Below are 144,179 nucleotides of genomic sequence, written 5' to 3'. Positions count from 1 at the left end.
CGGTTGCTACTACCACGTCAAAAATGGCTATTACCGCTTGAGGTACCATCCACATGGTTGACCCAATAAAGGGAATGTCCACTACGGTTTAACCCTCTCTAATCAAGGAAGACTCACAAAATTGTACCACATGAGGACTTGGCTTGGATTTAAGGGTTCCAAGTTTCTAATGTTCCCAAAAGGGAACAGAGCATACTCCTCTAGCCTTTTCACCTTACCTAAACATAGCAAACAAGATTCTTTGACACACTAATTTGAAATCATCTCACCAACTTTTTGGAAAATCCAACAACAAACACCACCAGTCTCAAAAGAGAAAGTACTAGTGGATGTTGAGGACAAACCCAAGTAGAATAATGAGACAATGACAAATATCCTTCCCTACCTACAAGGGGATCCATCGTCAAGAGGAGCTTCGCATGTAAAGCAAGCGAATGAAGCTCAGTCTCTCAAGATCTCCCAAATAGTGTTCATAGGGCCTAATTACTATGTGAAATATATATGTGTGAAAGAAAATCTAGATCCAATTTTAGAGCACCAAATGAAGTGTGAATCTATGAAAGCATGTAAAAGAACTCAAGCCAAACAAATAAAATGTTCATTTTAGTTCCAAATCCAAGTGTTATAGAGATCCAGCAAAATACCTAGTAATCCTTGCAACGCATTTTTCTCTATTGTACCTTTTGTTTATGCTTGAACGCTCGTTCGCAACAAACAAAGCAACAAGCAAAACAAAAAAACACAAGATATGCAATATATATACTAAAGCCAAGAGATATTCCTAAATTAGAGGAGAATGAAAATTAAATGAAAAGGTGTGACCCACATAAGAGAATGTGCAATTAACATTTAATTAAGAGATGTGGAGTGTAAAACTCCATAAAAATAATAAGATGAGGGGTGTTTTTTTTTAAATTGAAATGTAAAATAATCTCTTTTCTTATAAAATAAAGTGTGTGACATTTATTTAATTATTTTTTTAAAAATAATAATTGTTGCACATAACATTAAGTGAGGAGGGGTTTTATTTAATCAAAAGGGAGCAAATTCTTTTAATTAAATAATACAAAAATCAAGATGATCCAACCATTTATTTAAAATTAATTAAATACATTAACTTCAATTTAATCAAGGAAATTGATGTAAAATAACAATGATTAATTAAATAATTCAAATAACTTAATTTCATGAAAGGAAATGGTGATGTAAATATCGATTCAAGCTTGAAATAAATTATGAAACAGGGGCACGTAGTCAAATATAAAATATATATATCATCAAATAATGTATGTTTCTACTGATGTGGAGTTAGATTCAATTGTTGTTGATATAATTGATGATCTACATGATTCTTCTTATTTAGATTTACATGATACTACTGATATGGTTCTCATATATAAATATTGTGATGATAAGTTGCATAAATTATTGGTAGATTACTATATAATTCATTTTATTCCTGTGAGTGAATATGTTGATTAGTTAGTTGTGATATGGAAGATTCTAGTGTTTCAGAGAATGAAAAAAAGATGTTGGATTTACAAATCTATTCTATTGTCTTTGATGGATTTGAAGCCTTTGGAAAAGATGAAGATCAGTGTAACTATTTATTTTTGGATTAAAAAGTGGGACACACTTTTCTATTTACCTCAAGAATCTAATACATAGGAGCATCTTGGGTTCTTAGTAGTTTGTTTGTTGTGCTCGATATTGTGTTCAATTTTTGTTCACTAACATTATTGGTAGCTACTTTGGTGGAGTGATCTTGGTTCTTCATGACATGCTTGATGCTTTCTTTGGAGTTCTCAGTGGAGTTTGGAGTTCTCTTCACCAATGAGCTCAATCTCTATTTTATGATCCTTTTACCGAGTGGCCTCAAGACTTATCTTATTTTTCTTAGTGACTTCCTCATCAAGGGTTTTAACTTGAGTTATTTTTCTTTTCTAGCTTGTGGCTTGATTTGGTCTAAGTGTTTATATAATCTTATAGGCCAAGTTGTGGGCACTGGCTAAATAGCCGAATATTTGTACTAGCCGTTAGTCAGTGCCATTACCTCCGTCCGTTAGTTGTCTATTTGAAACAAGACCCAAGTATTGCTGACAGTCCCATATGGAAAGAATTTTTTTATATATATTTTAATTTACGTTGATCTCATTATGACCGCCAATGTGACTTCTGTAGGGGCTAATAATGTTAGTGGGGGATTCATTTTTGCTATATTTTCAAATACTGATAACCTTTTAAAAACATACAAAAGTCCAATTTAAAATGATAAAATATTGATATTAGTATAGTATAATTTATAATTATAAAAAATTATAAATTAAATTTGAAGATATTTGAAATTATATATATATAAACTACTTTTTAAATTTGAAATAATTTAATTAAATGAAATATATTTTAAAGTGAAAGAATTTAATCTTATATAAAAATATTAAAATTAAATGAGTCTTAGTATATATTTTTTAATAAAAAATATTGATAAATTTTATTTTACAATCTAAATATTTGGTTACTTTTATACTAACATATATATTTTTTAACAACTTAAAATTTGATTGATGTGTAATTTGTTTAATGATTTCCAAATAAAAAGAATATGTATAACAATAAGTCAAATTTATAATTTATATTTACTAAATTATCTCAAAAAAATAAATAACAATATAATATAAAAATATATTCAATCTAAAATGGATTTCAATATAACTTTTTAGTATAATGAAAATATAATTTAAAATAGATTTTAATATATAAAGAATAAGTGTTACAATATATATATATATATATATATATATATATATATATATATATATATATATATATATATATATATATATATATATATATATATATATATATATATATATATATATATATAGTTGATTTTATGTAAATATAAATTTGTTATTTGATAGTTTTTATTTAGTAAAGAATTTAAAATTTAGAATTATTATTTTATATTTAGTTTGGATGAGTATTATATATAATTGTTGTGTTAGAATTGTTAATATATAAGAAGGAAACATGTTATATTAAATTAAATTTATAATATTTATGTAAATCTAAATTTATTTTAATGTGTCAATTGTAATGTGCAAATAGAAATGATTTCACACTATTGCTCTATCTATTTTATAAATTATGTGAGAAAAACATTCATATAGACAATGACATATTCTGACATAAGGGAGATTGATCTCTCTAAAAATATAGGATCTATCTATATAATGCTAATCTTAAGGCTATTTGCATTGTGGAGGTGTAACTAAGGACAAAGATTGGTTAGGTATGGAGCCCTTTCTATCCTATGATTATGTGAATAGAGTAATACTATGTGATGTTTAGTCTTTTTAAATGTGATGTTTATGTTTTTTTTTAATCTACATAATAATAAGATTTTAATCTCAACAATAATAATTTAACATTTAAAGAGCTTATAACACAATGACTAAATAAATAAATAATTGCACATAAATTAACAAATATTTAAATATTTTTATTTTTATATATCTTTATATAAAGTTTATTTATTTATCTAACTTTTTATAAGTTATTTTGGTTGACTCTTACATTTATTCTTTTTATTTAAAATGATGATTGTTATATATATATATATATATATATATATATATATATATATATATATATATATATATATATATATATATATATATATATATATATATATATATATATATATATATATATATATATATATATATATAATTTGATTATTTTTTGTATTTGATTTATATTTTTTATATTGTATTTTTTTTTAGAGATAATTTTATAATTATAAATTATAAATTTGACTTATTGTTATACACATTCTTTTTATTTCGAAATCATTAAACATATTACACATCAATCTGATTTTAAGTTGTTAACTAATGAAAAAATATATGTTACTATAAAAGTAATCAAATATTTGAATTGTAAAATCAATTTTAATAATCATTTTTAATTAAATAATACATATTAAGATTCATTTAAGTTTAATATTTTTATTATAAAATTTTCAAAATATTTTAAATATTATATATACTAACATAGTATTAAATATCTTAAAATTTTCCACTACCCTTTTATAAATTCATTAAGTACGGTACCCTAAAATGAAGTAAAAAAAAGGCAAAAACCTTAAGAATGTGAAATATATTTACAAAACTATATACCTCCCTCTGGCATCGGAAAAGAGGAAATGAAACTACACATCATCTACAGTATGGAGAACATAGGATCGGTGTATAAATCAAATTTTCAAACAGGCAACTCAAAGAAACTTCTATGTTACACACATAAATGAAAATTGAACAAATCTAAGAAACAAAGCAAAATGATCAGCTAGAGTGACAATAAAATATAAAGTGTACCATGAACTGGATCAAACAGGGAAAAAGGAAAATGCGTAGCTAAAAAATGTATTAATTTCAAATTATTGAACAAATGAACCTCACCCCAAATTATCACCTTCACAAAATGTGCGACCAATTTCCCGCCAAAACAATTAAAATGTAAACTGCCTTTCATTTGAGAGTATTTGTTTAAGATGGAAAGAATACCTGAATAAGGGTGATGAAATTGAGCTCTGATTCTCTGCTGTTCCCCCAAGATCTCTTGTGTCACAAAAAAAAACATGTAATGTTATTGCACGGTCGTTTTACATTGCATAAACACAGAAGAGAATCGTAATGAAAAATAATTAGAGCTCACATGAATCTTGAATCCTCAGTGTAGATGAAAACGCGGTCCTTGGCTCCCGATGAAAATGTAGTCCCTGGCTGCCGATGAAAAACGTCGCCCAACAATCAGAAAATGAGTAGAAAGAACAAGAAAAAATCCTAAAAACAACATTCTTCCCGCTTCTTTCTGTTTAGGAAGTTGGCGAAGTTGGTGGATCATTGATGGCGTCCAAATCCCCTTTGTAGCCGATCCTATGTCCATATTAATTTTTGAACGCGTCTGTCCTTGCTGAACGCGTTTGTTCGACAGTTCTGGGGCGTCTGACTTCGCGGGGTCACGTCGGACGAAGTGATGGGCAGCGGACGGAACGACGTTGAAATGACAGTGGAGAGGCGGGTGCAATATCGTGGCTGTTTAGACAGTGCCTAATTGAGGCACTCACAAAACAGGACAACTTAAGTATCACGAAGTCATTGACTCATGTCCCTAATTTATTTCCCCAAGCCCACAAGAAAAGGAGAATATGTTTAAGGAACATCTCAATTTTTTATGGAAAAATGTGACATGACAAAACATGTCATTTGGAGAATAGCGGACCCACTACATAAAAGAAATCAAAGATGAGCTGTAACAAGAGGCTTGCTGGGAGATTGTAATAGTCTACGTCCTTGGCAAATTCACCTTTCACACTAATTCCATCGCTAACAATGCACTAAAAGCCTTGGTTCACATCAATCGGCTCAAGATTACCTTGAAAGATATATTGAGGTAGTTGAATCACTCTTGGTAATCAGAGCTAGAAAGACTACGAAGTATATTATGCACTGCCTTCATAGTATCAAATGATGAAAACTCTTAGTTTGACCCCTTCATTTAAAAAATATATCCTTTTCCTTGATGTTTTCAATCTAAGTTACCAGTTCTGTTACAGGTGAGGGTACAAGCACAGCTATACAACAAAATATATTTAGAGTACATTCTAATTTGTAAAAATAAAAAAAAGTCATAAATTCAAAATTTAGCAATTTCTCAAATGTCAATAAACAATGGAACTTACAATCACTGATTTATGATCTTAATATTGTTCTTCATCAAAAGCGTCAAAGTCAACATTTAGTACAAATTTACTTGAACCGCAATAATTCAACTTCACTTGAACCACAATGAATTACAATGCCACTTCCACTAGCCTTTTGTATTAGTTGCCTCATCTAACACAGTCTCTCACAATTTGTGCAACAAGAATGTCTACGTCAACACAGTATAGTTAGATCCCAATTCCTCACTCACTATAATCAAGTTTCTTAACTGACAAGAGATCCTAATAACTAGTGGGAGTTTAGGAGTGGAGATCCTAATGGTGTTGAAACTCTGGCACCCCTCATGGAGATTTGGGTGCTATGTCACCAACAAATTCAAGGGGCAAAGCACCCATAGGGTCAAGGGGCAACTCACAATTCAAAGTGGTGTCAGGGGGCAAAGCCCCCACCACTAAGCCCAAATTAAGGCCTTCTGTTAACAACATCCCAATTTTTTACCTAGCTTGAAATATAGCCATTGAGGTTTGCATGAAGTCAGTTGGCAATTTAATTTGTTATAATCTGGCAAAATGGTAAGATAGTTAGTTTTTATGATTTCAAGTGAAGATGACATGTTAGTTGATCGTTAATCACGAATTCATGGAATTGAGATGAAGGTTAACTGTTATGATTAAATAATTTATAATTTAATTATAGAGAAATTCCTTATAGGAAGCATGTTGAAGGGGTGGAAGCATTGTCAGAAAAGAATTAGGCAGGAGCATCACCATCATTGGGCAGATGGGTAGAAGATCTAGCGACTTGAAACAAGATACATCTCTGGAACCGCATGAGTTATTTAATAAATAATTTAATTAAAATAATTGAGTTAAAATATAAAATGTATCTTAAAGGATTTTAATTTATATTTTGTCATATTATTTTAATAATAATTTATATAAGTGCATTTAATAAATAAAATGTTTTGGCACCATTATAATTGAATAATTAATAAGTAATGTTACAAATAAGATTATAATAATGTTCGAATTATAATAATTGAATTATTATAATTTTCCAATTCTTCTTTCCAACTTCTTACTTTTCCTTTATTCTTTCCCTCTTATTTTTTTTTCCATCTTTTAAAAAAAATTCAATTTGTTTTGCATTCGAAGGGATTCTTGTAACTGATGGAAGACGGAGAGTCGAGCCTCTCTTTCTTTTATAGAGTCTCATGGTCATATCACAAAACACAAAAACACATATCTGTTAGAGCCGAATTTATTTGAAAATCAAGAGCGAAATGTATGCTAATACAAAATTTGGTCGAATGCAGAAATTTGTTTACATTGTTTGCGAGCTTTTTAGATTCTGTATGCTCGCTTCCTCTCATTCAATATCATGAATGATGCAAGGAAGGAGAACCTAGTTTTTAATACCAATATCAATCACTGAAAATTTCTTTACCGTTTCACCCTCATGCTATCCATCATCTGCAGATTTTGATAGGTCAGAGAATGAATCATATATGTTCCAACTCTTTTCTTTTCTGATTGGATATCCGTCCTTAGCCGGCTAGGTATGATAGTTGATATATATATATATATATACACACACACACACACACACACACACACACACACACACACACACACACACACACACACACACACACACACGTGCGCATGTTGTTTTCTCGATGTGCATAAGAGATCAATATTTGAGTATCCTTGAGAATGCATCATTTTTGAATTCAAATAGTAGTGTTTAAAAACTTGATTGTTTAAGTGAATCAAGTTCAATGCACATGCTATCACAATTTCTCAAACAAATTCATAATACTATTAACACTGAGAAATTCACCGGCAGAGAAGCCATGAAATGGTGAAGAGGTGGAGTTAATTAACCAGACATTTAATTTTGAGATGTTTAAAGAACACAATTATGTAATCACAAAGTGTGAAATGTTGGATGTATGTAATCTTCTTGAATAATTGATAGAGCTGTCTGCTCTAAGAATTCCAAATATAGGAGACTCACCCGGCTATGTAGCCAAGGAGATGGGTGATGAAGTGAGAGAAAGGAATCATCAATAATATGAATTAGTATCAGATGTGACATTACAGCATTTATCATTTTTAATTTGAATTAATTAATAGCTCATGCATATTCCTATTATTGTGATCTCCTACTGCGAAGTTGTATGGTGAGTTAATTACTAGGAAGCCCAATGAATGGCAAGATGTCCCCTATCTATTCCAGGTAGGGAGGGCCTTTCTCGTTAGAGATCATGTGGGGATAAGTTGTGGTTTGAGGTTGGGTGGTTAAACCCCTAACAATGTTTCATCTCTCCACAAGTTACCAGACGCGCATTAGACAAAGATAAGTCATACATTCAATTGGTTGTCAGAAACAGGCATCATCACTTTTATGATTAATATGCAAGAAGGTAAGATTAATTGAGTTATTTCATTATTTCACCTAGATGCAAGAGATAGATTTTATGGATTGTTTTTCATTTTTATGAATATCGAATATATGTTCTATGTCACAATCAAGTAATTGGAAGGAAAGGAATTTGAAGCTCTAATTGATTGAGAGATGACTAGAACCCTAAAGGATATAGTGGTATTGGAAGCCCTAATTGAATCCATGGTATTGGAAGCCCTATTTGAATCCGTGGTATTAGAAGCCCTATTTGAATCAATGGTATTAGAAGCCCTAATTGAATCCGTGGTATTGGAAGCCCTAATTGAAACCATGGTATCAGAAGCCCTATTTGAATCAGTGATAACAGAAGCCCTAAAAGATTCCAATGGTAATTGATGCCCTAATGTTACAGCGGTAAGTGATGCCCTAATTTTCTATAATTGTCATTAGATTTTGGTTTAACAATATTGGATAGAAGTCATTTTGTGGTATTGTTATAGAGGTATTTGTGGACTAACCTGGGTGGTTGCAGAAGCATCCCTAGTTTGATTTCGATCTCAATTTTCTGAGGTATGTAGTTTTCAATTTTTATAATAATTTCATTTGATGGTATTTCAAGTTTTTTAAGTTAAGAAATTTTGTCTAATTAATTTTAATGGTAAATCTTATTCACATGAACATGAATGATATAACTGTCTTCCTATGAAACAAAGTAATAACTGTATTCTTTGAGTATGTTAGATGTTAATTTAGACCCAGGAAAATCGTATGTTACACCTTCAAATCAACACAAACCTCCATGATGTGCATCATTTTCACAAGGGAAAAATTAGGTATGCAGGCACTTTTTTGAATATAAAAATGCTTTAGAAAAATGACTATTTTATGTTTTTCATTAAGCTTTGGGCAGCCCTTTGGTTGCCCTATTTTTGTCCAAAATCCCTAAAGCAAACCCAAGTTACCTGGGAGAAACCCTAAGGGAACCGGCCCAAAACCCAGTCATGAACGAAAACCAATAGGGATATGGCGTGGGTTCCAAATGGACCTGGTGAAATACCTTTCAAGAAATGGCCAGCTGACTTCTTGGCGAACTTCAAAATGCAATATGCCTTCACAATGACAATCTTCATGTGAAATGTAGTATTAGGATGAGCTAGAATGCAGATACTGCTGCCAAGCGTACCTTTCAAGAAATGGCCAGCTGACTTCCTGGTGAACTTTAAAATGCAATATGCTTTCACCATGACAATCTTCATGTGAAATGTGGTATTAGGATGAGCTAGAATGCAGACACTGCTACCAAGCATAGTCAACAATCAACAACAAGGTTTTCCTCTTTGGCTAAAAGAATCGGGATTAGGAATAAGGTTTTTAATCTAATGCCCCCTTTTACTTTCAAATATATCTTCATTTCATCTGCCTCTAATCTTTTCATTACTAATTTCAAGTCATATTATATCTCAGAGGCCTGTTGATGTATGTTGTTAAAGAACTCAACCACTATTGGCTATGCTCAAAGCAATTAATGCCCCTGTGGTGTGTTTGAGAAACCAAGCTCAAATTTTTATATTTGGAATAGGATTTAGATCTGTCTTTAATCAAACGAAAGATCTTTGTTTGATGGGGTTGTGACTAACCAGATGGACATGTATGCAAAATACTGAAGTTTACATGAAGACATGCAAATTGTTTGATAAAGTATCACTGTCATGTCATTTCATGATTTGCAACCATTGCTCATTATTCAACAAATGAGCTTGATGATGTATATTTGGCAATTTTAACTTTTAAGAAAATGCACTTGACAAAATTCATGTGAGTAACAGCTCTTGTGCTTATTATAACAGGGCCTATCTAATTTGAATTTAGTACCAAAAGAAGAATGAAGATGTTTCTACCCATGGAGGAAAAAATTGGAGTATCTTAGATACATTATCTCATAGTGGGGATGCACCTGAAAATGGATGAGGCTGAATTTTTTAAAAGAAAATTGCAAGTCAGAGAAAATAGTGATGTTCTCTAGATGCATTTGATACTTCTAATCGCCCTAAAGGACTTATAGAGATTAGGCATTCCTTTTTCATGTTTCATGTTAGGGTAATCTTAGACAGCTAATCAATGCATATATCAACTGAACTAGTTGATAACTATTCATTTATTTTATGCTCTAAGAAAATGCTCTTTAGAAAGTGCATATTAAGGATTACTAGCATCAGCAGTGGTCCTTTGAGAACTTCGTTTTGCTGTCTCCCTAGTTAGGACACTTTGGGGTTAATGGTGTGGTAGAAGAAAGCAGAGTGGGTTGCTGTCTTTGGGAGAAGACAAATTCATAAAGACTCTAATTTAGGGTTCAGAATGAGGAATAAACAGGTTAATGCAGCCATCTTTTTTGTGTTGCTTTTTCTGATTCTCTCTAGTCTTGATTCTGCAATCATGGTTCTATAATGTTTGGCCTATTTACTATCTTCAAATGCATGATTTGCAGGAGCAAGGCTCACAATTGAAGCTTATTGTCTTTGGAAAAATAACATTTGTGAGCCTTGGTTGCACTGAATAGAGGTTTATCCGACCCAATTTTGGTATCAGTCTTCAAAGCAGTTCGCAATTGACCAGAGTGGAGTCTAAGTGAATTGGAGAAGATGGAAGAAAAGGAATGCAAATCCTTGAAGAAATACTGGTAAAAGGTTTAGGAGGCTTGAGGCTATCATGACCAGAATACAATCAGACATATTCGAAAAGAAATAGGAGAATTTGGGAAATGCTGCTAAATTATTAGACCCTTTAGAGAGGCTTATTGAAGCCTTGACAAGCCAAAGTCCAAGGTAAAGGGTGTTATTTCCAATTTTAAGGGCAAGCTTAATGCTTATGCATTTTAAGACTAGGTCGAGGAATTGAAGTACTTTGAAATGGAAGAAATTGACCAGGATGATCCAAGAAGAGTGAAAAATGCTGCATCCAAGTTGAAGTTACATGCAGCCGTATGGTGGAAGAAGGTACAAAAATTGAAAAAAAGAGAAGGAAAAGAAAAACTACAGTCCAGCCTATGATGCTAAAACATATCAATGAGCTCAATTCTTGCCCTCTAATTAATTACAAAAAAATGTTCAAAGATTTTCAAAATTTAAAACAGAGGATAATTAGTTAGGCATACACTAAACAGTTTATGAGGCTTCAAATTTGAATAGATATATGGCGGAGTGAAGAGCAAGTGGCAGCTTAGTATATGAGAAAACTAAAGTTTCAATTTCATGATGAGCTTGCATTGGTGAAAATACATCTGATGAAACTTAGGAATATGTTTTACGTGCAGAAGAGACACCAAACCAAAAAGGAAAATTGGTAAGAGAAGTGATAACTACCGAAAAAAAGAAAGAGGAAGTTCCTCCAAATACCCAAAGAAGAGGAGCTCAATGAGAATGTGAAGCCAAACTTAAATGGAAAGACAAGGATGACCATGTTCTAAAGAGTGAGGCCCTTGAAATGTTTTATTTGCATTACATAATGAAGCCCACAGGGCTATAGATTGCCTTCAAAACCCCAAAATGGTGATTGCAACACTAAAAAAGGAGAACCCTAGACAAAGAAGTTGAAGTATGGTTGAGTGAAAAGCTCGAGTTGAGAAGAACGTTAATATCTAAGGACAAATAAACCCCTAAAGCTGATTGGTAAAGAAAGTGTGTATTTGAACAAAACACAAATAAAAGAACAAGGTGTGTAAGGTGATCATATGTGGTGGATCTATTGACAATTTGGCAAGTATAAAAATGGTTAGCAAATACCAATGTCACCCAAGGACATGTTTATGGCATAATTTTACCCGTCTTGGAAATGGGGATGTCCCTAAAACTCCAAAACTTTCAGAAACCCAACCCACGGTTTTCCCATAAAAGTACTATAAATAATGTTGGAGTTAACAAAAACATTATATATTTTCTTTCTATAATGTATACAAGCATTCTTTATCCACATTTTTATATGATTATTTAAAATTTCTCTATATATTTTGAATTTTTCGTATTTTTTTTATAGTTCCCCCCTGGTCAGGAAAAAAATGTTTCTCAAAAACCTATGTCCCATTCCCTTGTCTTGGAAACCCAAGGTATCTTAGCAAAATACAATTTGAATACATTCCAAAATCTTACCACTACAAGATTTATTGATTAAAGAAGGATCACAACACACTTGTGGATAAATCCTATCTTTTAACACTTAAAACTGGTCCTTGTGGATCAATTGCTCTCTGATGTGGTGCCAATGGATGGATGCCATTTATTGTTATTAGGTATTGGTAGTATTACTGGAATACAATCTATCAGGGTAGAGAGAATCTTTGAAATGTAATGTCCTCTCTTCAAAACTTAAACTAGAGAAAACCCGATACCTATCATACATTTCCTGTAGATTTTAGCAATTTTGCGTTAGTGAGTGGGAGTTAAAAAGCCATATTTTAGCCAATCCATGCATAGCACAAGAAAGAAAATGTTAGTTGATGACAATATCAAAGAAAAGAAAACAACAAATGACACAAAAAGATGAAACTCACGTTGCTCTACACTTTCAAACTCAAAAACATAAATACTATAGCAGAGACTCTTTGTTTATCATCAATGCAAAATTGCATTAAAAATGATAATTTATTAATATCAAATTTGCAAACACATTTTTAATAGTAGTGGCCTGTCAATGGCCTCTCTCCCCCCACCCTTATTACAATTCTTCAGTCTCTTCTCCCCCTCTCTCACTATATCTAATCCCTTATTTTTTTGAACTGCTTCCACACTAATCCTATCTCTTCACTAAAACATGTAGCTGTTCTCTTGGGGTCATTGCCCCGCACACCCCTCACACAACTCCCTTCTTGAGTCTGCACACCTCACTTTTATAGTCCCCCACTATTTGTTATTCCCTAGTGCTTTTAAATTCTTTTGTCTTATCCTCTTCAACATCCCTTTGGGTTGTTTTTCTAATGCTTTCTTCTTTTCTTCCATAGGCTCCCCTCTTTGCCTACATGGATCCTTGCTTTGAATCCAACAAGTCCACTCTTGCGAAGATCGGACAACCCAAATTTTGGCAACAAACAAATCAAAAAAATCCTCACAAGTGGCTTTTGGGGCAAATTCCTCGAAACATGAAATTTCAAAGTGAGAAGTGAGCAATAAGACTCACTTTTGCCTAATATAAGCACTTTTATTAAAGTGACTTATAAATTAGATTATTAAATCACTTAAAAATCTAGTTGACCTCTTTCCCCAAATAAATTAGAATCCCAAGGATTTCAAATTCAACTACTAAAAATTAGTCGATAATTAAAATAAATTAAATCAAATAGAAAAATCCCCCTAGATCAATTATATAAACATTTTAATAAACTTTTCTGGCAACAATTATTGAATCTTAAATGCATAGACACACTCATGGGTCTAATCACATGATGATTTATGAACTCTGATTTACTAATTACCAAAGGGTTAATAATAACAAATACAATGATGTCGCCCATATAGGAATGTTGTTGGCTCAACATGAACGATCAAGGTCACTATTTCCTAGTGCCATTGTCAAGGATATAGGTACACACTTAGATCCTGGATTCAGGGTGAATGTACCTGATACTTGTTCAATAAACAACAAACATCAAGTGTAGATGCTCAATATATAAACAACTAAAGCACATAAAAACATGTAGTTACATGAAGGAGAATGAGACACCATGTAGATCTTGCAAAGAAGTGATTATGACTTTGTTCCCACTTCGTACTAGCACCAATATGTAATCCATGCATAATAGTGGTGCAATGCAATAAAATATCATCTAATCACTTGATAAGACATTTAAATTAATTTTTTTAATAATCATTATTCATCACGTGAGCATATATCTACTGAAGGTAAAAGACAGATATCCATAGCATAAAAGTACACTAGAAATGAATCCAATAATATCCATCTAATAACATATAAACCATAGCCTAAGTCTGAATACAAAATAAACTAGGTATTATCATAAAGCATCATGTTACATTACTAGCATTGTCATGCAACTATGATCAAAGTGAATAAAAATATCATCTGACATATAACAATTGTCATATTGGTAATCAAAATAATGTATAATCATCGAAGTGTCTCAATATGCAAATAAAAATGTAAAGTCCATCGAAGTATCTCTCGGGTCAAAATAACCATGGAACATAATGCAAACATGAGAGGCACTATAGTGAAGCCACAAATGACTCTCCTTCCCAATTAAAACCCCATGCACCAATTCCTTGACTCCTAAATGAATTTGAAAACCAAAAGTAACCAAGTTGGAGAAATGCAATAATTTCTAGATCTATGAATTTCTACACTTGGAATGGGAACAAATAAGCATGTAAATTTTATCTCATTCTTCTTCCTTTTGTTTTGCACCACCATCTAGTTACCATTTGAAACTCCTACCTGGGGTAGTTTCCTTAATTTCAATAGTTGATCTAACCTTCACCATCTTTCCATTTGTGAGGAGTATCATTACACTTTAGATCAACAAAGTATACCCACAAGCAGAAAACAAGTAAAACATGCCCCATACCCCCAGTCTTCTAGTCCATGACATCCTCTATAGACTATTAGGGAGGGAACACTTAGCAAAGAAAACCCTCATAGACAACACATAAAGAAAAAAAATTCAATCACATCTGAACAAGTGTAATGTTCAATTGTGTGTGTGTGTGTGTGTAAGTCACATAACCGCTTCTTTAGGACTCAAATTTGCTAGTGAGAAATGTTGCTACATCCTAGATTGTAGCTAAGGTATCACATAAGTGTTGAAAAACACTTGATGTGAAGGAGAGTGTTGAAAAACACTATTGAGCGATTTGCCAAAGAAAACACTAATGCATAAAGAGACCTTGATAACCCAAGTTATTTATGCCCCCTAGACCTAGACGAGAGTCAGTTCAAAGTGAAAATGGAGTGAAATGAGTGCAAAGCAAGACAGATAGAGATAGGTGCAAGGGTCTCAAATAATGCCTGCTTTTAGGTTTTCACCACTTGGAAGAGGTTTTTTTTAAAAAAAAAATCTTATTGTTTTTTTTAGGAACTTTTATGAACTTTTTGTGTTTTTGAGATATTTGATTTTTCCGGTGATACATCAAAGGGCCTATTGCTAGGTTTTCACTAAGATGGTCATTTTTTTGGACATTTTCTAATTTTTAGGATTTTTTCAGGACCATAGAATATGTACAAAGAGCTGAGCAATAGGAGCCTTAATCATAGAACTTGTTCAGATGAAGAATATTGATGGGCTCGTGGAGTTGTTCTCCCTCAGGTGTAGATAGTTGATATGCACCAAATCCAAAAGTAACAGTAACAATGTAGGGACCCAACTAGTGAGGTTCAAACTTCCCCTTTTGTTCCAAATTTTGCTGATTTTTTGGACTTTCTCTAAGAATAGGTCGTTGAATTACAATTCACGGGGATGAACTTTCTTATTATAGATTGTGGACATACATTTTTGGTAATCTCTCATGTGATCAAAAGTAGTCTTTCAACATTCATCCAACATTTCAAGTTCATATATACACATAGCCCTATAATCCTCATTCATGATCAACCCTTTTCAAAGAGAATCTTAGGGATGGAATTCTAGCTTCTAGTGGCAAAACAACTTTGAAACCGTAAACTAGTGTAAAGGGGGTGGCTCCAGTAGGACTGTGTATACTAGTTCAATAAGCCCATAATGTAGGATTGATTTATAGGTAATAGTCGCTCCTTGATTTGTGTATAGTTAATATGAAATTTTTAAAGAAAAGTCTTATTGGATGCTTTGGCTTGCCCATTCCCTTGGGGTAGTAAATGGAAGACCAATGTTGTTTAATCTTGAATTTCTTACAATGGAGAAGGGCCATATCAACAAATGATGTAATTGAGAATGAAGAGAGCAACATGTTTCTCCGTAGTATCTAAAAGAGGCACAAACTCAATCCACTTGGTAAAATACTCTATAGTTGTAATAATGATCATATGTACACTCAATGAACTAGGGTGGATCTTTCCAACTCAATCAAAGGCTTACTGGTGAAAGGGCCAGTGTGTGATGGGTGGAATCAACTCACACCAAGGAGCATGAATTAGGTTTCCATGTAGTTAACAATTCTTTCAAGGTTTAACATAGTGCACAACATTGACCTGCATGTTATGCCAATAGTAACTAGCCTTAAGAAGCTTTCGAGCAAGTGAAAGACCGTTATAGTGCGACCCACAAATACCATCATGGACTTCAGATAAGACCTTTTTAGACTCATCTATTTTGAGACACCTAAGAAGTGTTTCATTTAGACCCTTCCTATATGGGTCACCAGAGACAAGGGTATAGTGTGAGAAATTATAAATAAGTGGGTGTTTTTCATTGCAAGTAAGGTTCCTAGGCACAATTTGGTCTTAGAGTTAAGAATAGATGGTGGTGTAGCCAGAGAAATCATGGCCAACAACAATGAAAATGACTTTGATGTTGAGGGAAGCGTAGTTCTTCTACTAGGAACTCAAAGTGAGACTCATGTTCTTATAATTGTAGGATAGATGCCAAGGTAGCCATGGCATCCACAACCTTATTCTTCATCCTAGGAATTTGTTGGAATATAACAAATGTGAAATAGTTCCTTAAGGCATCAACCAATTTCTTGTATGGTATTAGCTTGTCATCCTTAGTTTGGTAATCATTATTGATCTAATTGAGAACAAGATTAGAATCTCCATATATATGTAATTCAATGATCCTCCATTAAAGAGCAAGATTGTTTCCATTAGAAAGGGCCTCATATTTAGCTATATTATTGGTACAAGGAAATAAAAACTTGTAGGACTTAGGAATGGTATATCCATAAGGTGTAATAAACAAGATGTCGACACCAACCCTATTCTACATGTGAGGTCCATCAAAGAACATTTTCCTAGTTCTTTCTATAACATACATGATGGATGAATCTAGAAATTCTATCTACATGGGAGTGCTGTCCTAAAGTGGAAAGTTCGCAAGTTAATCAACAATGGCTTGTCCCTTGATGGATTTTATGTTCGATGTATTGAATGTCAAATTTTGAGAGAATCATCATCCATTTATCTAACTTTCCCATAAGAGAAACCTTACTTAGGAGATACTTCAAAGGATCAATTTTAGCCATTAGGTGTGTATTATGTGCCAGCATGTAGTGACAAAGTTTTTATAAGGCAAATACTATAGCTAGACAAGTTTTCTCAATATTGTCATAATTGATGTCCTAAGAAACCAAAGTTTGGCTGATGTAGTATATAGCTTGTTCTTTCCCATTGTCATCGTGTTGTGACAACAAAGTCCCTAAAGAAGTGTTTGTAGTTGATATATATAATATCAAAGGCTTTCCAGGAATAGGAGGCATGAGAATTGGAGGTTTAGCTAGGTAGTCCTTGATTTGAGTTAGGCTCTTATTGAACTCATTGTTCCATACAGAGGTAGATCCCTTATGTATATTTTTGTTAAATGGTTGGACCCTATTAGTCAATTGAGAAATGACTCTCCTAATGGATTGCAAGCATCCTAGTAGACTCCTTAGTTGATTGATATTTTTGGGCGGTGGCATGTCTATTATTATTTGTACCTTTTTTGGGTCAACTTCTATGCCCTTTGTCGATATAACTTAACCTAAAAATTTTCCATATGTGACACCAAAAGCACACTTTTTGGGATTAAGCCTAAGTTTAAACCATTCCATGTGGTCTAATATCAAACCCAGGTTAGCTAGGTGAGTGCTTCGCTATTTAGCTTTGGCCAGGGTGTCATCAACATAGTCTTCCATGTTCTTATGCATCATGTTATGTAAAATTGTGGTCATGGGCCTCTGATATGTAGCGCCTGCATTTTTGAGACCAAAAGGCATGACATTCCAACAAAAGGTTCCCCATGCACATGTAAAAGTCATTTTCTTCTTTTCCTCATGAGCTATATTTATTTGATTATACCCCGAGAAGCCATCCACAAGGGAGTGTATTTCATAGGCCGTGGTCATGTCCACTATCATTTCAGTATTCGGTAGTGGAAAGTCATCCTTTGGGTAGGCTTTATTAAGGTCTCGAAAATCAATAAATACTCAAATATACTTGTCATGTTTAGAAATAGGGACAATGTTTGAAATCCATTCAACATCATCAATAACTCTAATGAATTTTGTGCTCAAGAGATTTTCTAGCCCAACTTTCACAAGTAGGGCCACATTTGGATGCATCTTTCTCAATTTTTGTTTAATGGGCTTAACACTAGGAGCTATGGAAAGATGGTGCATAATAAGATTTGTATCTAGCCCAGACATATCAGCATAAGTCCATGCAAAGTTGATTTTCTTCTCCTAGAAAAACTGAGTGAATTGTTCTTTCTCGCCGGTTTAGAGTGATTGAGCCAAATGTATGATTTCAGGAGATTCCTTGGTACTAAGATTTACTAGCTACATAGGTTCAATCATAAATGATGACCTATCTTGAAAATAATTGGGTATATTACCAAGTACCTCATCCTTAGGAACCTTGAAGAGGTTTTCACCCTTGGATACATCTTTCTTTTTACTATTTTTGGGCTTAGACATCACCACGAAAATGTTTTTTTCCATATGAGCTATTTTATTTCATTTTTCCTTTTAGCTTATGACTAAGGTACTTAATGTCAGACTTAGTCACATTAATCACTAGTCACTATTGGAAGAAACTATCGGTTCAACAACATTCAAATAACATGTGATCTCATAATCATTTTGGAATGATGGGAGTTTAGGGCTTTGATTTTGCATAGACCAATCGATGAGATTAGGGTATTTAAGTGATAATAAGGAGGAAGCTTCAAGATTGTACGTAAAGGCTTATCTCTAATGAGGAGCAAGTCAGAATCTATAAAAAATTCTCCTAAGTAATCCAAAGCAAGATTTAGTCTAGGAGCACCAACATGATCCACTAAAGCAATGTGTGAGCCAAACTCGTTAGAACCTATGGGAAGCTCGTTAATAATGTTGTTTTGGCTAACATAGGCATGTACCACATCAACACCCACTTCACAAGATGCGTCAAAAAGAGACTCCAATTCAGACTCATTCGAGTCCATACTTTGATTATGTACCCACAAGGCAAGCAATGTTTCTTCTAACTCTTTCTTGATTAGGGTCCTCAACATTTGACTCATCAACTTTGAGTTGCCTAGACATAGATGCTTCAACAGTGTTATCATTAAACTACATATCTTTCCCCCAAAGGAGGGAAGTGGAATGGGTAAAGTCTTCTTCATGTGGTAAGGAAACGAAAATAAGTTGAATTTAATTTTCAAACTCACTAGCTGTAAGTACTTCTTTGTCAAATCATAGAAAATCATCATCAACACCATACCCTAAGCCTATAGTATCTATACTTTTTTGTCCCTTGGTGTGACTCATGGGTTCAATAAGAGCATCCTTGTTATCATTTAAAGGTCTTTGGCCACAATAACCCATTTTTCTAAGATATTGGCAGGCTTTCCCATATCTCTTAGGAGAAATGGGGGTATCGAGTACAACTTCATAATTATCTTCTTCCTCTCTATAGATCCTGCCTCTAATGGCTTGATCTTCTTTTTCATCTTCTAAAGGAATTGAATATTGAAAAAAGGTGCCAAAGATAGTCATAGTCGACGAGGTTGGTTTCATTTTCTTAGATGGTTTTCCATAGGACACTAGAGAAATAGGTAGTGTTGCAATGGAGTCTAAGGTATATTCTCCCATGCCAATACTCATCATTTTCATCTATTTCTCGCATTCAACAAGCAAGGGTCTAATGTGATTGGTAGGTCAATTATGTGGTACTAAGGAGTCAACAGTAGTCAACATGTTAATTGACATATAATTATCCCCCAAAATTACAATTTTGGCACCATTCAAGGGGAATTTTATGCATTGATGGTAGGTTGACAACATGGCTTGCATTTCATGGATCCATGCTCTTCCTAATAGAAGGTTATAAAAAAGAAAAATATCTAAAACTTGGAAGACTACATCCTTTTCTATAGGACCAACTCAAATAGGTAGCACAATAAGCCCCTTAGAAGATCTCTCAACCTCATCATAAGACTTGATAGTAATTTCGTGTCTTGGATCAATGAAAAACCCATATAATCCTAGTTGTTGGACCACACTAAAGGAAACAATTTTTATCCATGCACCATGGTCTATTAGTACTCGTCTGACTTGCGTGCAATGAATTTGGACTTTGATGTGTAAAGCAAGATTGTGAGGATGGCTCAATGCTTTATCATCTTTGTCAAAAAATGTGAGATAATATGATGATATGTGGTTTACCATAACTTGGAACTTGTTTATGTCAATGTCTGTAGGGACACTAGCTGTACGTAAAGAGTTTTTGAGGATCTCCTTATGGAAAGGAGATAACTCTAGCAACTCAAAAATAGAGATATGAGCAAGGGTTTTATGTAATTGACCAACCAAAACGTAGGTAGACACAAAAGAAGTAGCATGTTGTTTGGAAGAGGATGCTTGTTTGGGATCATTAGCCAATTTGGGAACAACCTTAGATTTCCCCCTAGTGATAGGATTTAAGGTTTCACCATGAGAAGACAATTTTTCCATCCTAAGGGATGTTCTAGATCTAGTGTCATTGAAATTTTGATGGTTATTGCACACTTTCAAGATCACCTTAGGCTTTTCATTGTTAGTATCATAATTAGGTTCCTCATCAAATTTGGGACACATGTAGAATTCTCACTAGGTTCCAACATGTTGATAACATTGTCTATGTTTGCGTATGTGTAATTTATCTTAGCATCATTGCACTTTTTGTTAGCCTTAGACGTCTCTCCTTTTTTGTATTCGGGAAATGGTTGCTTAAAAGATTTGTGATTAACATTCTTAACTAAACCATCAATGATGACTTTTCCCTCATCAATAAGATCTTGTATGACATCCTTAAGTTTGAAGCAATTATTAGTATTGTGGTCCTTGTTCTATGATAATTGCAAAATTGGTCATCTTTCCACTAATCAGGTTTAATAGGGGTTGTGAGTTGTCATGTAGTGTAATGAGCTTGTTAGTGAGAAAAGTCTTCTAAACCACATTGTATGACTCAACCATTGGAGTATATGCACGCCTTGGTCTAGGAGGCTTCTTAGACTTGTCAAAAGATTGCAATTTGTTGGAAGCATAAGTCTTTGTTGTCTTTTAATGTTTTGCAACATAGATAGCGTTGGTCAAATGACATGCGGGTTTCTTTGTCTTAGGGACATCCACAACACCATCGTTGACAACATTATTATTCTTGTTCCATGATTTATTTTTATCTTTTCCATTTCCATTACCATTCTTATCTTTATTAAGAACAATATCACCCTTCTTGACAACATCTTTGATGCGAAAAGCACTTTCAACCATATCATTGAATGAGGTGAATAATTGTTTTCTAAGATCATAGTATAATTCTGGAACAAGGATATTGACAAAAAATATAAATCTTTTCACTTTTCGAGATTTGGCGAGGGTATATAGAATGAAACCCTCTCCATCTTTGTAAGTACATGGAAAAAGGTTCTCATTGTCTTTGTTTGATGTTGCATAGATCCAACATGGTAATTGACTGTTGTATGTTATACGAATAGTGTTGAATGAATCAACGTGCAAGTTCATTAAAGGTCTTAAGAGGAGGTGATATCTCTGTAAACCATTCCATGACTTGCCCCTTTAAGCTCCTAGGGAAAAACCTCATAAGATATGTGTCCTCGTGTATGAAATCCATGTTAAGAGCATAGAAGTGTCTCACATGATCAACATGTGGATCACCATTTCCATCATATTTGTCATACTTGTGAACCTCTATATCCCTAAGAAATGATGTCATGTAAAGATTTGTAATGCCTACCCATAGTTTACTTTTCATGTGATACTGTTAAATTATTTTAGGCCAGTTTTATGGTTATGTTTTATGATTTAGCAGTACTTGGTTACCAGATTTGATTGGATATTATTTCATACTTAGTTTATATATTTGATGAGCTACTTGATACTTAGTTATTTCATGTGTTCATGTTTGTTCTTTTGATGATGATGCTTTGTATATTCATTTAGGGATTTCAATTATTTCAGGATGATAGTTAGATGGATGATTTATATGTAGTTTCTATGGTTACTTACCCCATACTTGCATGTGTATGGTGTATATGTATGTTTTACTTTATGTTTGACATTTCTAATGTGGTTGAGTGAGGGAGTCATTGTCACTTGCTAGTTGAGATCTACATGATGCACCACTCCCCGTCATTGCCTGTTTATTTTAGATTTATATGTATATGCACATGCTCGACTTTTATGCAGATTGTAGGTATCAAATATTGAATTCCATGAATTGCCAGGATGAGCATGCCCTATCTCAATATCTCAATGGTAAAGAGGGGAGATAGTTCTTGAGTCCAAATCCTAACCCTAAGCCAATTGTCCTAGAAAGTAGGACAAGTATCTGAGTTATTTACCCTTCTAAATTTGTTAAGTGACAAGAATTTAGGATTTTGATCCTTGAGTTTGATTTAGTACTTTATCTTTTAATGAGTTTTCTTCTTTCAGTTTGTGGTTATGCTATGATTTTTAGTTATAATTAATTCAAATAAAAAAATTATTAAATGATTTAATTTAACAAAATTTTTACAAAGAAAAGTCAATTTTAAATTATGTTTGATTAATTGAGAAATTAATTAAATTTAAAAGATTTAATTGAAGTTCTAATTTTGGTGTAATTATATTAATTTAATATAATAATAATAATCTATTAGGAGTTTCATTTTATTAATAATATCTAAATATTATTATTAGTTAAAGTAATAAATATATTATTAAAGACGTCTTGTAATTTAATAAAAGAGAGAAAATAAATTTAATAAAGTTTATTTTAATTAAAATGCAAAAAGTTTGCACATGAAATTTTAAAAAAAGGGGGTTTCTGTGTTTTCAAAACTGAAACCCTAAAGGAGAAAGCTCTTTATTAAGAAATTAAAGCGCATTTCTCTACGCATAGGTTTGGAGGAGCAAATTTTGAGAAAGAGGGCTTTTGAGAAGATGAGAATTTCTTGCAAGCTCCGAGCATTCATCTGGTTAGCATCGGAGCAAGGTAGGATCTTGTTGAGATTTGTACAGTAGTTTTCCCTTCAAAATTTTGCTGTCTTCTTCATGTTTATTGTGGATCTATTTTTAGAAGTAGTTCTGGTTGAAACCCTTGTTGATAAATTTAATGTTCTTTGTTATTGAAACCCTCATTGACAAATTTATTGTTCTTTGTTATTGAAACCCTCATTTTGAGAATTTATGTTTGGTTTATCAACCTAGATAGGGTTTATTTTTATTCAAGAATCAAATCTGAATTTAATTGGGAATCGATTTGGGGAAAGTCATTTTTATTATTATTTAAGAAAAAAATATTCACTCTATAAACTTGCATACTAGGGTTGTAATAGCAAGTCTTTTAAAAAGCAACACTACCTCGACTTACCAAGCCAACCAACGAGCCTTAAACATTTTTTATAATTTGCTATTTGTTGTTTATATTATATTAAATTTTAAATAGATTAATTTTATAATATAGTTTTTTTTAATATGTATAATAAGTAATATTATTAATATTAATATTAATATTAATACATAATTATTATATTATGTAATTTAATGTTTATTATTATTAATAATTTAACATAAATATATTATTTTATTGATAAGTTAATAAATATTGTAATTAATAATTAATAATTATTAAATTATGATAATAATATTTAATTATATTGAATTGTTTAAAACTAGTATTTAATTGAATTTTTTTAAATTACTTCATTATTAATATTTTTTTAAGAAGTAAATTGATAATTGAAATTCAATTGGGAAAATGAATTGTTTTTAATAAACTCAAATTTGGTTATATGGTTCAGTTTTTGATTAAGTAAAACAGGTTTTACAGGGATCTTGAAACCCAAAAGCATTACAACATATTAATAATTAAAGTTTTTAGTAAAGTCCAATTAAAACAAAGCAGCTTAACAAAAAAAAACCATAAAACCAGCCTGCAGCAAAAAAAACAAGATAAAAAAGAGCCAACAACACTAGTAAAGAACAACAATCTAACTATCAATTCTATTTGTCAAGAACCTACAAGGATTTTGCAACTTCAATAGTCCTCCTGTTGTCCACGTCCTCCTGGTCCTGGTTCTGAGCATCCACCTGGTCCCTGGTCTCTTTCAGATTGTCCTTAGCCTGCCCATTATCCTGGTTGTCCTTCTCCAGAATTTCCTCGCCAAAACTAGCACTGATCAGTGATTCATCCAGGCTGTTAATATTTTCATTCAGGGCAGTTAAGGTGGAAATCACCTGATTCGCAAGGTTGTGGTGGAAAAATTCCATCAATTGGAATTTTTTTTCAACCTTTGTGATTCTATCCTCCTGGTCAACCGTGTGATCCTGGATGTAGATATGCGGTTGTGTTTCATCTTGGCTTCTATCCTGATCAATGTTCCCTTGGTCACTGCCTCTGTATTAGTCTCCTTCTTGGCTTTTTCTCCCCTTGAGTTCTTCAATTTCATGAAACAACCACTTGATAGACAGGAAGTTGTCTACCATGCTATTCCTAGCGTTGTTCAAAAGGTTAAGCCTAGTTTCCCTAGCATTATCTGAAATCACGACTAGATCGGGGTCAATGAGGTCCTCATAATGGGTTTTCCCATCAATGTCCTCCATCACTTGAATGTTCAAATGCTCCTTAAAAATCCCCAATTTGGCTTTATTCGAATCAAAATTCCTCCAAGACGACCTCCTATTTTTCATAACCACCTCCCCACACTCTTTTCCCAGAATGTCTACAGTAGGGGAAGAAGTGGGGCTAGGGCCAGGAATCTCAAGAATCTAGTTTTTAGTGTCAAAGGCCTCTTTAGCTTTCCTTTTCGTAGGATTCCCTGACACGTTGGCAAAATCCTCCTCCTCCTTTTCATTATCCCTCCCCTTCTTTTCCTCCTTCTCATCACCCTTTCGTTCTCCTCTTCTCTGAACCAGTGTCCTTTTCCTCCTCACTATCCTCCTCCACCTCTTGAGGCTCAGGCTTAGGGGGAATGAGGGGTAAACCTCTTGGGCTCTTTCTACAGGGGATGTAGGCTGAGGGTTTCCTATCTTCTTTAGATTTGGACTCCAACTATATGGTTCAGTTTATATGTAAATAATTTTATATTAGGGAAATTTTATTTCTTTTGAAAATGAAAACTTGAAACCCAATTGTGAAAATTGAACTTTTAGGTTTTTAAAACCAAATGAATTATGAAAACTACATTTTCTATATACTTGATGTGACGTATGGTTTACTAGTGTTGGTTTTGGGTTTGACTTAGTATGTTGAATGATCAAGATGTTTACTAGAGGCTTAGGGAGTTTTTGTTCAGTGATGATGTTTTGGTTATTATTTGGTCATGATCTTTAATACCCGACCATTGTTACGTGTTCATATATTTCTATGATGAGTTTTGATCAATTGCTTGTATAGAATTGAGGTGAATGGTGTGATTTTCCTGGTGTAACATTTGAGTTTTGATCAATTATGTTTTGATGCTTTCTAGTTGCTTGTATAGAATTGAGGTGATTATTGTGAGCTTCTTCTTGTAACCTTTGAGTTTTTGATTAGTTATCTTTTGGTGCTTTCCAATTGCTTGTATAAGATTAAGGTGAATATTGTGATTTATCTATAGGTGCTTTCTAGTTGCTTGCATAGGATTGAGATGAATATTGTAATTTATTTTTAGGTGCTTTCTAGTTGCTTGTATAGGATTGAGGTGAAAATTCTGATTTTTATGAGTTTTATTTTTCATGAGCTTAGGGTAGGTAATCTATGTTTATGTTGGGAAGTGGCTTGCAATGGAGGCTAGAGCCCTAAAGAGGTTTCCAGGGTAACCCATTGTAAGTTGTTTTAATAAGTGATAACATTTCATTAAATTGGTTTTAAATGAATTAATAAGAGTTAGTGTTTGCTCCTCTCCCATGCCTTGAGTGCTAGTACAAGCTAGGATGGCAGTAGAGAGGATGCTTGGTTGTGACCTTGCCTCGTTAGTATGCCTTGTCTGCACAAAAGGATACTAATGTTGCATAGAGACACTAGGGGGCTAGATTCTAGAGAGGCTACTAGAGTAACCTTAGGAGTTGGGTCATGCAATGACACTTGTCCACTTGCATAGTAGATTTCCTATGTGTCTTTGTTGCTTCTGGGTTTAGATGTTATTTCTGTCTCAGTACCTTTGAGATAGATTGCTATCAGGTGTTTCCTTGACCTAGATGTTGGTTATGACTTTTGAGATTGATATCCATATGAGACTTGAGATTGTCTCCTCAACATAGTGGGAGTGAGCCATCTAGGTTCCACGAGTTTGGGTAGTAGTGTTTCTTATACCATTGAGATTTGACAATTGGATGTACTTGTGTAGTTGTTCTTTTCATTCTAATCTTGTGTTTCCGTTGGACATTTATATTCTGTGGTATTGTACTTGATTATCAGAGATCTTATGAGATGATGTATTTAATTCATGATGTATATTCTTTGAGCCTTTCATACCTTGTGACTTGTACAATGGATGATTATGCATTTTGGTTATGCCAAGTGACATCTTATGTAATTGTATATTATTTATTTGGATTCATACTTGTGACTGTCCAATGATGTGGATTTGTTATGTATTATATTTAGTATTAATAAAAATTTATATGTAATTCAACATCATGGGACCCATAAGAGATGTAATCTATTTATGGATTGTTTGTATGTATGTGAGTCATTGCTTCGGCTATATTATCTCTTATTGTTATAATCTTTCAAAACAAATGTTTAGAAAACTTAGTGAAACTTTAGGTTAATTTCTTATGGGTTCTCTAGTGGGGCATTACAAGATTCTTATCGAAAGGAAGAGCACATATAGTTTCAATGAATGAGGTTTTAGGCTTCTCCTTTTCCATTTGCATAAGTGCGAGTTGGTTTCACAATTCTTGAACCTCTTTCTTAATAAGCTCACTTTCAGTTTGCTCTTTTGTTTGTATAATGCATTGGGCATCAAAATCACGAGGTAGTATCCAGCCTCTACTTGTCATGTATGTGAAGTATTCATCTCCATTTTGTTCTAAAGCCTTGAGCATAAGTGTTTGGATATATTTGTCTTGTCAGAGTTTTATGAGGTCTGCACTGTTAACCTCATTGTCTACCTCACTTCCATGATGGGAATGTTGTGAGCGCCTAGGTGGTGACACATACCCCTCAATGTGTGACCTAGGGGACCTCAGAGGTGTATTGTTTCCATTATTGCCAAAGAGTGGATAAATTGCAAAAGGGTTGTTGTAAGTAGCATTGGTATGTTGGTTCTCAAACTTATGTGCATGAGCATCTCCAAAGTATTTGTTGTTGTGAGCATTAGTCTCCATAGGTAGGTAAGATGATTCCCTAGTGGCCATAAGTCTAGATTCCTCAAGTCTTTCCTTTTCTAGCCTAGCTTGTTCTTCCTTAAATGCAAAGAATCCCTCCAAATGACATTTTCATTCTTCTTGATTCATGGTGAGAGAGACATTGTTCATAGCTCTAGAGTTTCCAAGAGGAAGATCAAAAGAATTGCCTAGTTGGCTAAGAGGATTGTGCCAGGTAACATTTTTTCAAAGGTTTTCTTGTCAAAGATATATTATCCTTCAAAGGTTTTCTTACATGGACGCCTAGTGGGAGTATGTAGTTGCCCAAAACTAAAAGAGGGATGGTTTCCTTGGCCAACTTGTAGCCTATTTGCAACCGACATGTAAGATTAAGTATTTTAGTGTGATAGGATTACACAAAGCCTTTTGAGAATTAAATTTGTATGGTCAAGGTGTTCACTTGTTGAATAAATGTAGCAAAGAGCAAGTAGCTTCTCAAAAGTTCTCAAGAAATTGATGGCACTAGTGACTCGAGCCAAGAATGGGGCAAGAAGCCCAATAGCAAATAGACAAAGAGTAAAGTAACCAAGTTTGACAAGTGAACGATCCAAGACGTTAAGTTTGCATTCAAGAAGCTAAGCTCATCTTTTTAGCCAAAAACATGACCAGTCATGCATCTTATAGACCATAGACATAGGAGAACTAAGTAGGAACACCCTTAATCAGTGAGAATGCAGTTAAAGACTAGATTGTGCAATTAATAAGACCATGTAAAAGTTTATAGAAATCCAGATGATAGAAGTGCAACAAAAAGGATCATACAACACTTTCTATAATAGTTGAGTGACAATTTCTAGTGGTGGGATAATTTCTAAAAGAGTGTGCGATAATTCACAGTATAGTAGTGTGACATAATTTATGAGGCAATACTATACTTCTAGAAATCTAGAAGTATTATATGATATTTTTGATACCTGTGGTCCAATACAAGTCCAACCGAAATTATACTTAGTGATTACATGCTTAAAATGCCTATGTTTTGACTCAAATTTTGGCATGTTTGGACAAAATGATATTTAAATAGAACATTATCTAGTTTGTAGCAGTAGAATGTAAGTTTCAAAAGTAAGAAGATGTCACAAACACACGTCTTCAAACAATTGAACAAGGGACAAAGCAACCTTTCCAATACAAGCATATGTGTGGTTTTCATAACAGTCCTACAAATACTATCATCATGTGTCTATTCAAAAAATTTCCACGGGTTTAGCACATTCAAAAATACATCAAGAAAAATCTACCCAAAAGTCGCAACTCATTACTCAACAACTTGGCCTATGCTTGATGACCCTTTGCCTCACACAAAGTGGTTTCCCACAATAGATGTTGGATTTGTCATGGAAGTTCTATCAGTACAACCAAAGGGACACAAATGGTGAATATAAAATCTTAGGGTGATCTGGGTACTCCAATAAGATTGATCCTTGCACCAAGATGTTGAGTAGATAATAAAGGTGGCTTCTAAATCCTAAAGTGTTTAGAAAGGGTCCCATTTGCAACACCCCTCTTGCACTTGATAACATGACACCCTATCTTGTGATAAGTAATGGACCTCATGACTACAATAGTACGTTAAGCATTCTCACTTAGTGTTTCTTTCATGGTCACAATCCCACAATTAATTCCACTAAATGAAGACAACTACTACGCTCCCCAAGGCTTTGGCCTTTGTCAAGGGGTTTGTAATTATAGTGGGTCAGGTTAGTTGGACTGTGCTTGTTCCCACTTTGGGTTGTTTCTATTGGTATCTTTTCACTAATAACAGACCCTCTAAAGGTACAATCTCTCAAAAAGATTGAAACAAAATGGATCCACACCAAATAGGTCAAGATTTCTGATTCATCCAAAGGGTAAAGAACATACTCTCCTATTCCTTAGTGCTTCCCTTGAACACACCAAAAAGATAAATTAAAACCACTAAAAAGTGGATTATCTCGCTCACTTTCTTTGGTCCAACGAAGAGTCAATATTTTTGATTCACCCAAAGGTGAAGAGCATACTCTACTACCAATGAAAGACCCCTACTCATGAGTTTTATTTTCCTAAAGCAATGAACAACTAGTAGATATCACACATGAAAAAAAAACCAAAAAATATTTTTTTTTGTTTTGCTTGCTTTTGGCCAGTCCTACAACAAAGATTAGTAGCCCTACTAGCAAATATAAGTCTTTGACATGCATTCTTGTAAGAGTTCTTGTAAGCAAATAGAAAATCCCTACAAAAAAACTATGTTAGGGCATCAAAAAGGGTAATCCAAAATTGTAATAAACTTGAAAAGCACTGGTTAGACAGTCAAAAAACCAAAAAGCTAAAAAATGGAAGATCCCAAAAAGGGAAACTGTAAAACAAAACCCAAAATAGCTAGCCAATCTTGACTGGGTGATAATTCTGCCTATACTGGTATGATATAACACTTCACTGTATATTCAAGCAATAGTTTTTGCATGTGCGATACTCTGTGTTAAGCAAGATGAAAGAATGTTGAAGGACATGTGACTGATTGTAAACAAGTGTGCAATATTTTAATTGGTAAAATATCACATAGTAGTTGTAGGAAATATCGTACAATACTAGAAGAGTATCATACCATAGTAGGAGAATATAATGTACGATACTGGAAAAAGTATCACATAATATTTTCGTCTTCAAAAATAAAAAGTCAAAATAAAAAACCAAAAAATTAAAAAAATAAAAGAATAAAGGAAAAATAAGGTTTTTCTACCCCACAGTGGGCGCCAAAAATGTACACACAAAAATAGTGCACTTCTCTAAACACTTATATCCAAGGAATCTCATCAATTGAGAAGCTTAGATGGCAACTTAGAGCTCCCTAGTCATGATGTGTGAATGGTGTGAATGAAGTGTTTGTGCTCTCAAATGAGCATAGAAATGCATCCCCTTGCAAGGTGCACCATGAAATGGGAGTTTCAAGAACAAGATCAAGAATGCAAGTGTTCAAGAATCTCTATGAGAATGCAATGCATATGAAGGCTAAACTAGATGAAGATGTAAAATGCAAACTAAACTAACAAATTGAAGTATTACAACCTCCTATTTAAGCTAAGTGTGTTATGCTAATGCATAAAAGGAAACTAAGCTAAAACAAGTATGCAACTATGCTAATGTTATGCAAGAAATTATGTGATGCAACAAGTCTCCAAGAAACTCCAAATAACACCTATGATTCATGCAACATATGGATATGTGAAATGAGGAGAGAGCTCCCCCTTTTAAAGAATAACAGATGGTGGAGATCATGAGGCAAGAATGATCTAGTCAAGGGTGGAGGATGAAAGTGGAATGATCCATGTGCACAAGTGTACCCACCAATCATTGTCAAGAGTTAACTAAGACAAAAAATACTTTTATTTTATTTTTAAAGTGGGAAAATGCTTCTATGTGTGCAACTTACGATAAGATATGAGTGGGGTCATTTATTTAATTAAAAGCAAACATGTTCCTTTTAATTAAATAAGAGCTTAGGATATAGTGGTCAAACTATACAATAAAATTGAATAAATTGATTTTTGAATATTTGATCAAAATAAGTGATTTAATAATTTTAGAAAAATGCTGAGAAGGGAGCTAATAGTATATAGATGCCCATTTTTTTGTGATTACACTAGTGACAGAGTTACCAATAGTTGACCCATCTGAAATTGGGTCCTTCCTAGCATTTTTTCCCAAGGGAAAACCCCATGCTCTGCCATCCAAGATGTCATTTTTTGGTCTAACACCCTGGCCTGAACCAACTCCTGATTCTTGTATCCCTCCACTTCCCACCATTTATCATTGATTTGTTTGACACTCTAAATATACTCATTTTCATACCTCTATTTGACTATATTGCCTCACTAAAGTAACCAACTACATGATTATGTTTTTGTCAATGACTATATTACAAAACTAACTCTACATAGTGCACATTAGCTATGTTATGTATTCATTGATGAAATGTACTTGTCAATCTAATTAAGTTATTCCATTCCTTGAAATTAAAAGTATTTATGTATTCATGCAAGCTTCCTAGTCTCATGTATCACATTACAAAATTAGTTCTATAATGTTGTTAACGAGTACATAACAAAACTAACTCTGCATAGTGCACAAATAGTGTTTTGATGTACTCAATGATTGAATGTACTTGTCAATCCAATCATGTTCTTTTAAATGTACTTTCAATTTTCACATTGTTGTCTTACCTTTGTAATTTAATCAACAAATACCCATGGTTACTACTTGTAGGTTGATATGTATTGCATAACTATGTCAACATAGTTACATGCCTTCTACTAGTTGTTGTAGGTTCACAATATTTTTGATGCTTACTTCAAAATATTCAACATATTTACTCTTACCGATATACATATTTATTGTTTTCATCAATGCTACTTTGTTTTATTTGTTCTTTATTGACCAAACTTTCAATATTCAACGTTGGGTTTCTTGTTAGGAGTCATTGGAACACTAATACTCTAGGTTATTTGTCACACAAGATGATTATATGAAGGATGCTATTTTCTATCTTGTGCAATACAATGTAGGTGACCCCCATCTACATAATGGGGTTATATACGATCTTGTCTATTCTTCCCTTCTTCAAATTATTGGTAGAATTGATAGGGTATTGGACTTTTGTAGTGAAGTTGTGGTTCCATCTAATCCAGTAAATTTTTCTGAGGGCATTCATAATATTGATTCTCAAAAAAATTGTGGAAGATTTGGCAAAATATTTGATTTTGAAAAAGAGGGTTTTGAAGATCTTATGGTGGAAGCATGGGAGATGTTCACATATTCATGTGGTAGTGAGGACTACAACTACTTTGAAATCTTCAATGCATAGAATTGGGATTTTTTCACACCATATGAGAAAGTTGTAGTCATAGATTAGTTCTATGGAGTAGCCATTTTTGGTCCAAAAAAATGCACATCTATAGACTTATGTGTGTATATTTTTTCCTACTTACACACTAATTGCATATGTTTTTTGGGATGGTCTACTAAATTTTGATGCATTTTTTGTTCATCATTATCCCCTTATTATAATTTTTTTGGATGGAAATCATGATATGCTTGATTATGTGATGTTATTGTAATCATATTCTTTTAATTATGTAAAGTAAATGACTAATAAATAATGCATATACTAATTCAAACTTTACACTGCATATACTTAATATTAATTTTTAATGTTCTTTGATGGGATATCTACTTGCATTGTGCTCATGGTTGACATGTCTAAGCTAGTTTTGTAATGTATTCACTTAATGCATTACAAAACTAAGATAACATTGTGCAACTTTAAATTTGTAATGTATTCAATGAATACCTTGCAGAACTATGCCAACATACTATTATCTTTGTTTGGTAATGTATTAAACAAAAAAAATATTGCTAATAGTTGACATGTCTAAGTTATTTTTGTAATGTATTCATTGAATACATTACAAAATAAAGACAACGTTGTGTAACCTTAAATTTGTAATATATTCAATAAATACCATACAAAACTAAGCCAACATACTATTGTCTTGGTTTTGTAATGCATTCAAAGAAGAACTTGTTTATATTTGACTTACTTTGTGGGTAGAAAAGAGGGTGAAGGTGTCATTATAATTGAAACACATTGTCCTCTATGTTAATCAAAACCCCATCTTATTACACCCAGTGGAGCACTCTACTTAACCCCACCTTACCCTATATATAATCACCTTAATATGTTTGTAATTTACTAAATGCTACATTACCACATGTGGGTTACCCAATTACTATGCCCTCCAAACCATAAACTTGTTCATTTTTATCAATATTACACACAAAAATTATCTCCCATGAATGCTTCATGCTTCTTTCATTTCACCATGTTTGTTGATGATTTTGTTCTTCTACTACCAAGGGATAAATCATAGAGTAGCAATATTAGACAATTATTCATCATTAAATGAGTCTAATCATTAATGTAATATGCAAATTTTTTTTCAATGTATTCCTTAACAAATCTTGCATACTCCATTCTTCAATTGACATTGACTGCATGCACATGACAATGATTCTATGTAATTGTGTAACTTCTTATGTCACCATATGTGTATGTGTGTGAAAATGTGTAACATCAATTGACATATATTGTATGCATTTGACATAGGGAATAATGCTTATCAATAGATTTAAAATTAAGAAAATATTCAGACCCCAATTCCATAAGGGGGACAACCTATTAACTAGGTTATGTCCCAAGATGCCACCACATATTTATTTCAAAATGTTGTTTGTCTCTGTGTGCAAGACTGTATAGTTGGAGTAATTGGGAAAGAGCTCATTATATGTATGAGGCAACATGTTAATCCATCATAGCTGACATCTATCTTTTTATCACAATGCATGGACTTTTTATAGTCCAATTATGGCCTCAAAAAAATTGCACACACTTATGTTGACCAATCCTACCTTCAAAGGAATACTTTGGAGGATGTCATAGGGCCATATGACATTTATAGTGGCAAAGATTATGTGGAAGGACTTATATGACAATAGTTTCTTAAGGACAACAATGAGATGAGAACAATATTGAGAGAAGTTATGGACTATATAGTGGAAGGTGATGAGTACGTAAGAAAAAATATATTTGAGAAGCATCAGTAAATAGTGCCACAACACTTTCAAAAAGATTTACTAAAAATTGTGAATTCTCCTCTTTAATGTCAGTAGTCCAAGTCTCACATGTGCAAATTGTAAATGTCCAATAGGCTGGAGGGATCAAGGTGTTTAGAGGGATGAGATATATTTTACTAAAATTTTACAATGGTCAAATCTAGTTGTTCTAGTACTATGATTTATGAGGGGACTATTTAGTAAAGTTGCTACTTTCTTTTAGGTCATGTTTGGACACTTAGTCTATTCTATTTAATCATTGTTAAGTCAATTTATTATACTTATGTAATGTTATTACATGTTTAAAATCTTTACATATGTTTTCATGAAAACTAAATTGGCCATACATAGAGTCAATTTCAACTTGAGAACACATATAGTAAATTCATGCTTGATAATGGATTTAGTGAAAATCAATGTGTACTGGATAAATAAAGGTTGATGCATTTCTCAACATTTCCATTTAAGTACTACTAAACTGTGTTTCTTAATAGTCCATTTTGATTTGGAAAATCATAATCTTACAACATGATATGATATGGTTTACTTTCACAATATACACATGACTTACAAAATTTTGTGTTTCCATATATGATTTTGTGACAATTTACCTTTCAACTAGTGAGAGGATTCAATATATAAGACAACAATGAAATAGAGGTAAAATATTTTAACTTGACTAAGGCAATGACCTGATTAATTATTTTTCACTTTGCATTTCTCCACTATTATTTTTTATGCATTGTTCTTTATTGCTCAATTTTGAATGACCAATTTCACTTATTTTTTAATATTAATAAGTTTTAAATATTGAGAATACTTTTAATAAGTTTTAACATTAGATTGTGCTTCTAGTTATGTGCATACAGTTTTAATTATGTCATTATAGTTATGTGCTTCTAAATGCATTGATATGTATGTATACATATGTTATCATGGTACACACACACACACACACACACACACACACACACACACACACACACACACACACCTATGTATGTATGTATGCATACATAAATATGTATTTATATATGGATTGATACGTATATGTGCATACATTTCTGTTTGTAAAAAAAACAAATTTTATAAGTGAAATATGTACAGACTTAAAATAATCGTATAATGTAATGGCAATCCCAAACAAATATGTGAGGATAATATCATCTTCAATTACAATCCTTTGATCATCATCAATCTAGGTTAGCAACCTTTAGAATCCAATACATTAGAAAAATTGTAACATTCATTAAAAATAGGTTTGAACAAGTAAGTAGCTGATTGGGACGTATTGTCCATATCCAATTTTTTGTCCATATACATTTTGTTTTCCAAATCCAATACATTAGAAAAATAGATAAATTCATTAAAAATTCCAATCTATTGAATTAAATTCAATTGGTGAGCCTTACGCCATTAGCTATTCATGCCACTACTAAATGAAGTTGGCTAAAATGCTCAAAGTTGTCATAAATTTCAATTATAGATTACATATTCAATTACACATTACAATTACAAATATCTTGCATTCACAAAAATATTGATACTCGATGCATATTATGAAATATTATTCTAGGCGTTCACTCCTTTTGTATTTGTTTGAGATTGTCAATATACTTTTATTCACTAGATGCATTCTTAGATTTTTATTAAGTTTATGAGCATAATGATATTTGAAAGCATGCATTTGTTTGCTTCTATTTGATTGTGTGTGTATCTCTCTAAATTGTGACTACATGCATTCTTAAGTTGTGATTGATGAAAATAAAATGTACACATTATTAAGTTTCCATTCATTATATTCCTTGCTTTGAAGTCATTAATACACTAGACCATGACTAGTAAGCAAATAATGAGCACAATGCAAGTAGATATAATTAGTAATTGAAAAAAACTATAGTTGACATTGAAAACAATTCCACATGACCAACAAGAAAATACTAAGCACAATGCAAGTAGATATAATTAGTAATTGAAAACAACTTTACTTGACACTGAAAACAAGTTCACCATGTCCAATGTAGTTTAATAATGTCAAGCTTCATTGCATCTAAGTCATTCATATAGTCAATGATGCATAGTAAGGAAACTATGAGCACAATGAAACTATGTTACTAATCCACAAAAAATATTATAGTGGTTACAAGAAGATCAACATATCACCAAACACAATTGTATACTTATATAAATAGGCATAAATGATGCATCATTAAATTAAGTCAATTTGAAAATCAAATATCATATCTATATGGTAAAATTATTTCTCTTATATTCCGAAGTTCACAATCTGATTTTAGTACTCAAAATTCTCCCAACTACATAATGTGTTGTCAATTTTTCATAAAATTGAGTAATAAAGGAGGAACCCAACAACTTATTCCACTATTTTCCTCCCCATTACTAGAATATGACTGAAAAGTAGGAGTGTACTTTATCAACTGAGCTAGTTGAGCTAGTATTGTACTATGAGGGTCAGCAATGGTTGCCAACTATGATGAGGTTTTTTTGGGGTTGCACTTGTTGTGCATTAATAATCGATAATCTAGGGGCACATGAACATTGAATATATTAAGAAATGTTTGGTGTTGGTAGGGAAGAGGTGTGATGGGTGTATTAAGTGTCTCTAGGACAACATGAATTACATTATTATCTTTAGGTGTTATAATTGTAATGGTTGTAGGTGTAGAAGGTGCAACTCCATTGTTCTCCTCTAAGTCTTTTGTGAGCATTTGGGATCTCTTCTCTTTCTCTCCTCTTTTCCATCACATGTACCTTCTCTTGAGCTTGTCTTTCTTTCTCTATAATATTTATGACCCTCTATTATTGTCTCCTTGCCCTCAATATTTCTATTGTTGTAGCATTGGCGTCTCTTTCTATTTTCATCTCCTTCATCTACTCCTTCTTGTGCATTACATTCTCCTTGATCTATTTCTTAATTTGATCTTGTTTCTATAGTTGTTCAATATAGTAATCTAAAGTAAGAATCTATGAGTTACATCTTAGATGAAGCACCCCATATTGCACCCATCACACAAAGGCCTGCATCCTTTGCATGAATAATTATAGGAATATGTTGGTTGCACCACTTGGTTTCTTGGTTTCAAGTGGCATGCATGGTACAAAGCCAACATTGTCATTGCCATCGCTTTGGACTTGGGTATCATCAAATAGTTGACTATCCAATTGATCCCAATTATTTACATTTGCAAAGTAGTGGACAACATCATAAGGTTCAGCATGTGTCATTGAGGGAATTGATAGAGAAACATCCATATTTGGATATGTCATTGGTTAACCAATGTTTGTTGTAAACTCTTACGTCCAATCTAGTTGAGGATATTTTGTTGGAAACCTCAATCCAACATCATGGTTTATGAGATGCTCATGGTTTGTTAGTTGGTTCAGGTTTGATGGCTTTCCATGGTTTGGTGGTTTCTCATTGTTAGTTGCAACACTAATTGCCCCTTCATAGTTTTCTATGTAATTTCTCACAAAATTGATGATTGTATCTTACCCTCTAAATTGCGTGAAGGGTTCAACAACAATTGCCTCTCCCTTGTCTTGCAAATCATCAATACTTGGAACACCACTTAATGTTGTTGATCCAATATTGATGGATTCTAACTGAATCCTAACTACTCCTTGTATAACATCCTCATCAATAATAAAACCCTCCCTTGACCTCATATCGTACACTAAGGCCTTTGTATTGAAAGGTCATATCCCTATCCGACAAAACCCACTCATTATATCATTGAGGGTGATGCCAATTTGAATTCTTTACTAGCCAACTTTTCCAACTCTTCATGTTCGAAATCAATTTGTGGGTTCTTGAAAAACCATAAGTTTCTATATTTTTTGAAGTATGTGTCGAATGGTGAAAATGTAGTAACATCCAATGGTTGACACTTATGCCTGGTAAGTGTGGGAAGTATGAGTAAATTCATGTCCAACTGCCTTGCTTTATCATTTGTTTCTTGTGCCACATGGTTGTCATGACCATAAAAATTAAGAAGAGCTTTATTTGAGGGAGAGACTGTTAGAAAGTAAAGCCCACAAAGACAACTAAGATGAGGGGGTGAATTAGTTATGAAAAAATTAATCTTATATATAACTTATAATATCCAATTTTAATAACCAAAATAATGAAGCATAATAAGATATAAATCACACATAGCTACACAAAGACTTTTTAACAAGGGAAACCTTTGATTAGAGGGAAAACCCCAATGGGGTTGGAACCCATAAGATAGTGTACTTGTATAAATATTCCTTGCCAAAGAATGTGATCCTATTAGGATCTAATTACAATGCAATTAGTACAACAATCTTGGTTAAAGGACATAACCCTATCAGCAGACCTTGAACCCTTATTAAAAGGTTCAAACCCTGAAAATGAATTGTAGGCAGACAATGTAATCCACTATCCAAATTACCTCACTCAAAAATAAAGGGTAGATCTTATGGATAAGAAATCCAATAGCTGAAGTGACCAGTATTGCAACTCAATTGCCAATATAATTCCTTTAAAGTTCCGAATTCAATATCCAACTCTATCTTTTCTCTGCTATGCTCAAAATCACATTCTTTGATCACATTCACATCAATACAATACAATGTGACAAATACATCCAAGGAAAACATCTTTCATTTATACCTTGTCCAAATAATTAATTAGGTTAGCTTGTTAAGAGATTCTTAATAATTAATGATTATACAAGACCTCATTAAGACATACAAACCTTCAGAGACATCATTAGAATTATTACAATAGTGTTCCCACACGTTAACAATATAATTAAAAATTCATCCAATAAAGCTTAACACGTGTCACTAACAATATTAGTTGTGAGTACAATATATCTCACATTTTGCATCCATGACCTTTCCAAAGTGATCTCTAAGATATGCTATCATGAACATAGCATCAAAGAAATGTTTTAAACCATTGTCTAGAAGTTCACTAACCTTCATTCCATCTCACAAATAAGATACAACCAGTCTGCCAACAATTATCATTGTCATAATTTCTTACACACTGGTTTGCTACCAAACTTCATAAAATGAAATATAACTCATCCAATACTTAATATGAATGTATGAAAACATAGATGTAGCATCTACACTCATCCATATACATAATACTAAGCTCGTATAGCTTAACTTGTTCTGTGCCAACTTTGTTGACTTAATAAACTTCTGCAATAGGCATAATCCCTTTCTATCATGAACTCAAATATATATGTTGACATCAATGACAAACTTGTCACCAATTCAACACATAACCAACATATCCAAGTACCAACTAGACTTATAATCCTAATAATCTCCCCTTTTGGCATTGATGGAAACATATGATGAAAAACAATGAATGCCAACTATTTGAAGTGATGGTTAATTACAATTTTCTAAATTTTCTCAACATATAGAACCTCTATGTCAATCTCTCATCTGAATACAATTTTTTTGCATATCCTCAACATATACAACCTATATATGCTCTAATATCACCACTTATTCTTCCCCTTTGTGTTCTCTCCCCCTTTTGGGCATCTTTCTCCCTTTAAGGAATTAAGGTTTTTCATTGTTACTCTTCTCCCCCTTTGATGTTTATGATAAAGGTGTCAATATGCCAAACATAAAGTGCTACCTGCATTGGATCAAACCAATTTGAAATGCCAAGTGCCAACATACACTCTTATATCAAAATATTACATAAGAGTTCTTCAATTACTCTAAATTGGGTGGGGAAATTACCCCAAGAATACCTTTGAGATACACATAGGTGTTTTTAGCCAATGGTTTAGTAAAGATATTTGTTCCTTTATGCTTACATATTCTACTCTAATATCCTTTTCTACAATATTTTCTCATAGAAAGTGACACTTAATAGCAATGTGTTTAGTCTTTGAATGTAAAATTATATTCTTCGACATACTCATAATACTTGTGCTACCAAATATGAATAATTATAGGTTATGAAAATTCAATAGCAATATCCTAAAACCTTTTCTTCATCCACATAATCTAATTATAGTTGTTTGCTACTAAAACATATTATGCTTCTATTGTGGATTGTGAGATATAATCATATTTCTTACTTAGCCACGAAACCAATCTTCCTCCTAGAAAGAGCACACCTCCATTTTTTCTCGTCTTATCATCAACAATACCTTCCCAATACATCAATATATGCACACGAAGTAAAATTATTAGACCTGTCATACCATAAGCCAAAGTTTGATGTTATATTCAAATATCTAACATCCTTTTTACTATTGTTTGATGTGTCTCTTTATAACCTACACAAATTTTCCAAATTATTTCAATTACATTAACTACATTTGGTCTTGTATGTGTCAAATATTGAGATCCTACAATCATAGATCTATACCTAGTTTTTATAGTACTAGGGGACTCATCTTTTTTTGATAATTTGCATCCAATCACCATAAGTGTTCCAACTGGTTTATAATTTTCTAAACCAAATCTCACTAATAAATTATTAAGATACTTAGCCTAAGATATAAAATATCATCTAATCCCAAGCAATGTTTCATTTCTCCAATCATAGACATCTCAAAATCATTCTTCATTTCATCAGAAAATTTCTTACTAGCTTCATCATTGCCTCCAAAAATAATGTCACTGACAAATACAACAATGATTAACAAATTGTTGGTTAACAATTTGTTCCTCTTGCTAATTGGGCTTTACCTTGACTCTAGATGCCAAGAATGTGAGGAAATAAAAGGATATCACCAACGAATGGGTGAATGCATGTGTTATATCACTGCCCTCTGAATTATGAGGTAAAACTCCCTTATATGCAATATATGTAGTGAATTGTGTTTTTAATAGATCATTGGGATATGAGGTATGCTCTTAACCTAAGAGGAGAAGAGGATGATCCATGATGTTCATAACTACAAATACCCAAGGAAGAAATAGATTTGGGAAACCTATAACACCCAATAAAATGGATATCATAAGCTACCTTAAAGCCCCTTTAATACTTCTCCTAATATAATCTAAATGTAGATTTGTCCTACTAAAATGCAATCTAGGGAGAGAGAGTAGAGATGCACATGAAAGATGAAATGGAATCCACCATGACTAATAACCCTCCACTAAAATAGAATCTAGTAAGGTGTCCTCAGCTTCAAATACATCTTTCCTACAATCCCATAAAGACTACTTTACTATGCATGGTTAGTGCAACCAGAGGAGACAATAAAAAGAAAATTAGAAATGCTGATCCTAAATGGAATTAAGACCACACAAAACCTAGTTACAGATATCAATCAGATCCTCCATTTCATACAACCTCTCGATTCTCACTCAGTATCTAGAGTATAGGGGGAGAAGCTGCATAAAATTGTCGATCCTTGTATTATTAGAAGAAATTACCTTTATGGTTCTCGGCCAATTATAGATTCATTAGTTACATTAACAAAGCACTCAAAATGCTCATAGATCCAACATTCAATAGTTAAAATTCAATATATTAGGGAAAATACAAAAAAAATGATTAGAATTCCTTGAAATGGTTCACATTCTCCTCTAATATGTAGCAATCACATTAGTAGCAAATCCATATAATTCATATTCGAACGATCACTGCCTTTTCAAATTCTGGCCGTCGATCTTAAATTAATAGTCACCATTAAATCATTTAAAACATTTATTGTCATCATTCTATTTCATTCTATGGGTCCACCATTTTGTAGATGCATTTCATTGTCACTTCCCCATGTTTTCTAAACCTTGAGCATCTCTGAAAAGTGGGAAAGCAACATCTATAGATCTCGTAAGATCTAACAATAGTAATAAATCAATTTTAAGTCTATTTATTTCATGATGTGGGTCCCTCTTTCCAGCTAGGTACACTCTGATAGACATATGGCAATAATTTATTTGTTAGAAACTCTGACATTGGACCTCTTTTCTTTGTGGCACTTCGTGGAATGTAATAGGCCCGTTATGACACATTTTGAATCATTGCTTTAATGCATTATCTAAACCTCACACATCTTCGTAAAGCAAGAAAGCGAGTGTCGTAGATCAGATGAGATCAGATGATCCTACAAAACTGACCCACCTCTAACTTTGTTGGATAATTTAACCAATCATAACATGCCACTTTGGCCTTTATTTTAGACAATTCTCTTTTTTGGCTCACAAACTAAATTTGTTCCCATGGCTCCATGTGTCAAACCATCACTTTTCCATATTATGTAAACTTCTCGCATCTTTGAAAAGCAGGAAAGTGACATGTGTCAATCTTGTAAGATCTAATAGTTGAAAGTATTCTATTTTCGTTCACCACCTTTGATTGGTTCTTTCACCATTTCTGATAATTTATCTGCTTCTCCTATATGCGAATTCAACTAATTCTTCTTGTAGTTCAGTCTCATGATCTATATATTGTCTTCAAGCTTGGTCTTTAATGTTTTTCTACTATATTTGCTCCGTATATGATCATGATTTCTTCATTCTACTTGCATTATTCCTTTAATGGAACACTTGATCATAGATTTAGGGTTTCTAAAAGATTTTAGGAATGTTTTCATGAAGAATTACTTCTCAACATGAATCTCTATCTTCAACATCATCAGGAACAAGGAAATATGGATAAGTGAAATATCCAAATCTTCTTCTCATCAAGATAACACATAACAAACCCTCCAAACCCTAATCACCTAGCTTGGACTAATGCATTGCTCACATGATTTCCCACATTAGGTTAGCTCAAAGGAACGATGAGAAGAAAGATCATCTTATAGGCAATCTAGACTCAGACTCAAGACATCACACTTGATCTGAGTCAAACCTTAGAAGTTTGAAAAATATATAGGAGACTGGAATCATGGAAACACAAACCATTTGAGCTTTTTATTAAGTACATATTATAAGATCCACATTACCTTTCTTGAGACCCAAAATTAGTAAATTTCTATCTAACCTTGTATACCATGTTCTCGGTGCTTACTTTAGCCCATAAAACACTTTCTTCAGTCTGCATACCACGTCTTTATCTTTAGTAAGTGAAAAACCATCATATTGTTCAATATATACTTCTTCCTCAAGTTTGTGATTAAAAGATGATGACTTCACATCCATATGATCTTTAGGATGAGTCCTTGCACCCTACTTTGATGTCCTTTCTCTTCTCAAGGTTCTTCTCTAGGTTCCCATAAATTATTAAGATACTTAGCCTAAGATATAAAATATCATCTAATTCCAAGCAATATTTCATTTCTCCAATCATAGACATCTCAAATTTATTCTTCATTTCATTAGAAAATTTCTTACTAGCTTCATCATTTCCTCCAAAAATAATTCCACCAACAAATACAACAATGATTAACAAACCATTTGATTTTTTTGTCAGGTGCATGTTATTAGATCCGCATTACCTTTCTTGAAACCCAAAATTAGTAAATTTATATCTAACCTTGTATACCATGCTCTTGGTGCTTGCTTTAGCCCATAAAATACATTCTTCAATCTACATACCATGTCTTTGTCTTCAGTAAATGAAAAACCATAAGGTTGTTCAATATATACCTCTTCCTAAAGTTCGCGATTAAAAAATCTTTTCTATCTCATCAAGTTCTTCTTTCATCACATTTATCCAAAATTCATCTTTACATGCTTCATTAGTAGTATTAGGTTTAACTTGTGAAATCAAACAAAATTCAAGTCTCTTACCTTGTTTCTTGTCATTACTCCTATGTTTGCATTACCCATGAATCAATCTTTAGGGTAATTCCTTTTAACATACTTTGACATCCTTTCTCTTCTCAAGGTTCTTCTCCAGGTTCCCATATAGGCTCTTCTTGTATCTATAATTGTAGCTCACTATTCAATTCAAAGAATTGTCCAAGTTCTATATTTTTATTCATCATTAGTATTTGACTTGTGCTAGCTTGATTTTTGTCATAATCATAATCAAGTATCCTCTCTTTCACATGGAACTTTTCATCAACCTTCAATTTTGCACTTTCAACTATTGTCCTTAGTCTCTTATTATAACATCTTATTAGTGAATAGATTATCTTTCCTACAAAATTCAGTAATTTAATCTATGCCCAAGACCAAAAACTCAAAAGTTCATAACAGTTGGGTAATGTTATGTTAATTGTTTCCCTCTAAATTTTTATAGGTACAACTCCCTTTACAAATAATTTATCAATGAATTCAAAAGATCAAAACAAAAAAATTAAACAATTTTGCCAGAAAGTGTTTAAGGGACACTCACATACTCTTAGGTATTGAGGTATTGATTTATAACTTTAGAAATTTAACATTTAATCAAAAAGTTCACAGTCCTTTCATAAGTGAGTAAGACTCAAAATTGAACTTAAATTCTACAACAACTTATACTATTTTCACAAATGAGAGACAAATATAAACAACAAGAGAAATAGCAGTAGATGTCATACAATATTAATCATCATGGCTCACAAAGTAACCATAACTGGTTCTGATCAAACACTAAGTTTCAAAGCATAGTAAAATATGATAGATATATATTCAAAAAGGCTTTCTAAGCACAAAGTCATCTAAAGAGAACTTTCACATATATTACTATCTGTCTATTACTATTTCCATATAACCAACTTTTTCAATACTAAACTTTATCAGAGTATTTTTAAGCTACCAAAATCTAACCCTATTCTAGCCAAATGCTCCAATATTTATAGCCTTTTACAAACTCGAAAAGGCCTCCATCAAAACCCAACCTTTTGGTTGAAAAATAGTTATAAGCAAAGAAACAATTTTAAAATAATTTTAAAAATTCAAATGTCAAAGATAACCCTTTGTAACTAAACATCCTCGCCAGGCTTTCGTCCATCTACCATGGTTTTCTTGACTAATTTATAGCTTTTAAAGGTGCTCATAAATCCATGCATCGTTTGGGAGTGAGGATTCTTTAGGTTGAGTAGTCTTGATCCACAGGTGTCTTTTTGCCACTTGAGCTCCCGAATCCGGCGACTTTGTCTTGGCATGAGGTTCTTGTTTAAATATAACATTGATTTAATGTTGGCTAGGGTGGTGAAGTCCCCAAAAGTAGGGGTATCATTGTCCTTTATCCCAAGCATGGCATTGTTGAAGCTCTTAGTTAAAACCTTAGAGTCCATGTTGGCATCCTTAAACTGTAGAATACCTATAGGGTTGACAATTTGTATATCCTTTAGGAGCTCTTCATGCATTCTAGTGACTTCAAGTTCCACTGCTCATATCTCTTTGATGGTTCCCTTGTAAATGAATCCTTCCAACCCATATTATTTTTGAGGATGAACAACATGCACAAGTCTACAGTTTTCAAGGGATTTTTGCTTGAAAACTTCAACACACCATATTTTTCAACTTCATGGACTTGAAACATAATGGCTTGGCATCAAATTTGATTAGCCTCCCATATTGTAACAAGGGTTTGGACCTCACCCAATAATGCTTCTCCTTCTGTGTACATGGTAGTGAAATCTAGAATAAATTTCTACCCTCCTTTACTATGGATACCACCCACTTTTGCATTGCATCTGAGAATAATATTCCCTTTTGCATTTGTTTAACCAATTGTTGGCTATCAGATGAATTGGGATCAAGAGATTTTAGAATTTGAATTAATGGAAGAGCACCCAAATTCATCAGAGAATCTATGTACTCGGCCCATAGTGATTACCAATCTTTTTAGTTCTTTCTTTTCTTTGCTAGCCCTTTCAGACCGAGTTAGCATATGATCTGCAAATAATTTGAAGAAGTGGTTCTTGGTATCTTTGGTGATGACCCCCAATTCCAAATTAGTAAACTTGAAATACTCTGCATCAATCTCCCCAGATTCATCCTTTTGTTTATAGGTAGCCACATCTACTATCCCCTTTCCAGTCACATATTCTTTGATCAACCACACGTCACTTTTCATCTTCTTGCTCTTAGAACCGTGGGCTACGTACTTTGTGACAATGTCTTTAACTGATATGGACATGGGTTAAAAACTGTGTTTCTTTCTTATTGAATTCGATAGCCATGGTGGAATAGTGAAAGTGGTCATCATCCCTTGATTTCCTTCTGGAGGAGTCATGAAACTAGGCCAATCTGACTTCAAAGCCTTTATTAATTCTACATCGCCATCCTGATTATTTAAAAAGGCAAGCTCTTCTCCTTGATCCTATCCTTGAGTCATCATTTTCTTTTTTAGAACCTTCTATTGTGTGAGTGCCTCAGATTTGGTCTTGGACCTAATTCTAGGAGCTATGATCTATTTAGGAGATGCTGTTCTTTTGGGTTTCTTGGGAGTCAAAATATCACCTGAGATGAGATTTTGATGTTAGAAGTTAATGTTCCAGAGAAAGAAACCACCTTTGGAGATTTTGTAGTTTGTTTCTCGTTGATTGATTTCATGCTCCTTCTCCTTAACCAGTTATCTGTGCAAGTAAAAATAGATCTAGTTCGAAGATTTATATCATCTTCTTCATCCTAGTTCTAGACCACTTCTAGTTGCTTTTGCTCACTTGCCTCTTCCCATCTTAGTTCAACAACATTCAAGCCATCTTCAACTATTCCCTCCAATTTGAACTTCAATTTCAAGGAACTAATTTGAGGAAGTGTTTATGTTGAATGATACCTTTTAAACACTTCTCTCTCTCATTTTTACAATCTTCCCATAAATCTTCTACATGAGGAACTGTTTGTGATTGACCCTTAAGATTGAGCACCTTTGCTGCAAAACCTTTGCTATCAAAATCTCTACTTCTCTAGTAGATTCCAAGATTAAAGCTGAGCAAGTTGCTCCCAATCACAGAGGCATTAATTGTCATGCCCAAAAATATGGGGCCCAAAACACACGTATTTTTTTTTTTGATTAATAGATTAATTGAACTGCTAAGTTTGATAAGGGGTTTTGATGAAGTTTGCTATGTTTGATTTACAAGTTAAAGTATAAGTTCACTGATCTCCTAAAAATACCTTGACATTCCTTTTAAGCTTAAAACCAACATGTGGATTCCACTCATTAAATTTGAACCTTCATTACTAAATTGAGTTCGACATTTATTTCATATTACATTAATTTTAGAACAATATATTATTTGCCATTTATTTTCCAATAACCCCTACGAAAACCATCCACCAACTAAATCTACTAGAAAACATATTAACTTTAACCATTATAACATTAGTTAAGAAAAATATTAATTAACCGTATAATTAATTGATTTAAATGGCCATTTAAATAATATAAATCTAATTATTCAAAATGTTCAAACAAAAAGAACTCACTAACTAAAATAACATCTAACATCTAATAACTCAACTTGATTTTAACCTAACATAATAATACATCTTTACTCTAACTAAGACTAAACAATAATACAAATAATACAACTAACTAATACTTTAACATTATCTAATTTATACTAAATTTAAATTAAAACTAATTAATATCCTAAAACTAAATACTATCCTTTACTAACACTAACTTAAGCTTTAATATAATCTAATAAATTAATTACACTAATTTGAACATTAAATCTAAAACTTTAACTATACTAATTTAAAATATTTAAAATTAAACTATACTAAACAAAAACATATTAATTTATTAATATTAAGATTAACTAAACACACTTAAACTAAAACTAAACTATATTAAATAACTTCATAACCAACACTACTTCAAAAATTCTAACATTCAATAATAATAATATAAAAAAAAAAAAAAAACTTAAATAAAATAACACTAACTTAATAAGACAACATAATTACTAATATCCTAACCAACCTATCTAACCTAAACCATACTCCCCTAAACCCCAGCCGCCAACTATCCTAGCCTCTTTAAAAACAAACTTGGCCACTTGGCCACTTGTCCTACCCTCTCACTATGACATGGGCACTTTCCCAAGTCTTCCCACACATACCAAGGCTTTGAAATCACAGCCAAGGAGGGAGTATGCCTAGGTTGATGAAAGGCAGGGAAGTATAAATGAATGTGAATTAAACTTTTAAAACAAACCTGCACTTTTTAATTTCCCACTCAAACCCATTTGTTCATACAACTGTCATGTTAGATTGACATGGGGACACGTGAGGGTATTGATTTCAAACTTGGAGGCCTTGTCAACTCCTAGGATGGGGGAAATGGATAAAAGTTAAATTTTAAAGTTTTCTAGGTGGGTAAGGGTAGAGACAAGAAGTTATGTCTTAAAGTTAAGAAGTTAGGATATTTTAAGAGTATATATTTTTTGTATTTTCTTTTATTTATTTATTTATTTATTCAAATTTTAAAATATTTTTTGAATTCAACAAGAATAATTAAGAGAATCTTCAAGATTCTTTGTTCAAAAGGAGAATTAACTTATACAAAATCTAGAAAGCATATTTGCTCTAGGGGATATATTTTTTTTTCAAGACCCTTTTTTTTTTTTCTAAGTGTAGATTTTGAATGAAATTTATTTATTTTTCAAAGACAAGGGGAGTAATTTTATTTCTTTTCTAAGTATTGGATTTATAACATAGGGTTAAATGTGATGCCTGAGAATTCAAATAGGAATATTTAATCTTCCTCATACTCAAGAATAATTACAGTATTTAAGTACCAATCAAATATGAATTTTCTTTAATATGCATAGTCTAGGTTTGAAATTTCATAACTTTATATATTTCACCAATTTGTCCAATGAACATTAATCACAAGAATGCAATATCAAAGTATATAAATGCCATGGTAAGATAAAATATCAATACATCAAAATTCAAGTAAACATATGCAAAACCAAAATACAAGAATCTCATATGTAAGAATACTACTCAAATTTGTTTTACCAATATACATGGACTAGCTGCTTATTTATTTTATTGAACCACCTGATTCAAAGGCTTCGCTAGGAAAGAACTAGGAAGAAAACCCAACATCGTAGCCATTTCCACAATAAGTTTAAAATAACATTTTTACACATGATTACTATCATGAGGAGGAATCTCCCAACATAATTGAATTCAAATAACAACTCTGAATTTCCTTCTTGGCTTCATAATAGGGAAACCATTACGAAGTCTGCAACACATCAATGTAACCATGGAGAGGATGAAACTGAACAGGAGACAATCAATTCAACATGAAGACACAATATACATTTACTCTCATCTAGGTTTGCACAATAGGTTCATCATTAAACTAGGCTAGGGAGAAGGTGGATTTTTCCAATAGGAGATGTTGGCCACAACCCCATAACAGGTGCCCTTTCGGGGCTATAATCACAAGAACTTTCATTCTTCCATTTTTTAAATTTCAAAACTCAAAACACAATTTGTGTTGACAAGTAGGGGCCCATAACACCCTACTCTCTCCCTCTCCTCATCCTGAGAAGAGACTCTACACTGTTGGAGTCCAACTAAAGATCTCCTTTCGTACATGGCCACTTATGCCCTATCCAAGGGTGAGTAATGCCAATACAACCCATAAAATCTCTTTGAAAATCAAAAGTGAAAAAAAACAAGGGAAAAAATTTAAGAAAAAAACCCATTTCAATCCCTCCCAAACATGTTCATCAAACACAAAAACATACATATGCAAACAAAATGATTTAAGCATGAAACACAACATGAACAAAAATGAGCTTGAAGGGTTCCTACCTTCACAATAAGGTTATGGCAACTGAAATTTGAGATGAGCTTCCCTTCCTTCTCCTTCTCCTTCTCCTTCAATCTTGAATTGCTCTCTAGAACTAGAGGTTGGGTGAACACTCTTCCTCTCTCAAATTTGCCACTAAATAAGATACTAACTCAACCACCTCCAAAATGCAATAACTCCCCCACTTGCCTAAAGGCTTCTAGAGTCTTTTAACTCAACTTGACATAAGGCTAACCTCAAGGTGGAGTTTAACTTATCCAACTCATGGTGAAACATTCAATTTTTGCAATAAATAAAAAATGGGATATTTGGGTGACCATAAAAGTCAACAAAAGGGGCTAGAAAGGTGAAAAATGCCTCCAACCCATACCCATACCCCTTAGGTACTTAATTTTCATGATCTTTGGCCTCTAGAACTATTTAGAGACCTATCAAAAATATTGAAAATTATGGACTTCCTAACAACCCTCAAAAATGCAAATTAATTAGTAACCCTGATTAGGGTAATTAATCTTGACTACTAACTGATTAGTAAAAAGGTCACTAACCTAGTCTAACCTAGATGTTTAGGTTACTTGGTTAACCCTAACTATCAAGCTCAAATGCATATACAAGTCACAAGTGTCGATCGACACTATAAAATCACTGTTACAAAACATTAACACTTATTGATTAAAAAATGATACATTCATTCAATACACAATACAAGTAAAATATGAACAACAGGGTCTTCATATTTCATTAGATTCAACCCTGATTTTCAAAAATTGTACATAGGGTTCAGTTTTGATTCTCTGTTATATTTTCAAGCTAAAATATCTTGCACACTCATTGCACACATTAGTAGCTCTAGAAAATCACATGCACACACACACACACATAGAAAAATCATTAGGATAATTATATAACTCAAAACACAATCTTTCAATTAATTAACTATTTATCTCATTTTTGCTCATATACTTAATCGCTAAAATTGCATAATCAAAGTGTTAATCATAGTCCTAATTTTGCATTCACTTTCTGTACTACATCATCAGTATACATGTTCATAAAACATAAAGTAAAACATCACACAACATAAAATAACATAATAGTTTTTAGTGTATCTGATAGTGTCTCAACATATCGAGTCACGAGTATCAAAATAATAATGTATCAACTATGCTATGATGGGTCGGGGCGAGGCCTCACATCCTCCCCCACTAGGCATAAATTTCCTCTTAGAGTTCATCAAAAAGATATGGGTACTGAGATTGCATCCACATTGCATCCTCCCATGAAGCCGTGACCTCATCATAACAATCCCAGTGGACCTTAACTTGGTCCAGCTCTTGGCCTTGAAGAGCTAGGGTCTATCAACCAATAATACAGATAGGCTCCAATGCTAACTACCCATCCAAATTCATTTGGAAGGCATTCCAATCTATAATGTGAGACTCATCATAAATGTATCCTCTAAGTATTGAAATGTGAAACACATCGTGAATGTGTGACAAGCTAGGTGGCAAAGCTAGATAGTAAGCAACTAGTCCTATCCTCTCTAGGATCTCAAATGGTCCAACAAAATAGGGTGCCAACTTAGAGCCCTTTTCTAATTGAATCAGACTCTTGTGTGGTCGCACCCTCAAGAAGACTCTATCTCTAACCTGATACTCTCGATCTATCCTCTTCACATCAACATACTTCTTCTACCTATCCTGTGCCTCTCTTAAGCGCCGTCTAATTAGGATCACTTGCTATTCCATCTCTTTGACTAAATAAGGGCCAATAGATACTTGATCCTTGATCCTATCCCAACTCAAGGGCATTCTACAAGGTCTTCCATACAAGGCTTCATAAGGCAACATACCTATGGAGGAATGGTGCCCATTGTTATAGGCAAACTTAACAAGATACAAGAATCCCTCCCATTTGACCTGATGGTCCATCACGTAAATATAAAACATGTCTTCCAATACCTGATTCACTTGCTTGATCTGACTGTCAGTTTGAGGATGGTATGCTATATTGAAATTGAGCCTAGTGCCCAATGCTACCTACAAATCTCTCCAAAAAGATGAAGTGAACAAGGAGTATCTATCAGAGATGATCTTATGGGGAATGCCATGAAGTCTGACAATGTCCTACAAAAACACTTGAGCTATGTCTCATGCTATGTATGTAGTACGCACTGGTGAGAAGTGGGCAACCTTGGTCAACATGTCAGTTGTCACCAAAATGGCATCATGGTGGCAAGATGACATGGGGAGACCAACAATAAAATCCATAGATATAGCATCCCACTTCCACTCTACAATCTCATGAGGCTGAAGAAGCCCACGAGGATGACGGTGCTCTGCCTTCACCCTCTAACACTCAAGGCATCTCGCAACAATGCTAGCAATTTTCACTCTAATGCCTGGCCAGTGAAACAACTATCTCAGATCTGCATGTAACTTCTTAACATTGGGGTGCACTATATAAGGTGATATGTGAGCCTCAAGTACAATGAGCTCATGCAAACCCCCAATGGATGGTACATACATACGTCCTCTATGATGCAAGAGTCCATCAGACTCCAAAGAGTACTTTGAATACTTCCCTTCCAAGGGTCTCTGAGAATGCACCATCTAACTAACTTCTGCATACAACTCATCTGTTGGCAAATGATGTAGGATCTGCTCTCTCAAATCGATGCAAGTAGACACAGACGGAAGCTCATGGCGCCTTCTACTTAAGGCATTTGCAATCACATTCTCCTTTCCCTTGATGTAATGAATGTCAAAATCATACTCACAAAGGAACTCCATCCACCTTCTTTGCCTAGCATTAAGGTTCAGCTAAGTATAGGTTGTGAGTAAGGTAATTGAGTTCATGAGTCTTCAACTTCCTAGAATTGAAGGAAATAGGTCATCATTTTGGCATAAGGACTACCCCTATACCATCCAAAGATGCATCTATGCACACCACAAAATCCATAGAAGGATCTAGCACTGCAAGAATCAGTGTACTCGTGAGGGCTCTCTTGATCTCTTGAAAAGCTCTATCACAATTCTATATCCACTCGTACTTCTTCCCCTTTTTTTGAAGAGATGTGATTGAGTATGCCAATTTAGATAATCCTGCAATAAAGCATCGGTAATATCCTGCAAGACCCATAAAGCTCCTCACTTCAGTGACATTGGTGGGTGCTGGCCAATCCATGATGGCCCTAATCTCCCCCTTCACTTATGGAAAGACTCTATCCTAGAGGTGGTGGGGGAAGCCCTAGGGGACTTTCTACTGGTTAACATAGCTTCTTCCAACATGTTTCAAATGATGAATGCTCGCATCCTAGTTGAGATGGACATCTCCAAGGGACTCCCTAAAAAGATCAAATTGGTCTCTCTACTTGGTTCTTGGATCCAGCCTTTTGATTATGAGGGTATCCCCTTCCATTGTAGGCTATGTCACAAGAATGGCCACCTTGCTACTCGATGTTCTTATGAAAATCTAGGTTGAAGAAATCTCCTTCTTGGTTGAAGGGGGTTTCAGATGATCACTACATGGTTCAGAAATCCCCCTCGGCTGGGGAGGGTGACTCTTCTAAGGAAATTTTGGTGACGAGCTCACCTGCTATTTTAGATGGTACAAATGCCCCTATGTTGGTGCCATCCTCTGTTCTCCCTTTGGTAGATACTGCCTCTATTGTTTCACCTACTACCCCTCCTGGGGCTCTGACACAGGTTGTTGGTTCCCCGCTTTAGGTTATTGTTGACCCTTTTGTGATATGTTCCCCAGTTGTGGGGGTTTTGGCGAGTGGCTATGGGGTTGCAAAATTTGCATGGAAGAAGGTTGCCGGTTTGGTGGAGGATGGTTGGACCACAGTAAAAGGTAAAAAGAGCAAGCCCTCCACTCCTTCTTTTGACATGGCTTTACACTCTTATAAAATGAGACCCAAAGGGAAAGCTTGAGTCCTTGTTATGGCTGTTCTATTTTTGGTTCTCTTGGCTCTTATGGCCTGTTTGTTCTTTGTTTTCTGACATGGTATGGGGCTTATTGTCTTATCCTCTTTGTTACCATGGGGTTTCAGGTGCCCAAATTAAACCTATTTTGGTGGTTGATGAATACTATTTTTTATGCGATGCCACCCTGGTCACACTTGGTTGTTGACCTGTTTCACCTTTGGTTTGTACTGATTTTGAGCTCCATTGAAAATTTTACAAGATGCAAAGGGTTTCAGGCACCCTTCAAAACCAGTTTTCCTTAATAAAAAACATTAGCAAAATATTAATTAACAATATAATTAATTGATTTGAATGGCCATTTAAATAATATAAATCTAATTATTTGAAACGTTGAAACAAAAAGAACTCACTAACTAAAATAAAATCTAACATCCAATAACTCAACTTGATTTTAAACTAACAAAATAATACATCTTTACTCTAACTAAGGCCAAATAATAATACAAATAATACAACTAACTAATACTTTAACATTATCTAATTTATACTAAATTTAAATTAAAACATTTGAATTAAAACTAATTAATATCCTAAAACTAAATACTATCCTATACTAACACTAACTTAAGCTTTAATATAATCTAATAAATTAATTACACTAATTTAAACATTAAATCTAAAGCTTTAACTATACTAATTTAAAATAAAACTAAACAAAACAAAAACATATTAATTAATTAAAATTAAAATTAACTAAACACACTTAAACTAAAACTAAACTATATTAAATAACTTCATTACTAACACTACAAAAATTCTAACATTCAATAATAATAATATTATTTTTTTAAAAAACTTAAATAAAATCACACTAACTTAATAAGACAACATAATTACTAATATCCTAACCAACCTATCTAACCTAACCCATACTCCCCTAAACCCTAGTCACCAACTACCCTAGCCTCTTTAAAAACAAACTTGGCCACTTGTCCTACCCTCTCCCTATGACATGGGCACTTTCCCAAGTCTTCTCATGCATACTAAGGAGTATAAAAGAATATGATTTAAACTTTTAAAACAAACCTGCACTTTTTAATTTCCCACTCAAACCCATTTGTTAGTATAATTGTCATGCTAGACTAACATGGGGACATGTGAGGGTACTAATTTCAGACTTGGAGGCCTTGTCAACGTCTAGGATTGGGGAAATGGATAAAAGTTAAATTTTAAAATATTCTAGGTGGGTAAGGGTAGAGACAAGAAGTTATGTCTTGAAGTTAAGTAGTTAGGATATTTTACGAGCAAATTTTTTTTTTTGTATTTTCTTTATTTAATTTATTTATTTATTCAAATTCAAAAATATTTTTAAAATTCAACAAGAATAATTAAGAAAATCTTCAGGATTCTCTGTTCAAAAGGAGAATTAACTTACTCATACAAAATCCAGAGAGCATATTTATTCTAGGGGATATATTTTTTTTCAAGACCCATTTTTTCTCGAAGTGTAGATTTTGAATGATTTTTTTTTTCAAAGACAAGGGTGGTAATATTTTTTTCTTCTAAGTATTGGATTTATAACATAGTGTTAAATGTGATGCATGAGAATTCAAATAGGAATATTTAATCTTCCTCATACTCAAGAATAATTATGATATTGAAGTACCAATCAAATACAAATTTTATTTAACATAGTTTGGGTTTTAAATTTCATAACTTTATATATTTCACCAATTTGTCCAATGAACATTAATCACATGAATACTATATCAAAGTATATAAATGCCATAGTAAGATAAAATATTGATACGTCAAAATTCAAGTAAACATATGCAAAATTGAAATACAAGAATCTTATATGTAAGAATACTACTCAATTTTCTTTTACCAATATATGTGGACCAACCACTTCTCATTTATTTTATTGAACCACTTGATTCAAAGGCTCCGTTGGGAAAGAACCAAGAAGAAAACCTGACATCATAGCCATTTCTAAAATAAGTTTAAAATAACATTTTTACACAAGATTACTATCTCGAGGAGAAATCTTCCAACATAATTGAATTCAAATAACAACTTTGAATTTCTTGCTTGGCTCCATAACAGGGAAACCATTACAAAGATTGCAACACATGAATGCAATCATGAAGAAGATGGAACTGATTGAGAGACAATCAATTCAACATGAAGACAAAACATACATTTACTCCCATCTAGGTTTGCACAATAGGTTTTTCATTGAACCAGACTAGGGAGAAGGTGGATTTTTCCAACAGGAGACATCGACCACAACACCATAATAGGTGCCCTTTCGGGGCTATAATCGCAAGAACTTCCATTCTTGCATTTCCTAAATTCCAAAACTCAAAACATGGTTTGTGCTGACAAGTAGGGGCCCATAACACCCTACTCTCTCCCTCTCCTCATCTTGAGGAGAGACTCTGCACTGTCGGAGTCCAACTAAAGACCTCCTCCCATACATGGCCACTTATGCCCTATCCGAGGGTGAGTAATGCCAATAAAATCCATACAATCCCTTCAAAAATCAAAAGTGAAAAAAAACAAGGGAAAACATTTAAGAAGAAAAACTCATTTCAATCCCTCCCAAACATGCTCATCAAACACATGAACATACATATGCAAATAAAATGACTTAAGCATGAAACACAACATGAACCAAATGAGCTTGAAGGGTTCCTACCTTCACAATAAGGTTATGGCAACTAAAATTTGATATGAGCTTCCCTTCCTTCTCCTTTTCCTTCAATCCTGAATTGCTCTCTAAAACTAGAGGTTGGGTGAACATTCTTCTTCTCTCAAATTTGCCTCTAAATAACATACTAACTCAACCACCTCCAAAATGCAATGACTCTCCCACTTGCCTAAAGGCTTCTAGAGTCTTCTAACTCAACTTGACATAAGGCTAACCGTAAGGTGAAGTTTAACTTATCCAGTGAAACATTCAATTTTCGCAATAAAGCAAAAATGAGCTATTTGAGTGACCATAAAAGTCAAAAAAAGGGGCTAGAGGGGTGGAAAATGCCCCCAACCCATACCCATACCCCTTAGGTACTTAGTTTTCATGATTTTTGGCCTCTAGAACTATTTAGAGACCTATCAAAAAGCTTAGAAATTATGGACTTTCTAACAACCCTCAAAAATGCAAATTAATCAGTAATCCTGATTAGAGTAATTAATCTCGATTACTAACTAATTAGTAAAAAGGTCACTAATCTAGTCCAACTTAGATCTTTAGGTTACTCGGTTAAACTTAACTATCAAGCTCAAATCCATATACGAGTCACGAGTGTCAAGCGACACTATAAAATCACTGTTACAAAATATTAACACTTATTGATTACAAAATGATACATTCATTCAATCCATGATACAAATAAAATATGAACAATGGGGTCTACATCTTTCATTAGATTCAACCCTGGTTTTCACAAACTATACATAGGGTTCAGTTTCAATTCTCTGTTAGATTTCTCGGCTAAAATATCCTACACACTCATTGCACACATCAGTATCTCAAGAAAATCACATGCATAAATATATAAAACTCATTAGGATAATCACATAACTCAAAACATAATCTTTCAATTAATTAACTATTTATCTCATTTTTGCTCATATACTTAATCACTAAAATTGCATAATCAAAGTGTTAATCATAGTCCTAATTCTGCATTCACTTTTTGTACTACATCACAAGTACACATGTTCATAAAACATAAAGTAAAGCATCACAGAACACAAAATAACATAATACTGTTCAGTGTATCTGATAGTGTCTCAACATATCGAGTCATGAGTATCAAAATAATAATGTATCAACTATGCTATGATGGTTCGGGGTGAGGCCTCACATTAATCATATTACTGCAAGCTAAATAACCAAGTTTGATGGGAAAAATAGACTACCACTTCTCCAGAGGCAGGTTATCTTTAATCACAAAAAGCAATTGCCTATATATCTCTACTATAATAAAATAGTCTAAGGCATGTCGAGGAAAATTCATAGGTTCTTCTTCAAATCCTCCTACTTACATGTATGTAAACTTAGGAAATTGAATGAAAGAGCTTCCATATGTCTGAACTATCCTTTGGGCCTCTGGGATATTCTCGACATTGGTGCTTTTCTAAGGTTCAAATGTACACTTTCTATCAAAATGTCATGAGTTTTCCTAAATTCCTCCAACACTTTGTCCTTTTGTAGCAAGGGAAATATTGGTAAACTGTTACATCTTCATTCCAAGGTTCATAGGGAAGAGAAGTAATATTGTTGACACACACAGTGCAATAGTTCAGATAGGAAGACATATGTAAATCTTCTTTTGATATCTTAGAATGTTTGAGCTGATTCCTTAGAGAACTAGCTATAAATTTTGCCCAATCTAGAAATTGTTTTCCTTTTAGAATAATGTCTATGTAGCAGTACATCCAATCTTTAAAGATAAAAACATCAACAGACTCTTTAACTTGGTGTAGCAAAACCATGAGATCATGGACATGAGGCTTCATGTGATCTTTAGTGATTATTTTGGGCAGCCTCAAACAACCTTTATAGTTAGTCTCTGTCCATTTGCTAGCCATCATGTTACGGTACTTGTTTGGGTTCTCTTGGTATTCAACCAGAGAATGGGTAGGGCTAAAGGAAAGAAATGTACTCTCAGGTAGACACAAAACTAATGAGATAGTTTCCCTAGAGATGGACAATACTAGTTCTCCATTTTTTTCAAAATACTCTTGATTCTCGAATCATAGTGATCAATGCAGAACTAAAAGAATTCAAGACTTGAAAGGGCTGAAGGAAAAGCAATAGCTTCAATTAGACCACTTGTTAGGATTTCTAAGCAACCATTGACCTCATCAGCTTGTTCAAGAAAACTCTCTTGTAACATCTCAACCCTGACTCCTTCTAAATTAGTGTCTAAAATGATGGGTCTCTTACATTCAAGACTGGAAATATTCCCAAAGAAATGTAGAATAGACCTCATTCTAAACAAAGGAAAGAAAAACCCAACACTTCTCTTGATCTTCAAAGTAACAATCACATGAGAAAAGGGTAAGGGATTTCTTGTATTCTCACTTGTGATCAGTTGAAAGAAAACTAGACCACTTCCCTTCCTTTATTGCTGCTCCGCTTCTAATTCACCTGTGCACATGATGAAATAATTAAATAGAAAACTTGGTGTTTTAAAGGTAAGGGAACATATTGGAAAAAGTACCACCTCATAATGAGGTAGTCATGGTGAGATTTTTGTGGCTTAACTTGCACATTTGAAACTATGGTAGGACTTCTTCATTAAATGACCACCCTATATGAATGTCCTTGCAATAATTATGAACTCCTGACATCCAATCTTGCCCCAAAATGACATATTTTCCTTCCCTTTAATCATGATGGCAACTTGGCCTCTGCTTCAAGAAATGATAAATTAGATAAGACCTTTTAATCATTAATCATTACTTTGACACCTCATTTAATTTCTTGAGACTTGCTGTCCTTTTAGGAATCATCAATATCCATGTGCAGAATCCTCAGTAGTAGAACTACTTTGAACTACTTTGAACCAAGGTTCAAAGAAGTTCTAAGTGGTTTAACTAAATGTCTCTGCTACACTTAGTAGGTCCCACCTACATAAAAAGGTTAGTATCAAAAAGTTTTGGTTGAACTACTTTGAACTACTTTGAACCAAGGTTCGAAGAGGTTCAAAGTGGTTTAAGAGAAAGACTTGCAAAAAGACATCACAAGACCAACTTCCATATGCAAGGCACGATGATTCTTGAAAAGGAGAAAACACAAAGAACTTGCTTAACATAAGATTTAGGATTTTAAAAAGTAACCGAAAATGGCAACTCAAAACTAGGGCTAATACATTTATATGATTTTCTCTTAGTAGAATAATCAAGAAATATACCTTCACCACTTCTAGGATCAAACATTCCAATATCATCTTCTCTCTTGATATAAAATTTTCTCCCAAAATTTATGGAGTATTTCACACTAGGTGTATGATCAAACCATAACTAATAAGGAGTCTTACCTATTCCTCTTCTGAGTTAAACTTTTTTTATAGTGTATATTATTGTGCTATCTACTTCTCTCCAATAGACATGTGCCACATTATCGTCTATCATCATTTCTCTATCTACTTCACTCACTATTTTGTACCTTGTTTCTACTGCCCCATTCTATTGTGGAGATTTAGAAGCTAAAACATGTGTTCTATTTCCATTGTCTTTACAAAAGTTGTTGAATTGATTTGATGTAAAATCTCCTCCTCTACCAAATCTCAAACATTTTAATCCACATACCAAATTCATTTTAAACTTTAGTCTTGAAAATCTTGAATTTATCAAAACCTTCTAATTTTTCTCTTAAAAATGCAACCCACCCCATTTTTGTAAAATCATCAATAAAAATAATGAAGTAATTTTCACCGCAAAATGTTCTTTTCTTTGTAGGTCTACACAAATTCATATGAACAATCTCTATTTTCTCTAAAGTAGCAAAAACCTTGCTAGGAAACAAACCACTATTTTGTTTAGTCATCAAACATTCCTTGCAAATCATGTTAGAGAGTTTTACAATCTTTGGTAGATCTCTTAATGCATTAGTATTAATTTCCTTTACAATATTATTAGAGTTTACATGACAAAATGTTCTATGCCATAACTAACTTTCATAAACTTTAGTAACCAAGAAACTTATCTCAATATGATTCAACTAAAAAAAATTACCTTTGGTTCTTGTACCTATATCAATTAGTTTGCCATTTTCTCCTTAATTGTACATGTCTTCTCAGTAAATTGTAGATGACAACCCTTATCAACAAGTTATCCAACACTCATAAAATCTTTTTAATCTTTTCCAAATTTCAAAAGTAAGTTGTTCTCTTTTTACCTCAAAAAATTCTATTTCTTGAAGTGTAAAGATTAGTTCTTATCTAGCATACATGTTACACATAAAGAGCTCCTTTTCTTCATTAGTACATGTATGCATATCCTTTTCTTCTTTCACTAGAATTTTAGTCTTTGTGATCAACTAATAGTCAATCCCCATGTAGATCAAATGAGCTATCATCTTACCTTTCCAACTATCATAGTTGTCTCCATCAAATTTCATAATTTCCTTCTTGAATTTCATCGATTTACTCAACCTGCTAAGCTTCTTTATCAAAGTGGACTTAATGATATGATGTCACTTGTAAGAAAGTAAAGTCCACACACACAACTAGGTAGGGGGTCAAATTAATTGTGATCAAATTAAACTTATATTCAACTTACAATATATAAATTCAATAACTAAAACAATGAAGCATAACAAGATATAAATTATACATAGTAACTCAAAAATTTGTTAGCTAGGAAAACTCTTGATTAGATGGAAAACCTTTCTGGGGATGCCACCTACAAGATAATGTACTAATATAATTGTTCCTTGTGAAAGGATGTGACTCTATTAGGAGCCAATACAATACAATCAATACAACGATCCTAGTTAAATGATAGATCCCTGTTAGGAGACCTTGAACCCTATTAGAAGGTTCAAACCTTGTTAAAGGCTCGTAGGAAGACAACTAAACCCACTGTCTAAATTTGTTTAGTCAACAATGAAGAATAAATCTTTTGTATAAAAAAATGAATAGTTGAATTGACTAATACTACAACTTAATTGCCAATATAGCTCCTTTGAAGTTCCAAATCCAACATATAATTCTATCTCTACTATGTTTTGTTATGCTCTACTCAAATTTGCATCCTCTAGTCATATCCACATCAATACAATTCGATGTGATGAATATATCTAATGAAAAAATCCTTCCTTTATACCATATCCAAATGATTAATTAGGTAACTCTATTAAGAATTTCCCAATAATAAATTATTACATAGAATCTCATTAAGGCATACACACCTTCTAAGTCATCATTACAATAACTGTGTTCCTACATGTTACAATATAATTAACACTTCATCCAATAAAGATCAACATGTTTCACTAACAATATTAACTATCATTAAAACCTATCACATGTTTTACATTTGTGACCTTTCTAGAATGATCTCCAAGATATTCTAACATGCATATTGCATCACAAACATGTCTTTACCCACTATCTAAACTCACTAACCTTCATTCCATCTTGTAGATAAGATACAACCAATCTGCCAACAATTAAATCTCTATCATAATTTCCTACACACTGGTCTGCTACCAATCTTCACAAAATAAAATATAACTCATCCAATACTCAATATGAATGTAAGAGAACATAGATGTAGCATCTACACTCATTCATGAACATAATCCTAAGCTTGCATAGCTTAACCTTTTCTATGCCAACTTTGTTGACTCAATAAACGTATGCAATGTACAAAATCCCTATCTTGCACAAACTCAAACATATATGTTGACATCAATGACAAAATTTTCACTAATACAACACATAACCAACATAGAACAGTGCTAACTAGACCTATAATCCTAGCAAAGATACTATTGGGGATGATTCTTACAAAGCGGTCCAACCAATTCAAGAACAACTCTTTTTTCATTCAAGCATGTTCTTATATTGACATGCATGCCTTGGATTCCACATAAATTTTGTGTTTCTTGGCTTTGAACAAGTAAAAATTAGGTTTTCTCAGACTAGAAAATCTGACATATGCAAGAATAATGATCCATTCCCTTATTTTTTTATATGATTTGGGGGATGGTTTTTGGCTCTCATTCACATAATCACCCTCATTCTATAGTTATGTTCAACTTGTACTCTTGTTTCAACACATTGCTATATTCTCCTAGATCCATAGTGGTTGAGGTTGTGGACATTTTCGAGGTTGTCATAAAAATAGGTGACAATAGTAGGATGAACCATGATATCTTTATCTTTGCCCACTCCTTCTCTTTCTCTAAGATTCAATTTCTTATAACAAAACTTAAATTGACTCTACCACGATCTTCCTAAAATTCCATTTGTAAAAGGGTTAAATCTTTCTTGCTAGATTTAAGAAATACTACAAGTCATTAACCTATACACTGTTGCCCAAATCTTCCATGTTCTTGCAAAACTTCACAACCTCCTCTTCCTCTTGAAGAGATGTGACTTTTTAGGCCCATTCCTTTTTGTCACAGTAATGCCTATTGACCACATCCTCAAACTAGAAGCATATATCTTCTACTTCTTTTTTGTAACTCGAATTGAGCTCTATCCTTTCTCAACACTACTAATTGTTGCATCCATATTGTCAATGCTCCACTCTATCCTAGCTTGAGGGGTGGTTTTATTTAGGAAAACCTCCCCCTCTTTTCCTTCATGCACATTCACATTCATTGCATTTGTAGGAGCAACATCATCTGGTGAATTGGCATGGATAACATCAACATATGAATGGGAAGATGTGCATGTTTGTCTGCATTAAATTTGTGTCTGTGAATGTAACTCCATGTGACATTCTTATAGTTAAATGAGCTCCCTTTGTTGTCCTTTTATTTTTGACTGCCATATCACTTAACCTAAAAAAAACAACGTTTAACATTGGAAATACATTAATGAACACAACCAGTCAATGCAAACTTTAAATGAAAATAATGTGTAACTAAAAAATAGGAATTAGTAGATTAAAAACTAGATGAAGGCATGTAATATGCATATATATACACACACACACATACACACACACACACACACACACACACACACACACACACACACACAACACATTTACCTAATGTTAGCTCAAAATCCTCAATGCCAATTAAAAAATGCATACATTAATGACAACCTAATTGTAATGCCCCGCTAAGGGATCCAAAAGAATTAACCTAAATTTTTACTAAGTTTGCCAATCATTTTTTTTTGAAACCATGAAAGCTAAACCATTTATAAAATTGTGGTGAAAACAATAACATACATACAACTAAAAACATTCATAACAAGTTACATTTCTTAAGGATCCCAAGATGTTGAGTCACATTTGATCTAAATAATACTAAGTCTAACCACTACGACATCCACATGAAAGAATAATGAAAAGTCCAATGTCCATAATATACATTTGTAATAATAAAGGTACATCATCTCATCGAAACCAACAACATACATGATACATCCATCCCTTAATAAAGATATAACAATCATCGTATAGGATAGCCATAAATCATAAATACAACACATAATTATCTAAATGCATGGTTCCTCCCAACCATAAATAGCATCATTAGACCATTGTGGGCCCTAGCCATCCCTCTGTACGTAACATCCCAAGTCACCGAAGAGATCATCGGTATTATCATAAGAGGAATGTTACTCCTAAAATATACTACATCATATCCATAAAGAAATCTAACATGCAAGAATAAAGCATAAGATAAATAAATAACATCATTTATCACATGCTAATCATCAATATAAAGAAACATACCAGTAAATAACATCTATCATAAGATCCAAGAACTGGATGAAGATAAATACCAACAAAGAATACTCCAGCCACAGTGTCTCAGATGGACCTCAAATAGTAAGAGTGAAAAAGCACTACCACCCGACCACGTGGAACCTAAATGGCCCACTCCCACCGCGTTGAGGAGATAGTCTCAAGTCCCAAATAGGCTACCAATCACATAGCACAAACACTTTCTAAGTCCAGGAATCCTAAAAGTATACTAACTCAAAGGTTCCAACACAAATTAACATCTAATCCTAGAGGCACCACAAAGACATGTAGGATACCTGCTATGCAAGTGGGAAAGTCTCATCACACGAATCATGCTAGAGTTACCTTGGTAGTCTCTTAATAGATCCCGACCCCCTAGTGATCCCTATGCGGCCACTAGTATCCTCTCATACTGACGAGGCATGCTACGAAATGCAAGGTCGCAACCAAATGTTCTCTCTACTCCCATCCTAGTCTGTACTAGCACTCGATGCATGGGAGAGAACATACAATTATCTTATTAGGTTCATCTAATCCCCATTTAGTGTAAATGTTTTCACTTATTAATAAAACTTACAATGAGTTACCCTGGCAACCACTTAGGGCCCCAACCCCCATTACAAGCCACCTCCTAACACTACAAGTAGATAACCTACCCTAGGCTCATGGAATCATAAATCACAAAATCACCACATTCCTATACAAGTGATTGGAAAAATACCAAAGATAATCCATAATAAAAGCATCAAATCTCCATGAGCAGCTGAAAAGAATCCATTGATAATCATGACCACAATAGTTCTCTACTGGCAACTGAAGGTATCATTGATAATCACAATATCCATTGGTTCTCAACAAGCAACCAAAAAGTATCTCAAAATCATACTGATCGAAGACTCCAAAAAGGTCGAGTCAAAACATGTCACAACATGACATTATCAAGAAATAAATCAACACTTCAGTCCCATCAAGGCGACTAAAAAGTAACCCAAGTATAACTAATCGATGACTCAAAAATGGTTAAGTCAAGTGTCTCATACACTTAAATCTTAGCTTCACACAAGAAGACTGGAAAGCAATAACAATCAGTAAATACAAACATCTCATAGAGCATACCATCACATTACCATAGTTGGGTTTTAAAAAGATCGAGACCAAATGATATCAACATGCCATCACATTCGCATAACTCCCAAGCCTTTGGTAGACATCCTAACACTGGTCAAAGCTAGGACAAACCCCAAAACCCCAAAACACATATAGCATAGAGAAACAAGATACAAACACATGTTTTGGGTTGCTTTTGCAATCACATTATTAAGTCAAATATGAGGTTTCCGATTTTGTTTCAAGTATATTTCAAGAGTATAAGATTCTTCTACAAGTCAACCCATTTATTTCTTTGAATAAAGCATAGAATTATCCCTCCATTATTTTAAAACAATTCTCTAAAATAATAATAAGATAATTATTTACTTATTTAAATCATTGAACTAGTTCCCATTGACTTTTAGATATAATCATTCACATTATTCAAAACATTAGAATAATACTTATCAACTTTCAAATAATTAGTTTACAATTTCTTTTAAACACTTCAAGGACAATCATTTATTTAAAATAATCTCATTGATTTTAAGTAAAATCAATCTCATTAATAATTCAATTATTTAATTCCACTAAACACTTATTAATATTTCTTTTCTTTTAATCTGCCCTCATTTAAAAATCCATTTACTTAAATTGACTAATAATTAATTACACTTCTTCCACTATTAACTAGTCTTAATTAAATTAAATTTAATTAGATTAGTTAATAAATCATATAAAACTAATGCATAAAAATAAGATTCTATTTTAATTCAAACCCAAACCTGCTGCAGTGGCAGAATAGAAAGCTTATGCAACAGGAAGTCTAGTGGCGACAAGAAGATAGCATACAAAACTATAAATCTAGAATTGCATTGCGACAGGAAGTCTAGTGGTGACAGGGAGATAGCATATAGAACTATAAATCCAGAATTGCACCGTGATAGGAAGTTTAGTGGTGACAAGAAGATAGCATACAAAACTATAAATCCAAAGTTGCATTAGGACAGGATGTTTAGTGGCGACAAGAAGATAGCATACAAAATTATAAATCCAGAATTGCATAGCGACAGGAAGTTTAGTGGCGACAGGAAGATAGCACACAGAACTATAAATCTAGAGTTGCATTGTGACAAGAAGTCTAATGGCGACAGGAAGATAGCATACAAAATTATAAATTCATAATTGCTTAGCGACAAGAAGTTTAGTGGTGACAGGAAGATAGCATACAAAACTATAAATCCAAAATTGCATTGCGACAAGAAGTCTAGTGGCGACAAGAAAATAGCATACAGAACTATAAATCTAGAATTGCATTGTGATAGGAAGTCTAGTGGTGATAGGAAAATAGCATACAGAACTATAAATCCAGAATTGCATTGTGACAGGAAGTCTAGTGGTGATAGGAAGATAGCATACAGTACTATAAATCTAGAATTGCATTGCGACAGGAAGTCTAGTGGCGACAGGAAGATAGCATATAGAACTATAAATCAAAAATTGCATTGCGACAAGAAAAGAAAGAGTGCAAATGGAATATGCAAAAATCATGAGTGCACCTAGATATTGATGCTAATTTGCTATGCCTGAGAATTCCACAAAAAAATCCCTTCCTTCTCCAACATTTGCCATTCCTCCAAGAATTAAACCAACCGAAACCTCCAAGTGACTAGAAGTGCTTGTGGAAGCATATGAGCATGTAGAAGCATATGAGCTTTTCAAATGCATTTAAGCTTGTCCATACACACTAGGGGAGCCTCTATATAAAGGCCTCTAAGATGCATCTAGAATGTGTCTAGAAAGAACTAGGAGATAAGCGTGACAACTAAGCACATAACTTCCATAATAAGAAGATAAACATGATGAGGTCTCTAGAATGTTGTAGACAACATGTGCTTAAATAATATGCTAACTCCTAAGTGTAGAAAACATGTGCATAATTAGACTGCAAACTCCTGTGTTGTCAACATGACAACTCACGAGAGCTCACATACTCCTATGTGAATAAATAATGCATATTAATTTATTTAATATTCACTTTTCTCTTTTCAAAATAATTTATTAATTCTTAAATCTCATGCACTCACTTTAATAAATCCACTTGTTTTATCTTAATATATATTTTTAATCACATGTACACATCATGCAATCTAAAATCTTTTAATTATTCTAATATCCTTTCCACTTTTTAAATTTATTTTGAAACTTAATTGATAAAATATTTATTAACTTAAATAATATTATTATTTAGGATTTATTTAAAAATGAACTCTAAATATATTATTATTAAATTAAATAAATATTATCACGTTCCAAATTTAAACTTATAACTTTTATCTCCAAATTAATTCTTTTTATTTAATTAATTTCTCAATTAATTAAATAAAAATAAATATTAACATATCATATTAATTTTCCATTAAATTAAACCATTAATTAAATCTTTTAATTAGGCTTAATTAATAGAAAATACACTAAAGACTCATAAAGTAAAATACAAAAACCCATCATAGCAAAACACATACAAAATCAAACCAAGGGTTAATATCACGAATTACATCATCCAACAATTCAGAAGGTACTCAACTCAGACACTTGCCCTAATTTTCAATTAGGACAAATGGCTTAAAGGGTTGGGATTTGGACATGAGAATTTATCTCCCCTCTCTTACCATTGAGATAATGTGATAGGTACGCTCATCCTGGCAATTCAGGGAAGTCGATACCTGGTACCTACAACCTGCATAAAATCCATGCATGTACAAGCACAACATATACTAAGCTAAACAAGAAATGGAAGGAAGTGGTGCATCGTGTAGATCCCGACTAGCAGGTGACTACGATTCCCTTCCTTAACCACAATAGAAATGCCATAGAGAAAGAAAAAAAATGCACACCATACACATGCAAGTATGGGGTAAGTATCCATAAAAAAACACATATGATAATAAATCATCTAACTAATCATCATCCATAACTGAAATCACTGAATAATCATCATGCAAACATGAAATATAAAGTACCAAGTAATCTCATCATAAATCAACTGAATCTGAAACAATATCTGATATATCTCAAAATAATGTCACCAATCATCAATATACAATTGACCTAAAAGAGTTTGGCAATGATAACAAAATGCGACCTAGGGGCAGACACTACACTAATTATGTAATAATTGTTAGAAATGTTTAGAATAACCTAGAAGGGGGGGGGGGGGGGGTGAATCAGTTACTCAAGGTCCATAAGTACCATTTGAACAATTAAATATAGAACATTCACTATTTTGCTTATCATGTTGTTGCTCGGTCTCTACTATTTTGATAAAATTACTATTCCAAACATAATATATTTTGCTGAATGTAAAATTTATCAAATGTAAAACATATAAAGAATTCAACACAAATTTGACACTAAGATTTTATGTAGAAACCCAATTTGGGAAAAACCATCGGCAATATGTCACCACTTTTTCACTCATTCAAAGTGAGCTCTATTAGGAGCTAATCCTATTAAAGGTTTACAATACACACTACTAAATGTGATACAACTCACTTTGTAGGTTCAAATTACTATTCATTTCATGTGCTGATTCACTGATAAGCTCTCCATTGTCATATTTATTCTTAATTCACTTGGAAACCCTTCAAGAAATCAATCTTCTCTCAACAAAACTTAAGCCATATGCTCATATTCACTTATCAATATCAACACCATCTATGAAAGAAATCTCCTTTAGCTTCATATTCACTCACACACACTTGTGTTTACCCTTGTGCAACTCTGATCCACTTTCTCTTCATGTGCCTCTCTCACATATGTTAAGTTTAGCTCTATACCTCTTTAAATAGGTAATTCTTGCTTTGTCATTTTGCATGATCATTGTGGATCTTAGGGTTTATGATAAGGTTTAACATGATTCATTGTATTTATCCACCTTATTTATCATCCTTTAGAAACTTCTTTGGAATCCATCTATTAGGTATTTATCTAATCCTCACCTTGAATTTAATGATCCAACTCATCAATCTTATTTTCAACATGGTTTACATCTCCCAAGAAATCAACTAAGTTAGTTAAAATTCATGATTTCCTCAAATTCATTCTCAATAGTATTACTCAACAATCACTATTCTAACACTTTGTCATCACTAAATTACTTAGTCATTATAAAACTTTTGGCTCAACATCAACTATCTTGCTAAGTCGATACTGATGTTTGGTTAGCACTAGATTTGCTCAACACTTACTGTGGCTCGATTGACACTAGCATCACTCGACATTCATTAACCTTTTACTTTATTTCTCATCTTAGCTTAAATTTTTTGAAATAAATAACCACTTTGTCTTATCAAAGTCTAACTAATCAAATGTCCATTGTAACTTCCTTTTCATAACTCAACCTTTCCTCTAGGTGCTATTGTGAGGATCAATTTTCCAGATCCTCTTCATCAATCAAATAGATATGACATTTAGATTATGTAGCGATATGACTTATCAATAGATTTGACATCAATAACAAAACAATAATTGTTCCAATTATAAGTTTCCAACAATCTCCCTCTTTGGCATTGATTACAACATCTCAATATTGACAATATCTCAATATCTCAATGCATCATTTTGTTACCATACAGTGCAAAAGATTTCACTATCATGAGTTATCAATATCCTTAGTTTCATTCTGATTCCCTTTACTGATTTTCTCCCTGTGAAGTAATAAGATCTCCTTCTTGGATATATTTATCCTTCATCAATAGATCTCACTTTCATATATTTCTCACTTTGTCTCTTTATATCTCTTTTTCTGTGTATATCTCTCCATCTTTGTATATATATAGACACTTAGCTTGCTTAGCTTCAATCTTTTCATACATTTGGATTATGTAGATTGTGCATGTCTGACTGATTTTTTCCATTTGTCTATGACTAATCTGTTATGTTATACTTGACTATCTACCTTAGGCATTCCCAAAGTAGAATTGTTTTGAATCAACACGTAAGATATTCTAATTAGCACATTTAATGCAATGCACCTTGTCTCCTTATGTAGTTTTGTTTAGGGGAATTACCCCTAATTTACCTCTAAGATATTCATGAGCATCTTTAGGTAAGGCTTTACTAAATATGTCAGCAATTTATTCTTTGGTGTGCACATATTCAAACTTCACTTCTTTGTCTTGAACTAGTTTCTTCAATTAGTGATACTTGATAGCAATGTGATTTGTCTTAGTGTGCATCAATTGATTTTTTGAAATGTTAATAGCACACGTGTCATCACAATAGATAACTACTAGCTTTGTAATTTTTTCTTTCATACCTTTCAATAATTTCTTTATCCACATAATGTTTGAATAGTTCACTACAACTACCATGTACTCAACTTTAGTTGTTGATTGGGAAATACAATTATGTTTCTTTCTTGTCCATGACACCAATCTCTTTCCTAGAAAGAATGCAAATCCACTAGTGTTTTTTCTATCATCAATATTTCTTGCCTATTAGAGTCAGTGAATGCCTTCAGTTCAAATCTATCACTTCTTTTGTAATACAATCTATAGTCTTCTGTACCTTTCAGATATATCATTATCCTTTTCACTGCCATCATGTGATTCTCCTAATGATTTGCTGAAAATCTAACAACTATCCCAACTGCTAATGCAATATCAGGTCTTCTGTGAACAACATATTATAATTTTCCAATCATGGATATGTATAATATCTAGTTCACATCAACATAATCATTATTCTTAGATAGCTTATGTCCTGTAGACATAGGTGTGCTCACTGGCATTGAATCTTCCATACCAAAAGTCTTTAATATCTCCTTGATGTATTTGGATTGAGTAATGAAAATTTCAAACTTCATTTGACATACTTGTAATCCAACAAAGAATTTGATTTCACCAAACATAGACATTTCAATTTCCTTCTTCATTTCATCAGCAAATGATTTGTGTAATGCTTCTCTTCCTCCAAATATAATGTCATCAAAAAATTCCAGATAGAAATACTTCATTGTACTTATTATTCTTCAAATATATTATTTTTATCATTTGTCCTTTCAAAACCAATCTTCACCAAATAATTATGTAGTCTTTCATACCATGCTCTTGGGGCTTGTTTCAATCCATAAAGGGCTTTGTTTGGTTTACATACCATGTTCTTCTTATCTGGATCTACAAATACTTTAGGTTGTTCAATGTACACTTCTTCCTCAAGAATACCATTACAAAATGTAGATTTGACATCCATTTGATATATCTTGAAATTCTTGTAGCCTATATATGCAAGTAGAGTTCTGACTCCTACAAATCTTGCCATAGGAGAAAATATTTTTCCATAATCAACTCCTTCTTTCTGAGCATATCCTTTGCATACCAGTTTTGCTTTATTTCTTGTTACTTCACCATTTTCATTGAGTTTATTTCTGAAAACCCATTTTTTTCCAATTTAACATTTTTGTCTTAAGGTCTTGGCACTAAAGTCCAAGTATTCTTCTTCTCAATCTGTTTAATTTCCTCATTCATTGCCTGAATCCAATCTTCATTGACTAAAACATCTTATACTGATTTGGGCTCAAATTCACAAAGTAGGCATGTATCATTTTGAGTCTTTTCCTTGTCATAACACTTGATTCAACATCACCAATGCTTTTTTCAAGTTTGTGATGTCTTCTTAAGAACTTTGCTGGCATAGGGGGTTTCCTTCTTTGTTCTTCTACAAGTTCATCTTGGAAAATGATCTCAAGCTTGTTTGTTCTTTCTTGTTTAGGTTCTGGTCCAATTTCTACATTCTCAACATTCTCTATCTAATGGTCTACATTGACTATCTGTGACTCAAAATTTTCAATCTATTTCTCGAAACCCACTATCTCTTGCTTGACAATTTGTTGTTGTACTACATCATTTCCTATCTGCTGAGCAATTGTAGCTTGATTTATTTGTTCATTTGGAGTGCTGGGAGCATCATCATCTATATAGATGAATGTACTATAATCTTCAAGTTTTTCATTACATGAAATACAATTTCTTTTTACAAACAGATCAACTTTCACATTTGTACTTTCCACAACTTTGTTAGTGTTAGAGTTCAAACACTTGTAAGCTTTACTCTTAGTGGAATATCCTAAGAATATACCTTCATCACTTTTTGCATCAAGTTTTCCATTCCTATTATCTTTAAGTATATAGTAGTTACTTCCAAAGATTTTGAAATATTTCACATTTGGAGCATATCCATACCATAATTGAAAAGGTGTAGCATTTGTACATTTCTTGACTTGTACTCTATTTAAGGTATAGATAGTAGCAGTAACCGCTTCTCTCCAATACTTCTTTGATACATTCTTCTCATCATCAATGTTCTTGCACAATCCATCATTGATATGTTTCTTCTTTCAATTATCTCATTTTGAGGAGGTGTCCTTGGTGCTAACATCTATCTTTTAATTCCTTTGCTATTGCATAATGTATTGAAGTCATTTGAAATAAATTCACCACCTCTATCAGATCTCAAGTACTTCAGACTCTTCCCTGTCTCTTTTTTAACTTTGGCTAAATACCACTTGAATAATTGAAAAGCATCAGATTTACCTTTAAGGAACATCACAGACATCATGCTAGAGTAATCATCAACAAATAGAATAAAAAATTTATCTCCACAATAGCTTTTAACATCAATGGGTCCACATAGGTCAATATGAACCAATTCAAAAGTATCACTAGAAGTGTGTATTTTTCTCTTGAAACTAGACTTGGTCATTTTTCCCAATTGACATTGTTTACACATAGCATTGTCAGACTTCTTTAGTTTAGGTAATCCTCTTACTTTCTTCATCTTACTAATATTCACCAAATTGTCAAAGTTCATGTGACATAACCTTTTGTGCTATAACCAAACATCTTCTTATTATGCAAACAAACATGTCTCATTAAATAAATCTGGATAGAACAATTTACCTCTTGTCTAATCACCACTTCTAATAAACTTACCATCAACATCATGTATCTTGGCCCTCCTATTATGAATTCAACTTTGTAACCTAATTTTTTCAGCTACGAAACACTCAATAGATTATAGTTAAGTCCTTCAACCCAATAAACATTGTCACATGTTATCTTGTCAGTCAATTGAATAGTACCTTTACCTTTTACAATACATGGGATATCATTACCAAATTTAACACATCCACTTTTATATTGGCCAATATCCTCAAATTTATGTTTATCACCATTCATATGATTTGAACATCCATTATCAGTTATCCATCTATCACTTTTGTTTACATATGAGATTGATGTAGTTTTCTCATTTTCATTAGAATATTCTTTCATAGAAACATAAACAAATTCATCATCATTACTTTCAAATTCATTGTCAATTTCTTCTTCAACAATATAACAAGATTTCTTACCTTTGTCATCTTTGTTTCTATTGTAATCTCTATCATCTCTTCTTCCTTTGTACTTGCTTTCCTTCATTTCATCCTTGTCCTCTTTGTCAGGACACTTGGTAGCAATATGATCAACTTTATTGCATGAGAAATAAATAATAGGTAGTTTATCTTTGTATTTACCTTTTCCTTTTACAAATCATTTTTCAATAAGGACTTCAAGTTCATCAATCTCATCATCAGAACTATCATAGTCACTTTTCACATGTTTTCGTTTTCTTTTGGTAAGAACTAGTTGTGACTTAAATGTATATTCAATAGTAGCAGGTGTGTAGTTATCAAAGTTAGACATCTTAAAAGAAACAAGTCTACAAATTACACCTTCCAAGTTCAAAGTGTTACCTGGTGTACATCTTAGTTCTTGAATTGTAGAAATTCTAATGACATATATAGGGAGTATGGTTCTCAATACCTTGCTTATTACTGTTTGATCTTTGATTTCTCTATTTTCTCCACGAATAACATTAAAAACTTCTTTGACTCTTGTGTAGTATTGCATTATATTCTCACCTTCCATCATTCTCATGTCATCAAATTTACCTATCAGGCTCTCTGATTTGGCTCTCAAGACATTGTCATCACCTCTATATATGGTTTTCAATTTGCCCCACATCTTCTTTGCACTATCACAATCTTTTAAATCATCAAACTTGACATAGCTTAGGGCTAAAGAAATCTCCAACATTTTTGATTGTGTTCTTGCTTTTGCTTTAGTTGTTTAGCTATCAGAGGAGTACTTGTTACCTTCACATACTCATTATCCACAAATTTGATAGCAACATCACTGCTACTAGATATATGCAACCTCATCAAGGTTTTTCATGCAAGAAAGTTCTCCTTGTTTAGCTTTGATAAATCTCTTTTGTGAGTTATGAACTTTAGCTTTAAGTACCTTCAAACCTTTCACTGTAACAACTAATCTTTGATACCAATTTTTAATTTTTTTAGAATAAATAAGAGTGGGGGGGGGGGGGGGGGGGGGGGTTTGAATTAGTTACTCAAGGTCCATAAGTAACATTTGAACAATTAAACATAAAATATTCACTATTCTTCTTATCTTGTTGTTACTTGGTCTCTACTATTATGATAAAATTCTTGTTCCAAATATAACATATTTTGTTGGATGCAAACTTTATCAAATGTAAAACATATAAAGCATTCAACACAATTTTAACACTAAGATTTTACGTGGAAACCCAATTTGGGGAAAACCACTAGCAACATGTCACCACTTTTTCACTATTTCAAAGTGAGCTTTATTAGAATCCAACCCTATTAAAGGTCTATAATACACACTATTAAATGTGACCTGGTTAGGGGATTTAATCACCTTGTTAGGAGTGGCCTTGTTAGAGGACTTTGATCATTCCATTTAGAATGTAACCTTGTTAAAGGATATACGTAGACTGTTAAGTCTTTCAAATGACTGTTAGGTCAACCTTTGTTAAAAATATTTCAATACAAACTGTTTACAATGATTAAAAAGAAAACAATAGGGTTTCGATCTATATAAGTACAACTCACTTTATAGGTTGATATCACCATTTGGTTCATGTGCTGATTCAATGATAAGATCTCCATTGTCATCTCTATTCTTGATTCGCTTGGCAACCCTTGAAGTAATCAATCTTCTCTCAACAAAACTTAAGCCATCTACTTAGATTCACTTAACAATATCAATAATATCTGCATAAGAAATCTCCTTTAGCTTCACATTCACTCTCACACACTTGTGTTCACCCTCGTGTGACTCTAATCCACCTTTCTCTATACATGTGCCTCTCTCACACACCTTAAGTTTGGCTCTATACCTCTTTAAATAGGTAATTCTTACTTTGCCATTTTTTGTGACCACCATAGATCTTAGGGTTTATGATCAGATTCAACATGATTCATTATATTTGTCCACCTTCTTGATCATCCTCTAAAAACTTCTTTGGAATCTATCTATTATATCTTTACCTAATCCTCACCTTGAATTTAATGATCCAACTCATCGATCTTTTCTTCAACACGATTTACGTCTCCCAAGAAATCAACTGAGTCAGCTAGAATTCACGATTTCCTCAAATTCATTTTCAATACTGTTACTTAGCTATCACTTAATTACTTAGTTGTTGTAACACTTCTGGCTTAGCATCAATTATCTTGGTCGGTCGATACTAATGCTCGATCAACACTACATTTGCTTGGTACTTATTGTGGCTAGGTTAACACTAGCATCACTCAACATTCCTTAACCTTTTACTTTATTGCTTGACTTAACTTAACTTTCTTGATATAAAAAATCACTTTGTCTTATCAAAGTCTAACTAATCAAATGTCCATTGTAACTTCCTTTTCATAATTCAACCTTTCCTCTAGGTGCTATTGTTATGAGCAATTTCTCAAATCCTCTTCATCAATCAAATATATATGCCATTTAGATCAAGTAGCAATATGTCTTATAAATAGATCTGACATCAATGAGAAAACAATAACTGTTTCAATTGTAAGTTTCAAGCAGTACTAGCATACTTAGAAGCACACAACTCATGTAAGCTTAGCAAAGGAGGCCAATAGGAAGCGTCTGTGGTGCTGAAGTTTAAAAAAAAAATACTATGTGGAAGACAATGATGAACATAGGAAATCCTCCATATTTCAAACAAAAAATGGAAGAAATTGTGGAGATTCACAAAAACTACATCAAGTAATGATTAAATAGACAATGTACACTATTTTTTTACCACTTCTTCTAATTATTTATTTATGTCACAGTAAATGTAATGATTTCAAGTTGGAATGATTGAAACATATAACTACCATCATGAGCAAATCATTAAAAACAAAATGAGAAAATCATTACAAACACTTATTGAATGATAAATCATTGTGAGATATTTGCTACTTTGTCATGGGGTTTAGAGGGCAAAGTAATTGGGTAACCTATGAGTGGTAACATTACATTCGGTGAACTATGAACATGTTAAGGTGATTATGTATGGGGGAATGTGTGTTTAAGTGGGTGCTCTATTGGGTGTAATAAGACAAGGTGTTTATTAACACAATGGATAATGTGTTTTAATTAAAATGACTCTTTCATCACCTTTTCTACCTAATGAGCGGGCCCTCAATATAAACAACTTTGCCATTCGTGGTTAAATGATTAATAATGGGAAATATATTTTATTTTTAGTTCTTGCCATAGGCATGATACTATAGCATTGAGTGAAATGCTACTTTTCATTTAATTTCTCCTATCAGAACCTTTTATTTCTCAATTTTTTTTAACTCTATATAGTTTTAATATATATTGATATTTTACTTATTTCATAGAAAATATTTATTTCCAATCTTATTGGTTGAAACCTTGCTACAGTAATGAGTTAGCTTTAATTTTTTCACTAAAATTAAATAATTTTTCCAAACTTTATAGCTACTATTATTAATATGATAATAAAAGCCATAAAATGAAATAAATAAATGTGAAAATATGTAAAAATATCCTTTCCATATTCTAACATATCTTATCCCCTCAATGTTAGGCTTGAGCTACTTCTTTAAAAAAAATCTAATGACTTCAAAAAAAATCTAGTTAACTCTTATAAATTATAGATTCGGTAGATTATGTATCTGCAAATCCATTTTAGGAATACCTCAAATTATTACAAATAGAGAGCCCACATTTATCTAGGCAGGCTCGAAATTCGACAGTCACCCCTGCCTGTCATATGATTTTTTAATGATGGCTAAATTTTTTTCTTGCCTTTCATTTTACGTTTTAAGGAAAAAATTGATTGTCAATTTTTTGAGTTTTAAGATATTTTAAAAGATCATTTTAAATGTAAATATATTTTATAAATGAGAATAATAAATATTAATCAATAATATGTGCAAAATTCTTAATGAATAACTTAAAATTAGTAATTAGTAATATATACAAAAATCTCAAATAAAAGAAGAAGTTTCTAAATTAGTAATATATAAAAATAAGTTTTTAAAATTCATCATGTTCTTATTTCAACTAAGATTTTGAATTAATATAAATATAAAATCATCAAAATAGAAACAAATAAAAAAATAGAAACATATATAAAATAAAATAATACATATTTATCATGCATATATATATATATATATATATATATATATATATATATATATATATATATATATATAATAAAATTACATTTTTGTATATTATTAAATAAAATACTAAGTTGCCTATAACAAGTATTGATGGTTTACTAATAAATTTATTTGTCATATTGACGGTTCTCTAAAATTTTAACCTATCAATTCATATGATCATACAATTTTTCAACCTGTCATATACGATTAAAAAGTACAAAAAATGGCCAATATGACCATCAAATTCTAGACCTGGATCTAGGCATTCTATTTTAGTTCTTCATGAGGGCACACAATGGAAATAGGGATACAGGAAAATGTCATTGATACCATTTCATTTGTCTGAAGGTTTTATGTGTTTTTTTATTCATGTGGGAAACTAATGAGCATTCTTCAATGGCAGTTTCACACTTTTGATTCTATTGAACTTTGTTTGGTTGTCATCCACTGCCTCACACCTACTAAGATGAGCAAATGACAGTTTCATAGTACATTAAGGAGACAAATCCCTCAATGGAGAAGAACAATTTTTCTGCATCTCTAGAAAAAGTTTCATTGGATTATTCTGAACATTTAATTTTTATTTTTTCAAAATTACATATATCTTTCAAAATTACATATATATTTTTCCTAATTCGCTCGTACAATGAACATTGGTGTTGTGGATTATGCTTGATTTTTTTCTATTCACAGAGCTCTCAAGCAATGTAAGAATAATGATTTTTTTTCAGAGAAAATAGTCTTCATGAAAAAAAAAAACTGTTATTTGTATCTTCTCAAAATTTTTGTTAGTATAATTGTGTGGATATTATAAATTTTTTGTAATCCGTAAGTGCTTTTCTATTAAGGTAACAGTGGTTTTCATTTGACCCTCTAGCTCTTTATGAAGACTCCTACGAAAAGTGGCAAAGGAAAGGGGCCATTTTCGTAAAATCAACAACTAGAGTTATCTTCGCAAAGACTAAACAAGTGCAAAGGCCATGCTTTCTATTGCTGTGCTACAACACTTGTTTCAAAACATCCATTTTATTTGGGTTGTCCACATCATATTATAATATAATTTTCACTTTATTTGGGTTGCCCACATTATATTATAATATAATTTTTAGTTGAAATATCAATTATAATTATACATTAAAATATTAATTTTGTCAAGAATCAGAATTTCTAATTTAAATGGGCTCATCAATCTTTAAATTGTGACTTAAGCTTGAATGTCTCTTTTATTTGATGGAAGTAGTTAGTTCAACTAACAATGCTCTTGAAACCTTTAGAATCTCACAAACATATAACTATAAATACAATAAATAATTACAAACATATAACTAGTTATATGATAATTATTAGTATTATATTTCATATCATATTATAATATAATTTTACGAATAAATAAGTCTATTCAATAGATAAAATTTAAATTCTTAATTCTAACATTAAAAATCATTAATTGTATTTTTAATATAATATAAACAAATACAATTCAAATAAATCAGTTCAATTCCTATTATTGTTAGCACGGTTAATGCATTTGATAGGTACAGCACGGTTAATGCATTTGATAGGTACACCTCAAATATTTAGCATTTTCCTCATAGATAAAAATCTCTTATATTTGAGAAGGCCCACTAAAGCTACATCATAGCTGGTATTTTCTTATGAGATTTAATTTAATAAATAAAATATTAAAATTTATATTAATTTTTTTAATTACAAAAATAAAAATTTAGATTTAATAAAAGTAATAAAATAGCTATAAAAATATTTTAATGTTAGAATAAAATTCTCGTTTGTAAAAATATTGGGCATTCAAATTATCAATATTTGTCCATAATATAAATGACATCTAATTTATTCAATGAGTACATAACAAAAGTAGTGTTAGATTTGTAATGCATTCATTAACAACATTATATAAATGAATAGAAAATAGCTAGGTATTCATTGCAAACATTATAAAATCAAGACATCAATGTGAATTTCGAGAGTACATTGAAAACAACTTAACTAGATTGACAAGTACATTTAATCATTGAATACATCTTGAAACTATTAGTGCACTATGCAAAGTTAGTTTTGTAATGTACTCATTGATGAAATTACATAACTAATTCAGTAATATGAGATGTGAGACTAGGAAGCTTCCATGAATACATATATACTTTCAATTTGAAGACATGAAACAACTTAACTAGATTAACAAGCACAATTCATAGGAAATAAAACACACAACTAAATGTACAACATGTTGGTCTTTTTAATAATGTACTCATTAAGAATAATTACAAAACAAACTCAACGACCCAAAGAAACCCTAATGTTTTTTATGAATTCGAAGAGAAACTCACAATATACACATATAAACCCACATTTATAAAAGACACGCAATAAAAAGATTTAACTTTGATAACTTTGTTTTGCAATAGAGAGTAACCTACAATAGTAAGCACTAAAAAAGCATGTAATAAAGACATGTTGCTATGGTCACTTAAGTTTGCAATAGATGTGAAAACATGTTAAGCATCACCATAAAATATTCAATAAGAAATAAACATGGTGAAAATGATATTTCCTACTAACCGAGCGAAAATTTGAAGAGAATAAGCCAAAATCAATTAGTGTTTGACAAGTGGTTATGCATGAATAACTTAATATATTTGTGTTTCATTAAATATGCAATGCACTATAGATATGATGGTTATGCAAGAATAACTTAATATATTTGTATTTCATTAAATATGTAATGCATTATAGATATGATTGTAATACAAAAAGTACAATCATTTTATATTCTTCAACCAATCATTTGAATTTGTAAATATGTGAAATAAAAAATTTTCAAATATAAATGTCATTTTTTTGTTTCAATGAATTATATAACTAAAACATTATTACTACCACTTGCACCTTTTAATGGTGCAAGGGTTACGCCGATAGTTTTATATATATCAAATAATGTCACAATTTTTTTTCTAATAATATTTTCTATACACAGTAGAACATTAGAAAGATAATTTTAAAATCTTTATTATTTTATCTTCCTTTCTAACCATGGAATGCAACCTATTAAACCTTTCTTTCGTCAACGTTTGTCATTTCTTTTCAATAATTTATCTTCTATGCAACATTTGTTGGTATCTTTGCACCATTTTTCATCTATAATGAGCTTGATAGGATCTTGTTCATTATGGCCTGTAATTTGATTGTCCTCCTCCAAAAGCATGGGTGCTTGATAGGTGTGAAAATGTGCTTTGTTTTTGTACATTCTCTATACATTTTTGCCTTGTATTAAGCCTGTCCTAACCCCTATTATGCCATTAATCATTAAAGAATATAATGCATTCATAAAGTTTTAAGGTATGAAATAATTCCTGAAGAGTGGATGGTTAATGCAAAAATATTGATACATCTTGATTTATTTTGCTACAAGAACTACAAATAATGGATGAAGGCACATGGACCAATCACATGAGCAATGAATAGTTGGGAAGCAATTGGATCAGCTATATATGTCTATTTTTGGTAGATATTTTGTTTCTTATTTTTTTGGTTTAAAATGACTCTCAGCAAAAAATGTTGTTCTTTTACTATCATGTTTGTTATGTTGTTAAATGGTCAGAGGCTTGTAGCCTAGATGGCATTTGTTTCTTTTTGATGAATGGCTTACGACCATAACAAACTAAGTCTACTATGTTTAGTATTTTAAATAGTATATAAGTATGTACACGATGATATGAAGAGATAGAAGGAAGACATTTTACATATAAAAAATATTGTACAAATCTTTATATTACCATTGGAATCGGTTTTGAATCAATCTTAGCAATTTTGTGATAAGTTGTGTGCTCACTAGTTGAACAAGAGGAAGGGCCCCCTCTTGGAGAACCTTGGTGAGATCATTTTGATTTACATTGTAGGTGTGAATGCATTGTTAATTATTTCATTTAAATATTCAAACATTCTTAAATTTGCATTGCATGTGCTGTATGTCTAGTTCTATTTACATTATTAAAAGACTTGGTTGTTTACTAAAATACTAGTTCATGGCTATTTCCCTGCGGCCAATCATTATTTTTCTGCTAAGCAAACAAATTACCCACTTTTGAGTTGTCACACTTTGTTACACTCTTTGTCACAATCTTCCTATCGTCATCCATTACTCACTAGTAAACTCTTTGTCGCCTCTCCTTATACTTCCTGTCATATTTCACTACGCTTCATGTCGCATTTCAATTGCCTTGGCTCCATACTGTTATAACTAGCCTCTTGCCGCAACCAATTTCCTTATAACAACTCAAGTTCACTTCAAGTCTTAATTTGCACATTCATAAAACATGGTATTCAATGTTTAAATCATCTAAATGTGTGATTATGATATACTTTAGATTAAATGTGAATTTATTGTGAATTCCTTTCTAGTTTCATTTTTAATGTGTGGATTTCAATTCGAGTAATTAAAAACCTCTTAATTTTGTAGTATGTAGAAAATTGCATTTCAAAAGCCACTTGATTTATTATTTTCACCTCTTGAGCAGACAACCGTTATATCTCTCGCAAGTTTATGATTCTCGGATTGACATTCTTAGAGTATTCTTTTGATTCAATCACATCCATAAATTTACCATCAAATTAAACCTTAGTTTTACCCAACATTTTTGGCACCATTGCCAGGGAGAGATATTAAAGGAGTGAAATTATAATAGGTCAAGATAGGAATAGTGAGCCCTTGAGAAGTCTTGAGAAATTGTCGACCTTGCTTAGGATAGTACCTTTGGTTTCCACTATAGTAAATCATATAGGTGCATGAATAGACCTAGAGATAGTCATGCAGGTTTGTTATGAAAGAATCAGTAGGTAGTTCAAAAATTCAAAAACCACAACAAGAGAAAAATTCATTAACCATTAAAATCAAACCAAAGAACGAAGTTAGAGTCCAACCATCTTCTCAATCTACCTCTCCTACTGCACCTTCTAAAATTTCTAAACAATTCATGAAGTCATACGAAATTAAGTGTAGTAAAACTCCTAATTCTTCAGAACAACCCTTTAAGACATACTATACACCTTGGGCAACCAAATTTTTGGAAGAAGTCATGGTTGACAATATCAGAAATAAAAATGCAGGAAGAAATTATGTTGGAAACAATGGTAATGCAATTGTCCAACACAATGCGACCTTTGAGTTTCCTATTCAACCTTCTAAGGATAATGCCCCTATGAAAAATATCCCTCACTCAACACTTCCCATATTTAGAGGGTCAACCTCTGAGGATCTTGATATGTTCCTATTTCAATTTGATGTCCTTTGTAATAGCTATGATTATCAAAGTGATGCACAAAATCTAAAGCTATTTCCAACTATCTTGAAAGATGTTGCATTATGATGGTTTATGAGTCTTAGGGACATTAGAACATGGAACCAAATGAAAGATTCTTTCTAGCAAAATATCAAGAGTATTTTAAGACCAAGGAAGTATGGGATGAAATATTTCACATGAGTCAATGAGAAGAAGAATCAGTTGAATGAGAAGACTTCTTGGAATGTTTTGCCTTTAGCTTACAACGTTCAAGGCATCTTGATTTAACTTTAGAAACTATCAAGATGCTTTTCTTAAGAGGGATTCATGATGAAACCATGGATGCCTTAAATTTGATTAGTAAAGGTGGTATTTCTAAAATGTCCTTTGAAGATATTTGTGATAAATGTAGGAACTATTCGTGGTCTCGTCTATCTATTCATGGGAACTCAAGTAAGTTTTCCACTATGGGTAATGCATTAGGTATCTCTAAGCATGAGATTGGTAATTTACTTGAAGATCTTAAAACTGACTTATTAAATCATATGGGAAAACAAATTGACACTTTGTATTCTCGCAGGAAATATGAGGGAGCTGAAAAGGCCTTGGCAGTATATTGCCCAACTTTTCATAAGAAGCATAGACCAAAAGATTTCCCTTATAATCAGACTCATGTAGCATCACTTGAGGAAGCTAGTAAGACTTTGATGCTACGACCTCTTCCTAAAGGGATGATTCCTATGGAATATACTGAAGAACCGGTTTACTATATGGCTCGACGATGCCAATTTTTACCTAGAGGGTTCTCCAATGACTATTTTCCCGGACCACCTCAACAAATCCCTAACCAAGGTCCATGGTATGAGGTTATCAACAACCCCAACCTTATCAAAAATGGCCCCAAATTATTCAACCTAGTACTCAACCATGGCATCAAACATGGAAGTCACAACCCTTGTATCCACCTCCACAATTGTCATATCCACCTTCACAACCTTATACACAACCCTATCTTCCACAACAATCCTTTCCTCCACCACCACTAATAAGCCCCTATCAACAACCTCAACAATTTCTTCCTCCCATACCTCCATCTTCTTCAAATCCACCTTCAAATCCACCACAACCACCTAAACCCACATCCATGCCAACTCAACCAAATCCAAATCCTAATAATAAGCCTCCTCAACCGCTTTATCATAGTGAGATGGCTAATTTTCCTACCTACCCTATTAACATGGTTGAGTTGGATGGTGTACACCTCAGATCTGGGAAGGCCCTTAAACAAACTACTATTACAAAGGTCCCTGATGAACCTGAAGAGGAGATAGAGAAAGAACCTCCCTTTCTTGACTGATTCATTCATAAGTAAGAACTTAAAGAACCAACACATTCTGAGTTTGATATTTTAAATAAATTACACAATGTTAACATTAAAATTCCTCTTTTGCGGGCTCTTAAGGATATTTCAATGTACAATAAGACAGTACGAGGGTTATGCACCAGATGATAGAGAAAGAAAAACGATCCAAAGATTGTTCAAGTTATTGGACAACTAGTAGAATTAATGTTGGGAAATGTCAGCATTCCAAAATATGCAGATCCTGGTAGTCCTGTCATCTAGGTAAGTATCAGTACAATTGTTATTCCTAATAAACTTGTAGATTTAGGTGCTGCTATAAATGTAATGACAAGTGAAACAAAAGTAAAATTATCCTTAGATGGACTTAGACCTACTCCTATGGTGCTTCAAATGGTTGATCGATCCTTAGTTAAACCAAAAAGGGGTTATAGAAGATGTCATTCTTTCCATCGATAGTTGGGATTATCCAACACATTTTATGATCCTTAAGTCCAAAGCTAAGTTGGGGGGATATCCTCTCATTCTTGGAAGACCTTGGCTAGTAGCAACCAATGCACACATTAATTGTTGGTTAGGTAATATGATTATTTCCAATGGTGAGTGAACAAAAGAGTTGACCTTATATTCTCCTGCTCAACCATTAATAGATATCGAAGATCTAACATGGGTCGACAATGATTTAGATGATTCTATTCTAGTCCTTACCATTGGGAAAGTACAATATTTTGAAGACCTAACTGATGAGGCCATTTTAGTAAAATTCCTTTCGAATAGGTATGAGTCTAATGATATCTTGGAAACTATGGTTTTTCCTTCTCTTGCGACTATCGGCTACCCTTTTTTCAATTTTCCTTTAGTTGGAAATCCTCGATCCATTCAACATTTCCTCATGTTACATCAGCTTTTGCCACATCAATGTTTGTATAGTCCATTATTGTCTTTAGAAAAACCAGAAACATCATCAAGACCCCTCCTTAGTGCTCCTACATCATCAGAACCTATGGAGATCCTACTCGGGGAAACCCTCAATATTAATCCACAGTTAACATCAGCTCAAGCTAAAGATCTAATAAGTATGCTTAAAGAACATAAAGATGCATTTGCATGGGAGTATCAAGACATGCGAGGTATTCATCCTGACACTTTTACCCATTATATTTACATAGAAGAAGGAAGTCGCCCAGTTCGACAACTGCAACAAAGACTCAATCCTACCTTGTGTGATATTGTCAAAGAAGAACTCAAAAACTCTTGAATGTTGGTTTCATTTATCCAATTTCAGATAGCAGGTGCGTATCTCCTTTGGTTGTTGTTCCAAAGAAAAATGGTAAGTGGCATATTTGTGTTGATTATCAAGCTTTAAATAAGGCTACTAAGAAGGATCATTTTCCATTACCTTTTATTGATCAAGTTTTGGATACTCTTGCACAAAAATGATTCTTCTCTTTCTTGGATGGATTTAGTGATATAATCAAATCCATATCGCCCCAAAAGATCAGGACAAGACTACCTTCACTTGCCCATGGGGAACTTTCACATACAATGTTCTTCCTTTTGGGTTTTGCAATGCCCCTGTGACATTCCAACACGCAATATTAAGCATCTTTGCTGATCTAGTTAATGATTGTGTCAAAGTTTATATGGATGATTTTAATGTTCATAGAAATACCTTTGATGAGGCTAAAAATAAATTAGAGAAAGTTCTTAAGCGGTGTATCGACACTAATTCGTCTCTAAGCCATGAGAAATGTCATATGTTGATGACTGAGGGAATTGTTTTAGTTCATTTAATCTCATCAAAAGGTATACAAGTCGATCCCAAAAAGATCCAAATAATTCAAGACCTCCCCATACCTTCGACCCAAAAAGATGTTTGAAGTTTCCTTGGTCATGCTAGGTATTATAGGAGATTTATTCACAACTTCAATAAGATTGCCTCTCCTTTATTTGCTCTATTAGCTAAAGATTTTGTTTTCAGTTGGACCCATGAGTGTCAAGAAGCCTTTGAAACCATTAAGACCAAGCTGGTGACTACCCCTGTTCTTAGAGGTCCTAATTGGAAATTACCATTCCATATTCACACCGATGCTTTTGAATTTTCAATGGGAGTAGTACCTGGACAAAGGAAGATAACCTCTTTTATTCAATCTACTACATTAGAAAGAACTTCACTGGTGCTAAGGTAAATTATATAGTAACTGAAAAAGAATTTTTAGCTATTGTTTATGCTATTAATAAATTTCAGCACTACATTACTAGTTATAAAGTTTTTGTTCACACCGATCACTCAGTGATTCACTTTTTAATGAATAAACCTGTAGTAATTGATAGGGTTATTAGGTGGTTGCTTTTATTACAAGAATTTTGTGTCACTATACTTGATAAGCCTAGTCGAGAAAATGTGGTTGTAGATTTCTTGTCCTGGTTATAACAGTCTGATAATGAAGTTGTTCCTGTTGATGACTTGTTCCCTGATGAACACCTCTTTACCATTTCTGCCAAGAGGCCATGGTATGCCAACATCACCAACTATTTGGTTACATGCAAGTTTCCACCACATTTCTCTCCTCGCGAGTGTCATAAGTTTGTGGGCCTCAGTGGACAATATACTTGGATCAATGGTTTTCTATTTCATACTAGCGTTGATAACATCATGTGTCAATGTATTCCTAAGGAAGACATCTTTGATATTCTCCATGCCTGTCATATTGAAACTTGTGGTGGACACTTTTCTGCCTAATGGACTGCTCAAAAGATTCTTATTATAGGTTATTACTGGCCTACGCTCCATAAGGATTGCAAGCATTATGTTCAACATTGTGACTAGTGCTAGTGCAAGGGTCATCCTACATGATCAGATAAAATGCCACTTCACCCTTAGCTCTCTATTGAACCTTTTGAAAAATGGGCATCTCAATTTCATTGGACCTATCAACTCACCTTCAAAAAAAAAGGAATATATTCTTGTTTGTACAGATTATGTCATAAAGTGGGTTGAGGTGGTTGCGCTTAAGCATTCTTGAGATAGCAAAGTTGCTAAATTCCTATATTCTGAGATCTTCACTCGCTTTGGTGTTCCACGTGAGATTACTACTAATCAAGGAACTCAGTTCACTTTAGACCTCATTGCTGCATTAATCAAAGAATATGAAATTTTCCACAGAAAATCATCACCTTATCATCCTCAAGCCAATGGACAAGTTGAGGTAACTAATTGCGAATTGGAGAATATTCTTACTAAAATTGTTGCACTTCATAAGCGTGATTGGGCCACATGACTTCCTGAAGCTGTGTGGGCCTATCGTACCATGTGGAAGACCACCATTGGTATGACCCCTTATGAATTGGTTTATGTTAAGAAGGTTGTACTTCCTATTGAGTTTGAGATTAAGACTCTTCAAACAGCCCTTAAACTTGGATCGAGTCTTTCTGATGCTCAAAAGGAACACATAACACAACTCCACTCCCTTGATGAGTTACATCAAGAAGCACTTCTTCATACTAAACTTGTTCAAAATCAATGAGCATTGTGGCATGATAAACACATTCGTCAGCATTTTTTCTAGCCTGGCAATTGGGCACTTTTGTATGACTCTCGATTCTAGGATTTCAAAGGCAAGTTTCATACACAATGGTTCAAACCTTACAAAGTTGAGCATTTCTATGAAAATGGTGCCATTCAGCTCTATACTATGGACTCTAAACATTGCAAGCTCCTCTTTTATGGTCATTGATTGAAGCTATATAAGAAGCCTCTCTCTAAGGAAGCTTTCTTTTTGGAACTTGGCAAGGAACTCACCATGGTTCCCTTTGGTCTCCTTCAACACTCCTAGAATATATTTATCTAACTCTATATAAAAAATAAAATAAAAAATGATGAAGATCCAATAATGAAAATCAGTCTCTGGCATTGTTGGTCAACTACTTGTTGAAAGCTGGGTGATCCAATCACTTGTAGTTGTCAGACTCTTTGGTAGTGAAAACTAGTTTGCCGACACTTCCAGGCGGCACTTGATTGAAAATTGATTTCTTGGCGGTCTAGTGTCATACATAAATAATAATATTAAACTAAAAAGAAAATAGCGAAGACAAACTTCCAACACTAAACTTTGATGGTTGCAACAGAAGGTCTCTTTGTTCTTGTTGCCCTTCTCTCGGTGTCCCTTACTCATGGCCCTCCTGTCACTCTGGGTTTTCAAGTGGACTACACTATTGTACATGCCATGTGTCTCTATGCTTTGATGACCATTTCCTTGCAAATCCGATTGCTGCGGATCTTCTTTACTCCTCATGTGCCTACTTTCTTTGGGTCCTATTGCTGTGGATCTTTTTTCCTTGGGGTTGACGACACTCTCCTTTCCATGATGGGTGATCTTCTTGGATTGGTTGACATCTTTGGCTCTGTCTTCCTTGTTGTTTCCATGTCAAGAAGTATCTTCTTACCTTATGCTTTATTTTATGCATTTTAATTCTTTTTGATGATTATTTGGCAATGACTGGGACAGATCAACCACTTAAGTCAAGGGGTCTGTGCTAGGTCATTCCTTCCATGTATTCTTATGAGTTCTTTTGGGTCACGTTATTAAGCTCCTTTCCATTATTAGCATTTGTGGATTTTGTGCCAGGTCATTTCTTACATGAGTCCTTTTGTCCTAATATTAATTAAGATTACCTTGCCATTATTACCACTTTTTGATGGTACCTTCCCCATTTATTCTATCCTTTATTGCTAAAACCATTTTATACTTCCTGTCATTTTTGGCATGGCTTTCCTGCTTGTTTCCTACTATGTTAAACTTGTTCAAACTCTGTCGCTTGTCACCATGGGGGGTAAACACCTTTGTTTTGAACCAAAATCATTGGATAAGTTGAATGCTAATGAGGAAGCATTAAAAATCTTCGCTCATGCTAGAAGGACAAAGTTCTTTGAATGTTTGTGTGGGTTTGATGCTACCATAGCTACAGAGTTTTCTATGGGATTTTAGCGGGCTACTGCTACGGTCCGAGGCTTGCAATTTCCTGTGAATTTGTAGACTATTGCAAAGGTCACCAGTCTACCACGAATTGGTGACCATTTCTTTCCCAATTTGCCATCGAGGGTTATGGATTTAAAGCCTCATAAGAAGTAGTTTCTTTAGTGAGGTGAGTTAGTTGAGAATGTCCAAGGGCAAGGAGTGGTGTGAAAATCTCTACTAGCACCATGGGATGCTATTGCAAAATTTTTGATCCATTACATCACTTGTGAAGGATGATACAAGTATGCATTTTCCCACCATTTATGCCTCATGTTACATAATTTACACTATGGTGTTCTTGTTAATCTTCCATATTACCTATTCTTCTCCCTAAAGCGGTCATGTGACCAGTATAATTAGGGTTATGTTGATTCTTTGGCTCACCATGGGTTAATTAAGCTAATAATTGACCATAACCTTCATTTGGCTCAACCTGTTCTAGAATGGGATGCATTTGTTAATCAAACCAATATAGAAGACGCTCAACTTCCTACCGTTGATAATACCCTTGAAGCTGGCCCTTCTAAGAAGTAGTGTTTGAAAACTCTAGGCCTATAGAAACAAAAAGCCCTTAAACCCAAAAAGAAAATAGGAAGTGAAACCCAAAAAATTAGCCCACATCCTATGATTACTCGTTAGGAGCAGCATACCCCGATAGGTTGCAAGGATTACCTGAAACAATAGGGTCTATATGTGATATGGAAATTTTGGGTACAAAAGAACCTCAGATAAAGAATGCCTAGCTTTTACGGAGGTTGAGAAGCCAAAAGCATAGGAACAAAAAGCAAAAACAACAAAAAGAAGACTTTACTACTGAGAATATAATTTTAGAAGAAGAAGAGACACTTGAACAAAGAGATGAAGAAGAAATAAAAGATCGTGAGAATATTACTCAGTTTGGTGAAGAAATTAGTGAAGATATTGGGGAAGAGACTCCACCATGTAACATGAATATTCAGATTAATGAAGATGAGGGTCCTATAGAAAATCAACAAGAGAATCTTGAGATTGAAAAATTATAGGAAGATGTTCATCAAACAATTGAAGAGATATGCCTTGTTTCTCATGTGGAAAGCACTCAAAAAGATGAGGATATAATGAAACATCCAACCACCAATACTAATATGGTTCTTTACCAAGATACAAAAAATGAGCATCCTCTTCATGAATCCGCTCTTGCAATGGTTAATCTCAATAGTAATACATCCCCTATCGCTTTTATAGCTCAAAATGATTTTAATCCAATTGCTATAGGAATGGGTGGAACTCATGGAGTTCCTGAAGCAGAAAAGAGCATGCCCCTTCTTTCTAATGTGTAGTTATGGAAAATTGTCACTCAACTCCAACAATCCAATCAGTAGCTATAGTCATAATTGCAAGCACTTGTTTCTTAGGAAGAGGGAGCCACTGATATGATTGAAGTTGAAGAGAATACAGCGATACTGAATGTCAAGCCTATTGGATCCAGCCAATCACCTCATTTGCATGAGGACATGCAAAGTCTTTAAGCTAGGGGGAACAATGGTTGTGCAAATGTGCTTTATTTTTGTACATTCTTTATACATTTTTGCCTTGTCTTAAGCTCGTCCTAACCCCTATTATGCCATTAATCATTAAAGAATATAATGCATTCAATAAAGTTTTAAGCTATGAAATATTTCCTAAAGAGTGGATGGTTAATGTAGAAATATTGATACATCTTGATTTATTCTGCTATGGGAACTAGAGATAATGGATGAAGGCACCTGCACCAATCGCATGAGCAATGAACAGCTAGGAAGCGATTGGATCAGCTATACATGTCTATTTTTGGCAGACATTTTGTTTCTAGTTTTTTTGGTTTAAAATGACTCTCGACAAAGAACACTGTTCTTTTATTATCATATTTGTTATGTTGTTAAATAGTCAGAGGCTTGTAGCCTAGATGACATTTGTTTCTTTTTGATGAATGGCTTACAACCATAACAAACTAAGTCTACTATGTTTAGTATTTTAAATAGTATATAAGTATGTACATGATGATATGAAGAGATAGAAGGAAGACATTTTACATATCAGGAATATTGTAAAAATATTTATATTACCACTGGAATCGGTTCTAAATCAATCTTAGCAATTTTGTGATTAGTCGTGTGCTCACCAGTTGAACTGGAGGAAGGGTCCCCTCTTGGAGAACCCTGGTGAGATCATTTTGATTTACATTTTAGGTGTGAATGCATTGTTAATTATGTCATTTAAATATTCAAGCATTCTTAAATTTGCATTTTGTGCGTTGTATGTTTAGTTCTATTTACATTATTAAAAGACTTGGTTGTTTACTGAAATACTAGTTCACGACTATTTCCCTACGGCCAATCATTATTTTTTTGCTAAGCAAACAAATTACCCACTTTCAAGTTGTCACACTTTGTTACACTCTCTATTGCAATCTTCTTGTCACCATCCATTACTCATTGGTAAACTCTTTGCCACCTCTCCTTATACTTCCTGTCGCATTTCACTACACTTTGTGTTGCATTTCAATTGCCTTGGCTCCATACTATTATAGCTAGCCTCCTGCCATAACCAGTTTCCTTGTAACAAATCATTCCTTGTAACAAATCAAGTTCACTTCAAGTCTTAATTTGCACATTCGTAACATAGGGTATTCAATGTTTAAATCATTTAAATGTGTGATTATGATATACTTTAGATTAAAGTGAATTTATTGTGAATTCCTTTCTAGTTTCATTTTTAATGTGTGCATTTCAATTCGAGTAATTAAAAACCTCTTAATTTTGTAGTACGTAGCAAATTGTATTTGAAAAGCCACTTGATTTATTATTTTTACTCCTTGAGTAGACAACCGTTATATCTCTCGCAAGTTTATGATTCCCAGATTTACATTCTTAGGGTATTCTTTTGATTCAATCACATCCATAAATTTACAATCAAATTGAACCTAAGTTTTACCCAACAGTGCATGAGCATTGACATTGTTATTAGTGAAGTACAAACTATTATAGTGGTTTTCGTCATGATCTGAGACATTAAGTATGGATGTTTTTGAGCTATCAATATTATAGATTTGGGATTCTCTACCCTTCAAATAGTGCACATGAATGTTAGTTTGAGTTACCATGGAGGCTACATAAATCTCACAATGGTCTATCCAAGTTCCATCTTCTACCAATTATTTTTCATATTATTCTTCAGAATTCATGTAATCTTTCTGAGAAAAGAAAGGCTCAAAGTATGAATGATTCTCCATAATATACTCCACTACCATATTATGATACTTTGAGTGTTGCTCTTGGTCACCTTCAAGTTGATCTGCTAGAGCTCTAAAAAAACAATTTTCATCTGATAGCATTTGCACCACTCTTATCTGCAATCCATTATGTTGAGCCTTTATTTCTTCTTGGCTCTCCTCCACTTTTTGCTTCATCCAAAATGACACTTAATTGAGATTGTTTGTCTTCTTCTTGGATGGTCATGTTTGACTAAGAAATAGGTAGTTCTGGTTAAACATTTCTTTAACATATAATTCAAATAGATAATGAAATGTATAATTCAACCTTACAAATAAGTCTTAAGCATCTTATTTCAAAAGTGATAATGTTATGTTCAACTATTTTGTAATGGTCTCAACCTTTGCCTAAATTATTGAATGTATTCATGTGTGATCCTAGAAAATATGGAGACAACCAATTGTAGAATTAATTCAAATGCAACCCTGAATAATACAAATTCAATAAATTTAATCTTATGAACATGTACATGAGATAATACCTCTCAAGGTGTAGGAGACAAATAGTTATAATCAGAAGTGACGGGAGAGCCAAAGGCAAAGCTAATACACTTTTTGTAAGATGTGAGAATCCAATACTAATATTTCTTCTATATATAGAAACCACTAAAATGTCCTTGACATATTGTGAGAAGAATGCAATTGCATGTCTACAATATATCGACATGATTCTACTTGAGGCAGTGACATATACAATTTTTTTAGCTCTATCGTGTTCACATGCATGTTAGGTAAATTAAGACATTGTCAGATTCATTTCCTTGTCACAATATTTTACCATATACAATGCCTATACTTGCATTTTATAATTCTCCTTCAATTGTGATATATGAATAAAAATGAAAGAAATTTCAAGATTTCACATTGACATTCGGTTGCACGGGCTCATTCATTTCCCCCTCATTCATTTTAGATTACTAATACTAAGTCCAATTCTTTCATTTTCTTTCAAACATTTTTTGGATTGAAAAAGATAGTGGTGTATAATTTCTGTGAAATAGATGGGTTGTACGAAGTTACTACTTCAAAATGTACGTGAAGTAAGCTCAAAACAAATAAATAAATTTAAATATTAAAAGGAAATTTATCAAGGGAGAACTTTATTAGTTCTCAAACTTAATGTTTTTGTATGAAATTTCTATTATTGTAGTTGTAGAAACAATTCTATGGGATTCATTTGTGTCAACCAGTGAATTAATTTAAATCAATTAAAAAACTTTTTGTTTGTTTGTTTTGAGAATAGTCATAGTTTTTATAAAATTTTAATTTATATTTTTGAATTATTTTTCAATAAAAAAATCATTTATTTGAAATATGATTCATTCAAACAAATTTATGTTAGAAGACCCCTTTTTCAAGAGACTTTGTAATATTGATTTTTTTCTAAATATTTTAAGATGCATTTTATAGAATTGAACTTTTAAATTAATTAATTTTTAATAATTTGGTTATATTTTAAAGAAGAGATTTGATTTTTTTGACAATGGATAAATTAAAAATATAAGAAAAATTAATCTGTTCTAATTGTTCTTTATATGAGGAGAGACTTGTCTTTTATAACTATTCTTTATGTTTGAAGAAATGCTAAACCAAAAATAATGCATTCGAGGTAGATCACTGACAAAATAAAGGCTAATCAGTCTTACAATGTAAATCATCATTTTTTCGAGCAGAGAAAAGAGATCATAAATGTTACACCATATGCTTACTGTTTAGAATCTCATAAACAACTTCTACACCAACCAAATTTGATATCCCACTAATATTTGGTACACTTTGTTTTGTCAAGAAAATGTATATGATTAGATTTATAAAGAGAAAACTTCCCCAGGAAATGTCATAAGTGTTTTGATCGATGATGGGCATAAAAAGAAACAAAGATTTTGAAGTGAATTGTCGAAGATAGAGAAACTGAGCTTCATAATTTTTGCTTCAAACAAATTCTTGTGCCTGAAAATACAAGAGTTGTAATTCCTGGCATTATTTTTGACCAGCCCAGGAGAACTTCCACTTATTGTAAGACTAGTATGTACAAATATACATCTTTTCCCACATAGCAGGGATGGGTGCTCACACCCACACACCAAGGGAGGACAAAAATCCACCTAGATAAGAGAGGTATATATGTTATCTATTTAATAATATTAAGCTTGATCGATCAATCGTATCAAAAAATTATATAAAATTTATTAGTATAATATTAATTTTTTTTTCCAATTTACAAATAAATATTCTTAATATTTAAATTAAATAATTTTGTACATAACAAATCAAAATATACAATATATTTATTTAAAACAAGGATAATTTTCTTATAAGTAAATTGTCTAGTAATGTATTTTAAATGTATAAGAGAAGGAACTTTCTTATGATTTTATATTTTTTTAAAGATAAAAATAAAAAACTATAAATTGAGGATGGGGTAGATAGGTACTTACATGAACATATTTACATGAAAATAATTTGGTATATAAATATATATTAATTTTATTCTACTTTTATCTTTGATAAATTTAACTAATTAATGAGAATAGTTTTATGTGAAACTGACATAAGGGATTTTAATTTTAATCTCTAATTGTGATATTTGATTTTAAAAATAGATATTTAGTTAATTTTTGAAATTAAAAAAATATTGTGAAAATATTTTTCAGTAATTGCCTAGTGATATTAGAAATATTGGTGCGATACATATATTATGACATCGAAGTCCAACAATAGACCATAATTCTATGAAAGCATATTTTTATAATTGTTATATTATTAAATAGAACCACCTTTTAGATACTTTTGCAAAGGGATTAGCCTAAGATAAGTAAAAATCTTTAATACAAGATTGAATTTTATCTTCTTTGTTTTTTTATAAAAGAATAGCAATTATTTTTGATTTAATTCCTAATAAAGCTCACGAAAAAAAGAATATTGTTTTTAGTCTTGTTATCTTAGCTTTGTGATTGTGTTTTATTATAACCTCACTTTTATTATTGTTAAGAAGAAAAATTATATTCTTTTGATAAGAGGGGTAAACGCTTTGACCTGGAGCTATGAACCTTAATGGCAATGATAACAACGCAACAACTTAACCATCACAACATGCCACTGTTGGCAAGAAAAATTATATTCTTATAAGTGAAAATTTTTTGGATAAAGATTTTTCTCCACTTTATTTCTCTATTATAATAATTATTATATATTTATTCAAGTTCAAAGAATTTTTATCAAAGAGTATAAGTAGTTCAATAAATATACATCTAGTAATAATGTAAATTATTTTCACTTAATGTCACTTCCAACTTAAAGACATATTTTGACATGCTTTAATTGATTTTAAAGAGTTAACTATTCAATCCAAAAATGAAAATCTCTAATACAAGATTGAATTTTATCTTCCATTTTTTTCATAAAGAAATAAAATAACTATTCCTATAAAAACATTTTTTTAAAATTGACAATCTGTATTATCCCACCATTCCCAATTCCCAATTTGTTGCTATTCAAGGATGCAGATAAGATAAAAGGTTTTTTAAATTTTTATACAAACAACAAAAATAAAAGCATCATTCATACATTTATCCCAACGTTCACAATTTACTTCCAATCAAGCTACATATCATGGAAATAGATCTCTGAAAATTTCACACAAACTATAGAAGAAAAAACTCAATTTGTATAGCATCCCAATTATTCACAATATGCTTCCTCTCAAGAAATAGATGATGAAAAATGATTTTTAAAATGTGATACAAATCACACAAGAAAAAACACAGTTTGTTTACTTCCATTCAAGATACAGACCATGCAAAATGATCTCTATAAATTCAGTCATACCATACAAGAAGCACAATTTAGTATAGTTTCTACCATTCACAATCTACATCCATTCATAATACAGATCATGAAAAGGGATTTTTAATATTTGATACAAGCCGCACAAGACGCACACAAAAAATACAATTTTTTAACATCTAAAACATCTTTTTTCAATTCGTTATGATATGAGAGATCATCGAAATGACCTAATAGGAGAGGGCTCCAAAGACAGTAATATTGCAGGTGCCTTTAACAACACTAAGCACAGTGCTGCCCTCCTCCTTTATAGAGCATGCCCTATCGTCCTTGCAACTTTGCGTCTTGGGAACGACCATCATCAAAATACCATCCTGATAATGTGCCCAAGTTGCGTCAGGGTTAGCGGAGGGAGGCAGCTAGAACCACCAGGTGTCCAGATCATCAGAGCCGTGCACTGGTTGGTCCTGTACGTCTCTCACAACTACTTTCTTCACCCCAGGAATGATTACCACAACCTCCAATTCCACTGTATCCAAGACTGTAATCTGAGAATCTGCTATTACAAACTTGAAGGCCACTTCCATCTCCTCGCTTTCAACTGCACCATCTATGGCCACAGAATCACTTTAATTTCTTCAGGCTCGGCTCCTTGATATTACTGATAGACGCTTTTCACACTGACACTAGAATTGCCGTCATAGCACCGTTCCATTTTTTGAAGCATCATTTGACCATTCAAGTGAATAATTCTTAAGGAGTGAAACCTATCGGCTTAATTTATTGAGGATTAAGAGTATTAGTTCATGATTATTGAGGTACTCACTCAATGAAAAAATTCAAAAACTGTTCCGCCAGTTCCAGAGAGCAACTCGAGAAAAGGTCAATAGCAAAGAGTAGCTGGACGTGGCAAGATAGGTGTATTATGCTAAAGGAAAGCAAAACATTTTGATAGCTTTGGAGTTTGTAAGCAAACATAGTGGTCCTGATTTTCGTTGGTTTACTGCAAATGGGCTGAAAATGGTCTGTTTCTTTTCTTCAACTAGTTTTCCTTATTATTTTGTTAAAAACCTATTTATTGGGCATTTGTGAAAATTGCATCTATTCTTCTCATATTTCAAGGAATTGGTTGGAAAAGAGGTAACTGTGGTGTTGAAGAATGATTTGGCCATTAGAGGAGTGCTGCATTCGGTCCATCAATATCTCAATATTCGAGTAGAGGAAACACGAGTCATTGCGCAACCCAAATATCCACATATTGTATGCTTCTTCCCTTTAAAATTTGACTTCTGAAAATGGGAATATTACCCTTCTACTCGTGCCTAAGTTTCCAAGGTCAGAGGTAATGGTAATGTTTTTCCCACTCAAAGTGCAAGATTTGAGGGTATTTGTTCTTTACTTCAGAATACATCTTGTCTGTTTGCTTTCAAATGAAAATGTTTTTGAATTAAAAGTAGCCAAAACTAGAGGGCTGGCCCTTAATAGTCAAATTGGTCAACTACTAGTAGAATACCAACAACTAGAACTACCCCCTACCACTTAGAAAATAAAAACATATAGTTCAAAAACATCACTAAAATAGTATCAACAAGCTTGACATACAAATTGCCTGTATTAAAACTATAAGAGCTACATAAATATATAAACAAAGGCATAACAATCTTAAATCCAACCAAGTTCGACAACCAACTGGTAAACAACATAAAAAACTAGAAAGAGAAAGCCATTAAGGCTTCTTAGCCTCTTTCCTCCCCAGGAGAATGTTTACCCAATCTTTTGCGAGGAAGTCAAAAAATAATTTGGAGTCCTTTGGCAAATCTCCCTCCATATCTTTGACTAGGTGAAGGGTGGTGGTAGTTGCATGTGTCACTTTGACAATGAATTTTGTCAAAAGACGCATCCTTTCTTCTAGCACATAAACTCTTTGCCTCACCTCATCATTGGCCATCTTCTTGATGTTCACATTGACCTCTTGCATGTCGCTAGGAACTCTATCTGCCTGCACCAAAGTGACATCCCGGACATTCGAGGGGTTAGCATTATCCTTGGGAGGAACCTTAACAGGGGAGGAAATTGTAATGGGGGAAGGCACATTATCCATCGTATCAGGGAATTGGTCCCAGGTTAAATCCACACACCCCAATCCAATGGTGGCCGAAACATGTGATACCTCTTTCTTCTCCTTCATCCCTCCCCCTGAGCTAGACCGAGAGGATTTTGACACCTCCTCTTCCTCCTCCTCCATTCTCCCCCTCAAAAATTTGAAGCCTTCTCCTTCATCCTTCATTTGGGATGACCTGTGTCCTCCGAATCTGAATCCTCCTCTTGCAAGGCCTCAACTTTCATCTTCCTCTTAGCATTGGACTTAACTAACCTCCTTGACCTCTTCCTACCCCCTCTCCCTTCCTCCTTCAACTCCTCCAGTTCCCTCTCTTTCCTTACATCATGTCTCCCATTCTTTCTTGAAGGAGTGGGCTTCAATTCAACAAGGGACTTACTCGATGAAGGCTGTGGGGTAGGGGCATTGGGGCCCGTGATCCTAAGGGGAACAAGTTGGGGCCAAGGGTTTGGATGGGCAGGAATACCAATTTCCACAATCCTAGGGGGGACAAGAGTGAGATGAAATTGATACAGCCGAAACATTAACCCTTGGTGTAAAATGGTAAAATTAACACCCTTCCTCATTTTTTCCTTGACATCAGTCATCGAATCTATTAAATCATGCAACAGAAAAATGGAATGGAAATAATATCTTGGTGACGAAAATGGTTTAGGAGAGGAAAGTGGTAGTAATAATAGACACCATACCTCCCTTCTAGTGTTGAGTAATTCATTAGCATCAAACACACCTCGTTCCATGGCTCACGGAGCTTCTCCCACATAAACCCTCCTTTGTGCCGAATTGGTTCCCCCTCCAAAAAGAAGTTTTGTAAACTCGCTTCATTGGCCACCCTAGTCACCTTTTGCCATTTCCTTCCCTTCCTTGCCAAACCCATCACCATGGAGATGACTTCCTTAGAATGAGATCCCATTTATCGTTACTCTTCAATCCTCCTAGGAATTGACAAACTGAAAAGAGCAGTTTTCATTGTGCCCATTTAGCACCTCCATAAATGGAATGAAGCCACCTTCCTTCAACATATATCACACCAATGAATTCCTGGCATTATCCTCTATCATGGATGATTCAATTTGCATAAGGTTGCCACCCATCTCTGTAAATTTCCCTAAGCCTCTCTTCTCCTTCCAAAAAAAACACTTGCTAAGAATCACTTCAAACTTAGGCCAAAAAACAATATCCCTTAAGTGAACATAATGACCATAATTGTTGGTAATTATAGTAGCGTCCCTTGTAGAAATTAATGTCACGTGTCGACTGCCACTATCTTTATCCCAATCTTTTCCATCATTCCCAATACACACTAACCATTTAAAATTTGAATCTTTTCTCATCCTAGCATAGAAGAACACACATAAGAAAATTATTAAAAAGCCTTTCATCTCAGACTTCAAAAATCCTTCTTTTTTGGGCCATGTGAATTTATTATTACCCATACCCTTTCCTTCACTCCTTGCCATCTGTCCTTCATAACTTTCTTCTATCTGCCAACTTAGTAACATGTCACAAAAATTTAAAATAATTCTCCAGCTAAGATTCATCATGCTTAATTTTTGGAGTCACTAAATCACTTACCCAATTTGGCAAGGCATTTAATTCCCTCCAACATCTTAGCCCCACCACCTTTAGGCCTAACACCGCCATCCCATCTACCACACTGTTTCCCTCTGGAAAGATATGTTTCAAATCAATCTTGTTTAATAAAAAACTAATAAGTGTCCAATGTCTTCTATAACATGTTTAATGGCCCATCCTTCCTTCATGTTACCTTTAACATTTTCAATTCAGATGAAAATGTTACCTATCTAGTGAGAAAATCTTTTTCAACATTTAATTTTTGTTCTTTTAAATGACCCATTGTAAATATCGTAACTGTACCTTTAGCATACATCTTTAGTGGTAATGTTGTCAAGACACCTGTCTAGGAATCGAACATGATAGCTTTAGTAGCCACCCTAAGATGGGTTGTCGACTCTTGTAGAGGTTAATGTATTTTGGCTTTCTATTTTGAACAGGAAGAAGTGTAGTGGCAAATACCTTCTAGTTATTATCATCTTGATCAAGGGCCATCTGATCAAATAAATGCAACTCACAAAAGAGAGACACGAGATTTGTGCTGAGTGGAAAACCCTCAAATGCCTTATGGTTTTGTCATAGGGAGAAAAACCACTCCATTTGAACGTGTAATTTAATTGAGCAACAACTTGCTTTTACAACAACAACTTCAACTGCTTGGGCTTCAACCCTTCTTCTTAAACAATGTGTTTGAGACCAAATCACTTGTATAACTACATGTTTTACACACACACCTATGCACATAAACAATTTTATGATTTTTCTCTTAGTTCCAAACAAGTATTCTGAATACAAAGAAATATGACTATATTTCCCTTCCTATTTTTTACATAGACATATTCCATTATATAGGGATGTACTAAGATGTTTCACAATCAATATATTGATATCAGTTACAAATAGATTGTAATTGTTACAAAGTATAGAACCGTTTCAAAAAATAACCAGAATATACAAATCTTCTTTTTCTATCACCTTGGTGATTACTTGAATCAACTTCAATGAATCTATTAACCAACAAATGCTTCTGGTAGAGGAAAATAATTGTCTTAAATCTCGTTCCCTATTTTGAGTAACAGTTACCATGACTAGCTGTTACTAACTTTAATCAACACAACAACTAAAAACCTATGGAAAAGATTAACTTCAAGAGTCTTCAAATAAAACCTCAGATAATTAGTTTGAACAAACTGATGATGTTTTACAAACCCTTAATAAGCACATGATTTGCATAACTGTAGAGGCCTTATTTAAAACCTGTCAACTTATTAACCAAACAAAATCCCTTTGTTAAGGTTTTCAACTACCAAAATTTTGTGAATAAAAAAAAATTATTCACAAAAATGTTTTAACATCTTTTGTTTTCAAATGCTCACTGTAAATGATTTAGAAAAAGAAAAGAAGCAATTGATTAGAGAAAACACAGAATCAAACTATTCAACTATAACCGTAAGCCTTCTCATATATTCTTCAAACAAGAATATCATTGAGCAAGAAAATAACTTTGTTTGCATTCACCTTTTGAAAATTTGGAAAAGTATATCAATTTCCTTCAAACCCAGTTCAATGTATTTTCATTTATTTCAAAAAATGGAGGAACATGGCAGCATACCTATGACTACATCAAATACCTTTTCTTTGGTTCAAAAATACCTTGACAAAAAACTTTGTTGTTGTCGTGCTCCAAAAATTAACTTTTCTTGACATTTCTAAAAAAACATCCTCATGGGCATTTGAAGACACATATTAGAAGATTTATATTAGCGCATATACAAAAAAATTGATACAAGTTGAAGAAAAACAATCAACAAGAAATGCTTTGTTTTAGTCATGACTTCTCTGTACGAATACCTTTCCATGGAAATACACCTCTGTAAAAAAGAAATCATTTTGTTCCTTTCATGTAGCATTACAACATAGTGAAAACCCAAAACAAAATTTTGAATAGAAGCTTCAAAGCAAGACAATCCTTCTTTCATGGCGGCGGCCCTCAAGGTAGGGTTTACAAAATGAATGAACAAAAATCTTTCTGTTGAATGCATAAGCAATTCCTTAATGCGAATAAAAACATATTTGGAATCCACCATGCAATCTTAACACATGGCTTTATTATTTCCAAGTGAAACAACTCACCACTTTTAACTCAAGGTCAATGAACAATAGTTATGAGTTCACTGTCTTGTGATCATACATGCCACCTAAGTTTCCGATTTTTCAAGGACAGGTCTGGGTGCAGAGGCTGATCTAGGAAAAAGAAAAACTATATAAACCCAAAAAAAACTTAAGTTGCATATTGGCATGTGCTTTAATTGATTTTCTAAAGTTATTTTTTGCTATGAAACCCTAAAACTAAGTTTTTTATTTTGTTGGAATCTTGAACATGACCTATTTGAACTTATTGTCTAAGACTAAACTCTAATGTTGAACAAGCACATATTGATATATCATATGAATTTTGATGAAGGGTGAAGTATTGCCATACTGTCAAATGATTTGTTTACACACACACATACACGCATGCACACACACACGCACACACACACACACACACACACATATAGACACGTTTCATCCCAAATTTGCATCCTAAATTTTTTTCCCCGCATCCTATATCCGCTTTCTTAATCTGCATCTTAATCAATAAATTTCAACATCTTTTATAAATGCATTTGAATTATTCAACCATCATGAAAAAAAACTTTGCATCAAGGACAAACAAACTCATTTTAACAAACTACCCTAATTGTCCTTGAGGAAAAAATATTTTCTCTACTCCATACATCACAATATGTAGACACAGATGAATGTTTTTATAATTATGATTATATACAAAAGTATATTCAAGAGTGACACACATTCTTGTCTATATGATAACATTCATTTGCACTAAAATAATACTCTGATATATAAAGCATATCAAATAAGAATTCCATGAAAAAGATATCCCAAAAATATACCTATCAAAACTTGTCAAATTAATCTGAAAACCTGTCATTTCTGAAATGATCAAACTGTGACTGTCACAAATCACAAATATCAGCATGAAAGATTGAACAAGAATCATTAAATGATAGCAAATTTCTCCCCATTTTGCATCAAGGACCAAAAGTATGAGACTCTGAAGACTGCTTCTATGTAACAATGATGTCAGAGTATAGGAGTGGAAAACTATACCAAGCTCCCCTAAAAATAAGAAAATTAGTGCAAAAATGATTGAGAGAAAACTCCCAATTGAGTATGTAGCTGCTCAAAAGAGTCCTTGGATAGGGCTTTAGTAAAAATATCAGCCACATGTGCTTGAGTAAGAACATAGATCAACTAAATTCATTGTCAAGAACTTTGTCATGTAGAGAATGTAGTTTTATGGCCACATGTTTGGTGTGAGAGTGCATTACTGGATTTTTACTCAATTGTATGACACTCATATTGTCACACAGGATATAAATAGGCTTTGGTACCTGAATACCTAGATTAGATAACTGATAATGCATCCAAATTAACTGAGTACAACATGTTGTAGCAGTAACATATTCAGATTCACAAGTGGATAAAGTCATACACTCCTATTTTTTATTGTGCTGGGTGACCATATGATCACCAAGAAAAAATATAGCACTAGTAGTGCTCTTTTTATCTTCAGAACCACCCCAATCTACATCTGTATATCCAAGCAAAGTGAAATAATCATTATGTGGATACCATAAGCAAAACTCAAGGGTGCCTTAAATATATTTGAAGATTCAATTAATTGCATTAAGATGAGACTATTTTGGAGCAGATTGAAATTGATAAACCAAACAAACTGCTTGCATTATATTAGGTGTAGATGTTGCAAGATATAACATACTACCAATCATGGAACTGTATGAAGTTTTATTAACAAAAGGTGAGTCATCTTCTTGAACCAACTTGCAACCCATTTCCATAGGTGTGCTAACTAGTTTGCAATCAATCATGTTAAATTTCTTCAACATTTCCTTAGCATATTTTGTTTGAGACAAGAATAGGCCATATTCAAGCTGTGATACTTGCAAGCCAAAGAAGAAAGCTCACCTAAAAGGGACATTTCAAACTCAAATTCCATAATGTTAGAAAATTATTTTGATAGATTATCATTTGTGGATCCAAATATGATATCATCCACACAAATTTTAATTGCTACAACATCATGATTAACAACTTTAATATATAAAGTGTTGTCTGCACTTCCCCGTGTGAAGCCATTTATAGTTAGATGTTTATCCAACCTAGAATACCAAGCACTAGGAGCTTGTTTTAGACCATATAGTGCATTTTTGAGACAATACACATAATCATATTTATTAGAAGATTCTGCTATTCCATATAGACTTCCTCTTCAAGGTAGCCATTTAAGAATGTTGTTTTAACATCCATTTGATAAATAATAAACATTTTATAAGTAGCATATGGAAGAAAGATTCTAATAGATTCTATTCTTGAAACTTGCATAGAAGTTTCACTGAAATTGATACCTTCCTGTTGAGCATAACCCTTACATAAAAATATGACTTTGTTCCTTACTACTTTTCCATCTTCATTCAATTTATTTTGAAACATTCATTTTTGACCTATGAACTTCTTGTCATCAAGTCTAGGAACAAGTTCCCATGTTTTATTTTTCTCAATTTAATTCATTTCATCTTCCATAACATTCAACCAACAAAGATTCATAATGCTTCATTCACATTTTTTGTTCAAAATCTAAAATTGGACAGAAATGTTTTGCAATATGTGCATGTTCACCATTTTTACTTGTCTTCTAGTTAGAATTCCTCCTTCTACATCTCCAATGACTTGAGACTCAGGATGTCTTTCAACAATAATTTTGGATGAAGATTTAGTCATTTTCATACTAGTATTTGTTACTTTAGGAGTTGAGTGTTTTCTTGTTCATTTGTATAAGGTGTTTTTGAATCAACACCATCTAATTTTTTATCATTAGATATTTTTCTATTCTTTGAAAAGAAACATCTTCAATATGTAGCACCTACCCCTAGTTTACTTTTTTGTTATCATTGTCAAACTCTTTTATGCTTGATGTTTAGTAGCATTACTTTAATATTATTAGATATTGTTTCAGGTTTAGTTGACTTTATGATGAGATTACTTGGTACTCTATATTTCATGTATGCATGATGATTATTCAGTGTTTTCAATTATTGATGACGATTATCATATGTGTTCTCTTATGGATACTTACACCATACAGTATGTGTATGATGTGTGTGTTTGTTTTCTTTATGTATGGCATTTCTAATGTGGTTAAGGAAGGGAGTCGTAGGCACCTTCTAGTCGAGATCTACATGATGCACCACTTCCTGCCATTGCCTATTTAGCTTAGTATATATTGTGTTTGTACATGCGTGAATTTTATGTAGGTTGCAGGTACTAGGTATCAACTTCCTTGAATTGCCAGGATGAGCGTACCCTATCACATTATCTCAATGGTAAGAGAGGGGAGATAAATTCTTAAGTCCAAATCCTAAACCCTTAAGCCATTTGTCCTAATTGACAATTAGGACAAGTATTTGAGTCGAGTACCCTCCGAATGTGTCAGATGACGTTAATTCATGATTGTAACCCTTAGTTTGATTTTGTATGTGTTTTACTATGATCGATTTTCGTATGTTGTTTTATGAGTCTTTAGAGTATTTTCTACTAATTAAGTCTAATTAAAAGATTAGATTAATGATTTAATTTAATGCAAAATTATTGTGATATTTTAATATTTAATTATATTTAATTAATTAAATAAAAAAAATTAAATTTGAAGATAAAAGTTATAAGGATAATTTTAGAACGTGATAACATTTATTTAATTTAATAATAATATATTTAGGGTTCATTTTTAAATAAATGCTAAATATTATTATTATTTAAGTTAATAAATATTTTATCAATTAAGTTTTGAAAATAAATTAAAAAGTGAAAATATATTTATTTAATAAAAGTTTTAAGTTCACATGATTTATGCATGAGGTTAAAATATAAGGAATTAAATTAAAAAGATAAAACGAGTAAATTTAATAAGAGTTGCATAATGTGTGCACATGAGATTAAAATTAATAAATAAATAAATTAAAAAGTGAAGTCAAGTGGAAATTAAATAAAGTTATTTAATAGTGCAATTAACATGCATGGTAAAGATCAATAAAAGTTAATTTGGAGTTCGAGTCTAGTGAGCATGGAGTTCTCTCGAGGGAATGGATAATTAGTGCCCTGATTCAAGGAAAGAATTCTTTATCACAATTGAAGGGTTCATTTTTGGGAGACAGGAATTTGGACGTGAATATTGAAATCGAATTTTGGAAGGGAATTTCTGGGAAAGTTTCAGAGAGAGATTTTTGATAAAAGCGAATTATAATTGTAAATTTTATTTAAAAAAGAAAAGAAAAAAAAAAGATGAATTTATTTTATTATTATTAGTGAGAATTTTTTAAAAAAATAATTAATTTTTTAATGTATTTAAAATATTATTATAAAAATTTAAAATAAAATAAAACACATAATTTTATTGAGGGGAATTTTTTTTTAAAATAAATAAAATTTAAAATAATAAAATTAAATAATGTATATCTTTTTACACAATTTGGGGGAAATTGTTTAATGTTTTAATTAAAAATAAATTTTTAAAAAATAATAATTAATTTTTAAAAAATAATATAAAATACTTAAAACTTACTTCTTACCTATTTTGGTCGATGACCTGCACATTTTCTTGTGCATACACATAAGGAAATGGGCTGCATGGCTTTAATTATGGTCAATAGGCCCTAAACTCAAGGTAAAGTTTTAAAGTTTTTATTTATTTTTATTTTATTATGTTTAATGAAAGTAATGTTATATATATATATATATATATATATATATATATATATATATATATATATAAAATTTTATATATTAATAATGATTTTAATTAATAGTTATTTTAATAATTGTTAATTTAATTAATAGTTAATGAAATTTAATATAGTTTATTTTAATTTAGTTATTAATAATTTTTATTAAATAGTTTTATTAATTATTAAGTAATTAATAATTAATAAAATATTAATATAGTTGTTGATTATAATTAAATTTATTAATAGTTTTAAATTTTAATGATTAATTAAATGTTAATTATCTAGTTATTTTATAAATAACTATTAATTTACTTTATTAAATTTGATTTAATCAACCTATTTAAATAATGGAAATTATAAAAAAAAAAACAAAAACAAAGACGTAGTTTTATTTACTTATTGATAATTTTGATTTTTAATTGCAATTTTATCTCATTTAAAGTCAATGAGTATCATTTTAATAATTTAAATAAATAATTACTTTTTAAATATTTTTAGGAAATTGACTTTAAATATAAAGGGAGTAATTTTGTATTTTATCCGAATATATGGATGGGTAAGTAGTAAGGATTAAAATGTTTTATTAGGTACTCAAAAACTTATATTGAAAACAAAAACTGAACCTTACATTAACTCAACAATATATTATCATTTTTACCCAACCAACTATGAGATGATTATGTTTTCTATGTACTGTTTATGTTTTGGGTTTTGGAGTTTGTCCTAGCTTTGACCAGTCTTAGGTTGTGACCAGAGGCTCGGGGGTTATGTGTTTGTGATGGCATGCTGATGTTGATCTCGATCCTTTTATACCCAACCATGGTAATGTGATGGTATGCTCTATGTTATGGTTGTATTTACTGTTGTTATTGCTTTCCAATCTTCTTGTGTGAAGCTAAGGTGTATGTATATGAGATACCTAACTTAACCATTTTTGAGTCATCGATCATTTATATTTGATTTCCTTCCTAGTCACTTTGAGAGGGCTGAGTTGTTTTGATTGGTTGTTCTTGATGATGTCATGTTGTGACATGTTTGACTTGACCATTTTGGAGTCTTTGATCATTATTATTTTGGAATACTTTTTGGTTGCTCGTTCAGAGCCGATGGGTATTGTGATCTATTTTGGGATACTTTTTGGTTGCTTGTTGAGAACCAATGGATATTGTGATTTATCATTTGATGCTTTCCAGTTGCTCATTGAGAACTGATGTGATTATTGTGGATTATCTTGATGCTTGCCAATCGCTTGTACAAGACTGAGGTGATATATTATGATTCTTGATTTGTAATTTCATGAGCTTAGGGTAGGTTCTCTATATGTAGTGTTGAGAAGTGGCTTGCAATGGGGGACGTGGGCTCTAAGTGGGCCTGGGGATAACTTATTGTAAGTTGTATTAATAAGTGAAAACATTACACTAAATGGGGATTAAAATGAACCTAATAAGATAATTGTATGTTCTCTCTCATGCCTCGAGTGCTAGTACATACTAGGATGGGAGTTGGGAGAACACTTGGTTATGACCTTGCATTTCATAGTATACCTTGTTAGTTTGAGAGGATACTAGTGGCTACATGGATCACTAGGGACTCTAGAGTCTTAAGCTAACTGCTAGGGTAATTTCTACATGACTTTGCGATGACACTTTCTCGCTTACATAGTAGGCTTCCTACGTGTCTTTGTGTGCCTCTGGGTCTAGATGTCAATCTGTGTGTTGGAACCTTTGAGTTAGTATACTTTTAAGATTTTTTGGACTTAGAGAGTACTTGTGTTATGTGATTTGATATCTTGTTTGGAACTTGAGACTATCTCTTTAGTGTGGTGGGAGTGGACCATTTAGGTTCCACATGGTCAGGTGGTAGTGCTTTTTCACTCTTACCATTGAGATCCATCCATAGTCACTATGGCTGGAACTTCTTGGGATGCTTTTTTATCATGTTTAGATGATTTTATTTACTGATGCATTTCCTTATATTGATGATTAGTATATTAAATTTTCTTATACATATGTTGTAGCATGTTTTAGTAGTGATGTCCCTATTACTATAGTATTGACGATCTTATCGATTTCTTGGGATGTTACGCACAGGGGATGGCTAGGGCCCATGATGGTCTAATGATGCTATTGACGATTGGAAGAACTGCACATTTAGTTAGATGTGTTTTATGATGGATGGATATATCATGTATGTTATTGGTTTCATTTATTTTACTTTACTTTGTATCATGGATTCGTGGAGGATGATGTATCTATATATGTACATATGTACATATGTATATATGTATATATATATATATATACATATGTATATATGTATATATATATGTATATACATATATATGTATATATATGTATATACATATATATATATATGTATATATATACATATATATGTATATATATGTATGTATATATATGTATATATATGTATATATATATATGTATATATATATATGTATATATATGTATATATATGTATATATATATATGTATATATATGTATATGTATATATATGTATATATATGTATATATGTATATATATGTATATATATATATATGTATATGTATATATATGTATATGTATATATATGTATATATACATATACATATATATACATATACATATATATATATATATATATATATATATATATAGATATACATACATATATAGATATACATATATATACATATACATATATATATACATATATATATATATATATATATACATATATATATATATATATATACATATATATATATATATATATATATATATATATATATATGAGCATTTTGAATTAATTTACCAAAAGGCATTCAAAACAAATATATATTATGGACTTTTGACTTTTCGATTATTCTTTCATATGGATGTGGTGGTTGTTAGACTTAGTTTTAGATTAGATTTAAATGTAATTCAACATCATGGGATCCTTAAGGAATGTAACCTGTTATGTATGTTTCAGTTGATTGTATGTTATTGCTTCCGCTACTATGAGTTTGATGTGTATGTTATTGTTTTTACTTCAAAAAAAAATGTAGGCAAACTTAGTAAAACTTTAGGTCAATTCTTTTGGCTCCCTTGGTGGGGCGTTACACAATATATTTTTCATCAGTGCTATTTGACAAAGAACTTTCATCAAACACCACATTTATAGCTTCTATGATTTTATTTAGCCTTTTGTAATAACATTTGAAAGTTTTAACATGTTTAGAATATCCTAAAAAGATAGCCTCATTAGATCTTGAATTGAAGCTTTCTAAAGAATCTTTATTTTCTTTGATAAAACATTTATAGCCAAAGCTTTTGAAGTTCTTAACATTTTTTGTTTTACCATTCCATAGTTGATAAAGAGTATAAGTTGTCCTTACTTTTATTTGAGCCCTATTTAAAATATATACAGCTCTATGAACAACTTATTTCCATAATCTATCAGTTAGTTTGGCTTCATTTAACATTTTTCTAGCCATTTCTTTAACAATTTTGTTTTTTCTTTTCATAACACCATTTTGTTGTGGTGTATGAGTAGTTGAATACTGCCTTTTAATGCCTCGATTTTCATAATATTCAATTAATTCTTGGGAGGTAAATTCTCCTCCTCTATATGACCTTAAACATTTTAACTTAAGATCTGTTTCTCTTTCCACTATTTTCCTGAATATCTTGAAGCATTCAAAGGCTTCAGATTTGTGTTTCAAAAAGTTATCCAAACCATACTTGAATAATCATCTACAAATAACATAAAATATTTTTCACCATTCAAGGATGGAGTTTTGGTTGGACCACATAGATCAGTATGCACAAGTTCTAATGGTCTATTGGATAAGTATTCTTTGGTTTTGAAATATGTTCTTATTTGTTTTCCTTTTACACACTCTTCACAAACATTAGCTGGTTTGCTGATTAGAGGCAAATTGCTAACCTTTTTGTTCTTGCCGATTCTAGCAAGATTGTCAAAATTTAGATGTCCCAGTCTTTTATGCCATAGCCAATTTTCTTCAACTTGAATCACAAGACAAGTATTTATTAATGATGATTGTTGAACTATAGAATCAATTAGATTATAAAGATTTCCTCTTGTTCTTAGACCATTAGCAATAACTTTATTCTTTTCATTTTTGAGTGAACATCCTTTAGCATTAAAAGAAATTGAATATCTATTGCCACAAATTTGACTTACATTTAGAAGATTATGTTTCAAACTTTCTACAAAATACACATCATGAATAGGTGTACCTTTGTTTAGAACTATTGAGCCATGACTTGTGATATATGCACCTGAATTATCACCAAAACAAACAAACCCTTCATCAAAATATTCTAGGGTTTCAAACTTGCTTTTACAACTGGTTATATGATGTGAACAATTGCTGTCCAAAACCCAAGTTGTGGGTTTATGAGAAAATAGGGTTGTTTTGGCATTAGAGACTTATCAACAATAGGTTTCTATACTTGTTTAGGCTTCAAATTTAGTTTACACTGATTAGCATAGTGCTCATAATGAAAATACTTGAAGCACTTGATTACCCATTTAAGACAATATTTGTTTGTATTTGTCTTACATTTACATGCCTTGTGACCAAACAAATTATAATTGAAACAATAACCTTTGAACTGTTTTGAAAGTTCTTCTTTTTTGATTATTTTGATGTTTAAGTCTAATTTATGAATCAATTTTAGTAATGATGCCAGTTTATTTTCTTTTTCGTCAAGTATTAGTTTTTGATTCTAAACTACTTGATTTGCATTTCTAATTCAGCTTGCTGCAATTTACTTTTCATGATTTGAGATTAATTTCTTTAACCTCTTTAGTTCTTGTAAAGACTAGAGGATGTCTTCCTCAAGATCAACTTCTTCATCTAAATCAGTTGAAGATACTAATTGACTAGATTTTGATTTTGGAACATTTAGTAATTCAGCCATAAAATCTTTCTTCTTCCTCATCTAGATCACTTGATTCTTCATTTGAGTCTTGTTTTCACATTACTCTTTAAAAAATAATTCTTGAATCTTTTATTTTAATTCCAATGTTTCTTTTTGGAAAACTTCTTAGTTTTCTCATCATTATCATCTTGATCTGCATGGGGACATTTTGCAGCAAAATGTCCTAATTGACCTCAACCGAAACATTTTGGTTTTCCTTGGTATTTCTTTTTCATTTTTCTAAAAAGTAATGCCTCTAAAGCATCCATTAAATCTAGATCACTCTCTTCTTGTTTTTCAGCCTTAAAGGTTGTTTCTTTTGATGATTGCTGATTCTCATTTCATAAGTAGTTAAGGTTCCTTGTAGTTGATGCAAATTCATTTTAGAGAAATTTTTCTTCTCTTCCAAGGTAGAAATTTTTGATTCAAATTTAGGTAAAATAGATTGCATGACTTTTGAAACTATGTCATGTTATTCAAATTTTTCTCCTAAACCTCTTCTCACATTTACTACTTCATCAATTCTCAAGAAATAGGCTGCTCTAATTTCATCTTCATTCATCTTTTGATTATCAAACTATGTTTTGAGAGTTAACAATTTTGAATCTTTCACCTTCTCATCTCCTTGATAGGTAGTCTCTAACTTAACCCTAATATTATTAGTAAATTGACAGTATACTACTTTAGCAAATACATCTTTAGTAAGACCACGTAAAAGAGCATATATAGCCTTTTTGTCAAGTTCATATGTGAGCTTATTGTTTGGATCTATAGGTATAATTTTTGGAACAATATATTTGGAAATAACTATGTCCCACATTTTGACATCTAAAGAATGTATGAAAACTTCCATCGTAACCTTCCAAAAACCATAATCATTACCATCAAATAATGGAGCCCAGTTAAGAGAGGCATCTTCATCCTGTGCCATTATACTTCCAAATATCCTTGGAATAATTCTTATAGCAGACTGAGGAAGGAACCCTAGCCCCGATACCACTTGTTGGAAGTAGATGTTGTTCTAAGAGGGGGGTGAATAAAAATAGAGAGATTTGAAACCTTTTAAAAATGAAATGGATATGTATAAGCAAAATTCATCCATAAAAGGAATGCATAAATGTAAGATATCTAATCAAATAAATGCAACTCAAAAAAGAGAGACACATAAGATTTGTGCTGAGTGGAAAACCATAAAAAAACTTATGATTTCATCATAGGGAGAAAAACCACTCCATTTGAATTTGTAACTTTATTCAGCAACAACTCAGTTTTACAACAACAACTTCAACTGCTTGGGCTTCAACCCTTCTTCTTTCACAATGTGTTTGAGATTAAATTGCTTACATGTATAACTACATGTTTTTCACACACACCTAAGCACATAAACAATTTTATGATTTTTCTCTTAGTTCCAGACAAGTGTTCCAAATACAAAGAAATATATTTCCCTTCCTATTTTTCACACAGACATGTTCCCTTATATAGGGATGTACTAAGATGTTTCACAATCAATATGTTTATATTAGTTACAAAAAGATTGTAACTATTACAAAATATATAACTTATTCAAAAAATAACCAGAATATACAAATCTTCTTTTTCTATCAGTCTTGGTGATTACTTGAATCAACTTCAATGAATATATTAACCAAAGAATGTTTCTGGTAGAGGAAAATAACTGTCTCAAATCTCATTCCCTATTTTGAGTAATAGTTACCATGACTAACTGTTACTAAATTTAATCAACACAAAAACCTCTATAAAATATTAACTTCAAGAGTCTTCAAATAACCCTTACATAATTAGTTTGAACAAATTGATGTTGTTTTACAAACCCTTAATGAGCACATGATTTTCATAACTGTAGAGGCATTACTTAAAACTTGCCAACTTATTAACCAAAAAAAATCCCTAGGTTAGGGTGTTTAACAACCAAAATTTTGTGAATAAAAAAAAATATTCACAAAAATTCTTTAACATCTTTCGTTTTCAAATGCTCATTGTAAATGATTTAGAAAAAAAAAAGAAACCATCGATCAAAGCAAACAAAGCATCATAACTGTTCAACTAAAACAATAACTATATGCCTTTTCATATATTCTTCAAATAAGAATATCTTTGAGCAAGAAAATAACTTTGTTTGCATTCACCTTTCAAAAACTTGGACGAGTATAACAATTTCCTTCAAACCCCTTTCAATATATTTCCATTTATTTCAAAAAATGAAGGAACATGGCAGCATACCTGATTTTCCTGTCCTCAAATTTGTTTGTTTTTCTAGAAGAAAGAGGACATTCTAGAAATGGAACTTTGATAGTATTAGGGTACATAAGTGTGGATAGAAGTCCCTCAAATGCTTAGAAGTCTTCTAGTTGTTTTGGGAACTTCTGGCCATTTCCTATGGTTTAAGTTATATTATATGGACTATTCAAGTGTTAAAAAATACTAAATATTTTTAAATTCAAAGGAAAGGATGGCTGGTTCTCAAGGATATCTAAATCACATTTAAAAATAGCAAAATTGAATCTATGCATGAAATAATCCTAAAAAATGAAAATAAAGTCATTTTCACATTCGTAAAGGAGAAGAGCAACAAGAAGAGTAGCTAGTCAAATAGTGAATAATAGTTGAAAGAGGAGGTTATGACATCTAGATTTAGACTCCTAGACATACCATCTACAGATTATGGAAGGATATATATTATTGTGAACTTTATGTTTAGTGTTTAGTAGTTTAGTTATAGTATTTACATTTTAATATTTTGTGGGTAGTGACATTATGGACAGTTAAATATTATTGCGAACTTTAATGTTTATTGTTTAGTAGTTTAGTTATAGTATTTACATTTTAATATTATTATGGATGGCTGATTATGGAGTGACTTCTATGTTATTGTTTACTATTTAGTATTTTAGTTATAATAAAATGTCTGTTGTTGACATTTTAATACTTTGTCATTTCATGCATGAAACTTCAAGCATTTGAGCATTTTTGCTATATGTATGCCCTATTTTTTTAGTGAAAATATTTGAATTTTTTTAATTTTCTTTGTATTGAACTCCTAAAATGTCTATGTTGAATAGTTTATCAATTATGATATGCATATTTGAAATTATTTTGTCTCCAAATAAAAACTCTCTTATTCTTTTAATAACACTCCCCTACTATCCTTTAACAATTGACCCTAAACTATATTCATACTAGAAACACTTCGCCCTCCCTTAAAACATCTTCATCTAGGAAACTCCATGTAGCAAAGGTCATCACGTCTTTTGTATGTAACTTTATGATGTGTGTACAAAAAGTGTCACACTTCTATAAACCATTATTCTTGAGAATACCCATGAAAGAGGGCATCTCAAGAGGTAGATTATAGCTCTCTATCTATGATGTGCAAAGGTGCAAGAAAGTGATATGGTGGCTCTCAAATAAACCAAAGCTATGCAACCCTTGCAAGGTGCACCATAGAATTAGAGATTCAATGAGTAGAGGCAATAGTACCAATATCCAAGAATCTAGAATAAAATGCAATGCAAATGGAAGCTATCCTAAATGAAATGAAAACTAACAAGGAGAACTAAGCTAAAGCATAAAGGAAACTAAGCTAAAAATATACCATAATGTAAGTAGAATGAGAGCTAACCTAAAATGTAAAAATACAAGAATGCTCCAAGCCTCCAAAAGTTACCAAGAAAACTTGCAACATAACAATAGCATGAGAGACTTAGATTTTTGAATGAGGAGAGAGCCATCCCTTTTAAAGAAAAATGGACAGTAGAGATTAAGGTGAAAGAGAAATAATCAAGGGAGGAGAATACATCTTAAGTGATCCATGTGCACAAGCATCTCAACCAATCACAATTAATGGTTGACTTTTGAGAGGCTTTGAAATGTGTGGAGGAGAATTAAAGTTATTTAAAAAAAAATGGAAGATTCCTTCCACCTAGAAAATTGTGCATTCATGTGTAGACAAAAATGCCTTTTCTTTTATTTCTAAAATATGAATATTGCTTTATGTGTGAAACTTAGGATAAGGGATGAGTGGGGAATTTTATTTAATTAAAACGGAAATTTTTTCTTTTAATTAAATATGAACTTAGGATAAAGTGGTCAAACTAAAGGATAAAATCAAATAAATTAATTTTTGGAGATTTGATCAAGGATAAGCATTAGATAAATTATATATGCAAAAATGCTAGAAAGGGGCTCATGGTCTAGATGACCATTTTTAGGTGATTACATTTTCCCCTCTTTGACTAATGTGTGATTGATCTAGGAACACATGACATGAAAGAATACATAAGCCAAGTAGGCAATAATAGATAGAGAGATATGATTCTGAAGAATGAAACACAGAAAGAGATAGCAAGTCCTGAATGTATAGTTTGATAGTAATAGTACTGAACACTTGGATAGAAGTGATATGAGAACTCAAGAAGAGTACTAACACCAACCAAAGAAGATAGATCAAGAGAAAAGAGATAGTTGTAGAAGAAAGAAATTTGCAACAATGATAGAACATTCCTACCCCCTCAGGATTGAAATCAAAATGAGATAGAGGAGATGCAAAAATAAGCTAGATTTGATCAAATTAGAACAAAGAAAAGTTCATGGTGATAGATAAGAGATTAAGACCAAAGAGTGACCACCAAGAAACAAAGATATGAAAGAGAAGAGTGGAAGAGAGTAGAAATGAGAAAATGATGATTGCCCCAACAAGATTCAAAGATTAAGCCTCAATAGGTCAGCTAACTACATAGAAGGAAGAAATTTTGACTAGCAAGATGAACATGAATTTAGATTTCGATCCCAAAAATGGATCTAGGATGTCAAGATTAGAAAAGACAAGTCAAAAGCATAGATGAGATGGTAAGATAGAAAAGAAGAGAGAAATTAGAAAGAAGAGATAAGATAATATCAAGAAGACACAAGAGAAGGATGAATGCAGAGAGCTGACAAGTCCATGAAAGATAAAGAAGAGAGTTCTCTCAACATGCAAAATGCAAAGATAAGCTAGAATGAATCCTAGAATGCAAGCTAGTATGAAAGGTGCAATTGCAAGGGTTTCATAAGTAGGTCCTAGATTTTATCATCGAGCCTTATTAGGAACATCAAAAAATCATACAATCATCACTAGCATAAACTATGAGGATATGAATATAATATATATCGAATAAAAATGTGGGAATCCAACCTATGCATCAAAAACATATAGGTCAAGATGGATAAAAATGTGTGCATAAAAAGTGTCACCCTTCAATAAACCATTGTTCTTGAGAATACTCATGAAAGAGGGCATACCAAGAGGCGGCTTATAGCTCTCTATCTATGACATGCAAAGGCTATGAGATGGTGGCTCTCAAGTGAACCAAGTTAGATCATACAATCATCACTAGCATAAACTATGAGGATATGAATATAATATATATCGAATAAAAAATGTAGGAATCCAACCTATGCATCAAAAACATATAGGTCAAGATGGATAAAAATGTGTGCATAAAAAGTGTCACCCTTCTATAAACCATTGTTCTTGAGAATACTCATGAAAGAGGGCATACCAAGAGGTGGCTTATAGCTCTCTATCTATGACATGAAAAGGCTATGAGATGGTGGCTCTCAAGTGAACCAAGTTATGCAACCCTTGCAAGGTACACCATAGAATGATAGATTCAAAGAGTAGAGGCAAGAGTGCCAATATCCAAGAAACTAGAATATGCATCAAAGACCTTATTAGGGACATTAGAAGACCATACAATCATTAGTAGCATAAAATATGAGGATATGAATATGATCTATATTGGATAAAAATCTAGGAATTCAACCTATGCGTCAAAGACATATAGGTCAAGATGACTATGCAATTAGATTCCCTAAATTTAATATAGAAAAATTACACCTATATCAAGGCATAAGTGCTAGGATAACCCTTGAGTGTAGTCTTGCAAAAACATTCAAGGATAATATGTTTGTAAGTCAAAGGATCAAATAGGACAAGCATGAATGCTTTAAACACTATAGACGAACAAAGTATATCCACAAGAAAAAGCAAGAAAACATGCCCCATGCCCCATGCCCCCAGTATTCTAGTCTATGACATCCACGAAAGACTATTAGGGAAGGAACACATAGCAAAGAAATCAACATAAACAACACACAAAGAAGATAAAGTTCATCATAGCTCAACTATTTAAATGTTTAGGTGCATGTGTGTAAGTTACTTGGCCATTTCTTCAAGACTTGGTTCTTATAGTGAGAAATATCGCAACATCCTAGATTGTAGGTAAACTATCTAAAAAGTTTTCAGAAACACTTGATGTTAAGTTGGGGGTAGTGTTGAAAAACACTATTTTGTGAGTTTCCAAAGAAACCCTAATGTACAAGGAGACCTCAATTGGATAAGCAATTGTGCCCCCGAGACAAGGAAAAGAAATAATTCCAAGCTAGGAAATGCATTGCAAAGTGAATGATTGAGATTGATAGACATAGATGCAAGGGTCTCAAGTAGTGCCAGTTTCTAGGTTTTCACCACTTGGCAGATTTTTTTAATTTTTTTTGTATTTTTTGATTTTTTTGGTGATGCATCAAGTGACTATTGCTAGGTTTTCACTAAGATGATCATTTTTTTAGGACATTTTCCAATTTTTAGTATTTTTTCAGGACAATATATGATTTTTTTGTTTTTTCTAGAATGATTTAGAGATCACTAGTTCTCAAGCAAGATCACATCATTTTCTCCCAATGTCTAGCAAAGTGTAAGATGTAATAGAGCAAAAAGCTAGTGGATAAGAAGAGATCGATAAGAAAGGAGTATGAAGCAAGTGAAACAATCCTCAAGGGCTCACTCCTCAAGAGTACCCAATCTTGGGAAAGATAGCCATATGAAGCAAGTTTTCAATAAGAAATGGAAGTAATGAGTAAGATAAAATATAGGATAAGTAGTTGAAGCCAATAGCATAAAAGCATATAGTCCAAAAGGAGTAGGCATGCCAAGTGACCTATGAGAACCATGTTTTACTTTGTGTGATCAATACCAAGGGGTCAACTAGATAGGATAGCGATGGGATAGAGAAATAAGGATGAAGTTGGATATGAAGGCTATGAATGAATGAGAAAGAACAACATGGATCATGATGGATAGGATATCCATATAAAGAAATGATAGCTCAACATTGTCAAGATCAATGAAAGAACAAGGAATAGATAGATGAAGGAAGAATTACACATGATGCCTATTTATCAAGTTTTCATCATGGTACTTTTCCTAGGTGCCACAAGAAGTGGTTTTTACTATAGGAAAAATTTATTTCTCTTTACTTTTTCTATCAAGGTGCCACAAGAAGTGGTTTTCACCAAGGCACATTTTTCTTTTTTTGAATTTTTTTATAGAAAGAGCTCAAGATTTTTTTCAATTTAGATAGTGCTCCTATTAGAAGGATAAGCCATGATAAGTCAAGACCATAAAAAGGTATGCTCAAAGATGTTGATAGGGTGATGGAAGGGAGATGATAGTAGGAGGAGTATATGAAGGATAAGGGTTCATGTATTAAAAGAAGGGAACGAGCATGGATAGCAAGTAAGTGTAAGATTTAGAGGATTTCATGAGGCTAGTTGAAATATTGGGCAAGATCAACATTGACACACACCTTGAAGGGTATTGGAATGATGGAGGAATCATGGATGAAATATCTTGAGGTTTAGATGTATGAGGTGGTAGAAGAGATTTGGAGAAAAGTGGAGTGGAAGGCTTAAGAATATTTTTAGGAAGATTTTTGGAAGAAGATGGAATGAAAGCCTTTGGAAGCTTGAATGTGAACTTTAATTTCTTTTCAATGTTCAAGTCTTTCAAGAGAGACTTGGGAATCCATATAGCTTTAGATTTTCCTTTGGATACTCTAGAGCACATTTCTTCAATAATGGGCTTAGGAACCCATATTTTCTTTGATTTAGCTCTTTGGATAGTAGACCTTTGCAGTATCTTGAATGCTTTTTCTTTCTTAGCATTCACATGTCAATTAGATGAGACATAGTGATCTTCATTTTTTGATGGATTCTTATGTTTATTTTCGCTTCCAAAAGACTTGGGATTTGTGGATGAATAACGCTAATATGATTGGTTTAGATGGATAGATGGGTGTGAAGAGTTCAAGTATGAGTGTCTTTGTTGATTTTGAGGTGTGACGGGAGAGGTAGGAGTGGAAAATGTAGGAGATGAAGGAACATAAGGTCCCAATATAGATGGAAGGTTTGAAAAATTTAGCTTTAATGGATAAGGACCAAAGGATAGATTTTGGAGATGAAAATGGATAGTAAGTAGGGATATCAACATCTTTAGAGTGAGAAATGTAACCATGGGCATCAATAGACTCATGAGTAGCTTTGATAGGAGAAACACCTTTGATAGGAGCATTTGAAGCTTGAGCATAGTTTTGAAGTGGATGTGGAGAAGTAGAAAAAGGGATACTTTGATCTTGACATGTTTCTTTAGATAGCATAGGCATAGAAATTTTCACATTATTTTTAGTAAGCTCAAGGGAAATAGTGGAAGTGGTGTCTTCGTCATATTTATGATGTGGAAAATATATAGGATATGGTAGAATGACCTCTTGAAGGAGATGAAAGCATTCTTGATCTTGATCTTTCTTGACATTTATAGCTTTTTCTTTTTGAGAGTCTTCTTGACATGGAGCCACTTCTAAGGACAAGGGATTATGAAGAGAGAATGGAGTATTTGTCAAAGTAGACATAGTAGCACATGAAGATTTGGGGTATTTAGGCTTAGTAGCATGGAAAATATTTGCATCCAAGTGAAGATTATCTTGAGTTTCTTTTAGAGGTAGCCCTTGAGAGTACACATAGTCCATATATGGAAAGCTTTAAAGTGTTGGGAGATGCATGAGTATTGGAAGAAGTGGAGGTATCAAGGAAACCATCACTAGACATAGGTTCATTAATATGATCTTTCTCAAGAAAAGTATCCTCATCACATGAGTCATTAGAGGTATCAATAATCCCATTATCAATAAGATCTTAGATTTTATGTTTCAGCTCAATGAAATCTAAGTACTATGCTCGTTATGTCAATGACACGAACAATAGATATCCAAGAATGGGTTTCCATATGAGATAGATTTAGGCAATGTGATGAGCTCATTAGAAAACTAGCAACATAAGAATCTTTCAATGGAGTAAAATTTCTCTCAAAAGTATCTCCATGATCATTTTTTTGTTTCTCAAGTGAATAGCATACATCCATGTCTTCATCACTATCTTGGTCAAAAGATAGGTCCATAATGAAAGCTTGAAATAGGCTCAAAGGAGGTATCACTTTCTTGTTCTCTAAAGAGGTCTTTAGATTTAGAAGATGAAGACATTTGATGTCTTGGAGTAGAATATGTAGATCTTAAAGAAGATGACCTGTGTGTATGTAAAGGTCTTAAGGGATATTTATTTAATAATGTAATCTTCTCCTCTAACCTTTTCTCAAGTTTAGACGTCATTTATATCATGCTCTTAGAGAGATGAAGGTAACAAAGATCATTTGTCTCTTCTAGTTCTTTGCATTGAGAATATAGATCTTGAAATTCTTTAGTAGCATGGAGGATATCATGATCATCTAGATTTGGTTGAGGTTTGGTATCAAAAGGTTTGAATTTCATAGCGGTAGATAGATAATCAAGCATGTAGGAGACTAGAGGAAGCTAATAAGGTGATGCAAGATAACTTGATGTCCAAACTAGAGAGGTAGAGTATTCACTTGCCAATATAATAAAGATAGAGTAAAATGACTTGTCAAGAAAAGTGTCCAAGCAATTTATGACACTAGTGACTCAAGTCAAGAGCTAGGCAAGAAGCCAAATAGCCGACTAGATAGAGCGAGTGGGGTAACAAGTGAACAACTTTCCTAGCCCAAGAGTGTAGCCAAGAAATCAAGGTAACCTTTTCAAAAAAAAGATAACTAGCAAGTGGACATAGACCATGAAGATAGAAAGACCAAGAGGACTAATACCAAAGAGTCACTTTAAGCATGTTCAAGCAATAGAGACATAGAAAAGAAAAGTCAAATGATGAGACTCCCCTTAGCAAGCGACACAAGAAAATGATTGCACTTGATGTTTTGACTTGGTTGAAAAAGTTGACAATAGTTGTAGCATAGAAATTTGATGTTCAAAAGAATTTTTTTTCCAAGTAAAGAGAGTGACACATGGAGTAGTCTTCAATAAATCAAGCAAGGGACAAAGCAACCTTGTATGATACAAGCACATGTGAGGTCTCAAAAGAAATCTCTAGAACTATCATCAAGTATATGTTCAAAAAATTTCCATGGGTCTAGCACATTCAAGAACACATCAAGCAATATCTACCTAAAGGACATGGTTCATTACTCAACAACTTAGCCCAAACTAAGTGATCCTTCACCTCACACCAAGTGGTTTCCCACAAGAGATATTGGCTTTGTCATCAAAATTCCATAAGCATAACCAAAGGAATGTAGATGGTGAATGTAAAATATTGGGGTGATCCAGGTAATCCACTAGGACCAATCCTTGCACCAAGAAATTGAGCAAAAAAATAAGGTAGTTACTAACCTAGGGTGTTTAGAAAGGATTTTTGTTCATAGCACTCCTCTTGCTCCTAACATAGGACACCTCACCTTGTGATGAGGAACCAGTCTTGCAACCACAAGGGTACCTTAAGCGTTCCTCCCTAGTGATCTCCTCATGGTCGCAATCCCATAAGCAATCACACTAGGTAAGATAAGTGCTATGTCTATTGAGATTTTTTGTCCTCAATAGCCTTGAGTTAATAGTGGGTTGGAATAGCTAGGTTTTCTTGTCCCCACTTGGGTCATTCCTCTTGGTTGCCCAAGAGAAGGCCCTCTAAATGTTTCTAGACTAAACAAGAAGTAGATCAACTTTTGAAAGTCAAGATTTCTGATTCACCACTATGGTGAAGAGCATACTCTCCTATCTCAAAAGCCTTTCCCAAACACACAAAACAATGTTCAATTAACCCTCTTGCTTTTGAAATCTAGAGGTGTGTTAAGATTTCTGATTCACTAGAAGGATGAAGAGCATAAATTCCTACCACAAAAAGACTCTAATAACAAGATCTTAAGTGCCTAATAAAATGAAAAACTAATATAATGCCACACTTAAACATGAAAGGAAAGAACAAGCATTTTGTTGTTTGGTTTTTATGCTTTGGGCAGCCTTGTAAACAAATGTTAGTAGCTCTTGCACATTTTAAGCTTTGACATGCGTTATTTTTAGAAATGAAATGAGAAAACTCATGCAAAACAACTAAGGTTAGAGCATAATAACCAAGTAAGACCTACAACACAAAGTGCTTAGTTGCCTCAAAAATTCAAGTTATCTTCCAACCAAGTGTATGCAAAGAAAGTGCAAGCTAATCACAAATGCTCTCAATTTTACTCTTTTCTTTTGACCTAGTCAACAAGGTTGTACTTGTTTGCTATGATTTTGGATCAAAAAGTAGAAATACAAAGAAAAGACCCCTACTAAAAGCTAGAGATCTTTCCAAAAATGTAAGAAGTTCAGAAATATCTCTTCATTTGTGCCTTAGGGACCCATTTTGTCAAAATAGACTAGATTTATCAAATCAAGTTTTTGGGCCCTAATATGACCTCTAAATTCAAAATACAAAGAATGGAACCCTTGTATAATTTTTAGAACTTTCAAAAAATGTAGATTTTTTTTTTGAAAAATTCACTAACTTGTGACGAAAAATGATTTTTTATGAAAAATAAAGAAAATTTCATAATGGTCGGAAATCAACTCAAAAAAATCTACAAATTGGACTGATATATTTCAAATGCATCCCCAACCTATAAAAAATAAATTTAGATCCTAGCTCAAAGTGATTTTGAAGATATGCTCAAATCTTTAAAAACTAGGGTTTTGGCCTTCAAACAAATTTGTACAAGGATTAGCCTTAAAACCAAAGTAAAAATCCTACAAGACCACTTGATTAGATCTAAGAAGTTTTTGTAAAAAAATAAAAAATGATAATGTAACCAAAATGGAAGAAAGAAAATGGAGCTAGAAACTTGGTTCTAGCCCCATGGTGGGTGCCAAAAATGTGTGTACAAAAATTATCACACTTCTATAAACCATTATTCTTGAGAACACCCATGAAAGAGGGCATCTCAAGAGGTAGATTATAGCTCTCTATCTATGATGTGCAAAGGTGCAAGGAAGTGATATGGTGGCTCTCAAATAAACCAAAGCTATGCAACCCTTGTAAGGTGCACCATAGAACAAGAGATTTAAAGAGTAGAGGCAATAATGCCAATACCTAAGAATCTAGAATATAATGCAATGCAAATGCAAGCTATTCTAAATGAAAAAAAACTAACAAAGAGAACTAAGCTAAATCATAAAGGAAACTAAGCTAAAAAATATGCCATAATGTAAGTAGAATGAGAGCTAAGCTAAAATGCAAAAATACAAGAATGCTCCAAGCCTCCAAAACTCACCAAGAAAACCTACAATATAATAATAACATGAGAGACTTGGATTTTTGAAATAGGAGAGAGGCCTCCATTTTAAAGAAAAATGGACAGTAGAGATTAAGAGGTGAAAGAGGAATAATTACAGGAGGAGAATACATCTTGAGTGATCCACATGCACAAGCATCTCAACCAATCACAATTATTGGTTGACTTTTGAGAGGGTTTGAAATGTGTGGAGGAGAATTAAAGTTATTTTAAAAATAGAAGATTCCTCCCACCTAGAAAATTGTGCATTCATATGTAGACAAAAATGCCTTTTTCTTTTATTTCTAAAATATGAATATTGCTTTATGTGTGCAACTTAGGATAAGAGATGAGTGGGGAATTTTATTTAATTAAAAGGAGGAAATGTTCTCTTAATTAAATATGAACTTAGGATAAAGTGGTCAAACTATAGGATAAAATCAAATAAATTGATTTTCGAAGATTTGATCAAGGATAAGCATTAGATAAATTATATATGCAAAAATGCTAGAAAGGCGCTCATAGTCTAGATGACCATTTTTGGGTGATTACATATGGAAATTCATTAATATATTTAAACTCTTCAAGCTAAATTATATGAGTGCGATTAAGTTGAATTTGATTGTCATTTCCAATTTTGTAGCTCTTAGTGAGAAACTATTTTATGAGGGGGTCAGTGGTTCAATATGTTCAACTGCCACTTGATGGCATGGATGTTGATATTTTGCATGATGCAACAAGGAGGGAAGCACGTGGAGGTTGATGTTGATTGCATTAGTTTTCTTTAATCAAGACCATTTTGGTACTTCAATTAAAAATAGGACATGTTCACAAATTGTTCATGTGCAAAAGATTAATGCTTTTCATGAAGGTGTTTTCTTGTAACTTCTTATATATGTTTGATGTATAGGGTTGAAACTTACTTTCACAAATATTGAGTCATGTATAATTTAGTTTGCTATGTTCTAGTGGAGCGAAGAAAATTGTCGAATCATAGGTTGTAGAAATCCTCAGGTTGCTTGTCTATTTATTATCAGGCATGATTTATTATAACAACTACTCAGGAAACTGATTCTTATGTTACCACTTTCTCACAAATATTTAAGTGCCAACTACTCGTTAGAATTATAATTCAAAATTTAAGTATGAATGATAGCAAGCCATTATGTTAGAGGGCTTGTGGTGTATGGTGAAGTGTTTTATTTGCCAAGAGAATGATTGAAATTCAAATCCCCATATTACTATTGAAAAACCCACAACATGATAGGCACTTGTAACAACAAATCCAAGCTTAGGGCTAGTTCATCATTGGAATTGATCTTTGGCTGGCAATGATTCTTGTTTGTCTTATGCAATAAAATTTGTAAGCTAAATATCTTCTTGATTTACCTTCTAATATCCTTTGTGATTCTTTGTAAGCTAAATATCTTCTCGATTTACCTTCTAATATCTTTTGTCAATTGAATCACAAGACCTATTGTATGAGCCGAACAAGAATATATTGCACCTAATTTACAATAATTGCTAGCATATGGTCATGGAATGTGAATTGTAAGAAAATTTGTAGTATGACTAGTAGATCTCTGTATACATAAAAAATGATAAATATGGCTTGATTTGGGAGTATTTAGTATGCGTCCTTACTTTTTTATGACAATTAATGATAAATTCCTTTTGTCTTTTAAAGAAAATATATTGTTGGATTTGAGAGCATTATATTTCATGCATCGTTGGGTCTTAAGAATTAATAATATATGTCTTTTTTTTCCTGATACTTATGATAAACGATAGGAAAATTTATGTTCTTTTCAAACTCTACCATTGATATGGAATTTATATCAACTGTGTTAGTACTTCTTAAGAGGAACAAAATAGTTTCAAACGATGCTTTTAGATGTGTGCATATCCAAAAATTTATTTAATCTTTTGTTAATAGATGTGTAGTGATGTTGAAAGTTTGGACTTTAGTCATTGTAATTTAATGGGAAAATTTGATCAATCTACCCTCCAAATCAAGATGTCAAAAAAATGTTTGATACTTTTGTTGCAAACATTCATATCTTTGGGGCTTTATTTTGTTTTCTATATTTCGTTTAATGGTAGGACTTTTCATAATGGAGCTATCAATCATGATATAAAAAGCGACATGGTAGATGGGAGCAAAAAATCTCCATATATATAATGCATATCATATATTAACCGTGTGCAGTCCCTATAACTGGTTTTGGCTACGAGGCAACTTATATGCATCTATAGCCTATGTTATGGCTACAAGGAAACTTATATGCACCCATAATCAGTGTTAAATAGTGTAAAACTATAATATTTTCACTGCAATATGGATCATGGATGACACCCCTATGATCCATTCACCTTTGTCATCCTTCCTCTAGAAAAGTCAAATCGCATGGGAATATGTGGATGTTAGATTATATTTTAGTGCAAGTTTTCAAAAGTATTTCTCCCACTTCCAAATTTTTAAACTATTCCTCCATTTCATTTTTAATAGGGTTTATGTGGGAGCTTTGCTCCCGGAAATGACATTTATTGCTAGAAAAGTTGTAAGACTCTTCTTGAAAAGTTGTAAGACTCTAAAATAATTGGTAATTATGCCATGATTTTCTATCATAGTAACTAGTCATCATTTCTAAAATTAGGGGAGTAAATCTTGCCAAAAAAGTGACATGATTGATATCTATCCAAATCCAAATCCCAAAGTTGAAAAGATTAAATTAATTTTTATTCTAATTGAATTAAATGAGAAAATCTATATATAGTCAATACAATCCTATGAAATTCAAACATTTTCATTTATTTTTGCATTGAGTTTCTCAAATATTCATTTCTCTTGCATTTAGATTGTCTTTCTTGCAAAATGGTTGAATTAGTACTGCTTGTTTAATGACAAATGGAGAGAAGCAAGAGAAAGTGCATGCATTTGTATTTTGCAATAGGGCAAATTTTATTGTATCAATTGGAACAATGTCAAACTTCTTCCTTAGTTTTGCAAAGTTAATCTATCCATTCTTGTTTCCCTCAACATAGCTTTCTCATAGTAATCTCAAATTATTTTTAATGTATTTATTCCAAAATTTTAAATTATGTTAGTTAACATTTTTCATTGTTCTTGATAAATTTATTAAAAAAATATTTCTTTTATCAAATTTTAATTAACTTTATTATTTTTGGTTTGTTTCAATTTTGCAGTACTTCTTAAAGAATTCACGATAGAATATTTTTCCAACAAGAAAGGTCTCTATGGATTGTTTAATACTTTTTTTTACAAGGAGAAAAGGGAAATTCAAGAATAAAGCTATTAAGATTGCTTCGACTAATATAAACTATTGTAAATGCTTAGAAAATTAATGGTAGTTATATTTTAGGTTTTTTAATTCTTACATTATAATTGTGTTCCTTTTCTAAATATGAACATTTCACCAAATTGGTATAAATGGTAGACATTGAATTATTTTACAATTTGAAATATCAAAATTATGATTTTAAATTTTTATACATACAAACTCTTTAATCTAATTTGATGTAAATGACATGCGTTAACTTATCTCATAATGCAAGGTGTAATAATGATATTGAAATTTGATTTTAAAAAAATGTTGAATAATATCTAAATAAGAATGGTATACATATAGTAACACACAAGTGTAAGCTAGTTCAAATTGCACATAAATCTTTGTAGAAATAAATATTTTTCAAATAAATTATTAAGCCGATAGGCTTATTGTGGGAGCTTTTCTCATAGAAAAGTTGTAAGACCCTATCAATTTTATAATTTTCTAATGACAAATTCTTCAAACTTATGTTCCCTTTTTCCTTTTTTAAATCTACAAAAATCAATTAATCCTACGAAAACCAATTCTTAAAATCTAACTTTCCTTTTTCAACGATGTACAAAAATCAATTAATTAAATTTAACTTTCTTTTTTCATAATCTAAAAAAATCAATAAAAAGTTCTAATTTTCTTTTTTCAACATATAAAAACTAATAATTACAATGTTTCTAAATTTTCTTTTTTCTTTTTAAGTTTCTAATTTTCCTAGTGTTTCTAGAAAATAAATGATGTAATCCAAAGATATAGATTGGATTTTGCTCAAAAAGATTGATGCAACTAGGATTTTATTGGGATGCTTGGAATTTAATTTGATATGATTGTAAAAAATTGTTGCATGTATTGTTTCTTACCACCATACTTGTATTTGAGTATATTTGTATTTATGTTTGAGTCTAAATTTTTGTTGATTATTACAAATTGGTGCATGTTGGCCAATCTATTATAATTAGTAATGTACACATCACAAAAATATAAAAAATACAAAAAATAATAATTTAGTTGATATCTTGTTCTTCTATTGTTTGTGATTTATTTTTAGTAAAGATTTAATATGTGAATAAAGTGGGGAATCAACTTTGAACATAATAGGCACTTTATTCAGATTATCCTAACAATTTAAGCATAATGTTGGAAATTTCTGACACTCAAAATTTAGCTATTAGAATTTAATTTATTTATATAATTATATTTATAAAAATTAATTTACTTTTTTATTTTAACTATCATTGTATATTTTCTTTTATATAGTTTTTATATTATGTAAATTATTTTACAAATTGAAAAATGAAACTTATGGGCTTATTGTTGTAAGCACATAAGCTTGCAACTGCTAGTTAAAATTGTTTTTCCCACCTTCAATACAAAAATTGAAGAATGATTTTTCTTGAAATAGGTTTGAGTTTCAATTGAAATTAGAAATATCTAATAAAGAATATTATTTTATTATTTTTATAAAATTTAATTTTATAGATTTGTTATATATATTTTTATTAATTTTTTAAAAATATTTTTTAAAATAAAAATCTTACGTAGTGAAGATCTCTACTAATAATTATTTCAACAATAAATTGTTTTTATTTAACAGAATTAATGCATTTTTTTATTTTTTAAAATAATGAAATAAAAAGATAATAATATTTGTAAAAGTTCATTAATAAAATATAGAGAATATTGCATCAATATGTTGAACAAAATAATATAAATACAATAGAAATTGTTCCATGTTCATTTTAGATTATTGAGCAATTTTAGAAATATTAATGCAATAATACCGAAGACATTGAATGGATGATCTGTTGTATTATTGTAACATTAATAGAGTTAACCAAAGATGCACTATTTTGGAATGTTAAAATACATGAAATATACATCTCAATCTTTTATATGGTTAAAAATATGTTTAGAGCTATAATTAGAGTTAGGCTTATACTCTATGCTTAGGATTAGCTTAGAAGTAAGTTTAAAGTTATAGAAAGTATTTTTTAGGTAAAATAACAATAATGATATGTTTTAGCTAAGATTGTGGTTAGGGTTAGAATAATATCTATGGTTGATAGTATATTTAGGATTTTAAATAAGGTTAGGATTAGTGTTATGAACAAGATCCTACAAAAAATCTGGTCATTGGGTGAAAAAATGTCCATCTTTGATTGGAGCTCAATCGAGAAGGGGGTAGTGGTATTGAGAAGGGGACTTTGGTGTGTAAAGTTACCTAACAGGTTGAATCAAACTAGCAAGACAAGAGTGTCGGAGTGGAGAACTAGGAATAGGTACCTTTAGATCACAACAGGGAAGATGTGAACACTATGATGGCATCAGAAGGAGATGTGGAAAGTCCCAAAAAAGGGGAATAAGAAGTGGATGGTGAAATTCAAATTAAAGATGTTGACAATGATGATTCTAATTCCCATGAGAAATAGGACCATATCATTATAAGGAAACTCAAAGTTTGGTTAGACCTTTTTCAGATGTAACAACCACCATAGAGTGTAATCAAAAGTGAGGGGGGCGAGGGGGGGGGGGGGGGGGGGGGGTGGGGTTGGGCGTGTACTAAGGACATCTCTAAAGCCTTGCTAGGGGAGGATGATGATGACTTTGGTGTAGACTAGATGAAAGTGGGGGCTAAAAAAAATAAAAATCAAAAAAGAAAAATGAGGTTTTCTCTTCTAAAAAGAATAAAGAGAATGCTCTGCTAAAAACTAGGAGTAATAAGATAGGTGATATCCTCAACACACCATCCAAAAAGAGCATAAAAAAAGGTGATCTTAAGAGCAACAAAGCTAGGGACTGTTGTTTACCTTCAACACCATCTAGAAAAGGTATCAAAGTTGGAGATGTTGGTTTATTTCCTACTTTTGTAGGAAGACCCTTTAATGTGCAAAGAAGAATAGTGGAGACTAATAGAAGTATAGAGGATGGTAGTCAGAGAACTATCTTAGACACAAAATCTTTCCATAAGAAATGAAGCTTATATCATGGAATATTAGAGATTAAATAATCCTCACAAGCAAGATATAGTGAAAAATATGATTAGGGATAACAAACCAGATATTCTTCTCATTCAAGAAGCAAAAATGTTAAAGGATAAAATTGAAGGTATTTTGGTTTTTAGGGGAGGTAAGGTTATTGGGAGTGATTCTGAATTGGCCTCTGGCGGTATGGCAATTTATTGGAATGATAGATGTATTAATGGGGAATTTATCTCTCAGAATAGAAATATGATGAACATTAGATTTACCAATTCTAAGGATTGTTCTTCTTGGGTGCTTACTAATGTTTATGCCCCCAATTCAAAATGGGGTAGAAAGACACTTTGGGAAGCCCTTACTAATCAGAGAAAAATTTTGTGAAAGAAAATTGGATAATTATGGGGGATTTAATACTCTTTTGAAAGAGAATGATAAGATGGGAGGAAGTTAGACTAACATGGATAACATATTGGAGTTGATGGATTTTGTTGATAGTCATCTCTTGCATGATATGTATTTGCATGGGGTTGATTATACTTGGACCAATAGAAGATATGGGAAGGACCTCATCCAAGTTATATTGGATAGAGCCCTTATTAGTAGTGAATGGTTTTTGCAATATCAATGTTCTCTTTCTACTCAAATTCAAGTTGGATTGGATCATTTCCCCATTTTCCTTGTGGCTGATCCCTTAACTTTTAAGAAGAGTTATACCTTTAGGTTTGAAAAAATGTGGACTCTTCATCCGACGCTAAAAAACCTTATCAAGGAATGGTGGAGTATTAAAGTGGAGGGCACAACCATGTTCAAAGTTTCTAATAAGTTGAAAAATGTTAAAAAGAATATCAAAAGATGGAATAAAGATACCTTTGAGAACATCTTTGATAATAAGAGGAAGGTTATTGAGGAACTTAAAGAGATTCAGGATAGTATTTAGGAAGAAGGGTATGCGATAGTTACCAAGGAGGAGGAGACCTTGAAATTGATTAAGATGCATGATATCATCATTGAGGAGGAGATGTATTGGAGACACCAGTCTAGAAATGTTTTTTTGAAGGAAGGGGATCAGAACACTAAGTATTTTCACATGACTACCTTGAAGCATAGAATGGTTAATAGAATTTATAGACTTATTGCTAATGGGGTTCCCACTGAGGATTAGGAGATCATAAAAAGGGAAGCTATGGATTTTTTCAATAATTTTCTGAAAGGTGATCCCAACATGGATAAGGATAAGCAGAAAATGTTTCTTGAATGTGTCCCAAACTGTACTTTAGAGGATCATCATAAATTCCTCATTATTATTTCATCTAATGATGAAATTACCAAAGTTGTCTTCTCCTTTGATGCTGATAAGGCTCCTAGTCTAGATGAATTCCCTTTTCTATTTTTCACAAGTATTGGTGTATCATTCAAGAAGATGTTTGTAATGGGGTTAAAGAGTTCTTTGGCTAAAGGAAAATTCTAAAAGAGCTGAGTGGTGCTTTCCTAGCTTTGATTCCTAAAAAGCCTAATGTTGATTGCATGGATCAATTTAGACCAATCAGTCTTTATAATTCCTTTTATGAAGTTATTTCTAAAGTTCTAATGCTCAACATTTTATCTTTTCTTCCTAATCTGATTTCTAGACAACAGAGTGGGTTTGTTCCTGGCAGGAAGATTTTGGATTCTATAATCTTGGTGCATGAGATGTCCAAGTGACAGGGGCTCCTTCTTAAACTCAATTTATCTAAAGCTTATGATAGGGTGGATTGGGGATTTTTACAAAGAAGGCTGTAAGTTTTTGGATTTAATAAGAGATTTTTGGAGTTGGCCCTAATGTTGGTTTCTTCTACCACCTTCTTTGTTCTTGTTAATGGTTCCCCAAATCCCTTTTTTTGGGCTTCTTATGGGTTGAGGCAAGGGAATCTTCTTTCACCTATCCTATTCATTCTCATGGAAAAATTCTTAGGTAGATTTGTGGAGAAAATGGCATCGATGGGGGATTTTTTTGGGCTCGAACCTTTGTCTAAAGATCTAATTTGTTCCCATCAAAAATTTGTGGATGATTCTATTGTGATGTGAGAAGCTTCTACTAGGAATGTGAGGAACATCAAGAAAGCTCTTGAGGATTATGGGAATGCCTCTAGCCAAATTATTAATTGAAACAAATGTGTGATTTATTTCATTAATGTTAATAATAATAGGTAGAGTAAAACTAAACTAATTATTGGCTATGAGATTGGTACCCTATCAGGATCTTATCTTGGTTTACCCCTTTCTCTTGACCCACCCAAGATTTTTTGGAGTTTTTTGATTGATAAAATCCATTCTAAGTTAGTTGGATGGAAAGGTTCCATCCTTAGCCAGGCTGGTAAGGTTATTGTCCTCAAATCCACCTTACAGAATGTTTTGTTGTATGCTTTGAGTGTTTATAAGATCCCTAAAAAGTTTGCTTTGGCAATTGAGAAAATTCAGAAAATTTTCTAATGGCTGGGTATGGGAAAAAAGAAAATATTGGCTTTGATTGCGTGGGAGAAAGTTTGCATGCTTATTAATAAAGGAGGCTTCATTCTTAGAAGGGTTGCTTCTATGAATGATTCTTTTCTTGCCAAGCTTATATGGAGATGGTATAAAGAGGAGAAAGAATGGAGAGACATGTGGAATGATAAATATAAGAGGGAGAATCAAGATCTTAATCTCTTCCTTAGAAATGAGACTTTACAAGGGGGTTCAATGATTTGGAAAAATGCATAGAAAAATAAGAATATTATCAATAAAGGGGTCAGATGGAAGGTGGGAAATGGGAGAACTATTTTTTTTTAGGATGATATTTGGATTCTTGATCATGCCCTCAACTCAGATCAAAGATGGAATGGCTTTATGGAATAGTGCAAGGATGTCTTTGGGATTTTTGTTGAGGATTATTGGGAGGAGAATAATTGGGTTAACCTCAATAGAGTGAATAATCAACTTAATGATCAAAACAAGATTCTGAATGCTATCTTTTTAAGCGAAGACAAGGATGCTTTGATATGGAAATATAATCGTAATGGGTTATTTTCTATGTCTTTAGTGCATGCTAATGCTTTTGAAGAGCATCAAGAGCCTTGCTAGGCCAAAGCTTGGTTTAAAGGCATGGCACCCAAAGTTAATAATTTTTTTTGGATTCTTTTGTAGGATAAAATTTTGACATGAACAATTTGTTGAAGAGAGGGTTTAACATTGTCAATAGATGTTATCTTTGTAAGGAACCTGATGAATTGGTTAACCATATGACTATTAATTATTCTTATATTAGAAGATTATGGGAAAAGGTTTGTGGTTTGCTAAATATTACCTAGGTTTTCCCCCTTACCATTCAAGATTTTTTCAATGGTTGGAAGTCTCCCTCTACTAATACTTTAGTTATGAAGTGGGATTTCATCCTCCCATTCCTTTGCTAGGGCATTTGGAAGGAACGTAATGATAGGGTATTTAGGGGTAAGGAAACTAATTTAGGCCAGATGTTCTACAAGATTAAGAATATGGTAATAGAGAATATCAAATCTTGTGGAAAAGGGCACCAACCCAGAATGCTTGGGAAGAATTAGTGTTTCAAAATTGGAATTTGGATGGTCTTAGTCATGCTCAAAATGGCTCTAACACTAGGGATTTGGCAAGATGGGGTTATCCTCCTAAGGATTGGTGTAAGATTAACTTTGATGGGGCCTCAAAGGGTAACCCAGGAATAGCGGGCTATGGTGTCATCATTAGGAATATGAATGGTGACAGATTAGGTAGGATGGCCATTCCTATTGGGGTTCAAACCAAATGATGTAGTAGAAGCAAGTGCGATCCTCTATGGTCTTAGCTATGCTAAAAGTTTGAATTTGAATAAGATCTGGCTAGAGGGGGACTCCCTTAATGTAATGAATTTTCTTAATAAAGTTACTAATCCTTCTTGCACTATTAATAATATTATAGGCAAGGTCATTGATCTTATCAATTCCTTTGAAAATTGTGTACTCACTCACAATTATAGAGAAATCAATCAAGTTGCTGATTGGGCTGCTAATGTGGCTTGCAAAAAGGGATAAAAAGTTAATTTGGAATCAAAATGATGTTATTCCTATCGAGGGGCTTTTATTGATTGAGCATGATAAAGCTACAAGTAAACAAAAAAGTTTCTTCAATGATGAATATATCATCAAGGATTAATAATGATATAGGAAGGATTGGGAAGCAATGAGTTATTATGAGATGGACAATGTATTTTCATTCATTACCACATAGATTGTGGGTCTTTTTTCCCATTAAAATACTTGGCTACAGTTTTGACTCTGGTCTTTTATTGTAGTGGATGTTTTTGAGGAGTGAGATCCCTTTTCTTAATGTGAAGAAATGGGAGGAAGGAGAAAGAGAATTGAACCGATGAGTTGCAAACAATGGAAGAAGAAGAGTGAGATATGGAACATTTTGGAATAGGGGAATTTTATGAGGTTTATTGAGAAATTGAAACATAGTAACCCTGCCATTACTCGACAATTTATCAAAACTTGGAAAGATGGGAGTATATTGGAGGGTAATCAGAGGATGGAGCTTTCTGAAGATATTATTACTAAAGCAACAAGTATTGACACTGAGGGTATTAATTTATACTAGGATAGGAAGCTTTTATATCGGGTGGTTGAAGAATTTGTGGATACTAAGGAGCAACAGACTAGTCAAAATTGGTAATTCATACTTTAACCTTGGCTCCATTTTTTGCCCATGGAGATTTGTTATGTTTGTGGTGATTGAGTATCTTACTTTAGATGGTCACTTCACTAAGATATATGGACACCATTTTATGTTGGTTAACCATTTTAGGCATAGGGTTAGGCTAAATTTACCTTTCTACCTCAGACAATCTTTGGGTAACACTATTTTAGCCATTCAAAATGATCCTGAGGGTGATCATGCTTGTTGGTGTAAATAAGTATTCACTATTTACACTTAAGCTTACTTAGCTCAATGCATTATTTATTATTTATTAGTTTGACACTTAGGAGTTTGCATACTCATATGAGTTGTCATGTTGACAACACTAGAGTAAGCAACTCTAATTCAACACATGGTATCTACAACATTGAAGTTTGCATAATTAACTGAGTTGTCATGTTGACAACACAATTATTCACACTCTTATTTTACACATGGTGTCTACAACATAATTTTACGTGCTACACCTTTGTAGGCTTATCCTCTCATCATTGCACTAACTCTTGTGCTTAATGGAGGATAATCCACTCTTGGTGGACATGCGCCATGTTGTAAGACTTATCAATGTACTGAATCCTAGTCAGTCTAGAGGCCTTTATATTTAGGAACTCCTAGTGTACTTGTACATTAATTGAATATCATATTATTATTCCGATCATACTTTATTGGTCCATTCTATGCTTGTGCTTGAGTTCCTTGATCTTGGGTGATTTTTCCCTAAGGAAAATTCTTACATGGTATTATAGTTGAGGGTATTTCTCTTCACATAGCCATTGGAGACCATTTTCTTGCTTCACCTCTTAGAGGACTTCGACTCAAATTTGGAGTATCACAATCATTGGGAGTGTCTAGAGCCAAAGTGGACCTTGTCATTGCATCTGGAGTGTCAATTCAGTGAAATTTGACTATGAATTTTGCTACCCTAGGCCATAGTCAAATTTGAGGCAAATTCTTTTTGCAAACCGGCACCCGAAAGCTTGATTTGCGAATTCAGTATGATCATTTATTAGATCTCTAAATTTATTTTTCAGATCATTATTTTATTTCCTTTGCAATTTTTTGCCATTTTCAGAGCAATTTTTTGAATTTTTTTTAGGTTGTTAGGCTTGCAAAGAATATTTTTTGCAGGAATCAGGTGGTGAAACCCCGACCCCTGGAGGGAATATTCATTGTATGTCATGCCCATAATTTTACATGGAAAAACACAACTAATTATATATATATATATATATATATATATATATATATATATATATATATATATATATATATATATATATATATATATATATATATATATATATTGGTATGAAGTTGTTTACTCGGAACTAGAATTTGAGTTCCCCATGAGGTGGTATGATTATAAGTCCTGATAATTACTAATAGTGTTAGTAAATAAAGTAAAAGAAGTATAGTAAGAGTGGTAGGCACAAGTAATAATATTAAGAACAATTAAATAATAACAATAATAAACATATTAAAAATAGCATAGCATGTTATGATGAGATGTGCGGGAGCTTGTCTAGATAGGTATATTATGCGATAAAATTATAAGTTCAAATTGCCAATATCGTTAATAATGTTTATAGAATTAAACTACCCTCCATACTCTTCACTATCCCTTTCAAATTATTACACTTCCAATATTTATAATCAAATATAATATAATTAAATTATCATAAAATTAATGTACGTCTATTACCCTTTAAATTATCTAATGATCTAAAATCAAAATTTTATACTGTAATCGTGATTACACAATCCGTAAAAAAAATAAAATAAAAATCGGAACAACTAAAAATCAAAATATACTTATTATGATACTAAAATTGATGTGCTTTAACTAGATTTAATAAAATACCAAAATATAGCATCTTTAATTATGTATAATATAATACTAAACATCCTTTGGTTATGCTTATCATAATACCAACTTAACCGCCTTAACCCAAATCTATCCATCTTCACTTAGTTAATTAATAAGTTATCAAATATATGCTCATAATTCAAATTATCATACTACATTTCCATTAGTGTCATGTCTAATGATTATTATTATAGTTATTATTTTAAAGCACCTATATCTTCCATTTTAACATACATCATTTATTTTTGTTGCTAACATTATTATTATTAAATACTAAACTGTAACTACTACATTTATGAATAATGACCGATTAATTTTTAAGTAAAAACTATTGTCTTAAGCTAAGCTAACTTTAACAAATCATCTAAACTATATATGTATCTATTACTCTCCTAAAATATCTATGGTCAAATTATAATGAACACAAATATATATTAAGGTAACTTATATATGTTATCCTCTGAATTTATCTAATACACTAAAATCAATTTATAATCAAATTATACTACTATCATAACTTGCAGCTTCTATAATCAAATAAAATAAATTCCAATTTACAATCCCTTTATTATATACATTTTTCCTAAATTTATCCCACCCATCAACTATTACTTTAATATTACCTACTTTACCCCTTTTCCCATTTACCCAAACATTCCTACATTTTTTCAAAAAAATAAATTCTATGCTCTACCCAGCGTACTTTTCTAGGTTCTACACCCACCCACCCTAATCAAGTGACATGTCCCTTTGCCTAGGGATTAGCTTGAGCATGTGGTCATGGATGCAATCATTAGCCAAATGGAGTTCCAAGAAACAATTTTTAAAACCATATATGCCTTTTCCAAAGTGCTCCCCTCCTTTTTCCTAGGCGTTGGTATGAGTGCAGATTTGGTTTTTGAAAATACATACTTTTCTTTTAAGAAATTTCCCAAGGCTAGGTGTTTAGGATGATGTCTACCATGTCAGACTTCATAAATGCATGTCTCTAATCTTTGTCAAGGTACCCACTTGCTTACTAGGCATTGATGATGAGTGTGTAGTTGTTTATATATTTTTAAAACTTAACACAAAATCAATACTGCACCTTCTTTAGCACCTAGTATGGAGAGGGCACCGGCTACGATGCAACATATTTGCACCGGTCTGGCCCCTCCTCCATCCTTCGACTCCATCTTGACTCTGCAGGCGCAAGTACAAATGCAGTCGATAGCTGCAAGTACAGACGTCTCTTCATTTCGACTGCTGTATTCTACTGCGCCGTATGTTATCCAACGCTGCCCTCCGCCATCCCCTCCGCCATCCAGCTTGTCCAACAAGCAATATATCCCACCAACTTTTTGCAATTAATATCAACCAAACCCATAAATGCTCATCCCGCCATTTTTCTCATGGAGTCTGTATCAATGGAGCCAGAGTCATTTTCATATCATATTTGCTGGGTCATATGTCTCGCTGTTGCTGAGTTTTGGGGTCATCATTCTCACCGCTGGGTGAATTTTCTCGCTTGTTGTTGGGTTCCTTGCATTCATAGGTAAGTCTTTGTTTATTTGAATTTTCATTCGCCTTTGTCCATTTGAATTTGGTACATAGAAGTTCTACATCTAGTGTGAAAGGTGAAAGAAATTTCAAAGTTTTCCTTGTTACCAAGTGTTACGACTCGAATTTTTGCAACTACAATTTTAGTTGAAAGTTTTCTAATTCATATAAATTGTTAATATTATTATATACATATATGTTTTGAGACTTTGGATTTTATTGTTTTATATATAAAAAGTAAAAGGGCCTGCGAATCATTTATCATATACTGTTACCTCGTATTGTGCTGAATGTTGTTTAGGAAATTGGAAAAAAGGGTATTTCTGCATTAAAGAATTGAAGAAAACATTACATTTCAGAGAAAAACATCATAGTTTATTAACATCTATCATGTGAAACAAAAATAAAATAGAAAAGCAGAACATTATAAAGTAATATTACTATAAAGTAATATTTGTACATAAAAAATACAATACTCATTAAAAAATTTATCAAGTAAAATCAATTTTTTATAGAAGTACATTTATTTAAACTTTTTTTCTCTTCTCTTATTTGTATAAATAATTATAATTATAAAATTTTAATTTTTTTAAAGGTTAAAAATATTGTGGAGGATTCTTCTATTTAATTTTGTGAGATGTTATTTTAATTAATTAATTTATTTTTAATATATATTGTAAATAAGATTAAATAGTTTCTATAATTTTAACTTATATAAATATTAAAAAAGAGAAAATTAATTTATATAATTTTATATCTATTTATTTTATAATTTTTATAAGTGAGATTTCTATAATTAGATTTATTGTCTATAATTGTTACAATTTTGATTTTTAGTCTCTCTCGATGAATTAGAATTAAGTTCTAATATAATTTTTAAACTTAACAAGAAGAAGTGTGAAGAGTGAAGAAAAAGAAGACTATTACAAAATTATTACTATACAATATATGTCTGAAATACATTAAATTAGTAAAACCCTCCTTGTTGAATAATTTATAAAGATAATCTGGAAAATAATAGAATTGATAAAATAATAAAAGATAGCATAAACATTAAATAAATTCACTCAAATAAAAATTATTTTAATTTCAAAGAATAAATGCTCATTTTAATTAAACAAAGAAATGTGTTGTTTCTGAATTCCTTTAAAAGAAGACTATTACAAGATTATTAATATACAATATATGTCTAAAATACATTAAAATAGTAAAAACATCTTTGTTGAATAATTTATAAAGATAATCTAGAAAATAATATAATTGATAAAATAATAAAAGATAGCATAAAAATTAAATAAATTCACTTAAATAAAAAATATTTTAATTTCAAACAATAAATGCTCATTTTAATTAAACAAAGAAATGTGTTGTTTTTGAATTCATTTAAATTAAATATAAAAAGATAAAATAGTTTTATCAAATTATGTAAATAAAATAATTAAATTAAATCAAATAATTGTTGTGGATACTTTAGGCATCTTAAATAAAAGTGTCACCTGAATAGTAATATCAAGTCAAAACTTTCTTAACATAATGCAACAAGGCTTTGAAGGATTGAAGGAAGATTTAGATGTAATTTTATATATTTAATGGTTAAATAATTTATGATTGTTCATTTTTATAGTTTTTTTCCTATTTTTCAAATAATAAAATAATTGAACTTTATAAATAAAAGTTCAATTTGCATAATAAAACAGAAATAAAATAATCTTATTTAATATTTATAAATTTAATTTCATATATAACATCATTTTAGTCTTATAAGAAATAATAATTGATTTCATTAGTTTTAGTTTAAAAATAAAATTATTAAATAATATAAATAGCCAAAAAAAAATTATTTTTAGTTAAATAAGATATATAGAGTTTTTTTGATAGATTTATAAAAAATTAAAATTATTTAGACTAAAAAAATTAATACATTTATCAAAAATTTAAATTACATATAATATTACTTTAGTATAAAAGAAATAATAATTAATTTTATTAGTTTTGATTTAAAAATATAATTGTAAAATAATATGCTTTTAGCTTAGGTGAATATTTTTTTTAAAAAAAATTATGGAACAAACAAATCAGAAAATCATAGAGAAAGAAAGTTTGGAAAAGATATTAAATATAGATTTTAATTTTCTTTTTAGATGATGAGCAGACAAGGCAGTTTGTCAATACAAGTTGAACAGACTGAGGAATGTGTACAATAAAGACTAACACTGACACTATTCATGCCCATGGGATGGGATGCCATGCAAATGGTGAAGGCTGCCAGTGCAAATAGGTTGCACCGTAGCCGGAGCCAACTAGAAGTTGTCTTGGCCAATGAAAATTTTAGATTTCAACATTTTCAAGAAAATTTAGTCTTTATTTTCTAGCAGACACCACTAGACATTACAATTTGTGCAAAATATTCACTGTTTCTGAGGCAAACAAATGCTCAAATATGAGGCAAAAACAATAGTCTCGCCTATAGATAGGTAGGATGAATAATATCACCTTTTACCTAAACAATAAGATGATGTAATATAGGTCCAGAGATTTCCAAGTGTGAATATTCACTTGCCGAATAAAAGAGCTTCAAATAGAAATTTTGCAGTCTCAAAAACAAAAAATTGCAAAAGTACCCTTACTTCTTGCAAAACTGGAAGAAATTATTATTATTACATGGGGACCAAAAACTATTAACGTCTCTTGTTTAAAGCTAAAAACATTAGAGAAAAAATGAAATGTCTCTTTCCTCCTCATTCAATAGGAACTTAGTTTTTCTTAGATATTGATCAAACTGTTTTAGATATCGTTATAAATATTTTTATTATACAATAATTAATATATATAAATAAATATAATATATTTTACTATCATTTATAATTTAATAAGAATGCATATGTAATAAAATAAATTTTATAACTAATAGAATATAATAAAGTTAATTTTTTATCTTCAATATTTTACTTTTTAACTTTCTGAAACATTAAAAATATAATATCCTAATTAAATATAATTATATTAAAATATATATTTATTAAAGCACTTGATAATAATAAATTGAATTATTTTTTCATTCTTTTTCTTGTTGATAATATTTAATTATGTCTATAATCTAAAGTCTTTCAGCTAATAATAAAACAATTTAAAAAATAATTTGTAATTAAACTAGGGGAAGAGTACCAAGAGCTACTATAATAATTTTGAATCCTAAGCTACTTAATGATGCAATAGATTTTGACCATTTGTTTAGTCTCATATTTAACTCAAGTTGTTGATAAGTGATCTCTGAACTTATCTATCATGAGATTCTGGCTTGATGTCTGATTCAAAAACTTTAATGTAAATTAGAATGACATGTTTCAAAATTTAAAAATTGTAATAATTTTCTTTGCCATACTTATAAGTACATGACATTCTAAACATAATTCTTTTTTGAGTTATATATATATATATATACATATATGTATACATATATGTATACATATATGTATATGTATACATATATGTATACATATACATATATGTATACGTATATCTATACATATATATATACATATATGTATATATATATGTATATGTATACGTATATGTATATGTATATGTATACATATATGTATACATATATGTATATGTATACATATATGTATACATATACATATATGTATACATATATGTATACATATATGTATGTATATGTATATACATATATGTATGTATATGTATATGTATATATGTATGTATATGTATATATATATATGTATATATGTATATATGTATATATATATATATATATATATGTGTGTGTGTGTGTGTGTGTGTGTGTATATGTATATATAACCTACTACATGTTTTTTTAATGCATAACTTTTGATTTGACAATTTTGTATATAACTTAATTACTAATAACTATTGGTTTAGCTTTTAGATGAATTTTGTGGAATCCTTCATACGTGCAAATGTTAAAAGTGGTCATAATGCTATTTGAATTGTATTTTATATCGTTCTATTATCCACTTACTTTGAAGCCAAAATAAGTGGTACAATTGATCCAATACTTACATAAATGTCACATGCTTTATTTTATAAGAAAATAGATTATTTTACATTTACATTAAATAGAAAACCCCTCATCTTATAATTTTTATAGAGTTTTACACCGAGAGTGGGTCACACCTTTTCATTTAATTTTCTCTAATTTGGAAATGCCTCTTGGCTTTGGTATATGTGTTGCATATCTTGTGTTTCTTTGTTTTGTTTATTGCTTTGTTCGTTGCGAGCGAGCATTCAAGCATAAACGAAAGGTACAACAGAGAAAAATGCGTTGCAAAGATTACTAAGTATTTTGTTGGATCTCTATAACATTTGGATTTGGAACTAAAATGAACATCTCATGTGTTTGGCTTGAGTGTTTTTACATGCTTTCATAGATTCACACTTCATTTGGTGCTTTAAAATTGGATCTAGATTTTCTTTCACGCATATATGTTTCACATAGTAATTAGGCCCTATGAACACTATTTGGGAGATCTTGAGAGATTGAGCTTCATTCGTTTGCTTTACATGCGAAGCTCCTCTTGACGACAGATCCCCTTGTAGGTAGGGAAGGATATTTGTCATTGTCTCATTATTCTGCTTGAGTTTGTCCTCAACATCCATTAGTACTTTCTCTTTTGAGACTAGTGGTGTTTGTTGTTGGATTTTTTAAAAAGTTAGAGAGGTGATTTCAAATTAGTGTATCAAAAAATCTTGTTTGCTATGTTTGGGTAAGGTGAAGAGGCTAGAGGAGTATGCTTTGTTCTCTTTTGGGCACATTAAAAATTTGGAACCCTTGAATCCAAACCAAGTCCCCATGTGGTACAACTTTGTGAGTCTTCCTTGATTAGAGAGGGTTAAACCGTAGTGGACATTCCCTTTATTGGGTCAACCATGTGGATGGTACCTCAAGCGGTAATAGCCATTTTTGATATGGTAGTAGAAACCGCTATATAAATGTCCTTGTGGGGGAAATCCTCATGTGTGTAGTCTTTTTTTGGGTTGTCAGATCTCTTCAGTATCTT

The 144,179-nt window shown here is 32.2% G+C and overlaps 2 pseudogenes; one reads left to right on the top strand and one right to left on the bottom strand.

Moving 5' to 3' along the window:
• Positions 1 to 96,928: 96,928 nt before the first annotated feature.
• On the bottom strand, positions 96,929 to 97,400 carry LOC149562038 (uncharacterized; annotated as a pseudogene).
• Positions 97,401 to 97,805: 405 nt separating this feature from the next.
• Positions 97,806 to 125,453, top strand: LOC149562037 (sm-like protein LSM2 pseudogene; annotated as a pseudogene).
• Positions 125,454 to 144,179: the final 18,726 nt, after the last annotated feature.

The sequence above is a fragment of the Cupressus sempervirens genome, chromosome 4 (genome assembly GCF_028749045.1).
Source record: "Cupressus sempervirens isolate cs-2001-9-10 chromosome 4, ASM2874904v1, whole genome shotgun sequence".
Lineage (NCBI taxonomy): Eukaryota > Viridiplantae > Streptophyta > Pinopsida > Cupressales > Cupressaceae > Cupressus > Cupressus sempervirens.
Note: the sequence above shows the minus strand (reverse complement) of the source record. Positions and strands in the feature narration are given on the sequence as shown.